This window comes from Mchenga conophoros, linkage group LG14, assembly GCF_057382185.1.
Source record: "Mchenga conophoros isolate Kocher_MC1m ecotype Shallow Benthic linkage group LG14, M_conophoros_male_GT1.1, whole genome shotgun sequence".
NCBI lineage: Eukaryota > Metazoa > Chordata > Actinopteri > Cichliformes > Cichlidae > Mchenga > Mchenga conophoros.
In genome coordinates, this window is record NC_140539.1 from 21,365,991 (window position 1) to 21,505,796 (window position 139,806).

The following is a 139,806-nucleotide window of genomic DNA, read 5'->3' on the forward strand; positions in this document are numbered from 1 at the left end:
TTTATTCTGGTTCTTGCTCAAGACGTTAATGCAGCTGCACTGCAGCCATGGTTAGAAGTGTGAGCAGTAGTGCAGGGGCAGTCATTTTGGTGATGGCAAGACTTTACAGTGCACACGAGGCTCTGGAAATGATCGTGCACTATGTGTGTGAAGATAGCGCTTCATCCTCCAGCTGGAGTCCAACTCTGACTCATCTGAAGGTGAAAGTGGAGAGGAGATGGTTAAAGCAGTGAAAGGATGGATGCCTAAAATTCTAAAGATGCAATTCTCTTTTGATTTTATAGATGAGTGCAGCAGAGTTACAGACAGATTTTGTTGATCTGTCTCTGGACAGTGGTCTGGGTAGTAGCTGGTGGGTTATGACTTAGACTGTAGAACCCCCACCTGTTCAGAAAGTGTAGTAAGTTTTGTGAAGTATGTAATCATTCTGATAAGACCCTTTTTTAACACCTTTTACTATCCAAATGTTCAACTGCTTATTAATTCAGGTATGTAATCGGGGGTTACAACCCAGTGCATTTAGACATGAAGGCACGATCAAGATCACCTGCTGAAATTCAAGCAGAGCATCAGAATGAGGAAGAAAAGTGATTTAAGTTACTTTGAAGGCGGCATTGTTGTCAGTGCCAGACGGGCTGGGCAGAGTATTTCAGACTCATACCATACCAGAGGTCAGAGGAGAATTACAAGCTGATAGGAAGGCAACAGTAACTCAAATATCAATACAACTGTTCAGAAAGTGTTGTATGTTTTGTGCCATATGTCATCACCACATGCTGATTTTTTTCCCCTCTCTCAAACAGTTTTAGTTTGCTAGGCAGTGATTTGTGTATTTTAGATATTCCACCAAAAATGCATTTTAATAAAGAAAGATTTATTTTTTGTGTTATCATCACTTATGCTGCTGAAAGATTTTCACATAGGTGAACCTATTAAACTAAAGGCTATTGTACTATACTCTGTATTAGGTCCAACAGAAGAGAGGGATTCACATCCATCACGATCTCCATGGATCCCATATCTACCTGAGGGCCCCATTTTTTTTTCAGAGGATGTCAACAGAAGATAGTTTTACTGCTGGCTATAATCCACAGCAGACACACAGTGAGCAGTCAGTGCATGGGACAAACAGTGAACCTTGGTACAGGTGATCATCTAGATAACGACTGCGTTCAGATTTGTTTTTAACCCCAGAGTTATGGTTTATTAGCTTTATGAATTACCAACAAATAAATGAACTACACCTGTGTTTGCCCTATCCTGAGTATTCAGGATAGCTAACAGCAAGCTAATTGTTATTTTGTTTTATTCTCTTTTGCTTCAAATGCCTCAGAATGTCTTTAAAATATAATAAAATGAATTGATGTTTGAATTGAATTCAGTGTCTTCAGTTTTAGTGTCCTGGTGTTACACATGGGATGTACCAAAACTGCTAGATATGATATAATTTTAAAGGCATACTAGCCTTATCACAAAGTCAGGATGTTCACACATACAGCAGTTATGACCTGATCTGCACATCTGTATCACACCTACTTCATGTGGACCTAAACATAATAACCACAACATGATCGAAACCAGGGAAAGAATCAAAACTTGGATTTGAGTCCACATGTAAACATGTTCATGTATGAAGTTTGACCTGACAGTGGGGCGAGGTACAAAAAATATAATCTATTAAAATATGATAAATTAAATACCACTCAATACTTCTATCAGTGTACAATCTAAAGAAAGCAGTAAATCAATAACCCCATAAATTGAAAAAGTCAAATACTAATGTACATGCAAACATACTCATTGTCAATAAATACTATTACCATATAAAACTTTATAAGTTTACGTTTACTGTCTGCAAGTTCATATCTCTGTGGGCTGGATTATCCAATGGGCATTCTGGGTAAGAGCCCAGGGGTCCACACTTGGTGGCCCATCCATGCAGCATAAAAATTGGAAGCACTGATACAAGACTCCTCCTGAGAGACTCCTGTTTTACTTGCAAGGAGCCAGACTTTCCTGTAATCTTTAAAGTGGTCTTGAGCAATAGTTCTTCAGGTTTTTTGGACATTGGCTGCATTTTCACTCATTTTCAGTCCAGTCCTTGTACCTGACTATTTCCAAAGGAATGTTGTTGTTGTTTTTTTTCATTTGTTAAGCCTTTTAACACCTAAGGAAGTTATAATGGTCTTTTTTTTTATTTCCCAGTGAGACGCAGTCCTCTCCTTAATGATTAGAAATCATTTTGCACACATATGTCGAAATCTTTATGAAAAATCAAAGTTTGCTGGAGCCTCTCAAAGATTTGTACCCAGGGGTCTGTAATTAGTTGATCCGGGTATCCTTTGCATTCCTCAGTATGCTCAGTGCCCAGCATGTTCTGGTCCCTGCAGACACACATAGAGGGAATGTGTGGATGTGCTGCTCTGCTGCCACCTGGTGGTGAGGCGCGGTACCAGCCACTGCTCCGCGGAGCATTAGCACAGTTGAAGATGGCGACTGGAGTCCTTCAGAGAGTCAGCGGTGGTTTGGGTCGGGCTAAAAGCGGGGCCCACTCGGCCGGACAGCTCGCGGTGTGGGGCAGGTGGGGCAGTCTTCATCGTGAATGTTCAACAGTCATCTCTGTAGCTTCCTGTGTTAGCTGTGTAGTGTTTTCAGTGGGGATCTGTTGGTGGCTACGAGTAGCCTGGTAAAGCTAGCCAGCCCACTGTGGCCTTTCAGCTTGAACTTAACCAGGAGCTTCAGCTTATGTGCGTTTATTTAGTACGTGATATTTAAGACTAACGCTTCTGTCACTGTTGGGAAACTCAAAAGAGCAATAGTTTCTGTCAACGTTTGACAGTAAGCATCTAAAACGCTCAAGGTCAATTTGACAGTTTATATTGCTACCTTGTAAAAATTGCATGACTTACAGATAGCATGCAGGTGCACTGATCACCGTGTGCATCAGAGGGTCTGACATTTTCAACTGAACAACCGCACCAAAGCCCCTAAAACAGATACTACGTGGCTGTGCATGTACATATAGACTAGGAAGTCAGTCATTCCGAAGTCGTTGCAGTGTCCGTGTGTTTCTTTTTCATGGTGGCCTGTGTTTGCAGGGGGTTTGCAACTTCCAGCTGTAGAAATAGAGAGGACAGCTGGTTCAAGTCACTGTTTGTGAGGAAAGTTGATCCCAGAAAAGATGCACACTCCACCCTACTGACCAAAAATGAGGAGAGTAACCTCTATAAGATTCAGTGTAAGTTGCCTTTAGGGTCCCCGCATTACATTAACAACATTTTGACCTTTAGTAATGAGACTTTTTTTCTCATTTAAACTTTTGTTTCAGTCCATAACGTCAAGCCAGAGTGCCTGGATGCATACAACAAACTCTGGTGAGTGTTTTGTCATTTGATGTTGTGAACCTTTAGTGCAGATCGAGGAAGCTTTACCATAAGTGGGAGGAGGATCAAGGACTGGACACTTTGTGTAAAAAATTATCCAGTCTATTCCTGTAAGATGATGTATGGGCTGGTATGACTTCTGTCCTCCACAAACCAGACATGCTCATACCTAAGATGACTGGAACCCATGGACTTTAAGCACAACACATGCTGGTCGTACTGCATTTAATTATTTGGCTTCTCGTTTGCCACAGTGAGGATGTGTTGCCCTCCATCCACGCTGATAAGTACTACCCCTGTGAGCTGGTGGGAACCTGGAATACCTGGTATGGAGAACAAGACCAGGCTGGTAGGATTACTAATATCAACACACACAGACATCTGCGGTATAACAGTGCTGCGATCCGCACAGTTTGCAATCAGCATGCGTGTTACACCGCATATTCACGTGCAAGTACAGCATCAATCATTAGCTGTCTTGCAAGCTAATGATCAGGAGGTGTTTATTTTTTTTGTTGCAGTGTTTACACCACAGTAATTTCCCTCCCAGTATTTATTTACACTAACCACAAATGGATGTAGTTATGTCAGACGTTAAAAGCCGGACATCTGGATATCTTTACTCTGCTACGTGATGATCCTTCTGTTTGTACTTGATGTGATGTTGTAATTGTGACAAATTGTCTCCCCAGTGCATCTGTGGCGTTACAGAGGTGGATACCCAGCTCTTACTGAGGTGATGAACAAGCTCAGGCAGAACAAGGTACTACTACACGGCCCTTTGCTTTACCCGGGGGATTATAAGTCTGAGTAAGCTCACTGATTAATGTCTGTCCATTGCCAGGAATTCACAGCCTACAGGAAGGAGCGAGGAAAGATGCTGTTGTCCCGCAGGAATCAGCTCCTCCTGGAGTTCAGCTTCTGGAACGAGCCAGTACCCCGAACGGGACCAAACGTATACGAGCTCAGGACCTACCAGCTCAGGGTGAGTGGTTGAGCTGCAGCCTGTATCGTTGTCAGGACTGGGCTCGGTGTGTTAAAGTCTGATTTCCAGAATGTGTTCTACAGCTCCAAAATGGGCCACATAAATGCAACTGAAACAGAAACACTGAAACAGATGACTGTATTCAGTGAGGATTTCTTACACCAAGTTTAACAATGATGCCTTAAAAGCTAAACGCACTATCAGTGTATGAAATCAGCATGTTGCTAGTTTAACAAATGTCTCATTCTGGTGGTTTTCTTTACTCATTTTCTGCATTTATTACACTTTAAAACTTTGCCTGTCTGTCAGTTTGTATTCAAGTGATTGCTCCCTAGTTTACACTTAAGGAAATTGTGCAGCCGTTCACAGCACTAGAAGAGCTTCCCTAAACTTACATGGTTATATTTATTATAAAAAAAAAAAAAAGTGACAGATAGTATTCACTCTTCATGATCACACCTTTTGTCCATGGACAGACTTTAAAGACTCTCTGGTAAAAACACAATTGTTTATCTGCTGCCACATCTCACTGCAGCAGCTCGGGCTTGGCTGTTAAACTATCCATCCTTTTCTTACCTCATGTTTCCCATTTAAAACTGATGATCTCCATCCTGACATCCTTCTGTGGACTTAAATTACTTCTTTCCCCTCAAGCTGTTAGCACGACACTCAGGATCATCCCGAGTGTTGTGCTAACCATCACGGGATGATCACTAACGTGCAGAAACGCTTAATCGAAACCACGCCATCCACCGCGGATTAAGTCATGCTTTTTATAATTGAAAAAATCAAACTGTCTCTAGACCAGCACCCCTCTGTGACATGTGATGAATGCTCGCTATTATCCCCTCATCACAGGCTGAGATTGCATCTTTGAAACAGCAGGGCGTTTGTCGTCTTATGCACCAGAGAATGATTGAAGGCGCTCTCTCGGGTGTAGTTGTTCGCATTGACAAAATACCTGTGTTACTACCTCTTTGCCATTTTTTTTTTTCTTTTTCACATTAATATATTTACTTTGGAAAGAAGTTCGAAAGTTCTCCATTACATATATATGCTTAAATCTAATAAAGAATATTGTGTTTTCTCTCTCGCAGCCAGGAACCATGATCGAGTGGGGTAATTACTGGTAAGGCAGCCTGAATTCACTTGATTCACTGAACTGTACTTACAGAACAGTTGTACTACATGAAAGCTCCCTCATCACACTGTCATTAATAAGAGCTATTCCACAGAGACACCCCCACGTTTGAAGCTATGCTGTCATTCCCTCAAGCCAAGAATCAAATGCTAGTGTAACAGTGTGTACACTACAAACGTGTATATAATAGTTGAGTAATGTGAGCCTGGAAAGAGCCGCTGCGTGGACTCACAGAGCCAGCAGATCAGCATTTATCAGTAGGTGCAGCAGCGAAGATTGTGATGGATTAAATTGAGGATGTGAGCTTTCTGCACAAGCCTTTGCTTTCCAGATAAATTTCTTCTGTCTGACCATAGTTTTATTAGTGGTTGGGATTACATATTCAGAAGAAAAGTTGTCATTATCCTGCAAACTTAGCCTGTGTGCAGTTTTATATGTAAATATTATTACAGGTATTATTTGATTTTTAAGTTAGACGTAAGATTTTCTGCTTTGAAGCTTTATGCTTTGCCTTTTCCTAGAAAAGCACACATGATTGATTGATCTCCCCCTGTTCCCTGTGCTTTTCAGTAATCATGGCTAGGAAATCAGCCTTAATGCAAAAAAAACACACTGTGACAGCTTTTTTTTTAATTTTATTTTTTATTCTTAATGTTTGTATTCATTCACACTTTAACCAGCTTTTTTTTTAAATAAACCTCAAGTCCTGCAGATAATGCCAGTAAAGCTATTTAATATAATTTGTGCGGTTAAAGGTTTAAACTTCTGCTTCGTATTTCACCAGTTTGATGAGACTCGAGCTTCATAGTTTTCTATCCAGACAGTGATTATGGTTTGAATATGTTTATGTTTGCTTTGGGAGGAAAATGTAATAGATTCAAAACATTCTCCTCACTCGTTTCACGAAGACTTGGCCAGTCTTTAGATTCATAAACATGCGTACAGTAAGTCATGATGATGTCACGTCTCGCGGTCGGATGTGATGTTGGAAGTTATAATCGCAGCTAAAGGAGCAGATTGCCATCCTGCTTTAGCTGAGAAAATCCAGTCGTGTGAATTAATCAGGAGGTATTCGGGGATGATGTTGAAATCCTTTGAATGCTGGTTAAATATTTCATGTGTGTGTTTGTGGTGGTCTGGTGTTAAGCCAGATGAAGCCTTTGTGTTTTTTTTGGCCTGTGCTGTGACCAAAGGTGCTTTTGTCTGCAGGGCCAGAGCCGTTCGATACCGCCAGCAGAACAGAGAAGCTGTGGGAGGGTTTTTCTCACAGATTGGAAACCTCTATATGGTTCATCACCTCTGGGGTACGTTCAAACACTTCCACGCTGACTTTAGATAATTACGCTAATGTTGAAATCATTAGTTGCTTTGCAGAAAATCAACAACAGTTAACAGTAATTTATCTTGGATATACATACCAGAAATGTCATGTTCCAGATTTTCTGCTTTTCTTTGTTATTATAGAGTTAATATATTTGGATTTTTGGGCTGTTTGGTCAAAACAGGCAATGTGAGATTGTCTCCTGAGGCGTGTAATTGATAGATAAATGTGTGCAATGTTAACTGAGGTAGTTATCATCCCAATTTGCAGTACACCCAGCTCTCCAGAGAGCTTTAATCACGAGCAAATAGTCATTCCTGTGAAAACTGCTTTGAAGTCTGCTTGAAGGGAGTGTGCAAACTTGGTTCGTTGTGATGTGAAGTCAGAGCTTCGCGCTCACCTCTCACATAATTTACGTCACTCAGACCAAAGCGGACCAAAACTACAACAAATCTATTAAAACGGTCTCACTGTTCTCAAGAATGAGCATACAGCTGTGAGGGAGAGACGGCCCTCTGTACACTAGGGATGAGGCGATTTTCTTGATAGTCCTGTTGCCCACCCCGAGGCATCGCTGTCTACCCTCCATAACTTATATGCACAAAAAAATGTGCATGGGTGAAAGAGAAACAGGTAGCCTACATTAGTTTTTCTCACTTCCATCATGAAGAAATGCTTGCCTGTTAACATACAACATTTACTGATTGGGTCAAAATAGGAAACTTTTCCCCATCTGACATTTTTGTTGGTGAAAAACTCAGCTGTGTGTGGAGGACATGGAGATCATGCTATATAAATAAAGTTGAACTGAATTGACCTACAGTTCTACATAATCTAGTTTGGGTTTTTTCCTGTGTAAAATATTTCACCTGTTTATCCTGCTTTCTTCACTCTGCCTCAGCACACATAGACAAGACAATGTTAGGATCTCTGTAAATCCAGCCTCCTGTTTTCTCCCATTGGATGATGAATATGATGGAACAGCAAACGCAATTCGCACACATACACATTAACTTAAATGTGCACAGAGGTCTGTGTTGCAAGTGTGAGTTATGTGTGGAGGAGTGACATGAAACCGTGGCCTGGCAGGTTGAATTTGTTATTAATCGCAGAACAATGAATCCGCAGGGAAATTAGATAAAAATCACCTTAAAATTGACCACCATCTATCCCTGACATCATCAGCACAACCCCACAGCCTAACAAGGAAATTATGGTTGAGAGGTGGCAGCATATTGTCAGCTTCAGACTCTCCCTCCACCTGCAAGACTTTGTCTGTTAACAGATGGGGGAAGCAAACAAAATATGTGGTATGACTGGTCTGTCTACTCCTGCTTGTGCTGTTGTTGGTCTGTCAGTCATCCATCAAGGAGAGCAAAGAGCTGAAGTGAAACTGAGTGTTCAAAGCATTGAAAGTTTCTGCTGCAGCCACAGTCTGTGCTTCTCATGCTGTATTTTGTCTTTGATTGGGTTTTCTCCCATTCCTGGGAGAAGCACAAATGTGGTTGAGATTTTGGAGGACTGCACAGGAGCACGTTTAGTGGCTGAAACTGCCTCTCAGCAAACCCGCACAATCGCTGTTCCGTAAATTAAGCAAAATTTAGCAACTAGCAGGTAAAAACAAAAAAACAAGTGGAGCCATCAGGAGCTTGAAAGTTGGTGGAGAGCAAAGTGGAGCTCAAACATGAGGAAACATTTGTTAGCTTGTCTTTACAGATGCACGTGTCCTAAAAATGTCTTCCGTGATTAATTTGATCATTACAAAGTTACCAGATTAAGTCTTAACTTAAAATCATGTACTTATACTGCAGCATTATAATGCAGTGATTTGTTAATTACAGCTTACAAGGACCTTCAGTCCCGAGAAGACACGAGGAATGCTGTGTGGCAGCAGGAAGGCTGGCACGAGGTGGTGTATTACACAGGTGAGCACAATAAGTCTTTTTGTAAACTCAAAGCTGTGCGACTGAAAACTTTACAAAGTTTTTTGTTGAGTTTGTCACTTTCTGAGCCTCAAAGGTTTGTAAACTCATCTTTTCCCAGTCCCACTCATTCAGCACATGGACTCAAGGATCATGATTCCCACAAAGGCTTCGCCGCTGCAGTAAAATGAAAAGCCAGCTGGAAGCTGACATCGAGCGGCACCTCCTTTGAATGTTACATCAGCATCATGGGTTCAATCTTTGTCAGTGCTGCCAAACAACGTCCATTCTCTTTTTGTTAACGTCTGTTTTATTACTGAAGGATGTCGCTTGGATCGAGTCGGGTCTCTGAAATTTATCTGCAGTTCAAATAGTTACTGAAAGGCTCCACGCCACTTTTAAGACACGCAGTATTTTCTGTGTGAGTTCAGGTTTGGGAGGGAGTGTTAAAATATGTAGATGTGTTTATGTCTGAAATGTGGTGCCACATCAAAATTGGTCCATGGAGAGATTTCATTTCCAAGGTTAGAGCCAACCAAAGTTACTTGACAGGAAAAATCAAAAGGAGCAGCTGTATGGCGTTAAAGTGTGGGAACAGCTAGATTAAAAATAGTACTGCTGAAGCTCGCTGCAGGAGCTATTTATTTATTTAATGTAACTTTAAAGTACATCATGTTTTTAGTGTGCTGAGAAACTTTGATGTAAAAGCCATGCCATTTCAGACTGAAAAGAGATCCCTTGTATGAATAGAAACTATATTTCTTTCAAAATCATAAGTGTGTGAAATGCAGATACCATAATTTTATATTTGATGTGTATTATGAATCATTGTTTTACTCCTTTTGGTTGCTTTTCGTGGATGTCCCTACATTTCCTGGTAACATTAATGTTTAGTGGTGCTGTGTTTGTAACTATGGCTTACAGTTTTTCTTTTTCTCAGGACGGCATGCGTGGTTTTAAAGTCCGTTTTTATCCAACGTATCTTAACGAGGCACAAATCAGTTAAAACAGGTGTTCTGCATATCAGTGACTGAGTGAATTTGGTACGCAGGTGATCACAGTCACGCTGCTTTATACCATAACGGTTTTTATTGTTAAAGGAAGCATGTTGATCTGGTGTTTCTGTTCAGAGGGAACAATGTAGAGACAAGGACAAGAACACAGATTAAAGTCATTCAAACAGCGAAGTGGACACTCATCTTTTAATGCTGTGTTTTTCTGACTTGAGTCACTACACTGTCACTGACAGGTCTGCTTACAGCTCTTACAGAACAGAAACCCGATTAAAAATACTTTCACTTCTCATTGCACGTGCCATAATACAAAGGAGTCGTTCTAGTCCACCTAAAAGCTTTCATGTAAACTGCAAAAACACTAAAATAATCTTTTTAAGATTGTCTTCCATGTAGTGTTTTAGTACCTTGTAGTATAAAAAAGGGCAACATAGCTATTAAAGTTACGATTGCTCCCACTAGTATAAACATTTGATTTAATATAAAAATCTATCAAGGTCTAAGGAAAAACGTCCACTTGGTAAAATCTACCAGTGGCACACCCTTAGGTGCAAGTATAACGTGTTAAAAATCATAAACTAATCTTTGAGCACCTTTAAATCTTCTCCAGTTCTTTCAGTAGCTCCCCAAAACTCGTCACATACCACGAAGACCTCTCCTTGACCTGCGGCCTGACGACATTCCCGCCAAATCCAATGAAAGCGCTCTGAAGACAAAATAAAAGGGTGAAATACTGTAATCACACTGTAATCGCTTTTTACACTGGCAAACGGCGACACTTACAGCTGGAGGGCAGGCCTCAAGATCAGTGGCACCATCTCCGATCATCACCACAGTCTCATAGCCGTACTGTTCCTTCAGCATGCTGATGACCTTCCCCTTTCCTCCGCTCTCAGCTGTGGGCTGACTCTCATCAAAACCAGCGTACTCTCCTGGAAGATGATATTTTTATTAAATTTAATTTAACCAGTCAAAAGACCTGACTTAGATTAAACCTAAGGGTCTGTTGTGTATATTCAATGATCCACTCAAAGGGTTTAGCCTGGACTTCCACTCATGTGAGAACAGAAGAACATCACAAACAGCCCGCCGCTGGCTCTTACCGTTGAAGTAGAATTTGAGCCGGTTGGCGTAAACGTGATTCAAAGGGATGTTTAGCTGAGTGGCCACGTGTTCAACAATGCAGCGGAAGCCACCTGAAATGAGGAACACCTTTATGTTGAGCTCATGCAGACGGTCCACGAGCTCCCTGGACAAAGAAATGGAAAAACATCAACACTCAGAAGAAAATGTTTTTTGACATTCACATGCAATGAGTTATTCTGCTGCCCTGTGCCGTGTGAAGTTTCCTAAAATTTAATTACAAAAATGCAATAATGTAGAAGAAGAAAGAACAATTTCCAGGAGACACGGCTTTGCCACTTTACTGCAAAATGAAATAACACAAGATGCACTTTATTTATCCCAATGCTGGGAAATTTTTCCTTTGTTTTCCTTTGTTACAGGAGTTGAACACAAACAAATTACAGACTGTTGAAATAAGGAGAACGGTATGTGGCTCAGTGAAATCCAATACAAATATGACCAAACACATGACTTAATAAGGTAAAAACTAATCAAAAAATAAAATGGATACAAAGTAAAACCAGAACGTGGTAGCTTATCCAGCTCTCAGTTCACAGATTGTTGCCTGGAAAATGTGACCAAATGTGATCTCAAGCACAAGTTGATTGTAGACTTTTAGGACTGATTAACCAGTAGTGATTACTGTGGACAGACAAAAGTCTTTTCCATTCTTGTTGGATACAAGATTTCAGGGCCTGATTCACCACATTGTTCATTTAAGCACAGGGCAATTATTTTTCAGTGTCAGGCCAGAGAGATAAACTATGAGGTGAGCGGTTAATGGGTTAGGCTAGCTTAGCGCTTAAAGTCAGAGTTTTCTGTGTCAGGAAGGTGACTCTCTTTCTCTAGATCAACATAGCATCTTATGCTGAACATACTGACCACGTCCAGAGCAGGTTATGTGTTTAAAGTTTGAAAATCTTTTGGAAGTGCAAAATTTTCTCTGATCATTTGGATGTGCATATCTTACTAATGCAACCAAAAGAGAGTGTGCAGTAAAGTTACAGTGGCACAAAATCTACTGCAAACTCACAGAAGTGTACATGCACTCACTTGATGAAGCAGACAAATGTTTCTATTCTTGATCCCAAGTGTCATTCACATCGCTAGAACTGCAGATATATTTTGTTTGGGTTTTTTAAGGCAGCACTCCAGAACCAACTTGTTTACCACTATTTTATTGAATCACAACATTTCCGTCCAACTGAACTTCATCAGGTGCAAACATTTTGTTTGTTTACCTGACCTGATGAAGTTCAGTTGGACGGAAATGTTGTGATTCAGGAAGAAAGGTCAGCAGCAGTATTTCACAGGGTCTGTGTCTGTCTTGTGTGTGAGAAATTTTGTGTTTCACAGGGTCTGTGTCTGTCTGTGTGTGTGTGAGAAATTTTGTGTTTCACAGGGTCTGTGTCTGTCTGTGTGTGTGTGAGAAATTTTGTGTTTGTATGCACACATTACAGCTGGTTTGTGATTCACACTCTGAAGGTTTTGCTTTCTGCATTTTCAGCTGACTCCTATTTGTTTTTGGCAATAGTTTTCAACCATGCATTCATATAAGTTATTGTTATAATGTGGAGGACAACATCTACCTAAAGAGGTCAGTTATTTCTACATTAATTCACCTGACACCTGGAGTAAGTTGAGGTGGGTGGTCTGTTATCAGCTTGTTGACTTGTTCTCTGGAACATCGGATGATGGAAAGACGCTCAGTCAGGGCCTTTTTGAAGGTCATTGAGCCGCCCATGGCGTTGCGTGTCCTGAAACGTCCAAGTAACACATTTTTGTTTGTTCTAAACACCCACAACAAATCCATTAAAAAAAATAAAAATCCACCTACATTTCAGTGACTGCATCCCCCACACCACAGAATTTGGCGAGTTCATCAATGCCTTCTTCCTTGATTACTGTGCTGTCCACATCAAAGCAGACAGCTTCAGCTCTCCTGAAGAGCTCCTTTGTCTGCGACAGCGTTGTCATCATGCTGGGAAATTACATTAAAAAAAAGATGCAGTCTGGTGAAACAAATTTCACTGCTGCAGATGCACACTGTGTGTGTGTGTGTGTGTTGGGGGGAGGGTGTAATTGTCATCAGCAGGGTCCCGTGCTGCATTTGTTGATTCAACGTGAGGTCTGTGATTTTGGCCAGCGGCTGCCTGATTTCACTAATGCACTAAGTCTTGTATAGAAAGAATGTCTTTCATCCAGTGGAGCAGCAAACGCATCTATTCACTCAAATACCTATGTGCAATCGACGGGGATCACCTCCCAGCCGATGATGTGTGCCAAAGTGCGTTACAAAAAGCAGTGTGCTTAAACAAACCATAGGAGAGGCCCGGGATGGACATACTCTGCGCGTATTGCGTCACCCAGAGGGTCACTACTGAGGGGCAGCATAACCAACAACAAACGTGAAGACACTGAAACTGGGCCTAACGGTTCGTATCTGTCACTTTGATATAAAGTGACAGACATATAGTCATGAAAATGACGATATATCACGGCTGTACGTTGAGAATAAGCGGGCTGTTATCTGTCCGGTGCAGCTGATTTGAACGCTGCTCAACTGCCGACAACTCGAGAGACAGCACCAGGCAGGAAAAAAAATACTTAAAAACATTAGGACAGTCCTGTAGTACTTACCGGCGAGTGCAGCGACGATAAGGCACGAACAGCAGCTTCAGCATAAAAGCCGACAGCTCTCGGTCGGCTCGTGGACGAGGAAGAAAAGCACTGAATGGTGGGCCAATCAGAGAGAAGCCGATTAGGGCCCGCCCACTACATCACTGGCTCGGTTCCATGACGACACCAGCGGCGAAAGAGGGAGAAAAACAACTACCATAAATAACGAGCGCAAAGGCGAAAGGAAGCGATTGAAAAGAGACAAAAACGAAGTAAAACAATAACATTAAGTCACATCGGCTTCAAATGGCCACTAAGATATGTAACAACTACAAAAGAGAGAAAATTATGAAAAAGAGACACAAACAAACCTCCAAAATTTGCAAGACACCAACTTTTAAGAGGACATGAAACACTAAACATATAAAGGCTAATTAACATCATGGAACCCTGCTCTCAAAATCAGGCACAGATGTGACACTGTCTATGAAGCTAGATTTAAGAAAAAATATGGGCTCAAATTGTGGTTATAAATATTTTGTACTTGTAAATCAGTTTTGTAAATCAGAATGCGTATATTTGTGCATCTGTAGATAAGAATTTGTGTGTGCGTAAAAAAGATTTGTGTGTGTAAAAATATTTACACAAGTTACTAATTCTTGTTAAGGTCTGGTTACAGATACAAAGCAAACAAAAAAAATACGTGTGAAACTCTGCACTCAAGTTTCAACTTACAAGTACGAACTTTGACCCGATTTTTCTTCCTTTCAGCCGAATGGTCAATGTCATGACAATCACAAATTTAACTAACAATTTTTTTGCTTTGTATCTGTAACCAGGCCTTAACAAAAATAATTTGTAATTGGGGAAATATTTTTACACACACAAATCTTTTTTACGCACACACAAATTCTTTTTACACACACAAATCTTTTTTACGCACACACAAATTCTTATCTACAGATGCACAAATATACGCATTCTGATTTACAAGTACAAAATATTTATGACCACAATTTGAGCACATAACCATGCTGCCACATCAGGCTTAACCACCCAGTTTTAGGTTTAGTCAGTTTCGTCTGTGTAAAAACAGCATGAAGTACACATTTACTTTTTAATAAAAGTAAAAATATACATTGAAACTCCCACTGTCGCCATATTTCCCCCTATTTACTATTTAGATTTGAATATCTCTGAGTGTGTCAGGTGTTTTTTCACCTGTTCTTAAACTTCTTGACCCTGGTCCCAGACAAAGACCAAACATTATTATAAAAGAAATAAAACTATGAAAACTAAATAAATAAAACATCAAATATACAAACTCTGAGCACAAGTTATTACCATTAAGGTATTTCATATCTGTACTCTGTACATAAAATAAATGTCATAATTTATTCTACACTGTTATACTCTTAATGGGTATAATTTGCTGTGTGTTTGCAAAAATATGTTTTTACATACAAAAAGCAGGAAAAATAATGCACATATGATCTGATCACCATTTGCTGAGTCCACTGTGTGCATTTGAAGATGAATATGAATTTACTTTAAACAATTATCTTGGCAAAATACAGCTTGATTACTAGATTGATTGATTATTTGGGCATTTTGCATGAACATATACCAAAATTCATAATATTCAGTTAATTTTTTGAATGATACAAACAATATAAACATACAGGGAACATACAGGGAAGTCAGACCAACCTATGACATGCAATGTAAAAGCCCAAATAAGTTATAGAACAATGAAAACAATGTGTGTGTGTTGCCTTTAGGTGTTGTAGATCTAAATAGGTTTTGATGTTTTTATCTGTCATCATTACCAATTAAGTTTACATGAAATAAAATGTGTTAAATAAATAAATCAAAAATATAAAAAAAAAATTAACATTGACATTTAAAACATTTTTTAAATAACACAAAGTAGGTGTGAAAACAACACAAAGATATAAAGAATTCTCAACATTTTATCCCTGGAAACGTTCCTGGATATTAGCTCCTGTGAAAATGAAAAATGACTGAAGAAAGGTAAGCAAAAAGCTCCTACAATAAGCAAAGAAGAAGAAAAACAACCATAAAGGTTAATAAGAAGCAACAAGAGGCACACAGAGCTGTTAAAGAGGCGCGAAATTAAAAAGACAGTTCAACCTGTGTAAAATTCAATCTAAAGGCTTTATCTATGAGTCAGATTCTTTAAAGAAACTGTGACGCTCTGATTTAATATGTGCTCCAGTTAACCTCCCATCCAGAAGGGGGCGCTGGTGCACGCCGAGCTGTTTCTGTTTCACCCGCCACAAACTGGAGGGAAAAGAAGAGGAAAAGTCTTTAGCGTGGTTTATCCGGACGTACTTTGGTCTGCTGAAGATGTGGCCTTATAGACATCATGTAGAAGTCACCGTGGAGTTTTGTGAATGGAAAACGTTCTTGAAGAAACGAAGGTTAAAATATGAGGCTGTAGCGTGACGCAGGTGATTTTTCCCCCCCATTCAGGTTGAAGGTATTTAGTTAACGGCACGTGTTTCCATGCACACGTGGTGGACCCGATAATTTGTGTAAATTGTGTTCACTTGTGAATTAATTTACTTATTTTCTGTAACGCCACCATGCTGTAAGAACACTCTCATAGGTTGTAACTATGTGGATAAGGTGTTACCTGACAGCTTAAAGGTGGAATCCTGTGCAGGATGTGCATTTGTGTTTATTTGTGCTTTGTCGTCGTTGCTTGTTGCACAGGGTGGTACTGGAGGTGATATCCGGAGTAATCATGCGGGAGCTCCCATCCTGAAACACGCAGATCTCCATGTGGCTGAAGCGACCGGCAGATGCACACGGTTCTTAATATACTATAAGGTACAAATGAAACACAGGGGAAGTGACTGAGTTAGTTAATGCCAAAGCAAAACCACGTGTCTTTTCAGGATATAACCAGGGTGTGTTCCCAAGCGCAAAAAAAAAAAGTATTCCACTTATAATAATGGATTGGATTCATATAGCGCTTTTCAAGGCACCCAAAGCGCTTTACAATACCACTATTCATTCACTCTCACATTCATACACTGGTGGAGGCAGCTACTGTTGTAGCCACAGCTGCCCTGGGGCAGACTGACAGAAGCGAGGCTGCCATATCGCGCCACTTATCCCAGTCTGTTCCATCACTACACTTTATGTGGCTTTTATTCAGAGTGTCTATGGAGATGTTGTTTCGTACTGAATATTCTGAATGGAAAGTTACTTTCAGCTGGTCCCTTATTCATAAGCGGTCACCACAGTGGGTAGTTGTTTGAGTTGAACCACTGCGTTAATCTCAAGCAGTTTGGACTGCTGTAATGCTCTATCATCCTTCTTTTATCATCCTTCTATTAGTTGACAAAGCACTGAGTGGTTTGGCCTCCCCAGTATTTATCTGACTAGGTCAGTGTCTATAACATAGTCTGACCTCTCAGATCATCATGCAGATGTTTAATTGTCCCCAGAAATGCATGTAATTCCTCTTTTCACTAGCATCTACTCAGCTCAACTTGGTTTTAAGCGTTTTCCATTAAGTGGTAGTACCTGGTACCAGGTTGTTTTTGTTTTCTTGGCCGGGGTAAGTCATGAGAGCAACTCTTTCATAAGACTCAAACTCACCATTTTTGAAGGGGAAACGAGGGAAATTACTACACAGTGACCAAAACAGAGTAGAATGGAGTGGAGCCGAGGAGGTGTTGTTGGAAAAAGGCAGTGAAAAATATTGTGCCGAGGGTGCTTTTCAGCTGCTAGTGCTCCTGATCTTTGGAACGAGCCACCTGCTGACCTGAGATCAGTTACAAACAGGCTCAAAACCTTTTATTCTCCCAGAACTCGGCTCATAAGTGTGAACTGGTGTTTTACTACTTTGTAGTAAGTTTTATTTTGCAGTTTTCATTTTAAACCTACATACCTTTTTATGTTTTTATCTTCTACCCATTCACTTGTCAAGTGAAAGGTCATTGATTCGATTCCATCTGGAAATGAATTTCCCTCTAGGGGTTGTATCAGGAAGGGGATCTGGATATCAAACATGCAAAGCTACCCTCTGCCGTGACTCCATTGCCAAGGGAACAGCCGAAAGCTTGAGTGTAGTGAAATGTACTCTATAAATAAAATTACAGCTTGAATTTTGAATGCATGGCTGAATTCTGTTTTGCTCTGGATGTAGTAAATACAGTCAGACACCATGCGACATGAATGCTTTCACAAACTGACTCAGCAGGATGAGGGTGCTCATTGTGCTTCTCATTCTTACGTCAGAGTGAATACATCAACGGCCTCGTTCCTTCAAAGCGATTCAGCCGGTATATTAATGATCTGTTGCTCAACATTGCTTGCTGTCTTCCTCCCTGTTGATGCTCTGTGCTGTTGGCTTGTTTCCTGTTTTATTAGCTCAGATTTATCTCATAGCTTCGGTTCTCCTTCTGTTTCAGCGTGTCTAAACATTTACATGAAGTGCAGCTCGACCTGTCGCCAGCCTCTGGGGAACTTCCCGAGGATGGTATGTTATTAGACTTGTTAACTTAAAGGCATGGGCGAATTCTGGTCCAGCTGCTCTGTGCTGGATACAGTCAGACACCATGCAACAGCCACGTCTCATTTCCACTAAATTAGTGGATGAGTGCCTTCCTCAAGCTCATCCAGCTGCGTGGGAATGAGTACAAACACACATTTGGCTATTCCTGATGGTTTCATATTGATTTATTCTGTTTTTCTAAATTCTGCAGGATGAAAGCTTCCAAAGCAAGACTGTGGGGACAACGGTCAACACACTCAAATCTGTCTGAAGTCGGTCAACCTGTGATGTTTTTTTTGATGTGCATCTCACTCTGTTGATAATAAACTTTAAAATTGTAATTATTTTTTGTCTGTCTGTGTCAGTGTTCTACTTCAAGCTTAAAAATGCTGCAGAAAGACAGAAAAGCACAGAATTGCAGAGCTGAAGTACCCCTCCATTTGCAGGACTTGGGGTTTTACATGTTTTAATAAATAGATTCATAGCATACAAGTTAAAGTTACACTTCCCTTGAGTTGCTGCCACCAGAGCATACTCTGCATATCGATTAAGTAGGCACATAGTTCTCAAACTGTAAATCACGCAGGTTTTATATTCCAGCCAGATAAACTGCAGGTATTTCCCACATGCTCTCCAAAGTATGGGCGAGGTTTAACTGCAGAGGGAGACACATCAGGCATTTGCAAACGTAACTTTTTGTATATTCAGCCATGTACTTTAAAATTTACCATAAGTTTCTATGTTCATTAAAAAGTATAGCCTTTTGAAATCTGATTATTCTTTTTTGATACACCTTGTATTTGAGGGGCTGCATTCGATCTAAAGAACAGCAGCTGCATTTTCATAGGACACAAGCTGACAATGGGTTGAGTACACTTTTAGAACAAAGCAAGCACAATGTCACCAGTGGCATGGTTGAAAATTTTGCCAAACATTTCAGTCCTTGAGATAAATCAATCCCCCTGTAGTCACTACGGCTGCTTTTAAAAATGCTGCATTATGCATAAACTAGTTGTAGCAGTTCTTTTCTACAAAGAAAGAAGTTTAAATGTTTCCCCATGTAAAACTCAGCACGTGTCAGTCCACGCTGCTTGTTACTGGATGGGCTCGTCCGCTTCAGTGGCGATCGAAAGCAGGATGGTTTTGGCCGTGTTCTCAAAAAGTGCTGCTCTGTTCTGGGTTTGGCCCTTCTTGACCCAGTGGCCGTAGATCTTAAAGGCGCACGCATCTATGAGCTTGCGGATGGGCTTCACGGCGTACGGGTCGCTCTTTATCACCTCCTTGGTGATGGGCTTGGCACGGCGATAGTTGCAGTAGATTCGCATTGTAGCGAGAACGGTCAAGCAAATAACCTGATGGAGAAAGTTCAGAAAAGGTTATGGTTTCTTTATGAACTATCAAAGACAGTAAAGTTGTAGTAGACAGAAATAGACAGAAATTTAGGGGGAGCAAGATCCAGGTTTTTTTGGAATTAGGGTTATATTTTGATCGAGATATGATAAAGATACCATAAAATATATCCCTCAAATATGAAAACTATTAAGATTTTTAGTTTGATAAAATCTTGTGTTTCTCACCTTGAAGCGCCTGAACGGAGTGAATTGTCGTACTTCGTGCACCACGTACTGTGAAAAGAATGAGTGGTTCAGAACATCTGTAGCTGTGAAACGCTGCTTTGGATCCACCACCAGCATCCGCGAGATCTGGAGGAAGAATTATTTTAGTTCCAAGGTTTCAACCTTATCACCTAACTTATAAAACTGAGATTGCAACAAACTGCAAAAGTAAGATTACCAAATCTTTGACCGTGTCTGAGCGGTCTTCCCATTCAGGAGAGGAGAAGTCGTACGTCCCCGCTAAGATCATGCGCAGCATCAGTATCTGTTTCCTGTGCCAGAACGGTGGAGAGCCTGCGAGCAGCGTGTACATGATAACACCTGAACTCCATCTGCAAACACGAGCCAGAACAAAGTTTATCTAGTCTGTTCACTGTGCAGTGTGTACATGCATAATCTAATCACCTGGAACACGTATTAGCCGAGCCACACAACAGATAATATGAGTCATTATTTTGTACACAGATAATTCTAACACACTGCTGAGGTGCATAAGATCAATTTTGGTAACATGAGAGTAAAGCTGACACTCCCTCCTATTGATATTTTTGTTACTTGGTAACCGATTTCATGGTCGCTCACATGTCCACAGCTGTACCATATCCTGAATGTCCTGCGTCCATAGAGCACTCAATGATCTCAGGAGCAAGGTAACCAGGAGTCCCACACACCTCTGCATTACAGACAGGAAGAGTAAATACATGTTATTAAAGGGAGCATATTCCCTGATCTTTGTCAACATAAAACCCCTTTTACAGAATTTCAAATAACGCTTAAGCGCTTAAGAGGTGTTCATTTACATGTATTCATGAGTCTATCCTTGTCTACATGCAGAATTGTTCTTAGGCAAGAACCCTAAAAATTGCCCTCAGTGTGTAAATCAGGCGTGGAGGCCATGGATTTTGAATCACTAGTTAACCTAAACTAAACTAATATGTTTAGACTGTGACGGGAAGCAGGAATACCTGATGTAATCCCACACAGGCACAGAGAGAACATGCAAAGGCTACAGCCAGGATTTCAACTGGGAATCTTCTTGCTGTGAGGCAACAGTGCTGACCACTCTACCACTGTGCAGCCCTATTACAGCTGTGTGTCTGCCCAAGGCACTCTCTGACTTCTGTATGACCTCTGTTCTTTATGTGACCCATAAATGATCCTGTGCTGTTTTACTATTTCACTGTGTGGAGATCCCCCTGATGGTCCTTTAAAGACCTGCATGGGCAGGTCTCTGCAGGAACCTGGGTAGATGTGGAGGGAACACCAGTATTTTTCATGACAGAACTCTGTCACCACTTTCCTATACAAAATACACACAGACATGTCACGCAGAGTTTTAAGACGCCCGCCATTTCCTTCGATTTGATTCATGCTGGTGGATCTAAAACCCATCTGAATAGATTTGAGTCAAATTTGACCCAAACGGTATGTAAGGGTTAAATATTTACTATCCTCATTGTCTATTAATATCTCTACAACTACAAAAGTGACACACAAATAGATGATATATTAAAAGAAAAAAATAATACAGTATCTTAGGGAAGTGTTTGGACATCACATTCAATGGGAATCAGTGCATCTCTACTGGAGAGACAAAACAAACTCTTTCAATTTAACTCAGTGTGGTTCAATTTTATTTATACTGTTTAACCGATCCAATTCACAGCAATATTCACCTCAAAGGGATTTATACTGCACGCTAAAGACCCTGAAAACCACTGTGTGAGTGAGCACTTTGAAACAGTGTGAAGGAAGAACTCCTTTTACCACAACTGGTTGGACAGATCGAGCTACTTCCAAAAGAGTGACTATTGTCGGTGACTGATAAAAAAGAATTGTGTGAGAGGTGGAGTACAAACTTTTTGGGTTCTGAAGGAGGGCACGGCAGAGACAGTGTGAGAACTTCTGCTCACAGCTTCTGATTCTCCTCGTTTTTATCATCATCAAGCCATTCAGCATGCTCTCATGCCCTGTGGATGGAGATCTCACCCTGGAAGAGAGGTCTACATCCCGCTAGAAATATTACATTACGTTGAACAGCATTGTATTGATTTGAGAAACTCAGTACAAACTATGCCAATGTTCCACCTCAGCATAACAGAGCCACAAGATCCCCTCACTCAAGAGATTAGGTTTTTCCTTTAATTTAACATCCATCTTTAGGGAACATTTATAGCATAATTAAAGTATTATGCATTTAGACATTAATTGAGCACATTTAGATTAAGTGCTGCTGGGTCAAGTAGATCTCCAGCCTAATGGAAGAAGCCCATTACGTCTTTACCGACTGAACAAAACTATCCAGCGATGCACAGTTTCATTAGACGCTTGGCATTTCGCACTGCTAATGATCCGACTTCTGAGAAGTCTATTTGAAAGGTCAGTGTACTGTGAGTGTCTGGAACTGCAGCAAATAGATCAGAGTGTCCTGTTTCTTAACCTTTGTAAGAGCAGCTAAGAGAGCAGGGAGCTGTTGTGCAACCAGACCCAGATTCTCCGCTCACCACCAACAGCTGATGTCCTGACGAGTGCACTGCAGGCTGTAAACTGTAACTTTAATATTCACTCAACTCAGTGGTGGGTCTGAAATGATGCACTGGTGTTTAACTGTCAGCCAACCTGTGAAAGTTTTTAATGCTTTAAGTATTTTTGTCATCTTTTGACAAGTTGTATGATTACAGCCACCAGGTTTCTGAACTGCTGACACACCTTGCAGTAATGGAAGCTTTCACTGACCTTTGAGCGTCTGTCCTGGCTGAATCTGCACAGAGAAACCAAAGTCAGTGAGTTTGATGTTCATGTAGTCGTCTAAAAGGATGTTCTCGGGCTTCAGGTCCCGATGAACGATGTTCTGGGCGTGGAGAAACTGGACCACCTCCAATAGAGACCGCATGATCGTCCTAAAGACAACACGTACAAACCTTTAAAGAGTCCTTTTAAGAGTTAGCGGAATTTATCTGTCTTTTTATTAAATAACATGCTCACTGACCGTGTTTCCTTCTCACTCAGTGTAACTTTTTCTGTGAGGTAGTCAAAAAGTTCACCCCTCTTCATTCTGGGAAAAAGAAACTAAAAGCTTTGGTTGATTTTCACATAAATACCTGTTCAGGAATCATCCATGTGAAACACTTACAGGTCGAAAACCAGGAAGAAGAAGGCCTTGGACTCATAGCAGTCTTTGAGCTGAACTGGAGAAGAGAGTTACTTTGATATTTGGCCATGTTAGAAGAACAAAGTTTAAACGAACCCAAGTTTTTCCAGTCAAACTGATTAAATGAAGCATGCGTACTGATGTTCTCCTGCCCGTAGACTTTCTTGAGGATGTCGATCTCCTTCACCGTTGCCTCTCTGATCTCTTCGATCTCCTGCGGCGTCATCTTGTCAGAGGGGGTGATGTCGATGATCTTCACCGCGTACTCCTGAGACGTATGCTTGTCGACGCAGCGGCGCACCACGCTGCTCACTCCCCTGAGGATGAAAAAAAAACACATCAGCCGTCCGAGCTGCACATCTGTTGTTTTTAGGTTTGGGTAGGAGGGCAACTTGTGATAACTGCTGGATAAAATGTTCTGTGACCGTGTCTTTCATCATGAATCATGTGTTTAACCGTTTCAAAACAGCACTGTTTTTGGTCAGAAATCAGTGACATGGTCAGACTAAAGGAAAGTATTGTGTGTTTTTACCATCTTATCAGTCTGACAGAGCAAGTAAAAACAGTGAAGAATGTGCTTGTCATGAAGATTGTCTTGTTTATCATTAACGTCCAGGAAAACAGAGAAAAACATCAAGTAAGCAAACTGAAAACCTTACTGCTGAAATTAAATTCAGAGGGCGATTTATGAATGAACAAGAGAAACTTCAGGGTGACCACAGTAAAGGAACTCCAGTGACTTTTCTCTGAATGAAGAATACTAGAAGAAGGACACATTGTCCACATCCTGTGACCTCCTGACCTGCATGTGGGAAAAGGGGGTGAAATTACATAATCTATCAGACCGACGGCCAACACTTTGTCTGAAGCGTGCTGAAGTTAATAAATGTGGCCTCCTTGGATAATGTGTCTTACGTAACAGCACCACCCTCTGACAGCTGGTGGACTGAATGACAATGAGCAGGCCCTGGCTCGGCTCCCATTTCTCAGGGGCTTGTGGGAAACTTTGGGGAAAGTGCTTGTTCTGTGCAGAGGATGATAGCTGTTTGAACTGAGGTCTAAATCTGAGGTGTGTTGTAACATTAAATGAATCTACAAACTAATAGCAAGTAGATATTTTACCATTTTTGTGTTCTGCCTTGCTACTCTTTGAAGTTATTTTGTGTAAACTCTGAAGAAGAGACGAGTTGGGTTAAATTCACAAACAATAAACCATTATTGTTTTTTGGGGTTTTGCTCAAGTGGATCTTAATCCTGGAACCCTCACATGTGGCTACATATAGGTCTAGTTTACCTAATCTTTAAGAGGTAAAACTGTGCACTCTTTAGTCCAAAGTCCAATGGAGAGTTTTCTGCTCAGCTCAGTTGGGTGAACCTCTGCTATGGGTCACGTTACAACGACGGTTTCGTAAACATACCTTCCCAGAATCTCCTTGGGCTCATACTTGTCGTAGAACTCTTTGGCTCCCACCCAGTCAGGGATCTCCTCCTCCTTGGTCATGTTTCCAGCTCAAGGCTAATAGTACAGAAGTATCTCCTCTTGCAGCTGACCTCAGGCTGCAGGCAGAACATGCATTCAAAACTCCAGCATTTTCACTAAACACAGCTCTACTTTAAGGCTTTTTGCACATCTGATCACACTAGAACTGCTTCCAAGCTGTTCTGACGGATATTCACCAGTTAGCTGCTTCACCAGCAGGAGCTGTCCAGATAAGATGTGTGTTTGGGCACCAGGCGTGCCAGCTGTATTTTGTAGGCCATACTGTTAAATTTAAAGCTTTATCAGCAGAATGTTAAGTAATTAAACTGCATTATTACAGATCAAGCTACTGAGTGATACTTAAGTAATCAAAATCATCAACAAATGAATCATTTAATTGTAATTATTACCAATAACATTATGTAACATATGGAGTACAGTTACTTTAGGCATTTTACACCTACTTAAGTATGTTCCCTTAACTGCTAGGGCGTCGCCATAGACAGCGATACCTTTTTTCCTTTTAAATTGCAGTGTGATTTATTTTAATCCATTTTATTTATCTTTAAGTATTCTTATTTCCTTTGGTTGTCGCAGTGCCACTCCGTTTAAAAATTACTAGAACGTCCCTGATCCCAATTAATTACTTACCTTGAAACTACATTTTAGTGTTTACAGGAGACAAACTTCTCATATCTACTCATTTGGATGCACTTCCGGCGCAAAAATCTCAAGAAAAGCTTCAAAACGATGATGATTATTAGCATTATTTCCATGTTTTTAGGATTATTACGGCCTATAAGCAAAGTTATTATTAAAACCTGTCAGAATATAGACAGGGCTGAAACAGAAAAATGTGGAAGTTCTATTAGTGTGGAGATTTCTGAAAATCATACATCACTTTGAACCCTTAAATTACTGAACTCATGATTTTTAATGGAAATCAGTTCCCACTTCTCCATCTGATTACTTACATCACAGGAGTTTTTAGAATAAATATTTTCTGCAATTCTGTGAATAAATGTGCAAAAAAGAGCAATGTTTTCATAAATATCCAACAGAAAACGTGTAGTTTGGACATTCTCTTTTTACTGTAGTCAGAAACGAGACTGGCCAGTGAATGCGCACTGAATACTGAACAGGAAATTCGTATTTTACAGCCTGTAACATGTGCCAACATCACTGTGTCGCTTCAGTTCAATAAAAGAGCAGTTTGAAAAAATGATGGTCTCAGTAACACGGCTGTGGTTAAATTTTCCTCTTAGATGCTCTAACGCGCAAAATATCTGATTTTTAAACATCTGATTTTAAATGATTAAAAAAAACAGATGGGCGACTTTTTCCTCCCGTCGTTACAACATGTACCCACCTGTCTCCTTTCACTTCTTCCAGTAAAGCAAACAAAAGTCCAATAAACTCAGAACGTGTTTTGGGTGAATACAAGAAGCCATCGTTTCAAACTTAATGTCATACCAAACACAGCGCAGACTAATAAAGCAACCCACGCCACCACGTGTGAACCCGTTCAACTGCTCACTCACTGTCCCAGAGTGACCTGCAATATAAACGCATTAAAAGGCCGGCGTCCCTCACCGTGTCCGTCAGTCCCTGATACGAAGACAATCCATCATCAAATCGCGCACAGTGAGTTTCTGAGGACGAACAAAGAGCTGCAGTCAGACTCCGGCGCTATGGCGCGTTTGCGGGTCTGCTGCTGCCATTCTGCAGAGGGTGAGCTTTAATGTCAGGTGCCAAAAATAACTATTTGCTTCGGCAGATGCAGAAGGACACCCCGAATGAGTCCTTACAAAAAACCCCATCCATGAAATAATACCCCGCGGCTCGTGCTCTCGCCACGACGCTTTTAGAGTCAAAACATTACTTCACGCGCAGGTTGCAGCTCGTGAATTTTGCGCTGAAAGCAGAGTGACGGGACAGGTGCGGGACACCCCTTTGTAGCTGCTGAAGTCTAATTAAAGAAAGCACAGGTGAAAACAGAAATGCTTCAGTGTAATAATACAGAGCGCATATGATGAGGAGATGTGGGGAAAAAAAAAACAAAAAAAACAAAACAAAAACCATCACAGTCTCGTTTTAATTCAAGTCCTTTATTAGTCTGAATCAAACCCAGCAGCCAGAAGGTGAAAGTGGCCTTTTTTTCTCTCTACAAGTCTTGCCATTAGACAGGATTTAAATTAAAAGCATGCACTGACAACTGAAAATAAACCTCAAACATGAGCTAAAACCAAAATATATAAACATTATTTATAAAACTATGATTACAAGCTCTGCAGCAGTCTGAGAAATGAGGCTGTCCGATGACAATTGATCATTAAAACATGTTTATTGATTGTGAATTACACCCTCTCAGTATCTTTAATAAGGAGATGTGATCTTCATTCTGCAGATAGCATCTCTTCTCATGACAGACCTGTAGAAAGAGATAAAGGACAGTTAATACTTTAAATCGTTTAAAATGACTTAACATACTTAGGTTAAGGCTCCCCCTTATGGCCACACTGGGTATTACAGGAGTTTAGAATAGTGCAAAGTCATTTGGCTTTGATATGTGAGCGACAAAGGGCTCATTCAAAGCCTCGATGCTTGCTGGGTTAAACTCAGTTTGAAAAGAGAAAAATGAGACTGAAAATGCAACAGCTTGATGTTGATCTATTTGATATGCATCAGGAAGATCCAGTACTTTAACAGAATTTTATGAAAGGAGCATGCTGAAAATGTGCAACAGCTTGTGCGTCTACCCCCCCATACGTAGTAAATGTTTAGCTAGCCGCAAATGCAACAGAAACTATAGCATTTCGTAACTACACTCACTTTAAATATATCAAATTACTAGGGGTGCAACGATACACGTATCGATATTGAACCGTTCGATACAGTGCTTTCGGTTCGGTACGCATATGTATCGAACAATACAAAATTTTTAATTTATTTTATCAACTTTCCTTCTGACGATGCTGTCTGTGTTGAGCGCTCAGTGGATCTGCGCTCGACAGTGCAGCCTAGGCGGAGTAGTCGAACGCAGATCCACTGAGCGCAGGGCAAGCTAGCAGACAGAAGTTAAGCTCTTCTTGCAACATGGCAAATTGAACCTCCCCCACCCTCATTCAGATGTGGCGTTTGGAACTACTTTGGTTTTCATGTGACATATGACCCTGAAGGTAAGCGCGTCATGGACTAAAGTAAAACAGTATGTTGGATGTGCCACGCAATGCTCAATTAAATGGGTGGGAACTAGTGTGTTAGCACAGTTAGCTCGTTAATGTGTTGGCCGTCCAGCCCCATGCACGAGGCGATCGTTAACGGAGATTTGCAGTGTTGTGGCGTTAACGTCATTTCAACGAGATTTACGCTGACAGCACTAGTGGGAACACAACGAATATGACTGCACATTTACGCCGACATCATCCTAGTGCAAAGACAAGTGGAAGCAGACAAAAACAACAAGCATGCATGCTACAAACTTTACCCGAGTCATTTAGACAGCCGTTAGCACATGAGTCTCCTTATGGGGACCTGATATGTTTAATATGCTGCTGAGAATATAGACCAGAAGAAGCGTATAGTATAGCTTTTATTTTGGAAAGAGACATTTCTCTGTAATAAACTCTCTTTTCCAAAGATGAGTGATTCCTCAATCAGATACAGGGCTCGCAATATCGCTAGCCCGACGTCCCGGGGCTAGCGATTTTTCCAGTCGGGCTACCAAAATCTATCTCTGCCCTGCCCGTCGGGCTATTGTAGGAAGGAAAAATATATGTCAATGCTTTTGCATTCTTTTGGAAATGTAGCTGGGTAATTATGTCATTGGCATCGGTGAGCCACTGTCAATATGTGACATATTGAAATCGCGTTTGAATTTGCGCTTGTTTTTTGCTTTCACTTTGCAATCGCGCAAACTGTGTATAGAGAGCGACAGCACTGATCTGTGAGTGATGATAATTTGCGCACCAATTCCTCTGACATCGTCTTATTAATCGTTAGCTTACTACGCAAACATGACAAGTGAAATCTCCTGCAGCAAGCTTAAACATATGAGAGGTTGATCGTGCAGAGAATCGCTGACCGTTATATGTGTGTGTGTGTGTGTGTGTGTGTGTGTGTGTGTGTGTGTGTGTGTAAAAGCAGCAGGATATATATTTTAGTTCTGCTGAGCCAAATAAGACAGGTCAGGGTGAAGAAGTGACAGCCAAAGAAAAGCTTTCCACAAAACAGAAAAGTTATGACAAATCAGACTATAAGGCAAAAAGAAAGTGCAGCTTTATGGTTTCATGGACAAAAGAATTTCTATGGCTGCGATATGACGAGCTATATAACCAGGGGTGCACATAAGTGGTCCGCAGGTGCGCATTCGCTGTCAAAATAAAAAACGCGCACAAGATAAGTTGCAACGCGCGTTTGCGTACATAAGATTTTCTGGAGGAGGACAGACACTTGTTTAGAACTCTTAAAGATGTCGAAGAAGCTCCTTTAAGCAATTACTGTGGTGTTCCTCCACCTCCAAACAAATGTCAGAAGGAGTCCGAACCACAAAAGAAGCACGTATTCTCGGAAAAGTGGTTGCAGGAGGTGAGCTGGCTTCAAACAAATGCTGAACGCACAGAGATGTGGTGCGGAATGTGCCGTGAAAATTTAATAAATGACAAATTAAAAAGGCATGAACATTTTTTTTGTATTGAAAAAACTATCGACCCGTGACACCAAAGTATCGAACCGAACCGTGAATTTTGTGTATCGTTGCACCCCTACAAATTACTAATAATGATGAAAAGCAACGACTAGAAGACAGAAAGACAGCAGTCTCCATTTATACAAAGCCTGGACGTGTTTCACTCACCATTAGCAAACCTGCACTGTTTGAGCACCTCACTGAAGCCCTCGCAGAGCTTGAGGTCGCTCTGGTTTTGGGCACACTCAACGAACTGCCTGAGCTCGTAGGAGCAGACCTGCTGCTGCTGCTGCTGAGGGGCCCCCTGCTGGTACACAGGCTGGGCCTGGTATGGCTCCTAATACACACAAGGCAGAGGATTAAATCATGTGTGTGACAAAGATCAAAACAGAGTTTAACATGTCAGAACAAGCTTCAGTTTTGTATCACAAAGATGGAATATCTTCCATTAATGACACAAAGTAAATCTATTTACACATCTATCGATAAAAATGCTGAAATATCTAAAACTGCGATCCTCAAACTGCTCAAGAGCGTGTGGTTTCCAAGTCCTTTTTGTCATAAAGAAAAGCAGAGTAAATGATTGGTCATCACTCATATCTTAAAATCTACTATGAATGTAACTGCATAAAGATAATAGTGATGTACTGGGTTCAGGGTTAATGAGACAAACATCATTATGCATATTTCCCTGCACTTGTGTGAATGTAAATAAACCACGTTTGACCTTTGGACTTTTGTTTTGGTTATAAACACCCCAAATATTTTTCATAACTGATGTTAAACTTCAGCAGCAGCTGTGTCTGTATTTTCAAATTAAACTTATCACATGTGTAAACATAAAAAAACCAAAAAACAAACCCAGATTGAGCAGAGGGAGTAATTCATCTTTAATCAACCAGCACTGATTGCACACAGGAGTCTTAATGAAAGCAAGATGATTCCTTCACTGCTTTTAGTTAAAAGTCTCAATTTTCATCATATTGTTTCCATCTGGCTGTTATACTGAACTACCACAGTGCATGTAACTCCATGCGTTACATAAAATGTGGTGTTTGTTTGTCACCTGCTCCATGTTGCAGAGGCCCTGCATACTGTGTCTCAGACACCCTAATCTTCCTTGAAACTGTTCCAGTCCTGTGGCTGGCTAAACCTGGGCTTACCTGGTATGTGACGTCAGGCCTGGCAGGCTCTGAGTGTCCTCCGCTGAAACCTCCAGTCATGGCGTGACCGATTGTGTGGCCTACCGCCGAGCCTACTGCCACCCCAGCGGCTGTAGACGCCATCTGGGCAAACATACCCGGCTGCCTGGGCGCTGCGGCTGGCGTGCCGACAGCGGACGGAGGCGCCTGCATCGGAGCCGGGGCGTAGGAGGGAGGGGGAGCAGCCCGGGCCATAGGTGGAGGGGATGGTGGAGCCCGGCTGTAACAAAAACGTTTTGTTAAGAACTTTTTTAGCAACTTTACCAAACACAATCAAAAACCGATATGAGCTGACATCTGTTATTCCAGCTATTACTCTGAATCACAGCAAAGGTTTATGAAAGCTTGGATAAAGGTGAAGCTCTGATTCAGAGAATATCTCCACACTAGTAAGACAACAAAGAGCTACTTTCAGCTGATCACTTATTCACAAGCGAGAATAATATTCAGATGCTCTTCTTGATGCAACCACAAAGGGATTTGTGTCTCCTCCTGGGATCTGTTCTTCACTTGCTAAGAAAAAGTGTTATCCCGTAGCTGGATAAAGTAAGCCCACCTGTGTTCAAAGTGAACTTTAAACATGTCACTGTGGAAAATAATCAGTCTTTCCCTAAGCAGCTTGGCCTTACAGGTGGAGACATTGGTACAAATTATTAAGCACCAAGAGTCAAATGTGTTCTTGCAATTCTTAGTTTCAGCTATATATTCAGCTTAGTTTCGGATATATTTAGTGAAAGAGAAATGAGGGCACAGAGGGATTATTCTTCCCACAAGGAGAAGAGAAACAGAAATACTTCCAACCATTGTGCGACTTATTTCGTTATAACTCGGAAGAATAAAGTCTCAGTTTAGCTGCAGGTTAGAAGAAAAACTATAGAAGCTGATGCAACTCCACTGGCTTTGCTAGCATGTGGGGATTTGTACAGAGGAAACCACGATAAAGACAATGACCTTCATCATTTTCATAACACAGTAACTTTCTGAGCAATACCCAGATTAACCGGCAATTAAGCTTTAATTGAAATTATCCTTATAAGATACTTGAAGCACTTCATGACCTGCACTTTCCTGGCTAACATACGGCACTATGACATTACCTAAACGTTAGCATTTGTGCTAACTAAAAATATCTACTCTACCTTTCTTTAACAAAAGGGAATTAAACCCTAAGTGTTACCTGGCTGGAGGGGGCATCCTGGACGTCCGGCTTCTGCTTCCTCTCGGCATGTTGAACACTTAGGTAAGTTTACCTGCGGGTTTAAATAAATACACACTGACGCTGTCACACCGCTTTATATTCAGCGACCTTTAGACAATCCGGAACTTTCCGCGTGTTACATCATTTGTCTCCCGAGTAACTTCCGGTGTGCAGGATACACAACAAGGACGATTCCGCCAGGTGAGTGTTGCGTAACGCATTACGTTGTTCACCTAGGCTAAAGGTTAGAATTGTTTTCTGTGCCATCAACAAAGTCTTAAACGGTTTTGCTTTATTCAATATTTGTTTAAAAAAAATGAACTCCGGACTGCTTTTACTTGCAAGCTGTTTTTGATATTGTTATATAATATTATTTACATGTTTCATATTGTAGGATCAAGGCCGTCTCACATTGTGCTTCATATCTATTTCTTTGTCCTTTAAACTGTGTATATATATCTGTATTTTTACCCACGAAATGCTGCATAAGGTTTATTCAGAACTTTAAATAAAAAGAAAAAAACACATTTGAACGCATGTGTGTCGTAAAATAAGTTAATTATTGTTTGCATTTGATTTAGTTTCTCTAAATCAGATATCATCCATGAATCTTCAGGTCCCCTCTTGCCTGGTAATTCTATCTTCAATATCCACTATCCCTCTTCTGCACATGTCCAAACCTTCTCAGCCTTGCGTCTCTAACTTTGTCTCCAGCTGCTGAACATGAGCTGTCCCTCTGAAACAATCTCGTCTGATCCTGTTAATTCTGGTTACTCCCAGTTAAAATCGGAACTTCAACTCTGCCCGATATGTTGCGTCCATCATTGCAGAACGGTGGAAAGAAATAAGAAGCTCTTTAGCAAAGTATATATTTGCATCTTCCAGCCCTTTTCTCAAAACTTGTATGGTGTCCAATAACTGGAGATAATTTATCTGAATTTCAGGTGCAGGACCATACCTCATGCACTGGTATATGCCTCCAGCGCCACAAGCTGTTTGTACTCATTTTCATGCCCCACACTTCTCCCCTTTTCCCCCAATTCAGTCACTTCTCATTAGATCTGCCTGGGATCTGCAGCCAGTCCCCTCTGAGGCCGTTCCCAAACCACAGCTTCAATTTGTGCTTTCTCAATCTGCTGTTATCAAACTGAAATAAGGACGTGGTCCCAGCTTGTTAAAAGCAATTCATAATCTTAAATTGATCAAGATGTTCTTTGCATCAGCCGTTACTTCAGTATTCCTAGAATTCCTTTCTCATGCTTTCTCATCCAATTTCAGACTTAAACCACTTTCTCATGTTTTTTGGGTTTTTTTGAAAACTCAAGAGGAAGAATCAACAGAGAAGAATAGACAGATGTTAAAATAACATTTCCTAAAGTTCACAGTTTCTAAAGTTTACTTAATCTAATCCATAACTATCTGCAGATTTCAGATGGTTGAGGGTGGAGTTTCAGATAATAAAACAATTGAAACTGTTGTTTATTAAACTGGTGTACAAGATCTTGAAATTATTTCAATACATCACTGTGGACTACTAGAACTTCTGGTCAAAATGAGCTTTACCTTAGCACAACTTTGGGTTTGGCAAGATCAAAATTAAACATTGAAACCAGTTTATTCCAAATATATTTAAGATAATTAATATTTGGATGATCTTTTCCTTGTTTAGGCAATTTAGACTTTGAAGTGGAAACACTGGCACTAGAGAGATGACTCAATGCTGTAACAAGGAGCTCTCTCAGGGGGAAGTGAGTCTTGGTTAATGTGTAACAATAAAACAACATTCTTAGATATTCAAAGTCACCCTTCAGTTTTTTAAGATGTAAGTGAGGCTTTTTCATTCCACATAAACATGTTTGCTATCTTGTGAAATCACCTAAAAAAGGCAAGGGGAACTCTTGTCTCCAAAATGTGAAGTGAGCATAAAATATTCATGCAATAATCCTTAAAAGATGCTTTATGTAAATTGCACAAAATACCAACAGATGTGTGTTTCAGAGGTTTATTCTTAAACAAACTTACTGATAAATGTGGAAAGCCAACATTTTTTCCATTTTCTGCTCTTTTACCAAAATATCTGGTCATGTACCAGTACTTCATTGCTTTTATAGAAATGTACACAATCTGGTATGTGCATGACTTATAACTATAAATTATACACAGATTTATAACTACAAAATTATATATAGCACTTCCCAATCGTCGTTTACCTCGCAACAAGGATTTCAATAAAGCAAAATGATCGCTTATTTCTTAAATTGATAAGTAAGGCCAAAAAGACGGACAAGTTAATCTTTTTTCCCTTTCTTCTTCTTATGCTTATGAGATTGTCCGCCTCCTCGTCCCCCTCTGTTGCCTTTCGAGCTTCTCCCTGTCCATGCTGGCATAGGAGGCTCAATTTCCCCAGGTCGTCCTCCTCTGTCTGGTACACTGCCCATCAACGTCTAGTGACACCAGAAAAAAAAACAACAACAAAAAGAAAAAAGAAAATGCTTACGGTACTTAGCTGGAGTCAGAGGCATCTTCATTAAGGATCACAGACACGTTCATGATTGTACCTTGTAAACAGAGGTGCTTGTTCCAGCTTTGACCGGGTCAATGAAGGACTGATCCTCTCTGGCAGCGAGCAGCAGAGATGGAGACACTTGGGAAGAGCCGATGAGGGACGCAAGATTAGGCGCCGAAGCCAGCGCAGCACTGCGCTCCTGTAAATAAATGATGGACTGAATGGAGATGTCTGATATTCATCTTCTGCGTCACCAGCACATGCTCTGACGATGGCCTAAAGCCGACTGACATAAAAGTAGTCTGTTGCAGTTCAGTCAGACCACACGATGTCAGTGTTGTCCTAATAACACCCTGATCTTGCAGACAGTAACAGACATACTGTATATAAAGATTCAACATAGCCTATAGGTCTAAAGAGTGAAGTAAAACTACATTTTTTTCTCCTAATGGGAAATCCTGTTTGCAAGACGACATTAGACAAATGGGTTCTCACTAAATTTATGAGCCTTCCTAATGAATTTATCATCTCAGTCAGCAGTTTTAAGTCCTATTTACTGCAGCATGGCGTTGATTTTATCAATTACGGCACCAAGTAGGATTTAAAAAAAGAGAAAGATGATGAATCAGGGAATGCCTAACTTGCAATCACTCCTGCATGAACACACATCCACCCTCCTTCAGTTTGAAGATGAAAATGATGACAGTCAAAATCTCAGATTGAGGCTTCAGATGTGCTGCTCATCTTCTTTATTACATACACTCTACTTGTTACAGGTGTTAGAGAAGGCAGGGTTCTCATGCATTTTGGAGATATTTGATGCAGATGCAAATGAAGAACCGCCACTCATTTTGTGCATTAAATAAACTTCAGAGTGCTGCTTAGTGTCTTCACAAATGTTACTCTAACCTGGGTTTCTTCATTCTCAGTCACATTAAAGTGGACCTATTCCGTGCCATATTTTCTGTTGTATTAATTCTCATATTTAAACAGTCAAAGTTTCTAATGAGGTAAGCATATGAACAAGTAATCCCTGCAAACTAAACATTTAGGCTTCAGACTACACTAAACGCTCAGTTTCAAACACTTCTTTACTACTCTTGCATTCAACTGATATCAGACGGTAAAGACACCCTTAAAATGGTCATCTCGTGGATACGTGCTGTATTCCATTTTCAGTGAGAAGTTGGAAATTTCAAGTTTGCAGCTGGAATTTTCAGCTAAAACCCTGAATCAAGTTGGACTTCCCACGTAAAAAGTCAGAGACATCACACCAACCCTACCTTTGTAATCCGAGGTGGCAGCGGTGAGAACTTGTAATCTTTACAACCAGTGTTCTGTATTTGTGACTGCTAAATAAACCATACACGTGGTACTGACCAGGCTCTCTGTGCTGAGGTGCCATTTTTAAGCACAGTAAATAAATGAATAATCATTATGTTATACTCCACACACTGCCTGGAAGCCTGCCATGGGGTTTACTTGGCACGAAATCACTCGCAGCTCCAAAATCTGACTTCCGATGTAAAAACTCCACCTGCTGTTCAAAGCTTCTGTTTGCGAGGGGCACCCAAGTAGAAGAAATCTGCCTTATGCTTAATTTATGCTACCAAGGTTGTGTCAGTATTTGCCTCTGGAGACGGGTTTTTAAACCACCATTGCAATCGAACAAAATCTCAACTGTGCAGTGCCCCATGTGGAAGACACTGTGCATCAGTTAAATGCTGATTGGTTGAAAAGTGGGCCGGAATAAGGAACAGCAGAGTTCACCAGAAGTGGAAAAAATACATTATGAAAAGCTGAGGAAGGGGCTACAGTGCACACTTTTCATTGTTTTTAACATTCTGTTTCACTTCAGCTCTTTGCATGTTAGAACTTCGCTCTTGTCTGCAGCTGGCTGACAGACTGGCAATAGCACAGGCAAGAGCCACAAGAGCACAATTTTTATAGGGCCCACATCTGACAGGAGACGCCCTCTGCAGGTAGATGGGCAGTCCAAAGCTTCCTCATGCACTACCACTGCTGAACTAAGATTTTCTTATTAAAAGGGAATAGACTGAAGAGATGAACCAAGGCTCAGAGTAAAATAACTCAGCTAACAGGCAGGTAGGAGTTTATAAACAGAGTTATTTAACATTCCTACCTTTTGTTTCTCTCCCCATGCAAATGATTCAAGCGTAACCTGAAAGCGCGTGACCATCATTTGTCGCCGACGCCGATAGTCCTCGGACAGAATTTCATTCATTTTTTTCACTTGAAGCTGAGAAACAGGCAAAGATGTAAATGCCACATTAGAGTCACGTCTAAAGTCTTGTGAGCTGAAAACAGGCCTGGCAGCTTACCCACTGCTCTGAGCTGAGGCTGGTGCTGAGAAGAGGTTTGGTCATGTCTCCACTTGGTAGGCGAGAAAGCCTCTCATTCACCTGCATTAAAGCAAATGTTTGTAAACTCCTCTTTCAGTGCTTCTCAGTCTGTATTCGCAATTTATTCATGGCTCAATCTCTGTTATTTTAAGCTTACCTCGTTCAAAACGTCCTCAAACCGAGAGGAGGCGTCCATGTTGAGAGCACGCAGAAGTAAAATCCATTCTGCTTGCATCTCTGCTTTCCTCCTGTTTTCACCCAAACCGTCATCGCCTTCGTTTTCCTCACAAAAGTCACAGCTCAGATCTTCAACTCGCTGCTCTTTTTCAGAGTCCGCTTCTGTCGCCCGCTCGTCAGGATGTGACTCTTTGTACTTGATAATGTGAGCTGCTTGCAATTCTGATACAAGGAACTCTGCAAGATGTGCAAAAGATCACTAAATCCACGAGCACTGCAATCATCTGTTCTTACTACAACAGTATCCACCACAGTCCGGTTTCTCACCAGCGACTTTGTTGAGAGTGGACGGGTCCAACACCTCGGAGGTCAGCACAGCGAGGGGAGAGGATATGTTTGATAGTACATTTTTCAGCTCTCCCGCCAGCAGCACATCACCTGACCCTCCTGAGTCTAAAAAAGGACAATTAAGCCAGTTTATTTAACACATTTCACTGCAAGTTGAGTCAGAAAGATCTGATTTTTTTCATGGCTTATATTTGTAACATAGTAACCATCAGTTTGTTTACCAAAGCATGTTTTGGTTGTAGTTATATAATGCACATAAATTACAGCTAATGTGAGGTGCATCTCAGTAGCTTCATATTAAATTAACTGCGGGTAAAATTATGAAAATGGTGTCACTATCCAAATGTTTCCAAATCCAATTCTACTCAACATGTGAAGATGTTTTACTTTAGTAGAGCATCTGTCAACGTGTAAAAAATATCCTGTTATTTTTATTTATTTAAGGCATCTAAATTGGCTGTTCTGTAACTGGTTTGGTGAATTAATGTGGATGTTTTCAGAAAGGACTTGCATTTTGTTTTACATTACATAAAAAGTAAGGTCGATTCTTAAGCAGTTGCTTTGCTGAGTCGACCCACTTGAGACCACAGTGACCCCTCTGCGTGAAACAGTAAAAAAATCCACAATCCTGAGATGGTTTCCTCCTTCCTTGGGAGAATGCGCTGTATTAAAGGCAATGGTTAAACATGAAAAAGCCTCTCTCAAAGATTTATGAATGAAAATCTCAGGCCTGAGCCTCACCTCGTAGCTCCGGGCAGAGAGTCCTGAGCTCTGCGCACAGCCAGCTGAGCAGCGGACAGGGAAGCTCGTCACATCTGCACCGGGAGAGGCAGCGGCTGCCCGGGTACCTGACCAGGAAGTAAGTGGAGGCGACAGGTGAGATTACCTATTCACCTGTCAGGCGTATCGGCAAGTGTCATTATACGTCAAAAGCCCAGAAAGCAGGCAGAGAATAAGGTTTCTCTTCTCAAATTAAAGTTTCGTAACGACGAAAAACAAACATGTTAATTACCCCAGAGCTTTAATGGCTGAAACTGTCCCCGCGCTCCTCTCCATGAAGACAGGCGTGTACGACTTATTCTTTACTCTGCGAAGTTCAAGTGTGTTTACAAGGGGTGCTTCCTCCTTTAACATCCAGGACGCTCACCGCCCCCTGCTGGCCGGAGTGCGCACAACAACTTCATAAATAACCAAGTCATTCACTAGAGAGGGAATGAATAAACAAAGGATAAATTACAGAAAGTCCAACGATTTTACAAAATATGAACACAAAAGTACAAGATTGTGGAGCAAGTGTATGAAAAATTATAAAAGTTAACAGTATTATTTGCCCCAATTTTAAAAAAGAAAATAAGTAATCGTGTTTTTTTTAAACAACAACATAATTATTAAAAAAATATATAAAAGCAAAGCAGAACAGAAAAACATTACATTTTGTATGAATAAGTTTAGGTTATTTTTCTGTTACAGAATTAGTGAATAAAGTAGTACATTTAGCTTTTCAAAGGTTTCAAACTATTCGTGTAATACTTACTCTCCCTCAACTTTCCACTTTATGCATCTCTATTTGACGGCATCTTTTTAGAACTTTCTCCCGTGATATAATGAAAAAAGTTTCACTCTGCCCCCACACATCACACCTTTCTCACTTCTTGAGGGGAACAAATTGTCCTATAAGGACGGAATACGCGTTTGTTTGCCCGTTAGGGGTCACCAGAGGTCTTGTATAGCCTGCTGTGTTAACCAAAGATAAATCTGCTGGCATTAAGTACCTTGAAAGGTGGGATGCAACTAAACAGATATTAGATACGTGATATGTGATGTTTGTGTAATATATGTATGTATTGTTTTCTGCTACTCAAATTTAACTTTAAATCAGATCTCAGTTGTCATGTTAGAATACAGATGTTTGAAACGTGAACACAGCTCCATTCATTAGGACGTATTAACACCAGCTTCCATCCTCTGCTCTGGAGTGAATATTATGAGCAAATTAACTAGATTAATTAATTAATGTCTGTTATCTTGTCAAATTATCATTATGTACAGTGGCTGAACATGAACTCAACTAAGAATATCACAGTCATGTCTCCTGTTCAGCTGTTTGATACACCATTTACGCTGAACACTATTTACTGCTCTCAGCACTATCCTGCGTCTTGCTGATGCAGCTGATGTTTGCTGCAGTGTTATATGCAGTATCCCTGTTGTCAGGGATTTTTTTTTATTTAAAACATCAGTGAGAGTTTTATGGTGGATGGTTCTGCTTGTGTAGCTTGAACTCAATAGGCAGCAAATGTTAGATGAGAAAATCTTGAAGTAAAGGGTGATGCTCCTCTGTGGCCTGAGTCATCTTTTCAGTAATAGATTTTATAAGCAAGTTTGGCTTTCATTGAACAAATGCAAACATGTTTCCTCTTCTCATGTCTGACTCTGTGCACACACTCTTAAACACAAGTACTTCAAGGTCTGAGTGTGCTGTTCAGCACACGTGTCCCTCGTTGGACTTCACTGCAGGAGGCATGTGAGCCTCCTCGTCACACTTACGCCACATCAGCTGCCCCCAAACTAACAGGAACAATGGAAACAATGGCAGCGAGGCGTGTTGGGCCCTGATGTACAGTGCGTCTGCTTTTGCCGCCATATGTACAGAAGCTGCGGCTTCCCTGACTACAAAAGCCTTGCCATGCGTCAGGATGCTTTGTCTTTTATTCCCCTGACACTGCCCCGTGCTCCATGAAACCTTGTGAAGGCTGACCCTTGACCCCTGGAAAGCGTCTACACAATGCAGGCAGAAACTCCCTTTGTTTATAAGGCTAACTTGTTAACCACTTGCTGCCTGATTAAAAACAGAGTTCCACCTGATTTCACGAAATACTGACTTGCATACTTAAAAAAATGAAGATATAACCCATTTCCAAAACTTTACACTAACAAATTATAAATAACTGAGAAGATTAAACTAAAAGAAATTGGTAGTAATAAAAAAAAATCTCCATGTGTAAATATGTGTACTTAACGTGGATGCATGGAAAAACAATGCAGTCCTGTTCATGTGAACAAGTGCAAAATAAACATGCAGATGTATAATCTTACATTTTACAAGCTGTATGCATACTACACCCAAACAGGAGCATGTAGAAGCTCATTTCCCCCCCCTAAAAAAGAAAAGAAAAAGCTTAATAAACATATTCAGCATGTAGAGAAAAAGGTGTGACTTGTGTAAATGGATAAATGAGACAGAGCGAGAGAGAGAGAGAGAGAGAGAGATACATGTAGCTTTGAATAAAATAGAAAAACAGGATATAAGAACCAGTCTATTTACAATTTAACGCTTTATTCCAGTTCAAAGTGCTTCAAAAGTGATAAACTGATAATAATAAAAAACCCAAATTGAATGAAATGAAACCATAACAAATAAATTACATTTAAAACGGCCTGTAAGTACCATCAAATTACATCAAATTAAGAATAATAAATACTTTTATCAAAGTATGAAAACATATTTTTTTAAAAAGCAGAAACACTGGTTTTTGAAGTTTACTGGTATCACATGTGTGCATTTCGTGATGCTGCAATGGGACGTCATCTGTTGTTTGACTAATGTCCTCCACAGTGAATGATTATAATAAACAATATGCTGCAGTCCGGTAAAACATCAAGAAAAACAGTTCCCACTGTTTCACAGCACCATGCAGGTGCTTGTGTGTCTTTCCATTTTCCATTTTCCACACTCTGAGCCCTGCGGCAGGGCAGGTATCGATGTGGTTGCCGAGCTGGGTGGTGACAGTTGCTCAGGTGACTGAAACCAACACCCCACGGAGACAAACCGCCATCTGCGGGTGACAGAGGGAGGGAGCAGCCTGCTTTCACCAGACAGCTCCAACCTTCGGTTCGACTTCACTTACATTTACACTCTGCTCGACTCAGCAGCTACACGCAGGTGTCATGAGTGGGCATCCACAGATGCGCGTTTATGGCACCGTTCCCGCGTGTTTTCTTTATATAAGAAGCTATAATAAGGTGTTATTGGATTAGCTATGGATCGACTCGATGATTGGAGCTTCAAGTCCAAGGAAATAATGGACCTAGAGGAGGATTTCTTTTTCCACTATGGAGCGGAGGAAATGACAGATTATCAGGACCCCAGTGAACTTCTGGCTGCTTTAAAACAAAAGGAGGAAGAGGTTATTTTGGCAGCCCAGCTGGGAAACGCATTGCTCCTAGAAAACCGCCAGCTTAAGGAGAAGAGCGAAAAACTTCATGAGCAATACGCAGAGAAGCTGGAGGTAAGGAGAATCCGATTCCCTACAGGTGAACTAATAATCTAGTAGGTTTTGTAATAATCTAAAACATTCTGTGAAATGTTCGGGTTGAAGTGTTTAGAATTACGTCATGGTTGTTGCTGTTTGAAGTGGGCGGGTAAGAAGTTTTCCCGATGTCCAAAGATTGTATGCTGTTGTTTCTCTCCCAGCTTTACGCACGAAAACGCGTAAAAATCTTTCTAGCTCTATTTATTTAAGTTAAGGTGACCAACTTAAATATTCAACATTAATGACATTGAGTCACCTGAGTCATTTATTGGGACCTCCGACCGCACTATTAACGTGTTCTCAATATTTTGGCCATCCCATGAAAAGACATTTACAATTGTAAATGGAAAAAGCAGCATAAAAAAGGCACTGCTAAGGTGTTCCTACTAAACTGGTTGGTTTACAAAATAATGAATGCAATATATTCAACGTTAAATAAGCTGTAACTGTATAAAGAAACTATAATGTAAACAGGCAGACATGCTAGTGCGTTGCTAAACTTTACTAACTCTCTCTGAAGCGATCTTTTGTGTTCTCCCAGCGACTGTAAAACTATTTCTATCTTAGCAGACCTGTCAGTACTGAAATTCCTTCTAGGTAGTCTTGCTGCATACTTGTGAGACACTTCAACTCCTCACGAGATCTCAGCAGTCAGACAGAAAGTGTAGTAATAAAAGCGAACCGGTGGCATCCATGTGTTTGTCTCAGTCGACTACACCAGCACCAAATCATGTTGAGAGGCTGTGATATGAAAATAATGACCTCATTGCTTTCCCCGGGTGATGCTGATGTCTCTATCAGATGCTCGCATCAAGTCAGGTATGGCAGTCACTTAAATCACACCAAGGACAAGACAATGGTGCGCTAGTGTCTAAATTGATGTAAACGTGCTGCGTGAACTTTTCTGATTGAATTTGCCAGAGAGGTGTGGTAAATGTCTGGAACAGTCATTTTCTTGAGTGGGGGGATTTTTAGCCCTTATTGTCTTAAGAAAGTTGAGAGAAGGCAGGAAAGTTTGAAAGACAGAGAACAGGGGAAGATTCAGACCCAGTCCTCTTTATTTACCTTACACCTTATGGGTCACCTGCACAACCCATTGAGCTAAAATAGTGCTGGATCAATCAGGTGTCATGGCAAGTTAATGCTTGGATGACTTTTCTGTTGACTGACAAACTGACTGATCTTTTAAGCTCCAAAGGAATGGATGAAAGCAGAGTGGATGTTTTCCTCTTCTAGCTTTAATGATATCAGCTACCCTATTGTTACGGATTCAAATTACAGCTGTTGGACATTTCCTGTTATCCGTCAGAGCACTAAATGAGGTTGACAGGTGCTTGTGCTCACTCAAATGCCTTCCAACAACACTCTCACGATGCCAAACAGCTTCATTTGCTGCAGTCGTAGCTAGACAACTGAACTGTATTTACTGCTTTATATTTTAAAATCTTTGTTTTGCTACACCCACCCTAAAGATCACCTGTTAAGGCATTTATCTTTTCCACCTCCGATAGGAGCTGGAGCAGGGAAAACATGAGGTGCGACTGAAGCTGGAGCGCCACCAGTCCCAGTGGGAGAGCCAGATGGGAGACCTGGAGCGGGATGCGAGGGAGCTGAGCGCCCAGGTGGAGCAGCTTACCCGGGCGCTCAGCGAGGCTGAGAGGGACAAGAGTCGAACTCAGCTGGAGCACAACGAGAACACTCAGCGGCTCCAGGAGGAGCTCAAAGCTGTGAGTCCCACACCTGGATGGGTAGATTCATGTTTTTCATCTTTGCTCAAAAAGTAACCGAGCCTCAGTGAAACAAACACCGGCAGTAGATTCAAAGCTTCAGGCCGTCTGAGTAAAACTAGAAAGTTACTCAATCCACCCACTGAAACTCAGTGTTCCCGTGTGAACTACTCCGGTATCAGCCTGACTGTATTTGATCTAAAGCAATGCCACACTCTGAGGATATTTGAAGGCTCATAGCAAGGTCACAGCTAAAATACTTCTACTACAAATAAGTGTTTTGATAAATGAGAAAGAGAGCGATAGAGCTAGAGTCAGCTGGGAGCTGCATATCAAAACCTGAGCAGTTTCCCTCAGGCAAATCAGCAATGTCAAGTGCAGAGCAGGAGGGAAACGACATGTAAACAAGAGGGGGAGGGAAACTTCAAGCATGACTTAATTTTAAATCCAAGAGAGAGGGAGGGAAGCTTGGAAAATACCTGGAAGAAGCTTTATTCAAATTCTAGTTCAGGCAAATGAATTAAACTCATTGCCGTATAATTATTTTAGCCACTTTTTTATGTCATTGTACCTGTGAAATGTAATAGAAAAATGTCCTAGATAATCTATTAGACATATTATAGAAGCTTTTATCAGAACATTATAATCTGTTACGTTGGTTTATTCAGTAACACAAAGTTAACCTTTAACTAGCTTGACATCATAAGGACGCTGACAACATGCCGCTGACTCACGTCTTCAGGAGTTCATGAGTGTTGAAGTAAATTATTTATGATCATAAGTATCTGATCAGAAATGCAGTACACTGTACACAAAGCAGGCTGGTGACAGCTTCTTATCAGTGGAGCTGACTGGATCACACAGCTGGAGCAAACTTGAGTATTTTTCCAGGCTGAGAAAGTGAGGATTGTTTTTCTCAGCGTTGCTGTTGTGACGTGCTGCGTTCCACACGACAAACCTCTGCTCACGCAGAATGAACAGCAGACACGAGCTTGTAAGGAGTCAAGGTCCACGAAATAAGGAACTGTGAGCTTCCTTCCCCCTCTGTGGCTATACTGAAGGACTTGGTGTGTGGAAATCAGACTCCCTAGAAGTTCAGGAAAATGCCAATTTAGATAAAAGCTTGTATCTCTCTGTTTGAGCTGTTTTAGGGGAGAGGGAGGTGGAGGAAATACTTTATTGGGCTGCCCAGTGTTAGCCAAATGTAACTCTGGTCTGTGTAGTTGTGAAGCTGAGAGAAGAGACTGAATCTTAAGACGCTCCATGTCTGACAAGTCTTTGCCTGATGTGGTGAAAGATACTGCTGCTTCTGTCGGACAGCTGTGTGGTGGGGTGAGTCGTGCTGTAATTCATTGAGTTTTTGTTTCTCACGGTTTTGACTGGAAGAGCTCGGTTTATTCATGGCGTCATGTTCAGGCTTCAGTAAGCTATACAGTAGGTTTCTTCTTTTAACTTAAAAAACAAACAAACAACAAAACTCAAGGATACTTAGGAAACTTGAATATGTCAATGAGCTAATCAATTGTAGCTGCTGTTTTCAGTTTATATACTTAATGTGTAATAGACAGAATTGCATTAAATTAATCAATAAATCAAAGCTGAACTAATCTTCAAAAAGCAGAAATTACATTTTAATTTAAAAGCCGAATGGACCTGAGCTGGTTTGAGAAGAGAAGTTAACCATTAACATTGAGTAGAAATAGATAGTAAATGTTATAAAGTCATAAGAAATTTTGGGGGGGTTTACAACCACCACTAGGGAAAATATGTATTCCCTGACTGGTTGAAAGTGGTTCTTGGAGATTCTCGGTTCTCACTGGGTAAAACTGTTGCAAAGCAAGTGTTGCACCAGAACCTCTCAGTAAGGGCTTTGTTTGCTAGCAGATTAACGCAAGTGCCTGTCGTTTTTATTTTTTGTTTTTATGCTGGTCTCCAAGTACTTGTTAACTAGCCAAGTGTTTGTATAACCTGAAAAAGTGTGATGTAAACCAGAAATGGAGGAGATTCACATTCAAAGTAGAAGTTGCGGTACTGCAGCACTGCAGCCAACATGTTACAAAAAGCGCTTTTCAGTGTCAGTGTAACTGACATAGCTGGCAACTGTTTGTAGACAAGTCCGTCACTTCTATCCAAATTTCCACAGCAATATGCTAACAATCAAAGTAATCACAAGGAGGCTTTTTGCCAACCAACTGGGGAAAACATGTTTGTCTAGTGACAGGTGCTTGCCAGAGGTTCACTAATTGGTCAGGAGACCTGTGTGACCTGGGGCAGTTGACAGCCATTAACTTCTAGCAACCACTTGCAACTGATTGGGGAATACTCATTTTTCCCTAATGACTGGTGGTCAACCAGTGGCCAACTTAGCTGAAAGTTAAGGTAAATTAATTAAGTTGTTAATCAAAAGCATATTTATACAATTAAAATGGTTTGTTCTAATTGTAGATAAACATTTAAAATGGTAACTTAGGAGTGTAGAGAAAGAAATGTATATGTATAATTTTTGTATGGAACTATAAGCTAAAAAGCCCCTGAAATGAATTAAATTGTTAGCTAAAAATGAAAAAATGTCGAAGTTAAAAATTGTTTGCCATGTGGCTAGCATTTCTCAAAGTATAGATAAATAAAATTGTTATCAAAAGCATGGGTAAGCATTTGAAGTGGGTAGCTAAAAGTGTGGATAAACAGTTAACTGATTAGTCAGGAATGTAGTTTTTGTTTTTTTTTAATTAATTATTAGCTTAAAGTATAAAGAATTAAAATTGTTAGCCATGTTGCTGGTAGTCATTGAAAAATATAGATAAAAAAATATAAACTCTTAGCTAAAACTCCTTATAAACAGTTAAAAATTAAATTATGTTTAAAAGACAGATGCATTCATTAATAAAATTCTAGCTGAAAGTACAAGCTAAAAACCTTCCGTTAAAACCAGCTAAAACGTTAAAATATAGATAAACAGTTGCAAATGGAGTTACCAGCTCTCAGAAAATGAAAATGTGATGAAAAAACGATTTTCCAAAATGTTAGATAAAACCTTAAAATGTATATAAATAGTTAAAATCATTAGCTGTATGGCTAGCAGCCATCAAAAAGCGAGTTATGGACTAAAAGCTAATACCTGGATAACCAGTTTAGGTGCTTCACTAACCATAACAGATAAATGGTAAGATGAAGCGAAAGTTTCTCACAGATGAAAACATAATCTGCTAATTATGAAACCGTAAGTAGACCATGACAGGAATCTGGAGGAGGATATAAACTGAAACCAGAGAGAAAAAGAATTTTCCAACAACATGAAAAGATTTGCTGTGAACTTCTGTCCTGGTGCACATGAGGAAGCAGCTGCATTAAAAACAATACTGATGCGTGCCAAATTGTCACACAGTGCAGACTGTTAAAACAGGAGCTCCGGAGCAGAAGCAAAGTGTTGAAAATCTCAGGGAGAGGTGACTGATGTCAGGGTGTTTTCTTACAAACCATCGCTGCAACTGTAAACCAGGCTGAAAAGACTTTGGTCAAACATGAATCACTCTCTATGTTCGTTTGTTAATTTGTCACTGGAGTTTCCTGGCAGTCTCATACAAGGAAAACCACAGTTTACCGTCTGAAGAAAAACATTAAGTATGACTGTAAGGAAATGAGATAATTGCATATAGTGAAAGTAAAAACATTTTAGTATTTTGCTGATTTTGGCTGAAGTCTTGTGCAACATTTTTAGTGCATTAGAAAACTGAATATAAACACATCTACTGGATAAGAAATACCAGACTGGAATGGGAGTATGATTACTGGATGATGAGCTGGAAATGCTGATAGTTTCCTGCATGTTTTCATGCGTTTCATTCGTTTCAATTGTTTTTAAAAAACAAACAACAAAACTCGGTAAGTTTAGGACTTTGCTATGAGCTTATTTCAGGTAGACCTGACTTACTGCTGGGGGTATTATGAGCTGACACTGGCCAATAATAGACAGATTGTACACAACCAGATTGTACTGGTTGTGGGATTTATTTGCCTCATGACTGGTAATAGCCCAAGGCAAATAGGATGACTTACTGATGCCAGCAATAAGTGTTTGTGTATTTATATAGTTGTTATGGATATACACTTTTTAAAATACTTTTTAACATATTATTATTTAATAAGGGGGTTTCTGTTCATTTCACTTTTAGTTTTTATTGTTTGGTTTCACTTAAGTTTCAATATAATATAACCTTTTAGATATAACTCAAACGTACTGTGTGTGCATACATACAGAATATTGAATAACTTGTATACAAAAAGAGTTAAGACCATTGCAGACAGGTGTTTCTACTTTTTTGGTCACTCTGTTGATATCTTGTTTTCTGTCAGGTTAACCGATGCAGATCACATTACCTTTTTCACTTCCTGCTTCCTACTCAGGGTCACATATCACTCACACCGGTAGCATTTTATTGGGCAGCTGTGACAAATCCCTCACTGTGTACATTGTTTAAGACAAGCCCCCGTAACCTCGGTCAGCATCACCAAGCTCACAGACAAAAAAGGAAAACACAATATACATTACAGAGAGATATAAATCTTTCATTTTGTTCTTTGATGTTGCACCAACGTTCCTTTATCCCAGGGGAAAGCCATCTTTTCTCTGTGCCCCCCAAGGGGCTTAGTTATAGCTGTGGAAGCCAGCTGTTGGATACTTCAGCGTGTGGACTCATGAAGGCGTGGAGGGGGGGGGGGTGGAGTGTCCTCCGTCCCCTCCTCGTTTTGGTGGCTCTCAGTGAGTCGGTGCCTCTATTGTAGAAAGAGGCCCATACTGAAATGTTCATTTTTAAACCCAGACTTCTTCTCTTCTCACTGTGTCTGCTTGCTTTTTGTTTTTATCCTTTATTCACTCACACAGACACACGCTTCCCTCTACTTATGTCCCACAAACCTGCCTCACATCCTCCATACTTTCAAGCTCTTCCCTCCAGCTTTTACTCTGGTGATGTCCGAGTTCACCATTGTTGTTTAATGTGGCATGATGATGTCACCACCAAGATCAAGATGCCCTCTGCTCCATCTGCCGTAGAGGCCGGCCTTTCATTTTGTATTATGTGGCATTGATTGGACCTGACAGGGCCCCGCCGAACTGCTGAGTAAGGGGAAATGAGGGTCCCAGTCCAGGACAAGGGAGGGCAGAAGGGGGGGCCTTTCACAGGGCCTGTAGGCACAGCAGCTTCCCAAATTTTTAATGTTGCCCAATCTTTTGTGTTTGAATCAGCTTTCAAGTTTTCCAATATTCAGTGTTTTATGGTTAAAGTTGAAAATGGGGGAAAATGAATGAATCACTCATGCTGTTAGCTTTTACATCTGTCCTGTTTTTGCCCCAGGTTTTGGAAGCACTGCAGGCTATCAGGAAAACCAATAACCAACCACATTTAAATTTAGTCAACTAATCCCCAGCTTCTTCTCATCTCAGCTTTAGCCAAGACTTTTATTTTCTTAAAGCTCAGGCTACAGGCAGGCTTCATTTTGGATTTTCACTTTAACTGATACGCGTGTGTGACGCCAGTCTCTGGCTGAGATCTTTTTAACCCTCTCCATATTTCTCATTTCATTTGCTCCCTTTGTGACTCTCCTGCGTTCGTGTTCTCTTTCTTCTGTGCACGTGTAGGCGATGGAGGTGGAGAGAGCCATGTCCACTGAGCTGCAGGCTCTGAAACAGGAGCTGCAACAAAAAGGAAGTCACAACAGGCAGCAGGACGAGGAGCTGATGAGTGCCATGAGAGAGCAGGCAAGTACTCTAATGCACACGTGCGGCCGTTACTGTGACTTTACAGAGGTGTAGCTTCATATTTATGCTAAAATATGGTCTTCTTCTTGTAGCATATCATATTTTTGTATCAATTTTTTTCTCAAATGCCTTTCTAATAATTACTTGGCATCAGTGAAGCGAGTCATAAATGAACTTCTATCTCTTCATGTCTGGCCCATACCTGCTGGTCATGTTTAGACCTACATGGTTCTTAAAATAACGTCTTCTAAGTAATGTTTTAAGCAAAGTAAAATGGCAAATAAACAGTCTGTCTAAAAAGTGATCTTTTCTAATACATAATGCGTTTTATTTCATGCAATGGATGTGGTGGTTACATAAAACAGAAGAATAATGAAAGTCCTGGACAACCAGCAGCAGAAACTGGGAAAAAAAAGTACTAAAACAACACTTTATTTTGTAATAATGGTTTGATTAAAGGTTTTTAAAAAGGAATATCTGTTTTGAAATGACTTTTGAAATTGTGACGAGCAAGTTCACCTTCTTTTTTGGATGTACTCCTGAATAGGATAAATACAGTCAGACAGATTCTCGGTAAATCATCCTTTTCTCGATAAATTGTTCATTTCCGAAAATGAGAAAACGGATAGCCTTCCAAGTAAAAGTAGGAAGGTTCAAATATCAGCTTCATTCCTCCTGTTAGTGGATTGTTTTGTTGCGATGCAAGGGAGTGGTGTGAGTTAGTGAGAATTTTCCTCCCTGAGGGGAAGAAATAACTTTGTTATCTGTATTTCTGCTTGTTTTTCCAGGTGTTGCGTCTCTCACAGAAGGAACAGGTGCTGGAGCAACGATTGGAGAGCGTTTGTCAAGAAAACGAAGAACTGAGGGCGAGTTTGGCCTCTTTGGACGCACGCTTGGCTCTGCACGACCAACTCAACGAGCAGCACAGCCAGCAGGTACAAACATGAATACAGTACAGCGCAGGCAAGACTGTCATTCGAGCTCCATAGTACATAAGCAATCTGATTAGAGCTCATTGTGGCAGCAAAACCGCATCAAGTGGTTAGTGCGTGACTAAAAGAACCACAATGACAAAGATTTTCTGCTCCCTCTCTGCCAGCCTGGGTTTCGGTGGGATTGCGGAAAGTACCGCTAAACAATCACCTCACTCCCGTCACTGTATCTCTCACCCGCAACTCTGGATTCCACTCGTGTTCGTTTAGTTTCATGTTTGGCTTTAGGCTGGAATCTGGCATGTCAGGATTTCTTTCTCTTGTTGGTACAGTCTGCTTACACGAGTCTCCTATTACAGCTCCTTCCAGAGCTCATTTGACTCTTAGGCTAAAAGCAGGGATCTGTGTAATCTAGCAGGATTCATAATGTGATTTTTATCGTAGCTTCTTCATCTGTCGGACGTGTTATCCTTGTCACATTTCTGTTTTCGTTCATGTGTGCATGTGCCTCTCGCTCTCTGTGCTTTTCAGCTTGCCGAGGCGCGGCAAGAGGTGGAGGCTGCACGGGGTCATTCACAGCAGCTGCAGGCCCAGGTGGAGGAGCTTCAGGAGGAGGTGTCCCTGCAGGAAGCCAGGAGCTACGGCGACACTTCCCTGCTGTCTGAGCTGGAAAGTAGCCTGGAGATAACAGGCCTCGGAGTCAGCAAAGAAGAGGTAGGTTTACTGATTAATACAGTCAAAGCATATTGTTTTATAAAAAAAACATCCAAAACATGCCTCATGTGGCTGATTGAAGTATTTCATTTCAATTTAATTTAAAAATATAAAGTTCACTGTGAATAAGAGTAAAGCTAATGGTAAGATGTCTCGTGACTAGGGCTGGGCCATATTATACCGTTCACGGTAATACCGGTATAATGTTAGGCAATGATAGGAAAATGAAATATCGCGATAGAATGGGAGTAAAACGCGCATGCGCAGTGCCTTTGTTTTCATACGCACATGGCCGATTGTTGAGTGAAACAGATGAACCAGAATTGGTTTGTAAAAATGGTGCAACTTCCTGATGTGGAACTGGTTTGGTGTTTGTCCGTCAGATACACAACAAAGCACATTTTTTTGCAGAACATGCAAGTGGCCGTTCTAAGATGCTCTTAAATCTGGGAGTAATCTGGGTCCTAAACTCCGTATGCTTCAGGTCAAACAACACTGCAGCATCACTTAGAGTTAAAAACTGTCTAAATTCTTTCATCTTTAATAAAACGATCAGCATTGCTGCTTTACCAGGTGTAACTATAAAGTTTAACTTCCAGGCATCCATGAAAACAAAAGTTATTACATTTAACGGAGTTAGAAGTTAGCAGGAAGCTAGCGGAAGTTAGCTCGCTAGTTTCGCTAGTTACCTAAGCATGATATAGCATGTTCTGACGGAGAGATTTCTGAAAAAAATCAAACGTACAGCTCTGCTATCACTTCCAACATAAATGAAGACAGGAAACTAAACAGCAGTGACGTTTGTAGGGTTACTGAAGTTGGGCTAGCTGGTATATAATGATGTGCTACGTGATCGCTAGCGACACAGCTATGTTAGCATAACATAAACAGTGAAGCTGGAGGACGAACACTAACACTTTTCCACTTATAAAAGTTAACGTGAAGGTTCTTCATGGTTAGAGACAAATGCAATCGCATGGCAGGATGCTGTAAACGGACCAAACTTCAGTCAGGAGAACAACTGAGATAATCCATCCACAATACGAGGTTAGTCATTAATATACTGCAACAACATGGGAATAGAGCAGCTGCCAGAGAATTCAACATTAATGAATCAATGGTACAGAAGTGGAGGAAGCAAGAAGAATGAGTTTAATAAAGTTTGATTTATCTGACTGCTTTGTTTCACTTAATGTGCCTTATAATCCCGTGCACCTTATGGTGCGAAAAATACGTACTGCACACTGCAGTTTAATGTTGCAAAGCACCTCTTTTTAACTTCAGTGGATATTATACATGGTTATGCTCAGGATATGTCAGCCCATTTCTACTGGAAATGCCTTTTGGTTAAACTTTCAGCAAGGAATTTGCATTTGCACTGTTACATTTTTATAAAGCTTTAATGTACATAAAAACCAGCTTCTTGTTTAAGTGAAAATAAATGGAAGGTTGTCTTTTTGCGCTAGTAATGTTGTGGAGTTGTATTTTGTCTCGCATTAATTATATCGTCGGTTATATCGTTATCGCAAATTTTCAAATATATATCGTGATAAATATTTTTGGCCATATCGCCCTGCTCTACTCGTGACCTTATACATAAACATCACTCCACTTAGAAGACAGAGTGATGAGGGAGAAAGGAATGCAGGGGGGCGCATGTAGATGCACAAACATCATTGTAATCAAGTGCAGGTGATCTTAAAACTAAGAGAGAGACAATTTTACTGTCTGTGTTAGCCTCACATAAACAATCCTGCTCCTTTAATACTTATTTGAGCACCGATTATCTGTCAGTCCACAGCTTTGAAGAGTTAACGTCTTAAATTTCTCCTGTTTGAATGATGATTGGTAGAAACTGCAGTCCCAAACTGTTCTCAAGTTTACGAATTTGTGCCCCCGAAGCAGTAAGAATAATTTATCATTTATTTTTCTGTATTTGTATTGTTGGTATTTTAGTATCTCTAGGTGCAATAAGCATGACTTTTCTTCAACGTTGATTTTTTGCAACATTGTGATGTGTTATCCTGTATCAGTGTTATGATCTAAAATTATACGTACTGTAAAGCACACACACAAAAAAGTACTAGGAAAAAAAGTAAAATTCCTCTTATAGCACTAATGTGAATGCTGTCGAGTCACTGCAAGACAAAATTGGAAAAACATGCAAACAACTCTGTGTAGGAACAGCTGCACACTATCTCCATACTGTGGTTGGCTTTTGCTGCAGTGGGCCTGCAATGATTCACAGGTCACGTGCGTTTTGAGGGGAAACTGTGTTCCTGTGATGACTGGAAATGAAATGATCAAGTTGTCTTTCTTGAGAATGAGATCGCACATTTATAGCACCAGAGATACATCATTTATACTCTGAATTTTGGAAAGCGTTTGAAAATGTTGTAGCAAAAGCACGGTAGCTCTCTCTACAGAGAGGGACGCCATGCAGGAACATGTTGTGCGAGTTCTTGGTGACAGTGTGACAGCGTGTTTGCTGTCACACTGTCACCAAGGCGTGAAGCTCCTGATTGTACAGAGTGAAGTCCTGGATGAGGACTTGTGCAGAAGTCACGTGTTGGAGTTGTGTCTGGGAGAGAGCAGAAAACGTCTTCTCACCGTCCGTGTGTCTGCTGTTATTGTTGTGTTGCAGCAGGAAAAAGTAATGTGTTGCTGCACTCGTGAGTCACATTTCCTGTTTGTCATTACCACATTGTCGGAGACTTTCCACATTGTTGTCACATGTGGGGTATATGATGGCAATACCTCACTAAAACATAAAGCTCATTATTTTTGTGGCAGCCACAATTACTGTTCAATTTTTAAGCATTTTTTTACTCAGGCTGATTTTATTGTCTCTTAAATATAGAACTTTCTCAGAGTCAGGGGTGTTAAAACTTATGCAAACAACTGTGACTGTTTATCACCTGAAACTGTTCCTGTTTAGTTATTTTTGTTATGATCAGATAAGCACTGTCACGTGATACACATGACTCAGGTAAGTTAAATATGCCCATGAGGTAATGCTGACTCCTCCAGTCGTATAAATACATGATGTCATTCAAGACATGTGAGAAGAAGATGGGGAATGCTCGCAGGAACAGAGAAGAAGAAATAACTTGTATAACACACAGAAATTCCTTTTAATATGCTGTTAGGTCCAAAGCAGTAGGGTGAATGTGAAATGTAAAGCATACTGTAGAAGCAACCAAGAGTTTCTCAAGGAAAAGAAATGGGATATACTTCAATGGCCAAGTCAGTCGCCTGATCTCCAGGCGACTGATTAAAATCCTTTGCAGCCAGACTTCCCTGCAAAGGATTTTATGAAAAAGTCTGTAATTCCTAAGCAGTTAATTCAGTTAACTGAAAGTCTGCTTTTCAATCACATCTTGATTGCTTAATTTAAAATCCATTGTGATGGTGTGGTAAGGCAAAGAGTTTATGGACCTAAATGTAGGTCAGAATTCGAGCAGCATCCTCCAAGCTATGTAACTTTTGTTGCACGTTTAATATTTTGGTTCATGTGTTAATGCGGCTGACACTATTTTGAAAGTCACAGCAAGCACATATCAACACGTTTCTTCCTTTTTTCATAGTTAACGCAAGAAATGGGGTCCATCCTTCAGTTACTCCTCCCGCTGACCCAGGAGCTGAACGGCTCAGAGCAGTCAGAAGTCGCCGATCAGCAGGAAGACCTGAAGGCCATGTTGCATCGGCTGAAGGGCGTGGCTCAAACTCTTTCACAGGCATCCAGGCCACAGGTGAGCTGCGCACACACGAACAGCAAATGGGGCAGGGAGAGGAAATGCGAACAAAAGGCTGACCTTGTTGTTTGAAACATGAGAAGGACGGGAATAGTACACTGTAGGTTTTGTCATGTCCTCGAATCATAAAGAAATGTACACAAAACAATCTGAAGTTCTGACGTCTAAGAAACGCAGGGCTGTACCAACACGGCAGAGCGCATTTATTGCTTTTCAAACACACAACTTACAGGTGAGAGATGCGACGTTTAACACTCCAACAGTGCATCTCTTTCTGTTGTACGATGAGAGACAATTGTACTGAAAGCAGAGTTATTTCCTTACTTTGTTTTTTCTTTGCTAGAGGTTGGACGCAGATGCAGGAAAAGCATAAATCATAGATCCAGAAAGCAGCCTGCTCACATACTATAGCAGTCCAACCTATCTACCCCCTAGTGGCTGTTTGAGGCACCACAGGGTGTTCACACAGGACAGATTGCTTTGCGCGAGCGTTTACAATAGTCCAGTTGTGTCTTGTGGCATTTATCTTACATTCAGAGCAGTAACATGAGTCTGTCAGTGTAACTAAAGGGGCCAGCCTCACCCCTTCCTCCGCGAGTGCACCTCCACAAGTAGGCCAACGCCACAGAAAGTCCTTTTGATGCACACACCGCTGACACCTGATCTCTCTGTTAATGCCTCTGTCCCAGGAGCTGAATCAGGGTTTTGTCGAAACGACGGGTGACGAGAGTGGGAATCTGAGCATGACACAGGAGCTGAGAGATCAGGTAACCGAGGGATGAACAGACCCGTCCGTCAAAGAGGGACAGCACCAGTTGTATGACAAAAAGGTTGCACCAGTGCTGACCCTACTGATCTTGATGCGGTATCTAAATTCAGAGATGTTTGTGTGCCTCAGAATTGCATTTGACAAGCAGATAAACATTCATTATGTAGTATTTTATACTGTGGTCTAAAGAGCTCTTATCGTCTTCCTGCAGAATGTGCAGCTGCAGCAAGAAAATGCTGAACTGATGCAGAAGCTGCAGAGCGTTCAAGATCAAACTGAAGTTGTCCAACAGGCCATCAAAGACCGAGATGAAGCTATTGCGAAGTAAGTAATGAGTTTATTTATCCAATTCAAGTGAGAAAGTTCAAGCTTTCCAGATTACATGTTTTATATTTTTAAAACTGAAAAACACTAATTCCTAGTTCCCGAGCATGGCTCAGCCCTGAGTTTTAACTTGTTATGGATGTTAAAATCCTTACTTTAAAGATCTTTGTGTGACTTCTTTGCAGGAAAAACCGAATGGAAGAAGAGCTGGTGAGAAGTAAAAACGATATGATGTCTCTCAACAACCAGTTACTGGAAGCCATCCAACGCAAACTGGAGCTATCACAGGAGCTGGAGGCCTGGCAGGTAAACCACTCACTTTTCTCTGTAGACCTCCAGTCTAATGATCTTTCTCGCATCACTTTGTCACACTGTCCTATCATCTCGTAGCCTGTTTGCAGGGCCTTCTGCTTCAGCACATTCTTATTACGTTTAATCACCTGCATCGCTGATGGGAAGGCCACATTTTCAGAGGCACTGCCTGCGTTTGAGATTGATGTATCGGTCTGAGATTCTAGAGTAGAAAGTCAGAGACAGGCACCATCATAAATCTCCATGTCCTGACAGTTTGGAGGGATAAGAGCGGCATGTGTCTCTGAGCCCTTCTGCTGCTGAGTAATTATGCCAAGCTGAGCCATCTGCCTCAGTGTCTGAGCCTTCATGCTCTGATGAAGATAATACAGATAATATTTAGAGCAAACCACTGATTCACTTCTTTAAATACTGTGTTTCTGAGCAACCACAAGATAAAAACATATAAATTATAAAAAAATAAAGTAATGTAAGATTAATATAAATGATTATTTAATACAAAAGGCATGCAAAGAAAAGGTTATTTACTCAAACGGAAGTCAGACCGTTTGAGTAAATAAAAGTGACCGGTCATAGGCACTGACCAGTCACTTTATTGGACCAGTTTTGCCTTCAGAACTTCATAGATTTAATGAATCTGAACGCTGACAAGGAAGGTGTTTTATAACCTCTTTTTACTGTTATGAACAAATATGCCTAGAAGCACATTGTCTCAATCCATCTCCCAATGGTTTGATTTCAAGACTGTGATCAATAGCTTTAAACCAATATAGTTTTTCTTTTCCCTCCTCCTCCGGCTGCTGCTGCGACTCCTAAAGGGAGCAGATCATCTGCCTCCGTCTCACCCTATCCCTAGCTTCCTCCTCTGTCACACCACCCCTCTGCATCTCATCCTTTACCACAGGGGTGGGGAAACTCCAGGCTTCAAGGGCCGGTGTCCTGCAGGTTTTAGATGTATCCTTGATTCAACACAGCTGATTTAAATGGCTAAATTATGTCCTCAACATGTCTTGAAGTTCTTCAGAGGCCTGGTAATAAACTAATCATTTGATTCAGGTATGTTGACCCAGGGTGATATCTAAAACCTGCAGCGCATCGGCCGCTGCTTTACCACATCAATGAATCTTCTGAGGTCTTCCTCTTTTCCTCCTGCCTGGCAGCTCCATGTTTTTTAAAGAGTCAGTACTTTGTTGGTTTTCTCGTGGGACTTAATGATAACTAGTTTGCTTCTTTAATACTACGACTCTAGTACTAACATGTTATCTTTGCCAATCATGGGATACCAGACTGAGCTCCGGCTCCTAAGTCTTGCTGCTCAATTCCTCTTCCTCCCCACCTTTCCCCAGGATGACATCCAGATCTTCATCAACCAGCAGCTCAAGTCCCAGCAGCAGTTGGAGCAGCCTCAGAAGAAGCCCGCCTCCAACAACAGCATGTCATTCTTTCGCAGACCCAGCAGAACGGCTTCATCTTGGTCACGCCAGTCGTCGGCCTCCTCCTGGAATTCAGACTGCGATCAGGACAAAAACCAATCCCCGTGGAGGGACTGGTTAAGGCGGGGCAAAGGGGTGCAGTACAGCAAATAGTGAACACTAAGTGCTAGAACACTACTGGACTACTGTGGAGCAGATGCACCAAGAGAAAAGGTCAAAGGGAACTCACTAGTGGGGCTTCTTGTACATCATGTGAAGGAGAAAAAAAGCCATGAAGACAGAAGGAGCCACTGCAAACAAAGACTGAAACACATTTCACTGAGAGGCTGAGGCTTCTGAAAACGAAGACTGTGACAACATTTTTACAGAATTACAATTGAAGGTTTAACTGTAAATATCGCACCCTATTTTGTAAAATGGTGAATAAGCAGCTCAGTGGAAAGTATTTAAGATTTAACACATCAAAGAGAAGGATGCTCATGAAGTAAGTGATTAAACACTACATTTTTCGTTGTACTAAATTTGTCCTTATCATGTTGGATATAAGAAGTTATGTTTGTTTTTGGGTTTTTTTTTTTATTGTCAATGTTGCTAAATGTGTTTGAGAAACGCTGTACGTTTTCTTGTACATGAAGAAATCTGTTATTTTTATAATTTTGTTCTCATAGTTTCAGTTAAAAATCAAACATGTTGTCTGGACATTGATATGGTCTGTGGACAGCAGAAACTCTATTTTATGTTAAGCACTGTTCAGTATTGAAGCTGCTTTGTACAAACTGACCAAGTCTGGAAGGACTGACAGAAAGTTTCATAAAACATTAAATGATACTCAGTCAGGTCTCATTTTTCTCCACTGTTTGTCTTCAAAACTCTCCATGATAAAAGTTATTTACTGAAGATATTCTGGCTTTAATAGGGGAAAAGCTGCAAGATTGAAGACAATACACAAATATGGAGATGGGGTAATCTGTCAGGAATTAAAGGAGGCTACATTGAAAGAAATGAAAACGATCAACCTACAGAGGGCTGAAGTCAAATGTAGCAGCTCACAGTATGTCCAAGGATTTCATCCTGATACCTAATGGCAATCAGGGTGCTGTTGCTTAGCCTATAGAGGTCTGTGTGTCCCTCCATGGATGTGCCTCCCCAGATAATCACTGACCCACCACCAAACCGGTCATGGTTTCTTCAATTTTCATGTCTGTCACATGTGCTCAAGGTGAACCTGCTCTCATCTGTGAAAAGCACAGGATACTGGTGATGGACCTGCCAATTCTGGTATTCTATTGCAAATGCTAATTGTTCTCCACAGTGCCAGGCAGTGAGCACAGGGCTCACTAGCAGGTGAGGGACCAGGTATTGCTTCATGCTACCAGAGACAACAAACCTAGCCAGTAAAACCATTCCTGTGTTAGTGGTTGTCTCACTGTTGCCTCTCTAGTGCATATATTGGTCATTTCGTTAACACGAAAGCCACTGAAACTGATTAACAACCCACCCCCACGCTACTTCACTGCTCAAATTAATATCCCAGAAGTTTAACTGACTTGATTAATATTCTCATGAAAGTGTTTAATTTTTTGAGCGGTTTGATAATCTGAAATGGGCTTCTAACAATACGTCTGCTGCTGCCCTCTGCTGATGGCCAGCAAACATTTCAGGCTTTAGTGGGAGGCAGATGTGTCATAGCTGACAGGATCTGACACACTGGACAGACTGCAGCTGAGGTGCTAAAAAATAAGCAAATGTAGTTACACTTAACTCAGTCATGTTAAATAACTGCAAGTCAACCTTAAATCAGTCAACTGAGGTTTTATCAGATTTTTTAATATTTATAATTTGTGTTCAGAGTTGCATATGTTCACTGCCTTTAACACTGCTACTCAGAAGTGTTGATTTATTAAAGCCATGTAGTTTTGTAAATGTGAAAACTTCCAGATGTCGAGACATGGGTAAATTATCATCAGTGTTTGAGGTTCCTGAACTAAGAATAAAGCAAAACCAAACATGTGCAATAACAACTGCGTACTTCATTCAAGATTAATGGTAATAATGGTCTTATTAGAGTGGGTAGAAGACTTACACTACTACTGGATATTTAGGTTCATGTTAGGTTTGCTTGGATAGCAGCTCTGTGGGAATTCATGGAAATTAACTTGTGCGTAAATATGTAAAATGAGCTCTGAGATAAGACGTCATAAACAAATCCAAGTAATTTAGTAGGAAAAAAGTGGGAGAGTCAGTTAAATCACAAAGACAACTTCTACAAATGAGATAGACTCAAAGACTCAGTTTGTAGTTTTGTTCAGGTTGCATCTCATTCGGTTCTGTCTACATCTTTTTGCAGTCATTCTGCATCTTGTGACTGTTTGTGTGTTTATATTGCATGTCTGTTGCTGTGTTGAACCTCACTTGCAATGATTTTATATATTTTGTTGTGCATTTTGCCTGTTTAATTGGTTCCTCTTGTCCCCCGTTTCCTCTCTTTTTTGTAGAAGCGTCTTTCTGCTGCAGGGGTTTTGCCAGCCATAAATCACAACTTCATCTTATAATCTCAACATTTTGAAATACTTGACTTCCAGTGTTAAGCACAATGATTGGTTCACACAACAAATCACACCTTTCAGCTTTTCATGTATTTTCAATATTTTTTCATTTTTTTCGCCCCCCCCCCCAAAAAAAATTATTTAATTTAGAGGACAGAAACAAAGTATCGATCTTATTACACTAATATCGAACCAATACCAATACAGGCTCTGAAAAGATATCAGAAAGGTTTACTATGGTTTTATAAACTGTCAAAACGTGTAAAAGAAAGTTTAGAAATAAATAGACTGAAAACAGGCGTTTACCACCAGCAGAGTGCTGAAAAAATGTCAAAACACACACACACACACACACACACACACACATACATATATATATATATATATATATATATATATTTTTTTTTTTTTTTTTTTTTTTTTTAAACTTACTAACCCAAATGTCTGAGAAAATAAGTTGGAATTGAGAAAACTTGAAATTCCAATTTTAAGGCCATAATGACTCAATTTGTTTTAAACTTATAGATGGCAAAAAATAAAATATTATTTTATTATTTTAAGTGAATTAAGAAATTCTCCAACGCAATAATCACTCCTGACCGAACGGTGGCGCCGACGGACTGATACAGCTCGCAGCAGCCGTTTTAGGAAAAAGAAGAAAACGTTTACTATTTACTGAGGAACTGGCATTGGTTTCGTAGAAGCAATTTTATAACTCAAAATACACATTACTTCTCGTCAAACAGGTACGACAGCCGTCTTTATCGTTTGTATATATTATTGAGGTTGATAATACCTGAAATCCTCATTTGAGTTTATGAAATTAAAGTTGAAATCGAGCCTTGGTGACCCCATGACAGCTCAGCTTAGCAGCAGCAGCACCAGCACCAGCAGGGCGGTCAGGGTTGCTAGCTCCACCTGCTAGCTAGTTAGCACAAAACCGTCAAGCAGCTCATCTTCTGCGCACTAACACGGCTAACGGGTGATGTGACTCTCTCAGAACAGCGTAAAGGTGACTAGCTGGGAAGTAGTCTTCGTAAAGTGGTCAGAGTTAAAGCTGTAAGGTGCTGAACTGATAAACCTGACTATGCACAGTAACTGTAATCTGCGGAAGAGGTGAGCTCTACCTAGACTGGCGGTCAGTCCATATGTTACTGTTAATGTTACTGAGTTACTGTTTGTCGTGCTAAAAACTTTCGAACATCATCAGAAAGTAGGGTTCAGCAGACCACGACCTTTTTGTCCCAGGTTATCATCTCACGATGTCTAATACACGTGGAGGTACACTCTGTTTTATAGTAATAACAACAAGTGCCCATTTAGACAGCTTACCATCTTCTTTAAACCTCGTTGATCCGCGTTGTGTTACTTTTATAGAGGAAAAATAGTGACTACAGATTATTTAAAGACATTTAAAATGCAATTTGAGGGTGCAAAACTTTAATAATCAAAAAATACAGTTACAGTCAAAGTGAAATCCTTCTATATGGTATCTGTCTCATAGCACTGCAGTATTGAAACAGCATGCAGGAGTGAATGTGTTGAAGGCATTTGCATATAAATACTTGTTTTAGGGTTCTTGTGGGTGTCGATGAGAACTTGCAAAGTGCTGTGTTATTGTAGACTAAAATTCATCTGAATTAGTACAGATCTATTCAGTTTAAATTGGGGCTGGGCGATATGCCCTTAAAAATTATATCATGATGTTTCAAGAACATTTGCTGCTGCTTCTTCTTCAGGTTGCTCCCTGTAGGGGGAAACCACAGGGGATCATCTATCACCATCTCACCCTATTCCTTGCATCCTCCTCTTCCTCTGTTACAGTAGCCATCTGCAGGTCCTTCATTGCATCCATGAAACTCTTCTGTGGTCTTCCTCTTTTTCTCCTTGCTTGGCAGCTCTATGTGCAAAACCTTTTATCCGATATATCCACTATCCGTCCTCTGCACATGTCCAAACCACCTCAGCCTTGTCACTCGAACAGTGTCTCCAAGCCACTCAGTTTGAGATGCTGAGTATTTCAAGACAGTTTGCAGTAATGATATTTATGATGAAAAAAACAACATAGTAAATGTTTTATTGATGCTTGCAGTCAGGTGTATTTATAACTATAAGTAAATGAAGGGCATTCTTTGCCCTTCTTTTGCATCGAGTTCCTGTCACTGATGATGTACTACCTAATTCAAAGTGTGAATTCACTGAAACAAGGTGTCATAATTATTTTTGGGTTTCACATCACCAGCTGCTTGAATCTCTTCCTTTATAGTCTGGTAGTACTTCACTGTGTTTTTCCCTCAAGTGGTGAAACAAGTTTGTTGTTTCCACCTTAAGCAGGAACAGTCTTCTTGAATATTTGGCTTTGTTGGAGCTCCAGTTTGACTAAATTGTCACTGGAGTCTTACATACAGTTCTTGCTCTCATATACAGTATGCCTCGACGTGTCTCATTGTTGTGTAGAAAAAAAAAAACATGTCCTTGGTGGGCACTAGTAGTTTTTCTATGTAGGAAATTATTGCTGTTTAAATGTAATACACTGAAATATTTACTACCTATAATATTTAATAACTCTATTACCTTGTAAAGATGAAAAGAAAGTTATGATGACCATTAAGCTGTGAAACTAAGATTCAATATTCAAAGTGTTTATTGTCATGTGTCACAAGAGAAAAAGGCATTCCTCTGTGCAATGAAATTCTTTCTTTGCTGTCCACCCACAGATGCTGATGAATATATACAATAGAAATAGAACATATAAATACAAATAAATAAATGAAGACAGAAAAGGAGACAAAACATGGAGATTTGAAAAAGAGATGTGTGCAAAAGAGCTATAGCTTATATACTGGCTTAATATGTAAGATGATGTAAAATATGTAAGATAAACACACTAAAACCAAAAATGTTGTGAGAAGCCCTAAATAGCAAGATGTTATTTTAAGCCAGTGTTTGCAATTTAACAACTTAAGATTAAAAGGAATGTTAATTGTGTCATTTTCAGAATATATTTGTAGGGAGAGATGAGGGAGGTGCAGAGGGAGGTGTGACGAAGGTGCAAAAAGTGCATTTAGCCTCCAGACAGTCATGTGACAAATTAAAGCAGAGCTACTGGTTCCCTTAAGGCTCTGCCTTCTTTAATAGTACTTGAGGTTGTGCAACTGTACCCTGAAGGCAACAACGTGCTGACAGTAAAACATGTTGAATTTGAGTGTGCTGGACAGATGAGTTTGGTAAAGTGGCCAACATCATGAAGATCTGCATATTAAATCAAAGTAACAGTGACCAAACGAAACAAAAATACACTTGTTTGTGTGTGATGATGATACTGTTCATTTAAGTGTGCTGAAATTGCCATCTGCCCCCTTTTTTTTTTTTTTTTTTTTTTAAAAGATAGCTAGTCCCTAGAGCTGGGATCTTGGATGGAGTAAGTGTTGAGCCCCAATGAGATGACTGACCAGGGCAACAACAACCAGAACATCTCCCGCAACCCCTTTGCTGCCCTCTTCAGCTCACTGGCTGATGCCAAACAGTTTGCATCAGGCCAGAAACCTCAACAGCTTTCTACTCAACCACCACGTGAGTAGAATGATCACATTTCATACAGTATAAGAAACAGTCAGAACATATCTGAAGTAGACTGATTTGTGTTGTGTGTTACTTTGGACAGAATCCCAACTTCTCCTAACATTGTCTGGAATTAAAGTGTGTAGGCTTTGAGGTAGATAATCATAGGTCACGTCCTTTTATAGAAGCCAGCTTGTCTGAGTGTGCTGATATGTAAAAGTTGATTATACTCTGTTGTGTGGACAGCTGCAGACACTGCTGATGACTAGCTATTCCTGGAATACGTTAATAAGGTCGGCTTGAAGTCCGCCCCAGGGGCACAGGTGTAGTTAATGCACATTGTAATAGAAAGTCTTGACAGATGACTCCATGCTATCACAAAAAAAATTCAAGAATGGATCTTTCTGCTTACTGCCCAATGACAACATTTCTATAAGTAGACCCAAATGGACCTTAGCAACTGCATGCCTGCATCTGTGCATTTTCTGTAAATCACGCAGCTCCACCCCAAAGGAGGATATCCCCATGCAACAGTCACAGCATTTGCTTCCAGAGTAACTTGTTTATCTCAGATGTTGATTTTTGTGATGAAATTCCAGGTAAGTTTTTCTTCTAGTGATTTCTCTTGAAAGCCGCTGCACACAGCAGGGTTCCAGTGTTACCTATGTATCACTTCATGAACAATAAGATGATTTTTCTCAGACTGTGTTTCCAAATTCATGTTATTTATACCAAAGGTCTTTGCATGAAAACGGTGCGCCACCACTTCTGTATCAGAGATTATTTTTGAGAGTTTTCTTGGTCTTTCAGATCATCCTCTGTCCCATTAACTGCATTTCTTAATGACATTTCATACAGTGAAAAATGTCAAGATGGAAGCAGTTTTATGCCCTTCTATAACTTGCCCCCTGATTTTTAGCCATCAGTCAAGATCATTTTTAGATCCTAGAAACTTTTCTCGATTTTCTTTTTGTTCGAAAAAGGCAGTTTTATCACCAGTTTGTAGCACGGATGAGATTTATCTATTTTTAAACTAGCCAAAATATTAATTTATTGGACTGTCTGTGCTATGCTAACCTGCTGCTTCATGTTTGGCTTTTGTATGTGCTTTCACAGTGGAGGACTCGGGTGAGAGCCAGTCGGAGTCAGAAAACTCGGTTTCAGACAGCGTTGATGACAATGACGACTCTGTGGCAGAGATTAGCCGCTCCTTCCGGTCCCGGCAGGAGCTGTGCGAGCAGCTCAATGTCAATCACATGATCCAGCGAATATTTCTCATCACTCTGGACAACAGTAAGTTGACTGTGATTTGCACGGCCCCTGGGTATTAACTCAGTATGGATAATATGGATCAAAACATCTATTCATGTTACTTCTTAGTATTGTTTGTGGTTTCTAAACTCAAAAAAGGGCCAAAAAGGTACAAAATTAAATGCATTATATCAATTTTGAAATGACCATTCTTTCCCTCATCAGTTAATTTCAGACTGACCCACCAGTGTTGAAATTAGGGCTCTGTGAGAGTCATACCATAGAGGTTTCACTGCTGCAGTACTTCTAGCTCCTAATCCTGGCTGGCTGTATGATTTTTGTCACATGCTGATATGTAAACTTTAAACTTTTTAAAATAATTTGGGCTGTATCTGTGGGACTTAAGCCCTACTAGGGTTGGGTGATTGATCCAGAGTCCAGTTATACTAAACCCCCAATGGCATTGCCGATGACCAATAGCATCGTTGCTGGGTGGCAGTCAGAGGAGCTTAACATGCACCCATTATTTTAGGACTATCCACCCACCATATTGTACAGTGTGTGGCCGTGGCACAGAGAAAAAACAAAAGATGGATGTGTGGAAGAGAAGCACACACACATACCAGGATTATACATCGCACTTCCAATATAAAGGCATGTTCAAACACTGACATGTTATGCTGATTGATTTAGCTTTACTGTAAGTAATAACTTGAGTGGGCGGATATGAGGCAAACGGCTAAAATGGTATTAGGTTATAACATTTGCTGGCCATCCTCAGCCGTCTCCTGTGCTCTTTCCAGGTTATACCCACACACGGCCAAGTTTTTAACCCACAGAAACACCAACAGGGGGGGAAAAACTTAAGTAGATGAGATAAAGGAGTGTCTCTGCAAATTCAGTCATGTTAAGCTCTGATTTAAAAATCAGCCCCTAAGTTAGAAATACTCCATTTTCTCTCATTTGATGATGATGATGATGATGGATCAGCTCCACACACATCTAATTCAAAGCAGGTCAAAAATGGTGGACAAACTTATGTGCTCGCTTGGTCAAATCTGTGTTGTAAGTGTGTTATATCTGGAGGGGAGACATGGAACTATAGCAATCCAGATTCACTATAATGTAAACCTCGTAATAATGACATCAATTAAATGCATCAGTGTGAAAATGATATAGAATTTGCTTTAATTGGTCAGCTATCACCAATACCTTTGAATACTAAATACCTAAGGTAGGACTATTTAAAACCTTGTGCGTGAGAGGCTTGTGCAGACTAAAGTCTTGCATGCCATATTGTCAGCTGATTTTCCTTCTTTTGATCTAAAAGGCAGTCAGGTGCTGGGTGATGAGTGTGTTTCTCCTAAATAGTACCGAGCTCTGTTATTAGAGGTATTATTGGATGCAGCACACTGTCTTGATTTGCTGTCCTGTGAGTAACAAATGACTCAGCACCTTTTAAGACAATATAAAAACCATCCCTACTGTGAGGTCTTATTGTGTGAGTCTCTCCACCACTACTCAGGGATGAGTGATGATGTTGAGGAAATGTAGCAGTTATTTGTTGGACTGTTGATCTATTTCTCAGCACCAGTTAATTCAGTGCACGTAGTCTAAGAGATAATAAGTTGCCATGTGTAAAAACATCTTAATTGACTTTATTTTTTTATTTTCCCCCTAGGTGACCCTAGTCTGAGAGGAGGTAATGGGATCCCTCCTCGGTGTGTTTACCTGGAGGAGATGGCTGCAGATCTAGATGGGCAGGACTGGCTGGACATGGACAACATAGAACAGGTCAAATGTCAATAAAGTGTTTTTAATCTTATCACTTTTTTTCTTCCGTCTCATTTCTCACCTTACCGTGAACCTCTACATGTCTGGCAAAGTGGCTGAAGAAACCTCGTATTCCATCAGATGCAAAAACATTACATTTTGACGCATTGCGTAAAAATTTATTTTCATAAAGAAAATGCCTGACATGAAGACTTCGTTGTTTTAGGGGCTTTCGAAATGTGTTGGTCAGACTGATTTGTGTCAGTGATGCTTCTTCTTTTGTCCTCCAGGCCCTTTTTAACCGTCTGCTGCTGCTAGAGCCGGGAAACCAGCTCATCTATATGACGTCATGCAGTGCTGTTAACCTGTCTGCTGACCGGGATGCTGGAGAGAAATGTGCCATCCCTTACCTTTTTGCTTGTTATCAGAGGGCTAAGGAAGAGGTAACTGGGTTTTTGTTTTTTCTCCCCCCTCTGCATGATTGTAATTGTCGCTCTTTAGTGGTACTATTTTTAGAGATGGCCATCTGTTAATAGAGTATTCTAAGTAATTGGAACATAAAAATAACCCACGCTTTTCCATAATTCATTCACTTTCTTTTTATCTCACCTCCAGATCACAAAGGTACCAGAGAAGTTACTTTCGTTTGCTGTTCGCTGTAAGAATCTGACCGTTTCTAACACACGAACAGTCCTGCTCACACCAGAGATCTACATCAGCCAGAATGTCTACGAACAACTTCTGGACCTGCTGCTGGAAAGCTTCAATGGAGCACGTAGGTCATGGACTGGGCCCAACTGTTTTGTCTTGAGTTTTGAGTAAAGTTATAAGTGTTATGTGTAAAGTTTTCTGCCTAAATGTCTCTGCTGTGATTCAGATCCAGACGAAGTGGTTGAATTTGTGGAGGAGGTCATTGCTGGCCTGCTGTCTGATCAGGAGGTGCGGACTTTTGAGGAGGTTATAGTACCGGTGTTCGACATCTTCCAGGGACGTGTCAAGGACTTGGACCTGTGCCAGCCTCTTCTCTACTCCTACCTGGATGTTCTCCTCTATTTCAGCCACCATAAAGATATTGCCAAGGTACAGAGACAGACTTTTAGCGAATGTTGTGGTAATGTTGTGCACCCTCTGACAACAGCAGACGATTTTAAATCCTCTTTTTTCTATGTTCACAGGTACTCGTTGAACACATCCAGCCCAAAGACCCAGCTAATGGTTTGCAGTACCAGAAAAGCCTACTGGGGACAGTATTCAATATATCCTGCTTGCTGAAAACCCCAGGTGTGGTAGAAGGGCACGGCTACTTCCTGAACCCTTCCCGCTCCAGCGCCCAGGAAACAAAGGTCCAAGAGGCCAACATCCACCAGGTAAACGCTTTCTTTTTCATTTGCTGCTCCTGATTTGTTTGCCTGTTTGCCAAACTGAAAATACACCAGAGTCAATGACCTTTTCTTCTCTCACTGGTTTGCAGTTTATGGGCCAGTTTCATGACAAGCTGCACCAAATCTTGAAAAACTTGCTCCAGCGGTCTGGTGAGACCCGCCACTTGCTGCTCACCTGGTTGGGCAGCTGCCTGCAAGCTAATGCTGGCCGAGCCAAGATCTGGGCCAATCAGATGCCGGAGATCTTCTTTCAGATGTACGCCTCAGATGCATTTTTCTTGAACTTGGGTGCAGCTCTGCTGAAGCTGTGCCAGCCCTTCTGCAGGCCACGTTCACCTAAACTGCTCACCTTCAACCCAACCTACTGCGCACTCAAAGAGCTGAGTGAGGAAGAGAGGAGGAATCGCAATGTGCATGCACGAGGTCAGTGTACTGGATGTCAGTGACCCTTATTTATAATGGTTTCAAGATTGTTAATTTAACGCCTTTGGTAATAAATAAACTGTCCACTTTTTCTTATGTCAGGTCTTGACAAGGAGACCTGCCTGATCCCTGTGCCTCCCCAGCAGCCGATGGAGTCGGCGCAGTCCTACAGCCTTCTGACTGAAAACCTCATCCTCACACAACTCACCCAGCATCTAGGCTTTCACAGGTAAACACAGTCAGACAAACGCAGATCTTTTCCATATAGAAGCTAAAGAGAATACTGAGACTTCCAACGTATGTTATCTTGTTCCCACTGTGTCTGTGCACTTGTCTGCATGCATAATGTGTGCATGCAGACTCCATGAGCAGATGGTGAAGATGAGCCAGTCTCTCCACCGGCTCCAGGTGACGTGGCAGGAGGCCCAGCGAACAGGCAGCCCAATGTCGGAGCAGCTCCTGGAGCAGTTTGAGCGCCTGATGATTGTCTATCTCTCAACCAAAGCTGCCACTACACAACCTGCCATGCTGCAATGTTGCCTTAACCTACAAGCTTCCACTGCTGCTCTGCTCGTTCAGCTCAGTATGGGGAACCAGGGGCCTGAACATGTAGCACTCAGTTTTCCCCTGCCCTCCCTGCAGAACACGATGCTCTGCTATGTACCTGGTACGTCAGATATTTCACTATACAGTAAATACAATGGGGTGAAACACTCAGGTTTACTTTTTGTCATACTGGGCCAACATGTTCAGCCTTTTAATTTCTCTTAATTTTCTCAGGATTGAGTTGGATCAGGCGTTTTTCTTTCGCCTCCTTAAATTTGAAGGTGTGAACGTTGTGTTAAAAAGCCTTACCCCACTTCATAAAACGTCATGCAAACATCATTTTGACGGAATGTTACCACACCCCACCGGCATGTAATAAATAACATCACTGATCATTTAATTGCGTTTTTGTTGTCAAAGTTCAAGGTGTGAGTTTGTAAATCACTGCAAGCTTTTGTACATGCGATTCATTCACAGCAGACACTACAGACTGGTTTGAAATGACTGCATCTGTGCATGCAATATCGCAGTTTTTAGTCACTCATCTCAATAATATTGAGCATTTCACACGATAGTCATTAATCTGCATTTTGTCTGTCAGAGTTTTTTGCAGAAAATTTGGGAGATTTTTTCATCTTCCTTCGTCGGTTTGCAGAAGACATCCTGGAGACGTCTGCAGAAAGTCTAGAGCAGATTCTAAACTTTATTACTGTCTTCATGGGTAACGTAGAGAGGTCAGTGACCTTATCGACCATGTCTGTGATTTCAGTCAGATGAAATGAAGAGTCGTTCAGATTTGTCATGTCTTGTTTGGACAACAGGATGAAGAACCCTCATTTAAGAGCAAAGCTTGCCGAGGTTTTGGAGGCAGTGATGCCCCACATGGAGCCGGTGACCCCTGGTGCTGCTCAGCCAATCGTGTTCCAGAGAGAAAGAGTTTTCTGCTCCTATAGACACGCACCCCAGCTGGCTGAGGCCCTCATTACTGTGTTTGTAGACATTGAATTCACAGGTACAACACAGTTTAGACTTTCTAGATTCTAAAGATCTGTAGGTGGAAAGCTGAAACAGCCGAGCTCTTTTAATCTGTGATTAAAAGAGCTCGGCTTGGTGAGGCGTAGTATTATTTAGGGTCTTTTTGTGAACAGTGAAGAAGCTAGGTTTTGTGTGCTCACCTGGACGTGCTCTGCACAACAAGATAAAGAGATAAACTCTGAAGTGTAAGCAAACAGGAAGGAGAGCTGAAACATGCGGGGTTTAAGGTTTCCTCTGGTCCCCCCCCACAGGTGATCCTCATCAGTTTGAACAGAAATTCAACTACAGAAGGCCTATGTATCCAGCTCTTAAATACATGTGGGGAAAAGACAACTACAGAGAGAGCATCAAGGTAATGTTGATGTTCTAGATATAAATTTCAGATGTTAGATGTGTGATGATTGTACTTTTTAGCCATGCAACATGAAATTCCTTGGTTTGACTTTTCTTCTGCAGCCACCTCGTGCTCTCCTTTGCTTACATTCGGGCTTCAGTTTTCCTCACTTCTAGTAAGAAGCAATTCACTCCATGAGATAATGTGGTCAGGCATTTTGAGCGCAGTTTACCTAATGAATTTTTAAAGCAAGACAAGGAAATCAGGTTTTCAAAAATTCTATCGACTCTTCTTTGAAGGCTCCTATTTTTTGTTTCTTTTTGTTTGATTTTGGTCCATTGCACACATCAATCAAAAGTGAAGAAGGGTGTAAGGTGGCAGTATTTTTTCCCCTTCCTCTTTCCCTTCCTGTTGATAACTGTTGCAAACTTAGTTGTGGTTGTAGTGTTATGTGCATATAATAACACATCATGTTGTAAACTGTTGGGTGTGTTTGGAAGGAAAAAAAAGACTTAACCTTCATTTAACTGGGGGTTAAATCGCACCTTAAAATGGCACGACGTAGTGCTGCTCGGATCTTGTGGTGATCTGCTCTGCCAGCACTGATTCCACTGAGTGGAAAAAGTCACACAAGGCGGGGACAGTGTCGAATTCAGTCAACGAACCACTGGGGCACCTGATTTACTCTCTTCTCCACACTATTCTCTTTATAAAGTGCTCTACACACCCCATCATTATGGCCAACAGGTGGATTTTCCTGTTTCAGGGGAGCTAGCCAGCAATGAAGAACCACTTACTGCTTAAGAGACAGAGTGAAAGTGGAAAGTTTTTCCTTAGTTTTTTAACATAAAATTAATTGCTTAACACTTAACACATGCTGGTATAAACCCTTTTAACCATGTAGTCATAATAAAGGAACAAATGGATAGTGCATACCTGCAAACTGGCATAAATGTGTTTAATTTAGTTTGGTATGTTTTATTTCAGCATTTGGCCAACTATGCATCTGAAAACCTGGAGGCCATGAACCCCCCTCTTTTCCTCAGGTTCCTCAATTTACTGATGAATGATGCCATCTTCCTATTGGATGAGGCCATTCAGGTGAGACCGTGATGTATTTTGACTTCACAACCTTCAGCCTTGGTTCTGTATTATGTGATGTTTTCTGAACATTGCTGGAATATTATTCTGACATTATACAATATTCTGATGGTGAAATCTAGTTTAATCTATCAGTACTTGTCATCTACTGCATATCTCTTTCTAAAACGGTTCTATAGTAGCATCATTATTAATAACTTTATTGTTTTTAAAGATATTTTTGATGTGATTTAGACTCCGTTTTTCAGCTGAATCTTCTTTCCTCTGTAGTACCTGAGTAAAATCAAGATTCTGCAGCTGGAGAGGGATCGAGGGGACTGGGAAGGCCTGGCCCCTGATGCCAGAAGAGAGAAAGAGTCCAGCCTGCAGATGTTTGGACAGCTGGGACGCTTCCACAACATCATGTCCAATGAGACCATCGGCACACTGGCCTTCCTCACCTCAGGTCAGGCAGAAAAGACCGCTACACATCCTTTCCACTACACTCATGAACCCATTTAATTGTTGTCCTCATCCATTCACTGTGATTATTTCTGCCTTTTGCTTTTCTTTTTTTTCTCTTTCTCAGAAATTAAGGGTATCTTTGTGCACCCATTCCTGGCTGAGAGGATCATCTCCATGCTTAACTACTTCCTGCAGCACCTGGCGGGCCCTAAAATGGGCGCTCTTAAAGTCAAGGACTTCAGTGAGTTTGACTTCAAACCTCAGCAGCTCGTTTCTGACATCTGCACAATCTACCTAAACCTGGGGTATGTTTAAAACATTCTTCTACAGAGAAAAATATCAGTTTCCTTACATTTCTTTAATTGTAATCCCTGTTAAATCTGATCCTGAAACAGACTGTTGCTTTGTTTCTCCAACAGCGATGAGGAGAATTTCTGTGCCACTGTCCCAAAGGATGGGCGATCGTATTCTCCTACTCTTTTCTCCCAGACCATTAGAGTATTGAAAAAGATCAACAAGCCTGGGGATATGATTGTAGCTTTTGGACTCCTCGCTGATAAAATAAAGGTATCATTTTACTTGGAGAGGCTACCAGAGTAATAAAAGACGATAGGAGGTACTCATGAATGTTTGTTTCCATTGTGCCTCTATTTAGTCTCATGCAGACAGACAGCAGCAGGAAGAGGAGACATATGCAGATGCTCCAGATGAATTCTTGGATCCCATCATGTCCACCCTGATGCTGGACCCTGTTCTTCTCCCCTCTTCCAATGTAACAGTAGACCGCTCAACTATAGCAAGACACCTCCTCAGGTTTGTTCCTTTTTACAAAGCCCAGAATTGAAAGTACAGTCATGTAAAAAAAAAAAAAAGAAAGTTTCTTGTGAAAAAATGAGAACACCCTCACCCTGCTTCCATGTTCCAAGTAGCAGCTAAGTGCTGCTAATTAAAGGCAATTGACTGACTGATCATAAGCAAGCGTGGCCGCTGCTGTAAAATGAGATGTTTTGGCAGTTTGTTGGTCTGAAGCATTTATAATGGTGTGAAAATGTGTTTGAACCCTTCTTGATTTCCTTTTTTTGTATGTTTGTCACACTTAAATGTTTCAGATCACCAAGCAAATTTAAATATTAGACAAAAATAGCACAAATGAACATCATATGCTGTTTCTAAATGAAGGTGTTTCTTATTAAGGGGTAAAAAAAAAATCTGAACCTATATGGCTCTGTGTGTGGGGGGGAGTGATTGCCCCTCATGTCACTCGTGTCCTCCAAGGCCTAATATATTGTGAGATTTGAAAACGATCCATAAAAAGTTGTGGGTAAGTCAGTAAGTTTTTACTGATTTTTCACATTTGGTATGACCTTGACTCAGTTTTCAACAAAATGAAATCACACTGAGCTTTTGTGATGGTATCTATCATCTTGTCTACCATCACACAAAATAATATCTTGAAAACTGTAGATGCTCCACTGCTAACAAACAAAAATGAACCGATTATTTACTCCTTCCCTTTAGGGGGAAAAATGAACAAGTATGGTTTGTTTGCAAGGGCTACCAGGAGGAAGCATCTTCTCTTTAAAGAGAACATTGCAGCAGAGCTTAGGTTTGCAAAAATGCATCTAAAGAAATCACAAGACATCTGGAACATTGTCTTTTGGACAGATGAGACCAAAGTGGAGATGTTTGATCATAATGCACAGCGCCAGGCTTGGTGAAAACCAAACACCTCATTTCAACTGTCAGGCACGGTGGGGGAGAGATGATCATTTGGTCTTGTTTCGCAGCCACTGGGCCTAAGCATCTTGCAGTCATTGAGTCAACTGTGAACTCCTCTGTATATCAAAATATTATGTCAAATGTGAGGCCATCTGTCTGACAGATAAAGCTAGGCTAAACTGGGTAATGCAACATGACAATGGTGTCAAGCACAGCAGCAAATCTATGACAGAATGGTTGAAAAAGAAAAGAATAAAGGTGTTGCAGTGGACCAGTCAAAGTCCACACCGCAGCCTGATTGAATTGGCGTGTCATGACCTTAAGAGAGCTGTACATAAACAGATACTACAAATTTTAAGGAGCTGAAGCAAAGTTGCACAGAATAGTAGGCCAAACTTCCTCTACAATGCAAGACACTGATAGTCATACAGAAAAAAATGATTCATTAAGTTATTGCTGTTAAAAGTGGCTTTACAAAGTGGCAATTATAGGGTTTGTCTTGTAAAAACCTTATTTTTTTACATGACTGTATTCTGTTTGGATGATCTCTACACTGTCTGATGATTCATCTGTGAGATTGCCCATAACCATAACCTATATGATCCAGACATATGTGGATGTTTCTTTCCCTCTTCCGGTGTGATAAAACAGAAGGTTGACTATACCTGTGTGAGAACCTTGTTCACATACAACTGTAAATGATTAAGCCAACTGTAATTAATCAGTTGAACAGCTAAAACACTTTGAAGTCTGAAGATATGCTGGGCTATTTTTTGTAACTTTTAAAAAAAATTTTGTTTAGGGTTTTTTCTTTTTACTGGTTTTAAATTTAGGCCTAATTTAGTTCTTTTAACACATTTAATCTGCATCTGTATGTCTCCTGCACCATTTATCATGCCCTCCCCACACAGAGTAACTTCTTTCCCCAACACACATACAAGCCCATTGGTTAATAGTTGAGAAGATGCTCTAATAGCAGCAAACGATACATTAAGTTCTATTTTAAAGTAGAATCGACAGACAGAAATAGGGAGATGATGATGGACCAGTGCAGCCCTTCTCCACACACATCATTTCAAAGAGGCAGATGTACAAGCACGACCTTAATTATACATGTGTACACAAACACATACATCTCTGTTGCAAGAGCGAAGCAGGCTAGATTTAGCCATCTAATTAGCCATCCATACATCCATTTTCTTCTGCTTAAACAATTCAGGGTCATAGGGCGAAAGGCAGGGTACACCCTGGACAGGTCACCAGTCTATCGCAGGGCTAACAGACAAAACACCATTCAGACTCACAGTCACATCTATGGCCAGTCACAATTAAGTTAAACCGTGCATTTCTTTGGACTGTGGGAGGAAGCCAGAGGAGCTAGAGAGAATCCACGCAGATGTGGAAAAAAAAAAAGCAAATTCCATGGATGGATGGAAAATGTGTTCATCTTTATGAAGTTGGTATATAGAAGTCATGACCATTTATTAATTGTGTCTGCCTTTTAGTGACCAGACAGACCCCTTCAACCGCAGTCCTCTGACAATGGACCAAATCAGGCCAAATGATGAACTCAAACAGCAGATCTTACAGTGGCTGGAGAAGCATAAGCAAGAAAAGCTTCAGTTGGGGCCCAGCGGCTAGCCCTGATCTCACTGTGACAAACAGCGTTGCCTCGCGCTGTTATTTTTCTTACCTGGCCGCACTTGCTCCTTTGCTTCATGGCAGATCCACAGTGTGCTTATTTCTTTGGATTTATTCTGACTCCTCCAGTCCAGCTGACACTGCATTAGCCTTTCCCTGCAGCTTCCATTCTTAATAAATCGTCCGTGTGACAACAGTCCTGGCAAACTGTAGCCCACCTGCTGGTAAGAACTTCAAAATCCATACACGGTGGCTGTTTTTCCTCCCGTGATGCTCTATTGAAAACACTAGCAGAGTGATACATCCTTGGGTACTGTGTTAATGAGTTAATATAGTCAGAAATATCTGTTCAGCAGCACTTTAATGTACTGTACATACTCCTGTCCAACCACCTGGCCCTTTATACCGGAAGGTAAGTATTTTTGTCATATTATCTAACTTCACTTTCATAAAGAGTATTTCACACACTGCCTTTCAAAGTGCTTTAACACCCCGTATGTTTGCACTCTTGGGTTCAATCGCAACTTGTAAATAGCATTAAAAGTGAGGCATAGCTGAGTCTGAATTTAATTGTGTGTATGACTTTTATTTCATTGACTAGAACATAGGGTTACTTGGAGGCTTTCAAAAAAATAAACTTGATCATTGTAATTAGACACGTGTAGCACTAAACAGTTGTTTGTATTTAAAGACGTATCGATAAGGCTCTTCAGATCTTCAAGCACCTGTCTGTAGTGAAGCACTTATTATCTCATCAGGATTATATAAGACCAGCCAATTAAGGTTAAAGGATAAAGACCATATAGATAAAATACACCAATCTGAATCATATTTTAGGTCTCAAAGATGTCAGATTGAATATTAAATCTCCTTAAATATTAACTTTAATCTGTTTTGCTGTGACAGAGTTGTTCATGGATATTACAGCTGACGTGTGAAATCTCCAGGGGGCAACTCAAACAAGCAAACAAAGCCAGCATTAAGAAAACATTATTTACAATTTGGCACAAATGGATAATTGACTCTTATTTAGTCTAGCTTTTTTTAGAGAATAAAGCTGCTGAAAAATAACTGCTCATGCCTAAAGAGGAATAAAATCAAGTAAGAGAAGGCATTTAGACAACTCGGGCACTATCTCAGAGTCTTTTATTGGATATTTAATTTTTTTTAAAAAATGTACCAGCTGTTCTATTTCTCATCAAACAGGCAGAGAATATACTTCTGGGGGAAATAAACATGGCTGATAGTTCAGTTAATACCTACAAATGCCTAATTTTAGTAGAAATACAGAGCAGCAACATGGTTATCTATGAGTGTGTTGTTACGTGCATTTCTTATTTGAGTTACATCAAAGCTTTGGAACACTTATCTTAACTCTTTACCCCTTTAAAGCCTACTAGGAGTAACCCTTAAAGCTCTTTTCTGAACTGAGTGATTTCTGTCATATTTCAGGCCTAAATGACTGAGTTTGCATTAGGGCTGCCACGATTAGTCAACTAGTCACGATTACGTCGACTATCAAAATCATCGACAACAAATTTTATAGTCGTCGCGGCGTTTGAAGCTTTTTAATATCCTGAAAGATGCAGGAATAAGCAGACTGAAACAGAAGATGGCAGCAATGCATCTACAAGGATGCCAGCTGCCGTTAAATGCCGAAGAAGAAGAAGAAGCTGTCTTCTGTATCGTAGCTTTGTCCAAATTCAGAGACCACATCCTTCTGAGGCCGATTACGTTACGAAGACACAATGAAATTTGAGGACCTCTCCAAATGCGTCCTCCTTTTCCCCAGATTTGAAGGATGGGTCGGGTGTATGCTTCCGGCCCAACCTATTCCAAAATTCATACTATGGCTCAGCCAATTCCAGTTTCCAACAATGGCGGCAGCTACTTAGTTTTAATATTACTCTTTCTGGGTCACAAAATAAACTTTTAAGATATTTTCAGGTGAGAATGTAGCTGTGTGAACTTCAAATATCTGCTCGATTTATCAACACATCACATATTTGCAAAAGTGCTCCGACGTTTTCAGACACATCTGTTACCCACCAGCTTGATAGCTGACCGGGTGGTCAAGGCTCACTCGAGACGGCGAGAACACCGAACTTCCGGCACATCGTTGTCAGACCCCCGCAGTCTTTCACTACTCAGGTTAAACATGATATATGAGTCACTTAGACTTTTATTTGTTCCTGAGTAGTTCTAGTTTTCACACAGCTGAATAAACATCAAACAGAAAACCGATTAAACAGTGAGATGGTAGAGAATTTATTCCAGTGTCCTGTTATATTTTAGGGAGCAAAGAGCAGACGGGTGAGTTTATTAAACCCCACCGAGACAATCTGCAAATTTCATTAAAATTTAATAAACTATCATCTTGTCTTTATTTTCAGTTAGAACATACTTTAAACACTTCAAGCTGTAAGCTAATGATTATATGAGAGCAGATGCATGCTGGTGTAATAAGCTGTAGTTTTACGTCCAATGGATGCATGATCTGATTAGTCGACTAATCGCAAAAATAATGACTAGTTGACTATCAAAATAGTCGTTTGTGGCAGCCCTAGTTTGCATTAGACGTTAACGAGGGTGGCCTCTGCATGTGCAATGGTTGTTTTAATTGATATATACTGAGCTGTCAAAACTTATCATTAAGGGTACTGGGCAGGTTGTGAAATGTCATCTTTATGGGGTGAAAGAGTTCAAACAAGAATGAGATCATTTCATTCTTTTCTGCACCTTCAGTTCACCGGAGCTGCTCCAAACTGCAAAAGTGCTTCTCTTTCCCATCTGTGGCACACTGGCCATCAGTGGTGTTCACTTTTCTTGAGATTTAAGGGCAGAGATATGGGGTTTAATAACTTTGAATGGCTGTGTACAACATAACTGTCACTGTCACCCTCTGAATTAACCTTCATGATATTTTAACCGAAGCATCCTGATCTTGCATTTAAAACACAGGACTTGTGTTGTGTACAAGCTTCGTGTGAAAACGTGCTGGCAAAGATGAACAATAGACACGGTGCCTAAAACCAAGAGCCTTGCAGTACATGTCAGCTGATCTGTTTCATACTCTTAACATACATGATTGAGTTTATTTCTTTGAGGAATATGTGAAGCTGGGCAGTAGAATATAGGGGAAGAACAACAGAAGGAGGTAACATGCTCTTGGGTTGTATTTGAATTAAATTGTTTTAATTCAATTGTGTGCGAGATGGTAACATGTAAGAAGGTGATTATGTATTTGTTGGCATGCTCTGATTTCTGTATTGAGGATCTACCACCCGATTACATGATTTTAATTAAAACACTTTTTTTTTTGTTTTATTTGTGATTATAAAATGTTTATTTTCAATGTACATTATGATTAAGAAATAAACTAATCTAAGTTATGTACGAAATTACGTTCTCTTTCTCATGTGACAGATTGAATTCGTGACAAATGACGACGTTTACTTTGAGAACAGTAATACACATTGTGAGGCACTGTCAGGTTATAGGAACACATGAAATGATGTCTTCTTTACTTGGACAGGGACTAGAAGTGCAATTAAACCTTACACTCACTGGCCACTTTATTAATTACACCTGGCCAACTGCAAATTAAGGCAAATATCTCATCAGCCAACCAAATGGCAGAAAATCAGTGAATTTAGTCAAGTCAGCTGTATTTGTATAGCACATTTAAAAGACATCAAGTGTCGGCCAAAGTGTTGAACAGAGGGGTAAAAGATAGAATTAAAGTAAATGAGGTATGACCAAGATGACCTGCTCAAGTTCAAACTGAGCATCTGAATGGAGAACAAAAGTGATTTACAAGTCCCTTTGATCTAGACTGATTTTAAGAACAATACTAGGTGTTTTAAAAAAGGTGTTACACATTAAACATAAACAGATATCCCTATCACTTATGTGTAGTTATTTATGAGTCCTTACAGAGATAACATAACTACGCTGTTTGAAAATGATCTTGTTTTATTGTCACAAGTCATGGATTCCTTGATTATGTGCTGGCTGGTTGTGTTCCTGGTGTTCCATGTAAGTATTACCAACAGGGAAGTTGCCAAGTGCCCGCTGGTGAACAGACTGTGAAACCTCAACACTCACAACATAATTGAAGGGTGTTTCTCCCATCTCTTCCTTACGATTTTAATTTTTGGGGGCATTAAAAATGCTAATACCGATATACCAGTCTGGCTCTACTTTGAACTTGACATGACTGTTGGAGCCAGGCAGCCTGATCTAAGTATTTCAGAAACTGCTGATCTATTGGGATTCTCCCACACAACTATCTCTAGAGTTTACAGAGAATGTCTGAAAAAGAGAAAATATCTAGTGAGTGGCATTTCTTGTGGGTGAAAATATGTTGATGAGAAAGGTCAGGGGAGAACAGCCAGACTGCTTTCAAGCTGAAAGGAAGACAACAGTAACTTAAATAGCCACTAGTTGCAACTAAGGTATGCAGAAGAGCATCAGCAGAAGACCACACTGAGTGCTGCACCTGTCAGCTAAGAACAGTAAACTGAGGTTAGTTTGCATAGGCTCACCAGAATTGAACAACAGAAAGTTAGAAAACATTGCCTGGGCTGGTGAGTCTAGATTTCTGCTGTGACATTTGGATGGCAGGTTCAGAATTTGGAATAAACAACATAAAAGCATGGATCCGTCCTGGCTTGTATCAATCGTTCAGGCTGCTACTGGTGCTGTAAAGGTGTGGGAGATATTTCTTCCCAAATTTGGGCTGATTAGTACCTGAGCATTGTTTAAATGCCACAGCCTAACAGAGTATTATTTCTCACCATGTCCATCCCTTTAAAACCACGTGTAAAAATTTTCTAGAGGGTAATCTTGCCTGGGTCAGTATACCCAGGGCCCGTTTGCACACAAGTAGGCTACTTGCTTTCATGGACAAAACGTGCCAAGTATTTTTAGTGATTTTTTTTCCATTATGTATGTTTTTTCTCTTTTTTTTAAGCATGCACTTTTGATGGAAGCGAATAGCTTTATTATGTTGTGGCATGCTAGTCTCCTGCTTCAAGTCACACGCACTGTGACCCAGATTGTTTACAGTGAGTATCTTATCTTGTTATCTCTGGGTTTGGCTGCAGCTCAAAAAAGAAGGAAAAAAACGCACTTATCGCTTTATCTTGTTTATCTGGTATAAGAAACAACACATGCTGTAAGATATCAGTCTATTCCTCCTCGGTGATTCAAACGCACCTCCTTCCCGGGCAAAGCCCCTGAACCTGATTTGGAATCAGCCGTGCAGAGTCAATAGGGCCGCTGAGAAAATGCATTGTCGGGGTTTCTTCAGTTCCGCCCCGCAACATGCATAACGATGTTCTCGGCCAGTGAGAACGCTGCGCTTGGTAGAGGTTGTTTATGTGGAGTGCTCGGTAAGGGTTCCGCCCACTGAGGTATCTCCGATCGCAGGGCAGACAGGCAGAGAGTGTAAAATGGCGCACAGCTGTCGGTGGCGGTTCCCTGCTCGGCCCGGAGGGAGCAGCAACTCCGGTACCGGGAGGAGAGCGGGCCGAATCAGGGTTACTGCCTCTTTGCGGAGTGTCTCGGGAGCCCACCCTAATGCAGCTGGGCTCGGACCCGGGTTTGATGCTGCACTACAGGTCTCTTCGGTTATCGGGAGCAACCTGCAGAAATTTCGGGATGTTTTGGGGGAATCGAGCGACTCTAGCAGCACGGAGGTAAGGACGGGGATGACCCGGGAGCATCGGTAAGACAGCTGCGGGGCCAGAGTTCACGCGGAGGACCGCTGGTTACATGTGAGGCAGGGAGCTAACGGTTACTGTACCCAAACGTTGACCATCTTTCCGTCTCCCTGACGCTTAGTGTGGCTCTGAGCAAACTTGTCATTGCCAAGATGCTCATAACCAACTTTGAGTTGGTTATGTGGCCTTAAACTCTACAGTAACCCGTTACAGCGTTAACTTTAGTTAGAAGCAAGAAAAAACGCCAAATTATTTTATAGATATCTAGTCTCCACAGCTCTACTGGAAAGAAAGTTTTCTGCTCCTCAGTGCAGGAGTGTGAGGACGGGCTACATCCACTCAGTTTTGGGTGAACCAGTGCTAACGCTAGCTCGGCCAGAAGAAACCTCGGTGTTCCAACGCTATTACAACATACAGTACATGTAACAAACAACAGCGATACTAGTTTATTTGGTGACCAATGTATATGGCGTAACTAAGGTGGGATTACTAGTTAGCAAGTTGTTATTAGCCTGGTATGAAGCCTTCATGCCTGCTTTCAAAATCATAAACACTAACACGGTAAAAGTTACCGTTAACATATTAGCTTTAATGTTAACCCACTGCAACTAACCAGCATTTAAACACGTTTTTAATAAATGGTGGCGTCCCTGCGGTGTAACAGCACCGTAGCTTCATGATAGCGTGTTATGTGTTTGAAAACAAGACATGTCAACTTGAAGGAGGTGAGAGTACACAATTGTGGTTTCTAACTAGCTAACGTGAACTTAGCGTCTGTCTCCAGCGAGAACGGCTACTCCTTATTCACTTTACCTTTGCCCCAGCTCTCTATAAGGTTATCTTTGCCAGCTAAATAGCTTCGTATTTGCTCCGAGGACTGGCTGTTTGAGGTGAGGTGTCAACCTCCCAACGTAGCTGCTCGGTTAGCTCGCACGTTAGCTGTCTACATCTTACAGCTAAAACTACACCACCATTCTTCTCCTCCTCTCCGTGAGCGGCGTTATAAAGTTGCAGTTTTGCCCGGGAGGTTGCTGCGTTCCTCCCCGATTAGCATATTGCTACGTAGCGGGTTAAAGCATCGGAGCTAAACTTGGCTGAGCTCATGCTCCAAACGAAATCAGATCTATTGCTGTTTAGTTTTAAGCTAGGGCAGCTACCATGCTACGCACTACGTCGCGCTAGCCATCGGGGCTATTGCTGATGCATAGGAAAATGGGAGGTGGACATGTTTTCCCCTTCTCTGCACAGTCAGTGCGTAGCTAGTACCAAAATAATATCGGGTTTATAATGTTCTGAGATGACGCCTGATACACAGCTACACGGCGTTTGGCCGTTATTGAGTGTATATGTGTATAAGGTTTAGTGTGTGAATTCGCCGTGTTTTATCAGAGCAGTGGCTGGTGACAGTGCGCATGCAGGGCTGGCTACAATAACAACGAGCCCCTTCTTGACGGACCTTGTGATGTGGGGGTGTGTTCGCCTTAGCGAACTACCATCTTCCTTCTTCATGATGAGCAGCATGCGTTCATTGCAGTGGGAGTACACCGTGTGGGGATGTTTACCACCATCCAGTCTCAACATGGACCACTACTTATTTGTTGTTTGTTTTTTACTAAAGCACAGCAGTATGTGCATGTTTGCTCCTGAGACGTTTAGCTGTAGTTTAAAAAAATTATTTTTGTTCTCACATTTGACATTTGGAATCTCCCTTTGGACAATATAATACATTTTATTATTATGTAGCTGCAGGGGGTTATGGAGTATTGAAAAGTAGTTAATAATAGTTTATTGAAATTTTAAGAGAAAGTTTAATTTATTTTTTAAACTGAAATAATATATGCGAGTCCATGATTGGACCATTAAATCCTCTAAACTGCTTTATTTACTTTTGGAGTGCATTTGTACTAAATCAGTGTTACATGGCCCATGGAAACACTAACTTTACTGACTAATTTTGTGTTTAAATGGCTTTTTAAGCTTTTTCGCTCCCTCCCTTTTTTACTTTGGAGCACTGATAATGTATGTGTAGAGAGATTTGTCTGTAACACCCTAGGGCAGCTTTAGTTGTATGAAGATTTCTGACACAGCATAGTGATTTTTTGGGGTGTGACTGTGCACGTAAGCATAGGTTGTCCAGAAATGGTTAAGGCAAAGAGTTCTCCCATTTTTGTCCAACTGATAAGAAAGCATGCTATTTTGGGCCTTACCCAAGAGCATTATATTATTAAGAAATGGCTTTACTTATTAACAGTTCCTCCTGCTCTGTGTATCAGTTTATAGCATTAGTTTAGGATGCATGGAGACAGACTGGATCATTAATTCCCCTTGGAACCTGAATCCTATGGAAGTTGTGGACACAGCATGGTGATTTCATTGAGAATCAGTGTAGTGCTTGTCTGGCCAGATCTAGGCAGGATTGTTCAGGCTCACTGCAGCCTGCTGAGTGCACAGGGCGACCCTGAACAGAGCGCCAGCCGGACACTCTCCTGCCCCTCCTTCCTTCATCCAGGCAGAAAAACCCAAATCCACTTCAGACACACACCACCCTGTCTGAGAGGCAGAGGAACTTTTCTTCTGACAGCTGCCACTTTGGAATGGATTACTAAGCCTATTGGGGTGGCTCAAAAGGGTGCTTGTTGGCTGTTGCTGTCCAAATTTGGCATTTATTAGCTTTTGTATGTCTGCTGGGAATTCATCTTCTTGATCTGGCCAAATTGTTGGTTCTTTTTTTTTTTTTTTTAATAATCTAATGTAGTCCACATTGATCTTTGTTTCTAAAAGTGACTTTAAAACCCATACAGCCTTAACCCAAGTCATGCTGTTCTGACTTTTTTTTTTTTTTAAACATAATTTTTTCTTTTTCGTTCTTGGTCCATTACATCTTGCCTTCTGCTGCCTCCTCTTTACTCTCATGTAATTACCAGTGTTTAATCATTCATACAAAACTACAGCTCAATAGATGTATCAACCTAAATGTCTCTTTGCCTCACTGGTTTGAAAGAAATGGTGTGTTTGAGCGGAAGGCGCTTGGGTCCAGCAGGTGTTTGGCCTATTTAAATAGAAGACCACCGCCACCCATACACACACCCCTCCTCCTGGACCCTTCTTACCCATCCCCGAGACATCGTGTGGATTGGAGCAAGAGCTTTGTGTCTGCTTTTATTCCAGCCCTCACAAAGTGCGGCGGCTGAAAGAGCGCAGGCAGGGATATCAAAGGGTGCAGGGCAACCCTCCCCACCCACCTCCCAATGGGATAACGCTGGGTGGAGAATTAGTTACAGACCCTCCCACCCCTCCCATCCACAGCTTTATTCAGCTACAGCGGGCGGCAAGGAGCTTTCACCTCTGCTTTTAGAGTTGCCTGACTGGGAGAAAGGCGGCAATTGTGTCGTCTTTCTTACTCTTTGTGCGTGTGCGTGCGCTTGTGTGTGTGTGGTGGTAGGGGTGTCCCTCAGACTTTATGTCCCTCATTGCAATCAGGAGTAGGCGTGTCTGCTTTGTCTTTATTTTGATTAAAACTTTAATTCAAGCTGCCTCCTTAGATGGTTCAGAGGGAATGTGTGTTTGTGTGCCAGCCTGTGCAAGTGTTACTATGTTTGTGTGTGTTTGTGTAGAGAACAACACTCTGCCCCCCCCCCTCCCCAAGCAATCAGTCTGTTTGCCTTTGTCCACTGACAGTTTCCTCGTTTCCTCACATGTGAGGTGTGGAAAGTCAAGGTACCCCAACACGGGAGTGTGTTTGTTTTGGTCTGCACGCTGTTGAACAAATGTGAAGCAGTTGCACTTAGTGTTTGGACACTTGAAAAAACAAATGCCCACCTTTTGCTCAGTGCTGACAGGGAGGGTCACAGAGCAGTGTCACTGCTTTCCCTGCTGAGACCTTCTTGAACAGATATGTCATCACAGACATATAGGGTTATGAGCTCATTGCCAGTTTGCATTTCTAGGAGCAGAGCATGGTGTCTGTGCCGTAAATCTAAAGGAAAGCTTCCAGGGATGAGTCAACAAAATGTTTTTTTTTTCTAGACTACCGGGGAAGAATGACTTCCTATAGAGTGTCTATTAGCGTCAGAATAACCCTGGAAAACCTATAAATCTATATGACATCCCTTTCCTGTCCTCCTTTTGCTCCTCATCACTTGTTCAGATGTCTGAAAGTGGGTAACTTCTGAGTTTAAATGGAGCTTATGTAAATTTGATGATATTTCCACACAAATAGTGTATGTGATTTTTTTTATTTTATTTAATTTAATGTTTTTTGCAGTCAGGGTAAGGCGAGGATCAATAAGGTAGCTCCTTTGACTGAGGCCCTTTCCACACTGCAGCTGTGTCTGGCATTGGCTTCCGGCTTAAATCCTTGTTCTAGTAATTAGTTTTGTCCAACTGCTTCTTTATCCACTTTCTTCTTTAGCTTATTGCATTTAATACACTTGTATGTAACTGCCAGGTAAATGCATCAAAATAGTCTCTATTATAGAATATCACATTAACATAAAACTATGTGCTTCTCCATGTTGCTGCTAATGTCGATGGAGGTTCAGCCTTACATGCAGAAATCAGTGAAAATTAAGACCCTGGGATGCCAGCACCTTTCATAAACATAGAAAAACACATAAAAGTCATAAGCTGTCATGAAACTGCGACTGATTATATGAGTAGCGGTTAGGTTTTCCGGTAAGATCTTGATGTGGTAGGTGTTTGGGTAGCTGCAGAGTATGCTAATGTGTTTGTTACTGACCTGTGAATCGTCACTTGTGACAGCAGTTGTTTGCTTGTTGTAAACTTTTTTACTGCCCATCAGGTATATTTAACATTACAGCCAACCGTGCTCATTAAATGACTGGCGCGTTTTAAAGCAGAAATATCAGCTGTGAACTAAAGTGTTTTTAGTATGAGTGAGAGAAGTTTATTACGAAAAAGTTTTTTTAACTTAAAAATGGCCTTATTTTATTTTCTGCCATATATATTGCAACAGTGGCGGATGCTCATATTAAACATGGTAAAAGTAAGGATTTCAGCACATGTGCAAATAATCCCTCTGACTCAAATACTCACTTACACTCACTTTTTTTTCTACTCTTGGCTCTGTTTGATATAGATAGGGGGATACCCTTAATATAGTCATCTCAGGCGCAGCAGACTCCTCCAGCAATTCTGTTTATGATGCAGAGCCAGGTAGAAGAAATTTGCTTGAAAGAGAAATGATCTTAAAAAAAAAAACTTCTTTCAGGAAGAGAGTGAACTGAGGGGCTGGCCTGAAGCTCAGCATGAGATAAAAAAACCCCCCAAAAAAACAACATGATTTGTTTTTACTGCAAATCATGCACGACCACTATTGGTGCTGGGTAGGGGTTTAGAGTTGATATCTAGTCATAGTGGTAATTCACTTGAAAAAGGTGAGACAAACAATAAAAGGGAAAAGTTGTGGCCATGGTTAAAGCTTGCAAAGGTTTGCTGCAGATTCTAGTTTCAGGTGGGAAATGAACCCTTCTCAGCACCTCCCAGCCTTCTTTATGAAGCGTTGTACATCTCTTCCTTACTTTCTCCACTGAATTTAAATATTCATTGTAAAGTAAAGTCAGTAAATCATTAGGGAACATGCTGACAAATCACAGTAAGATTTTTTTACTTTTTTCTATACATATTCTGCTTCTATTATTTTGTCTGCTTTTGCTGTTCCGCCTGCCTAAAAGTGTAACTTTGGTTAGCAAGGGCTAACTTACAGTAGGTGGTTAGAATTGCTCTTGTTTTGCTAAATCTGGAATTTAAGAAACCTATCCAAAAAAACCAGAGAGATGCCGTTTGGAAACCCACCTGTTTAGCAAGGAATACGTTTTGTAGATCAAAGCTGGGTTTATACCCTGCCTTAGAAACAGATCCATCATCTGCAGCCCGTCATCTGTAGTCAGTTTGATTTCTCCTAAATGCTGTCTTATAAGGCGGTGAAAGTCCCATTAGCTTTGTCAAAGTGCAAAAAGCTCTGTCAGAGTGATACAGAGAAATAAACCTCCAACCCAATTCCTATCTGTTTCACACCTGTCAGGGACAGTCCCTTGCACATCCTGACAAAATTAATGATGCTTCTGTCATGAATCAGATTGGTTTCCCTTGCTCCAGCTTTAAGTAATTTATATCACTTAACTCATGTATGCATTGATCAGTAAGATGAAAAATGACAGACCAGCAGGGAAGTAAAACTGCTCAGGATTTCACACGGTGAGAGCGACGGCAAAAGCGAGCAAAGATGAAGGGTGCTCTTCAGCTTAAGAGATAAAGGGGAAGGGGGAAAAAAACAACAACAAAAAAGACAAACTCTGGTCTTTCCAGTAACCCCTTTCATCACTTGCACGTCGCACGACAACGTAGTACAAAACACTTCACCTCAGTAGTATACTACGGTGTTTGTTTACTTCTTGAAGTTACCTCCCTGTGCCTGCACTGCTATTGAGCTCATGGTGAGCTGCATGTTCCACGCGCTGCTGCTCAGTGCTTGTCAGTCAGTGGGAGCGAGCTAGCAATGAGTGACTGACTGACTGAATGTGCGTTAGGAAGCATGGCAGAGAGCAAGCAAGATTAAGAGTGGCGGGGGGAGGAAAGGGGAGTCTTGTCTTGTGTGTGGGAGGCATGTTTAGATTGGGATTTAGCAAGCGTCTGCACGAGCATGTTCAAAACCTCATCCCCTTTCATCCTCACTGCTCCCAAGAGAGCGGTGCGCTCCCTCCGTTGTTGATGGTGCATGTGGTCAAGATGCTGCTTCCTTGTCTCTTTTCTCTCCTCCTCTCCCTCCTCCCACGACCCTCCTCCTTTAGCTCGTCGAGCTTGCTGGTTTGCCTTGTCTTTGCTCCCCTCCCCCCATTTTCACTCCTGTGTTCTGCTTGTTTACATCTTGATGTGCAGCTCATGCAGGGGGGTGTGCTATCCCCCACCCCCCACCCCGCCCACCAAACTGTGTATGTGTGGCTGACAGAATTAGTACATGATCACAAGGGTGTGTGAGTGTGTGAGTGAATGTGGGAGTGAGTGAGTGAGTGAGTGAGTGAGTGAAGGTACATGCGTCTGTGCTGCCTGCCCTACGCACTTGCCTCTGGCAAAGTACGCTGTAATGTCATTGACTGCTCACATTATCACAGCGACTCAGTGCTGTCCATCGGTACCCCCCCCCCCCCCCGCTCCGCAACAAACACCAACCCAGAGCACCAGTTTGCTCAGAGAGGAGGATGCTACAATTACCGTGAGAAGAGGGTGAAATACAAACAGAGCGAAGCATAAAAAAGGGGAGGAAAAAGAAAAGCTTGAATGCACCATGAGCAGAGTGGGATGCTTAGATAAATACTGCAGGCCAGGAAAAACAGCGGTATTGATGTCTGTTATTGTTGTTTGTTTATATGTGGAACAGCTGAAAACCGGCATTTGAGCACACATTAATGCTTCTTATGCTTTCTAATTAGATCCTACAGTTTGTCGTGCGTCTCAGCCACATGCAGCGTGTGTAACTCTTAAATGGTGCAAAGCAGTTTGCATGTAATTTTGCACTTACACTTAGATCGCAGCTGCTCTACAAACTGGGCCAGCGAGACCTTTATTGCATCCCCACGTGCTGCTATAAATAAACATGACGGAATGACACACTCACCTCCACTCTTAAGCACATTGATTGTAAGAAGTAGTAGCACACAGAGGAGCCCAAAGATGCTAATCATCACTGAGGGATTTTTTCTTTTCTGTTGCACTTCTCAAGGGTACATTGAGACATGAGAGGAAGGATACATTTACTATGCCAGAGTGGAGCTTACATAATTTCCCAAAATATTGAAATTAATTCAATATTACTGAGTAATTAAAGTCACATCATTTGGCAGTTATTAACCATGGATGAAATGTTTTATGGTGAAACATATCAAAGTTTCATGCTAAAATTGCCTAAACTGATATATTTTTTAACATGTGACCATGATTCAGTGTCTGAATTCAGCTAAAGGCACAGATGTATCTAAGTGAATCCAAAGCTCAGACTGCTCTGGCTCAGCCTTAAAGCCACACTTTACATTTTTGCTCCTCTTGTTGAAAAGATGCCACTAATGTGTATTTGCTCTGCACTTCAGGCCTCATTGTCTTTTGTGCCTCTTTGCTCTGTCTGCCTGTGTAAGTGCTGTAACTCAAGGAGCAGGAGTACATTGCTATGTGTTAGTCACCCAGTAAGATTTAGACGTCTGTGGTGGTTTGAGTCTTCTCAAACGTTAGGCATGCTATTCCAAAAACCAGAAAAATATGAGAGCACCAGAGTAAGCTAGAGTAGTCTGTCTTCGGGCGATCGTGGCTCAAGAGTTGTGTGTTCATCTTGTAATCGGAAGGTTGCCGGTTCGAGCCCCGGTTCGGACAGTCTCGGTCGTTGTGTCCTTTGGCAAGACACTTCACCTACCGCCTACTGGTGATGGCCAGAGGGGCCGATGGCGCGATATGGCAGCCTCGCCTCTGTCAGTCTGCCCCAGGGCAGCTGTGGCTACAACTGTAGCTTGCCTTCACCAGTGTATGAATGTGAGAGTGAGGGGTCCCGAAAAGCGCTGTATAAATGCATTCTATTATTATTACTATTCAATAATGACTCAAGTGTTGCTCATCTAGGCCATCTCACTGTTATGTACTATGATTAATGCTCTAAATATGGTCTGTTCCTGTATTTTAGCATTACAAAATGGTGTGATCACAGGCAACTCATCTTTTTCCCTTTCTTGTGTTGTAGGAAGAAGCATTTGAAGGATTTGGACCGGTTGTTGAACAGAAGCGAGTACAGAGCCCTTCAACAACTTCCTCAGGTAAAATTTTAACTCGTCTTGGCTACCAGGGACTTTATAGTCAGTTTGAGATGACTCTACCTGTACAATTTTTCTATAGGTGTTGCTGTTTGTGCCTGGTTATTTATTTGTTTTTCTGGTTTTATCAGCAGGACCACCTATACAGGAGAAGAAGCCAAGAGGGCGCCCGCCACGGGTCCTGTCCGCCCAGAAAATTGCTGCAAGTCTATCTTCCCCATCATCCTTTCCCTCTCCAAAACAGGACAAACCTGAGGGACCTGAAAGACCAGCTGAAAGGGTGAAAAGGCTACCTGGGAGGCCACCTGGGACCGGAGAAAAGAGAAGAGGCCGACCCCCTTCTTCAAGTAGCAAGAAAGCTTGGACTACGGGAAGCCATGCAGCAGGGGAGGACACCAGGCAGGTTGGGTTTGAGCTGGACACAGAGGAGGACAAGGACAGAAAGGGTGGCAAGAAGGTGGCAGTGGGCTCTACTCAGCCACATGATACTGAGGCGAGGTTTTCCAAAGGTGGACGGGGTGAATCCAAAGTTACCAACCTGAAGAGGCTGACAGAGACCAAGCTCACCCCTCTGAAGTCACGCCTCAAGACTTTGCCCGGTGTTCCCCGACGCAGACGTGGGCGACCACCATCAGCTGAGAGGCTCAAAGCTGAAGCAGCAGCTGCTGCTGCTGCCCAGCTGTCTACCTCCATTGAATGTGGGGAAGGGAAACATAAAACGTTCAGGATCAGAGGTGGGGCCGCAGAACCACACACACCTCAGCAGCCCATGCTAAGGAGTGTGGATGGCACTGGGGACCAAGACTCTTCCAATCCACCTGCCTCCCCACTTCCCTCCAAGCCAGGCAGAGCGGTGGGCCTCAGAAAAAGCCCTCGACACAGAAAGCCAGTCAGAATCGTCCCCCCGTGTAAGCGCCCTGATGCTACCATCGCCAAACAGCTGCTGGAACGTGCTAAGAAAGGAGCACAGAAGCGACTGGAGAAAGAAGCTGTAGCCATTGGGGGTAGTGGGGGAGGAGCCATTGAAGCTGGCATCAGGAAGACCCCGCTGAAGAACATCAGGCAGTTCATCATGCCCGTGGTCAGCACCGTCTCCCTTCGCATCATCAAAACACCCAAGCGCTTCATTGAAGATGAGGGGAGTTTTGGAACCCCAGCACCCCATACAAAGATACCCCGCTTAGACACAGCCCCTTCATCTGTCTCCACTTCTGCCCAACCTGCCTGCACCATTTCCTCATCCCCTTCTCCTGTGCTTGTCTCCTCTACATCTGCTGTTACTAGCGCTGGTACCACTGCCCCGACTGACTCTCTCCCGCCTCCTTCATCTCCTGCCCCTGTTCCCTCTGTTCCATCAACAGCTGCCGGTCTTCTGAATAGCAGCAACAGCAACACAGCCAATGGGAGATTCAGCAGTAGCGCGCCATCTTGCGGCTCAAGTGCTGTGTCACAGCATTCCTCACAACTCTCTTCTGCAGAGTCTTCCAGGTCCAGCAGCCCGAGCTTGGATGACTCATCGTGCAACTCCCAGGCTTCGGAGGCCACGCAGGCTTTGTCAGAGCCAGAGGATCATTCTCCGTCCTCACAGGGAGAGAGGGAGGCCAACCTGCTACACACCTCACAGCCTGCGTCTCCTCCCTCTGAACCGGAGGCAGAGCATGTGCTGGCAGAGAGGAATCAACGAGGCCGGAGACGGCAGGGGGTCAGCCAGGGGGGTCAGAAACAGAGGGGAAGAGAGACGCTCACCACTGGGATGAAAAAGCCAATCATCAGCCCACCAACAGGAGTGCTGATGTCCTCCTCTGCACTTGTAAATTCCCAGCAAGCTTCATCCACAGCTTCTTCGTCTTCTTCACCTCCCCCTCTCCTCACCCCTCCACAGCCTCCCCAGTCAACCTCCACTGGTACAGCTGCTATTAGTGAACACCACCCCCAGTCGTCTTGGATGCCTCACCCCATCCCACCATTCCTCCCTGGACCATCAGTGCTGCCCAGCTTGTCAGACAAAAGAAGTCGCTCAATTCTGAGAGAGCCCACCTTCCGATGGACATCCCTGTCCCACCCGAAACAGCAGTACTTTTCCTCTGCTAAATATGCCAAGGAGGGCCTTATACGCAAGCCGGTATTTGACAACTTCCGTCCTCCACCGCTCACACCTGAAGACGTCGGGCTGGGTGTTGGTGGGGCAGGGGGAGCTGCTCCGGTTGCATTTCCAGCACCGGTCACCGGAGCGGGAAGTGGGACTCGTCTGTTTGCCCCTCTTCATCCCCACGCTCACCACCAGCACCCCCCATCATCCCGCTTTGACTCACCACTTCAAAAGCGCAGCCCGTTGCTTCGTGCTCCACGCTTTACACCCAGTGAGGCTCACTCTCGGATATTTGAGTCAGTTACCCTGCAGTCATCTTCGGGGAGCAGCCCTGGATCAATCTCCCCACACCAGACGCCACCCAGCTCCACCAGAACCCAGCGGCGTAGGAGACGGCCGGTTCCGGGAACACTGCGTGGCCATCCACGGTCTCCATCCCACTCGATGACCAGACGCAGCAGCCAAATAGGAGGCCAGATGTCCATGGGGAAAGGGGCCTCAGAGATATCTGTGCTGCCAGGCTCTGCCTCCAGTAGTAACCCCAGCTCTTTGCCAGGGGTGTCTGCAAGCCCACTAGCCACTAGTGCCTTAACTTCTGCTCCTTTCAACACTTTCTCCACGGTATCACACGGTATACTGGCCTCACAAGGAACACCCGATAATCGAAGAGGGGCCACTGGAAACCCACCTCCCATGTCAGCTGCATCATCCGGTTCTTCCCCACTTTTCCCTCTCTTTCCTCCCAGTGGCCAAGACACAGGGCGAGGAGCTGGGAAGGGAGGTAAAGAAAAATGTTTGTCCACTCCCCAGGAACCTGCTCAGAAGGAAAAAGAGAGAGATTCTGAGAAAAATCGTGAGAAGGAGAAGGAGAATAAGAGAGAAGGGAAGAAGGATTTGGAGAAAAGAAGTCGGGTTTCTACGCCAGATGGCTCCCCTAATGCACCTTCTAGTCTGTTTACTGTAGATGGGAGGGACTCTGATGGTCTTGCTCCAAAAAAGGCTCCGGGGAGAAAGAAATCAACATCAGCTGACACGGTTTCTGACACCGCTTCCTCAGATGTGCCACCTTCCACTGGTCCTGTGTCCTTTACTAAAGGACGTCTGCCTAAGAAAGGCAGGCTCTCTGAGAAGGGAGCAGAGATGGAGGATGGGGAAAAAGAGAAAGAGAAAAGAAGTACTCCCAGCCAAAATACACCAAGCCTCCCAGTGCATCCCAGCAGACAACAGCTTCCTGTTTCCTCTATTGGAAAAATTTTATCAAATTCAGAGAAACACCCTGTGACTGACAAGCGGGTAGTTGGACTACTGAAGAAGGCCAAAGCCCAGCTCTTTGAGATAAAGAAGAACAAGCTAAAACCTACAGATCAGGCAAAGGTCCAGGTCAGTTTCATGTTCATGCGTCGCCCTCATAGAGTCTCAACAAAAAGACTGTCTGGTTTTCTCATTTAAATCGTATAGTCACAAGCAAATGAGTTTGACATAATGCTATGAATGTTTGCTATAAATAGAAACCTGAGTTTGTACTCAGACTGAAACTTGATAGGAGGAAAGTCCCATGGAGGGTGTTACTTAAGGGGAATTCTCCTCGCTTAATGCATTATGCACAAAACAGCAGTAGCTTTGCTTATGAAAGTCCTTTATGCAGAATCTTCATCTGTTTTTATTTTTTGCTGTTAATATGTCAATTGGGTTTTTAAGGACACGCCTTGTTTCCACATCTTCTTAATCTTCACCTGCACACTGGTCAGATTGTTCACATCTAACGTAACTAACATCTAACAATAAGCTGAACATGCTGTCTTTTTGCATTGCAAGTTTGTGCATTTGTAGGATTGTCTTGCATATTTGTTATCATGATGCTCTTTATGAGTATTCGGTGCACTTTTTGCGGTGGTCTGCAGGGTCAAGAGAGTGATTCGTCGGAGGCATCAGTCCGTGGACCGCGCATCAAGCATGTATGCCGTCGTGCAGCTGTGGCTCTTGGCCGTAACCGGGCGGTGTTCCCTGATGACATGCCCACACTTAGTGCCTTGCCCTGGGAGGAGAGAGAGAAGATCCTATCTTCCATGGGGAATGATGGTGAGACACACCTGCATACTTGAAGTTTACTGAATTGTCTATAAAGTGCAAAAATCAACACTCTTTGGTGTGGATGATATTATTGCTTAGTTGTTTTAAATGGTAAACTTCATGGTAATCTTTAACCGTTTTAATTTTTAAAAAAAGGTACAGAGAATAGTTCAGCTTGTGCAAGACTTGGCTATTCTGGGCGGGGTCTTAATTGGGACTGTGACATGTGTACACTTCTAATACTGCAGAGCAGCGTGAGCTAAATGGTTTTTTATTCATGGCACAAATGTTGTGTCATGAATGAAGTCCTGAAACAGTTTGGAGCACACAATGATGACAGGCTAATCACAGGAGAAGAGAAATTCAATCATTGATGGGCACACAAGTACACAGTGGAGTGGTGATGGAGTGAGAAGCGTTTGGCTGCCCTGTCCCTGTTATTTTGACTGGTCTCATGTCATGTTGTTACATGCGAACTTTTGAGGCGAGATGACCTAATAGTGATGGTCGGGAATTAGGTTAAATACAAAGTGGCTAAAAAATAAGTTGTTATTGATTTATTTTAAAATAAGCCAGAATTTAAGATTCATTCATTTGTTTAAAAAAATAATTTATTTATCAATATTGTAAATTTCTTCATCTTTGCCTTCTTAATAGTGCTATTTTATGACTCTCTCTGTGTTAAACTGTGTGTCAGTAATAATGAAATCCTCCTTTTTTGGATTTTTTTACAGACAAGTCTTCAGTTGCGGGCTCAGAAGAGGCAGAGCCTCAGTCCCCTCCCATAAAGCCACGGGAGACCCGGCAAAAGGCCGTTCAAGAAGCTCCTCCTAAAAAGGGCCGACGGTCGCGGCGCTGTGGCCAGTGCTCAGGCTGCCAGGTTCCAGAAGACTGCGGTGAATGTACCAACTGTCTGGATAAGCCTAAGTTTGGAGGGCGAAACATTAAAAAGCAATGCTGCAAGTGAGTATTATTCCTGACTTGAAGTCAGCAGCTTGACATGCACGTTCTTGGAAATGTAACTATGCTATGTGACAAAATATAATGGGCTGTTACTGTATCCAGCTCGTTCATTATGCTGATGAAGTGGGAGGTATTTGCCAGTGAATACATCTTTTTGGTTTGTTTTCAAAGCTTAGACAATACACTTATAGAGTCAGAGTCGGTCTTAAAATGTCTTCTTCTTCCTCCTTTTCTGTAACTGTAACTAACAAGATTCATTAGATCAACATCCAGCACGAACAGTTGATGGTAGAAGTATAGATGCATCAAAGACATCGTCATTGTGGTGGGAATTAAAGGCAGGATGGAAGCTAAAATTTTGTGAATCTCCTTTTCAGGATGAGAAAGTGTCAGAACTTACAGTGGATGCCCTCAAAGATTCTTCAAAAGCAAGGTAAAGGCAAGAAGGACAAGAAAAAGAGGCCACCGGAAAAGAAAGAGAGCCTCAATCCGGTGAAAGGACCAAACTCGGACTCTGGCCCCAAACCCATTCCTGCTCCAGCAAAAGAGGAACCTCCCCTTAAAAAGAGCCCTCCTCCTCCTCCTCCTCTAAGGCAGGGAGAGGAGAAGTCAAGACAGCCATTATCCAAGCAATCATCGCCAGCCCTCGCATCCTCCCCTGCCCCAGCCGATCCCCCTCAGGCCTCCGCCGCGTCCACAGCCCAGGCTCAGTCTCCCGCACCGATGTCAGAACCCAAGCAGCTCACGGCCCCAAGCGGTGCCCCCGGTAAAAAGGGGCACAAGCCACAGCAACCTGTACCAGCTTCCACCTCCACGTCATCTTCTTCCACTTCATCGTCTTCTTCCTCCTCCTCATCATCTTCTTCTTCCTCCTCCTCCTCTTCCTCCTCTTCATCGTCATCTTCTGCACAAAATTCCCCCTCTCAGTCTACACAGTCTCAGCCGTCATCACAACAGCAGCAGCAACGGACACTTACCAGTCAGGCATGTTCAAAAAAGGATGCTTCACCCAAGATTTCGCCAAATGAACCCAAGAAAAAAACACAGCCGCTGCAGCAGCAGCTTTCAGCGCAACAGCAGAGCTCAGCTACACTAGTTTCAGATACAGGTAAGTAAATAGCCATACCTTTTCCCAATAAACGGCATTTTTATTTTTACCTTGTTCTTATTTTAATATCATCGCTTTTTTCTTCTTTTTTTTAATAGCTGAATCAAAACAGTTAAAGAAGCCAACTTCTCGCTCTGTTCCCGTTTCTACTAGACACAAACCAAAAGACAAGGTAATAAAGTTTTACTTGTATAAGATGTCCATCAAAACTTTTGCCATAAGCATTTGTCAAACACTGTTTTTGTTTTTTTGGTCACCCCCTCTTGTGAAGCCTCTGACCACTAAACCCCCGAGCAGCAGTACTTTAAACTCGCAGAGCACTCCCTCGACTAGGGGCCAGGTGAATTCTAGAGCACCCTGCGACGGAGTGCATCGTATCAGAGTGGATTTCAAAAGGAACCATGATGTGGAGAAGGTGTGGGAGGCTGGTGGCCTCAGCCTGCTCACCTCTGTGCCTATCACACCCAGGGTGCTCTGCTTTTTGTGTGCAAGCAGTGGAAATGCGGAGGTAAAAATCATCTTGATTTTCTTTTTTTCCCTCCCCCCTTTGAGCTTCCTTTCATCCACGCAGAAGCTGAGCTTATATTCAAACACGTCTTCCTCTCTCTCTCTCTCTGCATGTAGTTTGTCTTCTGCCAGGTATGCTGTGAACCGTTCCATCTCTTTTGCCTGGGGGAATCGGAGCGCCCTCTCCAGGAGCAGTTTGAGAACTGGTGTTGTCGACGATGCCGATACTGCCAGGCCTGTGGGCGCCAGCACCAGAAAACTAAAGTAAGCCATTCGATACAGTTCTGTACATTTTAAAGCCGCTCACGGAAGCTTGGTTCAGACTGACAGTGTGTGAAGACTGGAGAATCTTCCCTAGAAAGATGCTTGCTAGTCTAGCCAGCAGACAGCACTTAATCAGCTTCTTGGATTCCTGCCATGTTTTTATCATTTAACTGAAGCCATGTGTAAAATGTGCATGGTGTGAGCCTTGTATGGTTGTGGGTTTAGAAATATGAATGAACACATCAGGTGGAAGAAAGGCAGTCAAACAGCTGTACATGTTTGCAAGATATGTGAAATTGTTGGTTACTGCCCATTTAGTGGGGAAAGCAGAAAGTAAGGCTAAAGAAAAAGATTCTTTGGAGCTGGATCTTTAAATCTAGCGAGCGTAAAGTAAATCGTTATTTTGACTGGCTTTCGTCTCTGACCAAGGAGCTGCCTCTGGCATTCCAATTCCACCACTGAGTGTGGCTTAACTTAAATCTCAGCTGGCGAAGTTACGGGCAAATCAGGCCGCTGCAGAAATAGCACATCAAGTGCTGGATGATCATAAAACTTTGACTATTTGCAACTTGTAATTGTTGATAATTTATCTAAATTTTAGGAGCTTCAGGAACATCTCAAACACTCTCCTCCCGCTCTTACGGCTATAAATGCTCCACCATCACTCCCCTTTTTCTCTGTTAGCCTCTCTCAGATGTGTCAGGGGGTATCCTGCAGGCACAGGTGCTGCTGCTGATCCTCAGTAAGGCCCTCCCCAAACTGCAGCCTCCAGCCTAGCTTGTTGGTCATTATTAATAAATGTTTGTCATTCGCATTTTGGGTTAGGATCCCTGCTAGCTCAGTGATGAAAATGTCCTGCAGCACATTAACTGTATATTGGAAAAACTTTAAATGGGATAACTGTGTTTATTCAAAGAAAAAACAAGAAAAACTCAACTGCGCTCAACCCTTAAGCAGCTGTCGACAAGAGCACTATACAGCTCACATTAAAGCTGCATCATAATGCCTTAGTTAATGATGTTTATCCATCCGTTACACACGCTATGAATGTGCCCTGCTATAAACTGGAGGGAGCACTAGAGCAAGACGTCTGTGTAAAAGAAGCACCGTTCATCTTTTAAAAAATACTGCATGGCTGTATCTACCATTCATTTATTTCAGCGTGACACTTGGTGGTAAAGGCGAGTACTGCAATTATGGGTCAAAGCCTTTGTTGCTGATTTGCAGGGAGCAGAACTATTTGTTAGGGATGAAAATGTTACTGCTGCCTAACTCGATATACAAATAACATCTTGTCACTTTTTCTACCTCTCTCCCTGCAGCAGCAGCTGCTAGAGTGCGACAAGTGCCACAACAGCTATCACCCAGAGTGCCTGGGTCCCAACTACCCAACCAGACCCACCAAGAAGAAGAGAATCTGGGTATGCACACACTCTCCTCCTCCTCCTCCTCCTCTCTTAAACACCCTCACCATTTTCTCACCTTTATGTAACACAGTTGCACGACTGCGTGACCAAACTATAGCATTATGCTCGCACATTTCTCTCCCAAGTTCACACGTTTCCTTCTTCTCAAGATTGTGCTACTTACATGGATGCGACCTCGCACAGCCAGCGTCTAGGAAAACGTTTTGCTCCTGTTACAGCTTCACTTTCACACACTTTCCACTCCTTAAACGAATGCTTACGAGTTTCTACCGTGTAGTAACGATGTTGTTTATGTGCCTCTTATTTTCAGGTTTGCGCCAAGTGTGTGCGCTGTAAGAGCTGCGGCACCACGAAACCTGGGAAGTCCTGGGATGCCCAGTGGTCACATGATTTCTCCATGTGTCACGATTGTGCCAAACTTTTTGCTAAAGGTGAGCAGGTAGCTCAGTAGATGACTGATCAGTATCACCAGCAATAACAAAAAAATACAACAACATTTGAATGTAAGCAGTATTTTATTGGTCTTGATGAATTTTAATCTCCTCTCTCAGGGAACTTCTGCCCACTGTGTGATAAGTGCTATGACGATGATGATTATGACAGCAAAATGATGCTGTGTGGCCGCTGCAACCATTGGGTTCATGCAAAGTGTGAGAATCTCACAGGTGAGAAGCTGCATAGCGAGTAATACATTGACAGTATGTTCTTCATCAGTTTGTAGCAGCTTGTGTGCTTCGACAGTGTCTGAGCAGATGACTGACAGGCCGCCCTCTGAGCGCTGTCACGCTGATGACATGCAGAAAAACAATAAACCTAATGACCTGCTGTTTCGCTGTGTCGCAGATGAAATGTATGAACTGCTGTCAAAGCCAGAGAGCGTTGCCTACACATGTACCAAATGTACCGAACGACACCCGCCTGAGTGGAGGGCGGCGTTGGAAAGGGAACTTCAGGGCTGCATTCGCAACGTCCTCACTGCACTGCTCAACTCACGCACATCCACACACCTGCTACGGTACAGACAGGTAAGATACACGCCTGCAAATCGATGTGAGTCTTTGCCATATTGCAAACATTTCACTGATCAGATTTTTATATTATAGCATCATTTGCAGTGTGTTTCCCACAGATTTAGGTTCTGCAGACTGCCATTTTTAAGGATTTCCTCTGCACATTTTTCATTTTCCAGTTTCTTTGTGAGAAATAAATTTGAGGTCGCCTCTGTGAAGTCGAGAACTGCCAAGTAAATTTAATAAGGGCCTTTCTGGTTAGTCGCAGCTAAACTCTCTTAAACATGTAGAAATTTAAAAAATACCAACATTTGTGTTACCAAATAAACTTAGGCAGGTATTTATATACCTTGATGGCCAGCTAAGAAAAGTCTGTGTGTGGGAAACACTGATTTTATTTTACTTCATTACTTTATAGTTTTGTGAGTTTTACTTTTTTACCACGTGGTGCTATGATGGATATTGATGGATAAAGGCACATTTTGACCAGAAACAGCCTGAGCTTATTTTACCACATCAGTCAGAGCTATACTCTGTGGTTTTGGAGCAGGCGGTGAAGCCACCAGAGCTGAATCCAGAGACGGAGGAGAGTCTTCCATCCCGTCGTTCCCCGGAGGGCCCAGATCCTCCAGTCCTGACAGAAGTAACCCCCACACCTCCCAGCGACTCCCCTCCAGATTTGGAGTCTGTTGAGAAAAAGATGGATCAAGGCCGGTACAATTCATTGGTAAGTGTGCATTCTTTCTTTCTTTTTTTTCTTTTTTGAGGGGCCCATTTGTTTTCCGGTATCTCTGCCGTGCTGACAAACTGGAATGACAAGTGTGTTGTCTGCTGCATTTTAATGAAAAGCAATTCATCAGTCTCTGTAACTAGAGAACACGTAGTCGAGGATCTGTGCAGGCTAACCACAGATATTTTTTCTCTAAACATATGACAAAGCTCACAAGCTCTCTTGAAGCAGATTGTACTTTTTTTTTTTTCTTTTTAAATCACAGCCTTTAGAGTAGAGCAGGGCGATATGACCAAAAATATTTATCACGATATACATTTGAAAAATTGCGATAACGATATAACTGACGATATAATTGACACTAGACAAAATGCTTTACAACTCCACAACTTTATTAGTGCAAAAAACCCCATCAATGTATTTTCACTTAAACAAGCAGCTGTTTTTTATGTGCATTAAAGTTATATAAAAATGTAACAGTGCAATTTCCTTGCTGACAGTTTAACCAAAAGGCATTTCCAGTGGAAACTGGCCGACATGTCCTCAGCATAACCATGTATAACATCCACAAAACTTAAAAAGAGGTTATACACACACAATACGGTAATATTATGACGAAGCACAGTACGTATCACTCCGCGAGGCTCCTGCCTACGATAGCCGTAATGCTCCGACAATCCATGAAGCGGTGCAGTTTTGTAACTTAGCAAAGTCGTACTAAAAGATTTGACAGATTTTCGAGCCATAAGACATAAAATCGTTTCGAGGTCAGTAAACACAACCAGAATTCATACATAAGGCACACGGGATTATAAGGGGCACTGTCGATTTTCAGAAAAATAAAAGGATTGATTTTAAGTGTGCCGTATTTTCCAAACAACACGGTAATAACGACGGCTCGCTAGCATGCTCTACCAAAAATAGTGCTTTGATGTGTATCTGACGGTTGAAAGCCAAACCAGTTCCACACCACTGAAGCTGCAGCATTTTTACAAACCAATTCTGGTTCATCCGTTTCATTTAACGATCCACTTTTGCTCTTCTCATTCTGCGTCGCCGCCATGTGCGTATGTAAACATAGGCACTGCGCAAGCGCATTTTACCCATATTCTATCGCGATATTTCATTTTCCTATCGTTGCCCAAAATTACTCATCATGTGTCATCATACCGTGAACGGTATGATATAGCCCAGCCCTACTTTAGAGCATGTTTGATATTTGATTTTAATCTGGTATGTGTAGCCACATCTTGACTCCCTGGTCAGACCTGTGCTGTGTAATGGGAAATTAACACAGATGGCTGAGATAATGTCCTTTCCACCAATGTTCATTAGCTTAATTGTGTGCCATTTGTGTTCATCATTTCTCTCCCAGCTGGAGTTTAGCGATGACATCGTGCGAATCATTCAGACAGCCATCAACAGTGACGGAGGCCAACCTGAGAGCAGGAAAGCCAACAGCATGGTCAAGTCCTTTTTCATCCGGGTAAGAAGTTCAGATCAGCTCAAGTCTCATGGCACGGCTGGAAACACAGCAAGCATAAATGAGGTTAAATGACAACAGCGAAACACACGTTTACGTAGACATTGTGAGAAGCGTTTTCTTCTTCCTTCATCAGTTACAGGTTAATTGTCCTAATCGAGTTAAAGCTGCGCCAACGACATTCACGATCGCTTCCAAATGCAGGTCTGCACAAGTGCTTGAGTAGGCTGATGTGTAACGTTAATGGAATTCATTCTCTGTTTCAGCAAATGGACCGAACCTTTCCATGGTTCAAAGTGAAAGAGTCCAGATTCTGGGAAAGCCAAAAAGTCTCTGCCAAGTGAGTGTCTGTCGTTATACCTTAGCAAATGCAAGAGCTCATACGAGAGTGTTCACTACCTGTTCCGATTGGCTCGTATTGGCACTCAGAAGTGTTTCTGGTTCTTGATAATTATTTAAATGCATTTAAAATAACCAACAAAAGATTTGCTAAAATGAAGTTAAAATGAGCTCAGACTAATATGAGCAAAATCTGAAATTCAGTAGCTAAGCAATGCCACCCAGAAGGCAGTGCTTTCAGTCTTAATATACTGTGTGAAGTGTTTTATTTGCCACGATTTTCTAAACTTGTATCGCAAGTTATGTTTGTAATTACAGAGAAGAAGATTTCACTTTAATACTCGTGTAAAGTGAGCCTGTCCAAAAACCTCAGAGAACTGCAGTTTTCAAGAGCTGCTGGTCTGTAATTATTGAAATGAGAAGCAAGATGTGGTTTCTTTGGGAGGCACCGTATCATCATCTGTATATAGGAGGGAACCAGAGCGCTGTGAACTGAAAAGAATAAAACGTGTGGGTTTGCTGTACAAACATCCACCGAGATATTTAATGGAAATGCAAACTAAGGGCTGAGATCACGGTGTCATGTGATAGTCCGTGTGTCTCGTTGATTGGTAAAGGAAATCGTTTTGTTGTTTTCAAACATAGGGAGCTAAAACACTTCAATCCAGACTTTTTTTTAACAACTTGATCAACTGATGATTGAGTGGAGAATATCGCTGATACAACATTTCCTTCTGGCAGTGGCTGTTAAAGGTCCCAGGCTATACTATATACAATACTATACAATACCTAGTGCTGTTTTTAAAGACAGAAGAAGACAGGATCACAGAGATAAACTGTAGTTATTTCCAGTCACATGACATATGAGCATGTCATGTCATGCCTTTGTGCTAAGAATTAATATTATTGTTATTGTACTGAAGAACTCATATTATTAATAGATAAGGGCAGGATTATTTTTTCCCCTTGTAATCATTTTTAATGGAATTTTGAAACACAGCACTTCCAAACATCCTACTTTTATTTTCCACACAGGAACAAAATTATTTCACAGAAACCAAAAATTATGAGGGTCAGAATTATTTGCTCCCACGATGCTAATAGTCAATAGTCAGTCACTTTGGCCTGATAGCAGCCTGCATACCAGTTAGTAACATTCACTTTGGTCTTCTGGAGGTCGTTCACCAAGAGGGATGGATGTTTTGGGTTATCGGTTGAAGACAGAGCAACAACCCAGACCCCGGTTTTTGGGGTTTTTTGGTGACTGCGTTGGGTTTTCTATCAAAATCTTCACATATCCTTCTTTCATCATGATTCCTTCACCTTGACGAGATTCTCCCAGTTCCAGATGCACTGAAACATCCCCACAGCATCATACTCCCACCACCGTGCTTCACTCCACCGTTTTCTTTGGGTTGTACGCCTCTCGCTTCTTTCTCCTAATATAATCATCGTCTTTGTGGCCAAAGTGCTCTAGTTTACTCTCATCCTACCAAAGGATTTCTTAATATACTTCAGTCTGGTGCAAAGGTGTCTCTTTATGCAGAATTTGAGGGTTTTTTTGGTCTGCAGTCGTTTTGTAGTCTGAAATCTTTTGCTTCCTACATCTGCCAGGCTGGATCTGTTCTGTTTGGCTCTCCTTGAATTTCTTGATGATACCTCTCACTCCTGTTCATGACACTTGGAAACACTGTGGTGACTTTATATATCTGTTTCCTGCTTTGTGAGCATCAACAGTTCTTTTTCTGAAGTCTAAACTGATTTCTTTAGTTTTTGACATGATGTTTTCTCAAGTTACAGCTCAAACCCTTGCTGATGTTTTTATATTGTGTGTTATTTGGAAGATGACCCTGAGTTTAAACTTGATTTTACAAGCTTTGAGCATTGCAAAGTTAAATCCCATCACTTTACAGCAGTGGTTTGTGGTTTGTGCTAATAATACTGAACCTGGTAATTATTTTTTTCCCTGAAATTATTCTAGTATTGTGTTTTTTCTGAAGAAAACTAGTACATTTGGAAATGCTGTGTTTAAAATCCCCTGCTTTTAATTTAAATACTTTGTCCTCATGTGTACAGAGAGAAGAACATTGACATTTTTTAGAGGGAATAGCTACAAGTTGACTTTTCCCCCCTAACTTTTCAGTCTTTAAATAGACAGTTGATGGAAATTTACTGCTCTGCATGTTGGAGTTTTTCTGACACATATCCATTCACCAACTTTCTCAGTCGCTCTGCTTTCTCAGACTATTTCTTCTGCTTTGCCTTCGGGCATTGTTTGAAGGGGAAACCGTAACAGTGTCATATTTCAATTGAAGACTCGCTGATAAATACTTGTGGTCTAATTGCGGTTTGCTTGTCAGTTTAGTTCATTGTGTTATTTATCAGTGCTCCAGTCAAGGAAACCAATGATTCTTCTGTATCCTGTGGCCATTGCTGGGTGGATTTGCTTTTAGAAGCCTCTGCTGGCTTATTAAGTGTGAGACTTTACATCACACCAATTACCCAGGCTTTCTTGACTTGGCAGAACTCCTCGAATGTGGTTATTTAACATGGGTGTCACTGCTCACTTGCTGCTCAGACTTTATTTATTTTTTTAGTATCTTAAAAAAACAGCTCCAGCATATCATCTGTACCATAGGGGTAGATATTACTTGTCACACAATATATTCCAATGGCAATGACCTATTCTAAATGTGGCAGTCAACTAATGAATCAGAAAGAACACATGAACGGGAATAAAAGGCTTTTTCTCACCGTTTGCTGATAACTTGTGTTGATTCAATGAAGCAGATGGTTTACATTTATTTATTGAAAAACCCGACATTATTTATCCACATCATCTGCTATATCTTTACTGGGTGGAGGTTAAACCCACGTAACAAATCGTGATCATATTTTGTCATCAGTTGCTTATGTGACATGGGGTCATTTGCAACAAAACAAAAATAAATGTGCTTTTTCCCCCCCAATCAGTTTCATTGCTGATAGGTTGCCAGGTAATGGTGCCCGTCTCTGTTGTTGTTCCACAGCAGTGGGCTCCTCCCCAACGCTGTGCTGCCGCCGTCCCTAGACCACAACTACGCCCAGTGGCAGGAGAGACAGGAGCTTTCCCGTGCTGAGCACCCACACTTCATGAAGAAGATCATCCCTGCTCCCCAGCCCAAGACCCCCGGCGAACCTGATTCTCCGGCCTCCTCTCCTCCGCTACTTCCCTCTATACTCCCACCGCCCCTACTCTCGCCTGGTAAGGCGGACTACAAATATGTTACTAATGCCTGCGTGCGTGCTGTTTTGCACGCTGCTTTGTCGACTGGTTTTCATATAGATTCAAGCTGCGTTTGAATTCTTGCTTTCTCTTCAGATCGCGAGGACAGCCCAGAGCTCCCTCCTCCACCAGGCGTCACAGATAACAGGCAGTGCGTCCTGTGCCTGAAGTATGGAGACGAGAACACCAATGTGAGTGCCTTACCGGTAGCAGCAAAATTCAGGACGCAGACCGCAAGGTTGAGTCTTTCTTACTTTTCACTCTTTTCTTTGTTTTAGGAGGGAGGCAGGCTGCTGTACATCGGTCAGAATGAGTGGTCCCATGTGAATTGTGCTCTGTGGTCCGCAGAGGTCTTCGAGGATGATGACGGGTCTTTGAAAAATGTTCATATGGCTGTTCTCAGGGGAAAACAGCTGGTAAACCAGAACACTTAGTGCCTTATAATCTTCCACTCTTTTTCAGTGCACCTTTATTGGACGTTTACAATTTGTACTTTCTTTTAGCGGTGTGAGAAGTGTCAAAAGCCAGGAGCCACCGTTAGCTGCTGCCTTACCTCTTGCACCAGTAACTACCACTTCATGTGTGCCCGCCAGTGCCACTGCAGCTTCCTGGAAGATAAAAAAGTCTACTGTCCAAAGCACAGGGACCTCATCAAAGGAGAAGTAAGGAAATCTCATTATATATCACTAAAAGCACACTTAGGTGTTTTGCGTGGAAAAACCATGCGATGCCGGGGCTTTGACTTTAGATTCTCAGTTCTCTCTTTACCTTTTCTGTTTATGTACTTTTTCTTGAGGTGGTGTCTGGGTTTGAGGTGACCCGCAGGATCCTGGTGGACATGGAGGGCATTAATCTCAGGAGGAAGTGGCTGGCAGGACTGGAGCCTGAAAATGTCCACATGATGATTGGTAGGTTGATTGCTGGTACATTCTTTTGTGACATTTCCCTGACCTTTCGCAGTTCCTGCTCTGCTGACCGCTGATTTAAATATCATCATTTCAGGCTCGATGGCAATTGATTGTTTGGGAATACTAACTGAACTCTCAGACTGCAAACGCAAACTCTTTCCTGTGGGATACCAGTGAGTTTTGTTGTTGCTTTTAACCTTTATCTTAAAGTCTTTTTGCTGTTTTAAAAGCCAGTGTTATTTTGCTCTGTGCAGTTAAATTGCTGATTAGCGAAGGAAGCTGCCATCTTTGCTCAACTAAATAAATTGTCTTTGCAGGTGTTCGAGGGTGTACTGGAGTACTTTAGATGCACGAAAACGCTGCGTGTATACCTGCAAGATCCTAGTTTGTCACCCTCCAGTGGCAGATTCTGATCTAAAGAACATGATGGCTCCTGAGGAGAATCGCACAATAGCACACAGCCCACCTTCCTTAACAGGTAACATAGTTCAGAAATGTGTGTGTTACAGTGAGAACCATATTCAGAGCTATAATGTGCTAATGCATTTCTCTTTCTTTTTCACTTCTAGACTTTCCTGATCCATTTGAATCACCAAGGCGCTCTGACACACTTTCCCCTGCCAACACCCCCAAGCTCAGGGTTTACACCAGGAACCGACATCCCAGCTACCCCCCTTGTCAACGGTCAATAGGTCCTCGTCCCATGCCATCTCCAGGTACAAATGTGCAGCCTTTTTTTCACTTAAAACTTTGATTTCAAACTGATTATTTGGCTTAATTAGTCTGAATTTAACAGTTCTTTTATTTTATTTTAGGAGGTTCTTCACAGCCCCAAAGTCACGAGATTGTGACAGTGGGAGACTCCCTGGTGAATCCCGGTACGCGGAATATTGATTCACGTCGTCACAGCTCGCCTTCCCTCTCCCCTCCGCCCCAGCATCTTAACAGACAGAGAGGAATCACCGCCACATCTCACATTTTGTCACGACCCCTGACCTCACCCCCTCCACTCATTCCCTCCCCCGCCAGGGACCCCGAAAAGTCCAAACACTTCAGCAAAGACTCAGCAAGGAGCCCACTTCAAAAAGACGAAGAAAGAGGTCGACACTTCTCCTCGGACAGAAACAAACAGCAACCTTCCCGAGACCAAGCGACGAGAGAGGCAGACAAGGGGAGACTCCCGAGTCGAGAGCGTGACTCTAAGGATACTGACAAGAGTAGATCATCCAGAGAACCTGGGCAGAAAGACTCTGACCGGAACCAAATGTCAACCAAAGAGCCAGAAAAGAGGAGGCCGCTGAGTAAAGACTCTGGTCTGAAAGACTTTGACAGAGGCAGACCGATCAGTAGAGATCATTTAAGAGATTCCGAAAAGGGGAGACAAACAAACAGAGACACTGAGAAGGGAAAACAGGCGAGCAGAGAATCAAGCATTAGAGAAACTGACAAAAGTAAGTCATCCTCTAGAGATCCCAGCTATAAGGATATGGACAAAGGTAGGTCACTGAATAGAGATACAGGACTACGGGACTCTGAAAAGTATAGACCATATAGCAGGGAAACAGGAAAAGACTCAGGCCAAGGTAAAGACAGATCATCCAGCAGAGATGCTGACAAGGGCAGACCTCCGTCGAGAGATTCCAGTTATAGAAGCACAGAGAGAAACAAAGACTCTGGCTCAGGGAAGGACAGTAACGCAAACAGCCAGTCTAAACACTCTGGAGGAGAGAGTAAGAACCCAAGACTGGGACCTGCAGGCTCAGGCCAGTCTTCCCCTCCCGTTGGCACTGCTGTTCACACAAGCCAGCAGAGAAGTGGCAGCACCAAGCAGACAGACAAGCAAGGGAAACATGGAAGCAAAGATCAGGATGTTTCGGCAAGCCTCAGTTTGTTGCCTCGTCAGAGGTCCAGCCCAGCGTCCAACAATAACCAGAACAAGGACAAGCCCAGCTCAGGGAAGGAGAGTAGTAGCAGCACTGGAAATTTAATATCATCATCACTCCATAAGGACTCTGTTGTTGGAAAATCCGGCTCCCCGCAACCTCCATTTCAGAAGTCCAGTACACGGAAATCAAACGAGTACTCGTCAGGTTCAGGCACGGCAGCGACCGCAAAGCCTCTGTGGCCTTCGAGGACGTCAGCGGAGGATGATGCTGTTAAACGAGGCTCCGTGCACCTGGCCTCTCCAGCTGCAGCCTCAGCTGCCAAAGATAAACACCCCAAAGTTAAAACAGCAGGCAGCAGAGATGTGTCCAAAGACCGTGACAGAGAGAAGACCTTTCAAAACGTCAACATCAGCAACAAGATTCCCCTTCTCAACAATAATGCTAAAGCTGCCGGCAGCTCCAACACGCACGCTACCAACCCTACTTCTCACAACAGCAGCAAAAGCAAAGCTCCAATGCTAGGAAACAGCACCAAAGGCCATGGGAAGGCTCAGGGAGAGAAGCACGATACCCAGGGTGGGGACAGGTCATCCTCAAAGAACAGAGACAGTTACTCCTGTCCAGAGAGGAAGAACAGTTCCAGCCTGGACAGCTTGCACCAGACTATGAAGACCTCTTCACAGTCTCACAGCAAGCAAGCAACTAACCAGCTTTCATTGTCCTCCAGAGAGAAAAAGCGATCAATTAAACCCCCAGCTACAGCTCCACTAAAGACTGATATTAAGAGTGACCCTAATGGGACCACCACCGTTACTAGTATTTCTTCGTCCTCCTGCCCCACAACCACTGCCCCCATAGTCTCTCCTGCTGGCCAGGGGGGTCATCGCTCCGCATGTACTGTTCTCTTCTCCTCTGCCAGCAGCAGTGACAGCTCTGAATCTGACACCCAGACTCACACAGAGGAAGAGGAACTGCATAAAGAGCGCCCACGCGGAGAGCTCAGAGACCACCACGGTCTCCACGTGCAAGGCACTGAGGATGAGGGCGTTGGCCCCGAAGATGACCATGACAGGGGTATGGAGGATAAACATCACGAAGATGACAGTGACGGATCAGGGTCGGCCAAGCGGCGTTACCCTCGACGCAGCGCACGCGCACGCTCCAACATGTTTTTCGGTCTCACGCCTTTCTATGGGGTTCGCTCGTATGGTGAGGAAGACCTTCCTTTTTATGGCAGCGGTGACGGAGCCGGGACTGTGGTTAAGAGGAGGACGGGTGGCCGCAAGAAGTCAGCTGAGGGGCAGGTCGATGGAGCGGACGATATGAGCACCACATCTTCATCTGGAGACAGTGGAGAGGATGAAGACAGTGGAATGAAACATAGGGGTAAGGATCCTTATTACTACAACTTCACTCGAACAATAATTAATCCTGGTGAGGGCCTGCCATCTATAGAAGGATTAGACCAGTGTCTGGGAAGAGGATCCCAGCTTCAGCGTTTTCTAAAGGACGAGGAGCAGCAGCAACGAAGGGCTCAGCAAAAAGCTGAAGAGGACATGCTGAGCGCTTTGTAAGTAGACACATATTTTATGAAGTGAATTATCTGAAATATCTCCTTGACTCTGATAATCTGATGTGTGCTTTGCTGTGCCTAACAGGACCTTGGGCAAGCAGCGTATCGGCCAGCTTGATGGCGTCGATGATGGGTCGGAGAGTGATACCAGCATCTGCACCACCAGCACCACAACCACTACAGCCACGTCCTCTTCCACCACACATAAAAGCACTCCCAAGAGGAGAGGCAGAGAGAGACACACTGAGAAGGCCGACTCCCACGAGTCAAGCAAAGAGGCCGACAGCAGTGGCGGAGCAGTTAGTGGAAACACCCGAGAAGGCAGAAAAAATCAGAAGGAAAATTGTCTTCCACTCGGAGGTGGGGTCAAGTCCCAGCCGCAGAGTCAGGGTCAGGATCCTCTCGAGGCCCAGCTGTCCCTCAGCACAGACCTGCTTAAATCCGACTCTGACAACAACAACAGTGATGACTGTGGGAACATTTTGCCATCAGATATTATGGAGTTTGTCCTGAACACCCCCTCTATGTCATTGCCAGCTCTGGGTCAGCAGTCTGAGCCATCTTCTTCTGAGCTGCTGCTGGATGAGAGCTATGTTGGAGTGGATGTCAACAGACGTAAAGACATTCTGTTTGATGACTTCTCCGAGCCGCTGCCCAGTGCGGAAAGCGGAGGGGTCGTAGAGAGTAGTGTCAATAGCTCAATATCTGTGGAGGAGCCGTATCTTCCTTTGGAGCTGCCGTCTGACCTCTCTGTCCTGACCACACGCAGCCCGACTGTCAGCACCAGTCAGAACCACAGCGCTGGGAGTCTCATCTCAAATACCTCAGACCGCACCATGCTGGGCTTGAACTCGGACACAGAGACCATCAGCGGGGAAAAGAGTGGGGACAAAAAGAGAGCGGGGCCAGGCGTGTCACCATCAGAGAATCAGCATGATGGTACGTCGTTGGCAAACAGGGATACGCAGGTCTCAGAAGGTCATATGACTCCTGAGCAGTTTATTCCTAGCCCTGCTATTGGCCAGGTAGTTGAGGCACCAGCTAACCAGGATATTCCGAGGAGTTCTGGTACTCCCGGCTTGCCAAGTTCACCCTCGCTGCCTCTTCAGGGTCAGAAATACCTCCCGACTTCAGCGGCAGCAGCTGCAGGCAGCGCCACTCCAGCACCAGGCCCAGGACCTTCCCAGGCTCAAGTGTCCAGCCCAGCAGTCATCAAACCAGGTCCTGATAAGCTTATTTTAGTCAATCAACAATTCCAGCCTTTCTATGTCCTCCAGACTGTCCCTAATGGTGTCACCCAAAAGATTAGTGCAACAGGAGTGATGGATTCTAGCTCGCCTGCAGTGCTAAGCTCCATGACACTTACCACGGGGTTAAATACTGGCTTGTCTTCAACCCAATCAATATTTCCTGCTGGGGGCAAAGTTCTGGGTACCATGCCTCACCCCTCTCAGATTCACACCTTCACAGGACCCACACAGACAGGCTTTCAGACAGGAATCCCTAGCACCACCTCAGGACTTCTCATTGGTTTGCCGTCTCAGTCCCACGACCAGTCCCAGATTCTGGTCTCGGAGGCCGGTCGACCACACGAGTTAGGTCCCAGTGTTGCCATAGTGTCGAGTCCGTCCTCTCTCACCTCTTCCCCGACTGTACTTGCCTCTGCTCATGGCAAGAAGAGGCCCATTTCTCGTCTTCTGCCAAGAAAAAGCAAAAAGTCAGGGCGCTCCCGTAACCAGCCCACTCTGGCCCCGTCTGAAGTAGGCCCTCCCAATATGACCCTCATCAACCTGTCTTCCCCTCAGATTACTGCAAGCATCCCCGGTCAACCTGGTGGCCTAGTTGAGTTAAGCACTCTCTCCACTTCTCAACGCAAGATGCCCAATATAATCAAGAGACCAAAATCCGGCGGGGTGATGTACTTAGATCCCACTACTCTCCTTCAGCAGAGGCTTTCTGGTACTGCCCAGCCTGGTATCCTGAGCCACGATTCCTCTGCTCATCTCCTACCTTGCTCAGTCTCTGGCTTGAACCCCAGCCAGTCAGTGTTAAATGTTGTGTCTGTTCCCCCTAGTGGCGCAGCTGGACTTCTTGCCCCAGGATCAGTATCACTCTCCACCCCTGTTCTCAGCTCAACTGAGATCACAGGGCAGATTAGCAACCTCCTTTTTAAAGCAAGTCCACACGCCCTGGGCCTGTCAGATCAGTCTGTGGTCCTTCAGTCAGCAGGAGGAGCTCCTCTGATGTCACAGCTAAGCTCCCCTGTTCAGACATCAATAGCTAGCAGCATCTGCGTCCTGCCCTCCCAACAGACTATCAGCATGGCTGTCAACCAGCAAGGAGAGACAGACGCCAGCAGTGTTCACTTACAACATCAGTCTCAACCCATTAACAGACCCCAGCTTGTGGACTCATGTGGAAACAGCACTGTTACTTTAGCTCCTGCTCCATCCACCCCTCTAAGTCCCACCAAGGGACGTGTTGTTGGAGTGTTCACGCAAACACGGACATCCATGCACTCCCAGAGCAGTAGAACAACTCCTATTTCCAAGTTATCAGAGCATATGCCACCTACCTCCACAGTAGTGTCAGCAGCAGCTGCAGTTTCAGGAGCAGAGAAAGGCAAACAGAAAGGGAAGAGGAGCAGGCAGAGTCTAGATGTAAGCAGCGGGAAGAAGCTTAAGGCCTCTCTGCCTGAGGAACATTTCAGCAACCCTGCAGGACAGCACCCATCCTCTAACCCAAGGTGAGACACTAACAGACCTGTGACTTGTAGCCAAGAAATCGTTTTTATGTTACTTTCACGTACCGTAATAATGGGAAGAAATTTCAATTTTGACTGTGTTCAGAATATTTGAAAAAATGTCTAAGTTTGGGATTCATTTCTTCGTGGAACGAATGGTTAAAGTATGTTGTGTTCTTCAGATGTCTCGCCTAAATGAATGTGGGCTTTGTGTGTTTGTTTTTTTGCACAGAATAGTTTTCAGTGTGTCTTCAGACACAGAAGTTAAATATGTCAACTGGACTGAACTTCTTTATTGATGATGGTTGCTCTATTTATCATAGCTATACTGTTTGACTTAACCACGTAACAGCTGTTCAAGCAACCCACTTTTGTTCAGTAAAATGCAAAAACACTCCAACCTTTCCCATCCTCTCCCCAACCAGCTCCAAAGAGCCGATCTCCTCTGAGCCAGTGGACACAGGAAAGCCACCGGAAAAGACGACCAACAAGAGGTATGAAGCATCAGTATTAATCACCTGTTTTCAAAATCGTCATACGGTATAGCTTTAATGTTTGGTTCGCATCTTTTCTAGTGTACTTGGTAAAAAGAAGACATCCGAAGGACACGTTTTACCAGGGAAAGTGGTGGGAAAAGACAAACCTCATGCAACTGGAGGAGCAGGCTCTCTTCCTGTGACCTCACCGCCCGACCAGGATGGCAACAGCAGGGATAACGGTTTAGACAGTAAACCCAAAAAGGGTATCATCTTTGAAATCTGCAGTGAGGACGGGTTCCACATCCGCTGTGAGAGTATTGAAGGTAAAAGAAAACAACTGATTGTAGCGCCTGCTTTGGCAAAACGAATTCAAATTTAAATTGCTTTTGTGATAAAAAATAAAAATGTTTTAATCAAGTCTGCAAAAACGAAACCACACACTGGGCATAAAATACCGACTGTTCCCCTACAGAGGCCTGGAAATCCCTCACTGATAAAGTGCAGGAAGCTCGCTCCAGTGCACGACTCAAAAAGCTCTCCTTTGAAGGTGAGGTGTAATTTTAAAAGTGTAGAAATAATAACTAGAGGTACTTTACATATATACTTGAATAAAGCCTCATGATGAAGGTGTTTTCTCCGCTCCTTCCAGGTGTGAATGGACTGAGGATGCTCGGGGTCGTCCATGAGGCTGTAGTCTTCCTGTTGGAGCAGCTGTACGGCACCAGGCACTGTCGAAGCTATCGCTTCCGCTTCCACAAACCGGAGGAAACGGACGAACCTCCCATCAACCCCCACGGCTCGGCTCGTGCAGAAGTCCACCACAGGTCAGTATGGTACACACACACACCTTCTGACCATGAAATTGTAGAGCACGTGTCAGGAAACCAGAAGTCAATCGGAGCAGAAATGGCACTTTATATAATGCACACTGTTAATAAACCGTACAGATAACTGTTTCCAGGGATGCTGCTTTGCTTATTGAGATTCTTGTTTGTTCCACCAGGAGGTCAGTATTCGACATGTTCAATTTCTTGGCCTCAAAACATCGCCAACCTCCTGAGTATAGGCCGCAGGAAGACGATGATGATGAAGTGCAGCTCAGGACTGCCAGGTGAATAAAAACTCATTTTTTGTAAAAATGATTATGCTTTATTTAAAGAAAGAAATGTAATATTACATTCATAATTTTTTCCCTTCGCAGACGTGCCTCCATGGAGCTTCCACTTGCTGTGAGATTCAAACAGCTCAAGGCCACCTCGAAGGAGACTGTGGGAGTCTACAGGTTAGATCAGTGGTGTTAAATCTGTGTCATCATTTTTATTATTATCAGCTGTTTTTCAGTGCTCAGATAAATAACAGATAGCTGCCTGTTTAATTTTGAGAGCAGTCCACTGTTATGATCCTCCCGTCAGGTCTCCTATCCATGGCCGCGGCCTCTTCTGCAAGAAAACCATCGAAGCAGGAGAAATGGTCATCGAATACTCGGGGAACGTCATTCGGTCTGTGCTCACTGACAAACGGGAGAAATACTATGATGGGAAGGTGAGGACTTGAACGATTTCCGATGATTTCGTCATTTGCTTAACTCGATTATTTATACAAACTGTCCTCTCTCTCCTCAAAGGGCATTGGCTGCTACATGTTTCGCATCGATGACTACGAGGTGGTGGATGCCACGGTGCACGGCAACGCTGCCCGCTTCATCAACCACTCCTGCGAGCCCAACTGCTACTCCCGGGTGATCACCGTGGACGGCCAGAAGCACATCGTCATCTTCGCCTCGCGCCGCATCTACTGCGGGGAAGAGCTCACCTATGACTACAAGTTCCCCATCGAAGACGCCAGCAACAAGCTGCCGTGCAACTGCGGCGCAAAGAAGTGTCGCAAGTTCCTCAACTGATGCCCATACCTGAAGGACCTTAACGAGGACTGTTGAGCAAAAGCACCACAATGACCCGCAGCACGCGGGTTTGTGGCGATTTCATGCGTCTGGTCTATGATGGACCACAGCTGCGAGCAGGCCAGGAGCTCCGTCGGCGCCCTCCGCTGATGGTTTTGAGCACAGCAGGCTCAGCAGCTGTCGGTTGCACTGTATATGCAGGAAGGGCCATTTTTTGGGAGGACGCGCCATTTGTAGAAATACCAACATATTGTGCCTCCTTATGTCTCGCTTTCATTTGGCACTCAGAGGTGAGTCAGAAAGTCATGTCAGAAAGTTCCCCCTTCATAATTTATTTATATTTTTGTTTTTATGCATTGGCCCATCCTCCTTAATTTTCTAAATGTCTTGGTCTACTTGTGCTCAGATGTGAACACAGAAGGAAAAAAAAATATCAAAGAACTTGGTTCAATTTTACACCAAAGTGCAATTTGTTGAAGGGACTTTTACTAAAGGTAAAAATTAGAAAATTGTTAGAAATTCTTTTATTTTTCATGTTGATCTAAGTGTCAACTGTTATTGATGCACATCTCCCCGTCTGAATGTGCCTCGATGCCTTCAGAATTGTTGTGATTTTACTGGAACCTTCCCCTAATCTGACTTTTTGTTTTCCCAAAGAAGAAGAAGGAAAAAAAAGTGTGTAGGTGTGTACATTTAACACTGTAAATAGGAGCTGCTCGTGTATGGCAGCCTGATCAGAGCCGTACAGGTTGAAACACTAGGGGGAGCAGTCGCCACAGGAAGGAAGAGTGGAAATAACAAAGAAGGGAGAAAAAGATTTGTTTTTGTCAGTTTGTGTAAAGGATGATATCTGAGGTTGATACCATCTTAAAATTGACTTTCAGTCTGACAGCTTGGTAGCTACATGAAAGTGAGATGAAGCCTCTGGCCTGAGAGAGCGAGGCAGCTAGAGATTCTGGTGGACTGACAGCCGAGGGACCAGAGAAACCTACTGATGTGCTTGAGTAGACGTATTTATAATTGATTTTTCTTTATTTTTGTGGGATTGGGGCCTGTTTTCCAGACGCAGAGACGTCTGCAAGTTTGTGCATGCTGTTGTTGTTATCAAACTCGTTCGGGTAATCGTATAAGCTTGGACTTTTGAGTCACTTTCCAAATTACAGCAGCAAAGAGAACCAAACTTTTGCGCCCTTGAATTGAATTTTTCACTTGGCTTGTTTTCTTCTTGGCCTGTTGTGATAAACATACTGATAGAAAAGAGGAAAAAAAATATTTCTTTTTTATTTGTATTAAGTCTTCTAAAGTCTTGTCTCTTTGTCTTTTTATTATGGACAGGGAAATATCATGCTTGCTTTTAAAAAAAAAAAATGTAAATAATGTATATTTTTCTACAAAAAAAACCTTAAAAGCACTCACTAGTGAATAGCACTTAATGATGGTATTTATATTTTTAAAAAATTGTATTTATTTTATTGCCATTTTTGTAGAAAATAGGGGTTTACAAACACTAATACTTGGTCTCTATGTTTTGTATCCCGCTGCCTTCCAGAGTTTTTTTTTTTTTTTTTAATAATTGTTTTTGTTTTCTTTTTAAAATTCGTACCCTGAATGTTTTCTTTGATTCCAAAGACTGATGCTGGTCTATCTATGGCTTGGTCCCCATTTAAGTTCAGTCCACCAGTAGCTCTTTTATCTATCCTGGGCCGTTTGGTCAGAGCTGACATTTTTTTATTATTTTGTTGTTGTTGTTATTATTATTATTATTATTATTATTATTATTTTAATTGTTCCAGTCCTAGCTGACAGTATGGCAGTCATGTGAACTACTATTATGCACTTGAGAGAGAGAGTTTAGATTGTTGATCCATAGCCGACTTCTCCTCTCTCCAGCCTTATTGTCTCCACACCACATCAAACCGAGGATAGAGCCCTTATGGAGGCGATTCTATCAAAGTGGTTCGGTCACTAATGAGCCAAGGGTCGATAGGCTTGCAGCCGATTGGCAATATATGAAATATTTACATGTAAAAACCCCACAAAGATTCCCGTCAGTTTAAGGCGTTATGTCCTTGCAAAGACTTTGGCTATAATGAAGAGGTGCCTTTATTTTAATGCTACTTATAGCACTCATCATATCCGACTAGAGCCATTGTATACATTAAAAGAAGCATGGTGTTGTGGTGACTGCTCTTCAATGCTCACCAGCAGTCTGAGATCGTTCTTATACCTTCATCCAGTCTCCTCGTGGTTCACCTCAGTTCGTAAATGCCTCTTCTCTCTTAAAAGCTTTCACGTCCTAAACAGAGTATTTAAACAGAGAGTGACTGGTTCCACTGAGCAACTGAAGCCGATTGCTCCGTTTGTCCCTTTTAAGGAATTCGTCATCGTGACTTCATTGCCGCCTTTTAAGGTTGTTAGCGGCTCGCCCCTCAACCACCCTCTCATTTGGTTTTGTAAAAGTGAAGCTAAAATGGGTTGCACTTTAGCTGTGACACAGGCACTGAACAGGCGTAGGAAAAGCTCCCAATACTGAAACCAGAAGCACAGACCGTCTCTGAGTTTGTGCAACAGGCCCTGATATTTCAAATTTATGGATTGGTGTTGATGACTCCGACAGTGGTGTTTGAGGCTCTAGCAAAGTGCACTTGACTCTGTTTTTATTTACATTTTTTATTGTTTTACTTCAACAAAGTGAAGGCAGGGACCACACCAGCAGCCCTCTCCTTCCTGACGGTGTGGCGTGTACAAACCTCGGCTGCGCCTTTCCCACCGAGAGCCCTGACGCCTCCGCCGGCGGGCCAGCCGGGCGTACACAGTCCTACACTGACAACCGGGCTTGCTGGGTTCTGCTGCTAAAGGTCAACGATGAATGTATATTCTTCCTCCACATCACCCAACGTGGGTGGATGTTGATGCTTTGTCAGCTATATTCGTTTAGGGGTTTTTTTTGTTGCTTTTTTTTGTTTGTTTGGTTTTTGTTTGGTTTTTTTTTTTTTTGTTAAGTTGTCGTGTCAGCAACCCCTGGTAGATGTGGAAGACATGTCGATACGACCTCAAAGCCAGGGAGCAGTTTCATTTCAGCACTGGGATTAACACTGAGGCGTAAAACAGCGGGCAGTGTTTTCTGTCTGTAGGACAACAGGTTAGCTCAAACAGTTCACGCTAGCGTCGGCCGGCGCCAAGGGCTCTGTCTACGACTCTCTCTTCATGAGAGCCACTTCTGCTTTTTTCAGGGTCAGAGTGTGTTTATTGACGACAAGTCATTTATTTCACCGTTTTTAAAACGGCATAGATACAAATAAGGAAGCTGTCTGCTGTTTCTTTGGTCTTCATTTTACCACGCCACACCAGTGGCACTTCTACGTCATTATCTGTAATTATAGTATAAATACTTAACAATATTATACGGAAACATGCATAGTAATTTCTTGTACTTTAGTATCTATACAATATATGGAATGGACAGACAAACTTAGTTACAGTAGCAAAAACAGCAGATTTATAATGGTTAATAGCAATGTTTCAATGTACTCTATAATGGTTTTGTGTTACAGTACTATCCGCTGAATCTAACGTGCATCACTCTTTTGTATATTGATATCCAGTACCAGTTTTGCTGTGCCTGTGAGCGCTCCTCCTCCTCCGCAGCAGCAGGGAGCGTTGCAGTTCTTTTTGTTTTATTTCTGGAAAGGAACTTTTTTGGGGGAAGGGGGGGGGGGGTAGTTTCTTGTTTGTTTGTTTGTTTGTTTTTTGTTGTTTTTTTTTAATGTGATGAGAAATGTAACTGTATTAATGTGGTTGTGAACTTCTTGAGGTCATCCATTTTTTCTGGTTGTTGTAGTGAATGTTTTTTCTTTTTTAATTTTCTTTTATTATTTTTTTAATTTGGTTTTTTTAATGTTTTAACAGGGACTTTTTAGACTGCTTACTTGATGCGGTAAAAATTAGGAGATGGGTTTGTGGAGGCTTACCAGGATTTTAAAGATACCACCAAAATGGCGTTTTTCTTTTAATTTAATTTTTTTTTTTGTTTGTTTTTGTTTGTTTGGTTTTTTTTGATCAGGTTTTTTTTTCACGTTGGAAACCTCTCTCGTCTCCCTGACCACCTCTTTATCTCTCTCTCCTATGAAGCTTTTGGTTGTACTTATCATGTACTGTTTTTTGTAGAAAGTCATAATGCTGATGTTGAAAACATTTAATTTATTTATTTCGTGCAACATCCACCCTGAATTGTTCTTTTACAAATCAAGGTTTTGGAGAGGTCAGACAAGTACTTAAACCTGTATTTGTAATTTTTCTGATTGTTTCACATGTATAGACGTTATCAGCCTAGGGTGGGTTGCGGTGTCGCAGTAGGACGTGGAAAAGAGGGATCACGAACGGGCTAGTTTGTTTCGCCTTGATTATCTGCCGTTGTCTTATCATTTTCTTCCCGCTCTCTGTAATAACGGTATTCACAGCAGTCATATTTTCTCCCATAAAACAGGCGATCTTTCTTTGTACACATCAACGAAATGAAGGAAAACCACCACCGTGAAAATAAACCACAAACTACTTGGTTGAATGTATAATTTGGAAACAAAGTTGTACATAAGTGTAAAAAGAAAAGTTTCTAATCATGTTTATTTTCTATGCACTTTTTTATTTAAGTGATAGTTTAAATAATAAACATGTCTCCTTTACTCCTCTGTCTCTCGCCTCATTTACTCAAATGTGATTTGTAAAGGATTGCACACTCTGGCTTTTATATACACTTTTCAGATCTCAATGGGGGGAAAAATCAGGTCTTTGCGGTGATATGGACTGGGTAATGTGTTAGGAACAAAAAGGATGCCACATTGTTTGATGGAAATGAAAATGATCAGTCCACAGAGGGCTGAAATCAAACACCCCGATAATCAAAGTGATTTTGTTCATTCTGCTGAGATTTAATTGCAGCAACTCAAAATGCTAATCGGTATTTTGTATGAACCCAGTGCGCTTTTATGCATGCCTGACAACATCAGGGCATGCTCCTAATGAGACGACATCACTGAGGTCCTGGAATTCTGAGACTGAAACAATGTCCCAAAGGTGTTGTGATGGATTAAGTCACTCAATGGTATCAATTCCTTGATTTTCCATGGATTGACTGCATACTCTCGCCACATGGTGGTGGGCATAGTTGTGCACCAGGGAGTGGGTCCTGTACAAAGTCGGACAATGTGTCCAAAGATTTCATCCTGATATCTAATGGCAGTCAGGATGCTATTGCCTGTAGAAGTCTGTGTGTCGTTGCATTGATATGCCTACCCGGACCTTCATGTTCAGCACCACCAAACTGATAGTGCTGAACAATGGTACAGACAACTTAATATTCTCCACAGCTTCTTCAGACCCTTGCTGTCCCATGAGCACAGATTGAACCTGCTCTCATCTGTGTAAAGCACAGGGTGCTAATGATTGGCTTGCTAATTCTGGTATTCAATGGCAAATGGCAGCCAGGCAGTGCCTGTGTGAGCACAGGCTGCACTAGAGGCTCTCAGGTCACATGAAGTCCAATTCTGATTGTTCGGTCAGATGTTCACACCAGTGGCTTGTTGAAGGCACTCTGGCAGTGCTCATCTGGTTCCTCCTGCAGAGGAGCAGATACTGGTCCAACTGATGGGTTGAAGGCCTTCTATGGCCCTGTCCATCTCCCCTAGAGTAACTCTCTGTTTCCTGTCATCTCCACCATGCTTCTGAGACTGTGCTGGGAGACACAGCCTATTGGCAAAGGCACATATTGATATGCCATCCTTGAGGACTACCTGTGCAACTTCTACAGGGTCCAGGTATCCCTTCATGCTACTACTAGTTACAGTGACTCTAGCCAAATACAAAAGTTGTAAAAGGACAATCATGAAAAATGTCAGTGGCCTCCAGCTGGAAAATCATTCCTGTTTTGGGGGTTGTCTCATTGCTGCCCCTCTAGTGCACCTGTTGTTAATTCCATTGACACCAAAGCAGCTGAAACTGATTAATAACCTCCACGGCTATTTAACTGACCAAATCAATATTCCAGAAATTTAACTGACTTGATGTAATAGTCTGATTAAATAGTGTTCGTTTCAGTTTGTTTGAGGAGTGTCAATACAAAAGTGCTGAATGACTAATACTACTTTATTCTCCTACAGTGAACATCAAGCTTGAATAATTTTGTACCTTCTGTGAGGTACCTAATTTTTCAGAGCAGACCTTTTAAAAAGTCCACCCACAGATCAGTAATCCCAAAGTGATTCAGTTTACTCCAATGTAACTTTGAGAATCTGCTTTGAACCACAGCAAATGCTTCATTGGTATAACTGCTGTTTACTAAAAAGGGTAACAAGCATCTATTTTGACCTCAAACTCAGAGTGAATTTGTGATCTTCCACTTTGAGCTCATCAGTGTATTCATTTTATAAGGATGAACCAGGTTGTTAATTTGGGCATTCCCAAAGGGTTTCTTAGCCCTCTAATGCAGGAGTGTCAAGCATACAGGGGCCAGAATTCCAGGGCAAAGTCTCCCAAGGCTCATAAAATCTGAAGTAAATGGATTGATTCTTATTTTGAGCTATTCTACTCTATCTTAGCACTCTATACAACGCGCCCCATTCACCAAGTCATACAAGCACTTTTTTCTAACATACACATTCATGCTCTGATAAATGGATCGGAGAGCAACTTCAGGTATGTATCTTGGCCATTACTATAGAAATTTCAGGGTGTTTTGTTTTTTCTTTTAGCTTTATATTAATAAAAAATCTTTTGTTTTAGAATTACAAGGCAGTCTGGGCAACGAGCTGCTGAAACTTTTCTTCAATTGAAACACCTTTTCTTACAATTTAAGCCCAAAGAGTCACACAAGAGTTTGACATCTCTGCTCAAGATGGTTTATTTTGAGTGTGTCCCTTTGAACCTCATATTGAGAGTTCCAGTGAACATTTGGACTTTGTCTCATCATCTGCTTAATTTGTCCTGAAACAACAAGGAAGCCATGAAACAGGTCCTCAGTCAATAGTCCAGGGGTGCCCCCGGCCTCTCGGCCTGGGGCTCGGTCACTCAGGCACGGCTGGCTGCCGGCGGAGCTCACGGGCGCGTCACTGCAACTCCCCCTGGCTTCTGCTCCGCGGCTGCTGAGTGACCCCTCATCTGGGGCTCTCCTCAGCTCTTTCTGGGACAGTGGCGCGGCTGCTGTTGGTCTTCCTTGGTCTCTTGTGTTCTGGGGGCCTCTGGATGTCTGGAGTCTTGATCTCCTCCATACCTGCTTCATGCCCTGGAGGACGGGGCTGTGCCCCCCCCCCCCCACACCCTCTATCAGATCATGAAGGAACCTTTTAAAAACAAGCATGTCCATGCTCACAGGTGTACACACAGGTGATCACACACACAAACTACACCCTTTTTGGCTCCTACCTCAAAGCACACTGTGCACTGTCGATATTACGTGCTGCACAATAATGTTTAATATTTAGTATTTACTGTTATATTCCCATAGATCATCGTGATGTTGTTTATTGTATTGCTCTCCTTTTCTTCTGCTTGTTTTCTTTTTTCTTTCTCAACAGGTGATCCAGGTGATCGATATATGTATTTTTTGTTTGTCTGCTTATTTAGTTGGTTTTTGTTTTTTTGCCCTTTATCCCCCGTCCCTCTTCTCCGCTGTTTTTCCCCCCTCTTCCTTTCTCCCTTTTCTTTTCCTCATTCAAGTCTGTCAAATACTTATGGACATTATAGGTGTTACTTTAGTCCACTGTCTCATTCAGCTATGGGCATTAGAGCTAGAAAAAAAACAGAAGAAGAAGAAGAAGAAAAGCTGCAATGACATCATTAAAATTAGAGGCTGCGCTCATGTTTCGATAATTGTCCAATTGTTTGTTTGTTTTTGCTTAATTTATCTGTCATTTTAAACAGTGTGACTGTGACACATTTAACCCCAAACTAAAACTGTCCAACACCTTCACACTCTTACTGAAACTTCACCAGGACTCACTGAAAGCTACATTTGTCAGGTGGTCCAAATTAGGAGCAAATCCTCCGAGCAGCAGTTTATGGATTCTTACAGGAAATCGCTGTAGCAGACCCAGAATGTGCTGAATCTGGCGCTGCTAATTAAATACATGTCCCAACTTCAGTTGCAGCTCCGCAGGAGCCACTTAAACTCCTCTTCCTCCTCAGCAGCAGCTCCTTTGAATTTGAGTCATCAGGGTGACTCAAATTCAAAGGAACTGCTGACCACCCCTCCTCACCATCTTCCCATAAAGACCCATGTGTTTTTGTTCTTGTGCTTGTTACAGCAAAATGCTTTGGAGGGTGTGCTTTCTCTGTGCTAACATAAGAGGTAACCACCATGATAATAAACAATAAAATATTGATACGTTAATAATAAATAAACAGAATTACACGAATCCCATTTTTACTTGTTTTCATTCGTCCTTTTCTTTGTTACTGCTGTGTTGATTTGCACTAGTTTTTGTGGGAAATGTGTTACGGCTTAAAGAAAGTACACTTTCCAAAGCGTTAAAGTGGAACGGTGTTATAACGCTGGTTAACGCTGTGACCTCACAGCAGGTTTGAACCCTGGCCTTTCTGAGTGGAGTCCTCCCTGAGCCTGCCAACTGTGAGGTTCCTCCCACAGTCCACAGATGAACATGTTGGTTTAATTGGTGATTCTAAATTGGCTGTGGATGAGGGTTAAATGAGGGGCTTGAAGTATATAGGGTAAAGTATGAATGTTTGCCTAAATGTGACTTATATAAGGCACTTTGAGTGGTCAATATAATGAACAGATGACCAATAACACATGACATATTACATGGCGTCATTGTTTATTTAGCAAAAATGCAGAAGCAGAAATACTGAGTACACCCTGTGATTCAATAGCTTGTAGAACCACATTTGGCAGTAATAACTTGAAGTAATCATTTTCTGTGTGACTTTATCAGTCTCTTACATAGTTGTGGAGAAATTTTGGCCCACTCTTGAGGTTTGTCACATTCATTTAAGCACAGCTCTCTTTTAAGATCCCATCACAACATTTCAGTTGGGTTGAGCTCTGGACTTTGCAGCACCCTGATTCTTGTAGATTTGCTGCTGGGATCACGTGAAGGACCTAATTTCAGCCAAGCTTTATCTGTCAGACAGAGGAGTTCAAACCCAAACTCTCTCCCCTCCACCCCAAACACCTCATACCAACTGCTTGACATATCAGGTGTTTGTGCTGATATGCTGTGTTTGGTTTTCTCCAACTCAAGGGTTGTGCATTATGGCTAAACATCTTCACTACTCTCTCCTCTGTCCAAAGGACATTGTCCCAAAAGTCTTTTGGTTTGTAGTTTTGCAAACCAAAGGACTTTAACATTTAACATGAGCCCTGTCGAGTCTGAGCAGTATAGCCTGCTATTTACCCTCTTAGTTGTAATCTGATGTGTTTGATATTTCCACATTGTTTACGCATTTTGGCTTTGGTTTTGTTAAAGAAACCATGACAGGTTTTGGACTTGGTAGCTGGGGACTGGCCCACCAGGGCCTGGCCACTGCTCAGCACACAATCGACCCCCACAGTGTCGATTGTGGGTGGTGGGCCTGCAGGAGGTTGGGCCTATGTCCCCTTTTCGTGCTGTGCCCGGCTGGGCCCCATGGACTAAGGCTCGGCCCCCAGACACTCATCCTCGGGCACCCTCCCCTTCGGGGAGGGTGCCCGAGGATGAGGGCGAGGCCCTGGTAACCCTATCCCAGGCAGGGTGAACTGTTCCCTTGGTGTTCTACTCATAGAACACCAAGTCTTCTGAATCGCTCATTGTCTGGTACCTGACCCAGGACCAGTTTTCCGGGGGACCAGAAGCCCCCCGGAAAACATAGCCCCTGGGATCCCTGGGAGACACAAACCCCTCCACCAGGATAAAGTAGGGATTTGCGGAGGCGCGTTTGGTGTTGCCCCAGACAAGCTGGAATAGGTGGGTGGGGAGAGAGAGGTCTGGGTGTCTCTGCTTAGGCTGCTGCCCCCGTAACCTGGCCCTGGATAAGCGGAATAGGATGGATGGATGGATAATGACAAGTTGTAATATGTCATATATTGTTGTTCATGTGAGACTGTATATAACTACTTTTGAATGTATGTGCAACTTTTACTGCATTCTATCAAATAGTTTTTCAGGTATTTCACATGGACCAAAATGTTGACCCTCAAAGCGACACCACCATCCCTCTGCAAATGCAAAAGATCAAATACACCATTTATAGCTATGTATTCACTTTGCTCGATGTGGAAGTCAACTGCACGTTGCTGAAAGGCTTCACTCTGTTTTCTCCACATAGATTCAGAGTGCTGTGGTCTCAAACTCTACCATGTCCAGTTCTGGCACAGGCTGAGTCCTTTCGGGGTCAGTGCTGCATGAAAACCGTGAAACATGTTGTTTTTACCCCTCTGGAAGCTGCAAAAAGTAACCAGCTCAAATTCCGCCTCCTTTTGCCAAAAGCATATTAAGACCTCTTCCCTTATCAACTAAACGCTACCAGCAAAGGATTACATGGGAAAAGAGGATTACTGTCAGAGTCTTGCTTGAGTGGAGGCCTGATATTAGAAGATGCTATCTGGATGGAGAAAATTACTTCACCTTGGAAGCAGATAATCACAGAGGAGGGAGACGAAAATCCGTGTATGTGTGCGTGCCCATCTGACTTCCTTGCATCACATTACACGTCCGTGTTTGCCTTTCTTTGAGGCTCTGTCTTTGTAGGCAGCAGCGTTTTTGTATAACGAAGCTTGAGGACAGCTTAGGTTCAGCTGCAGCAATGCATTCTGGGGACATTTGCTTCTTTTGACTGCAGCCCCTCTGAACTTTCTGTGGTTTTGCCTTGGAGAGTTTCCCCCAACACTGTTATGCAACATCCTAAACACTCCTCCGTTCATCACTCCCCTCACGCTGGTTTTGTCACTTGTTTTTCAGCTCCATTTTTCTCTTATTTGTGCTGGACTAACATCACATATTTTCCTCTGCATGTCTCCTCCACCCACGGCTCCTCCTCTCACACACACACACACCCACCCACCGCAGTTTCTAATTGGGCTTCATTACCATTTCCTTTCAGTTTTTCCCAGCAGGACTCTCTGACCAGGAGGAACAGCTTTCACTGGTCACACATATACGAACAACACCGTCGTCGTCATCATCATCATCATCAGAAGCAGCAGAACTTCAAGACTTCAGCGCATCATCTGGTAAAGTTTTGAATCTTTCCTACAATTAAACAATGAAAGCTGCTTATCAGTGCTTTCATTTCACAGCAAAAAGCTCTTTTTCTCCACATATTGCGTCATGTACTGCGCAGCTACAACTATGAGAGAGAATTACGCAGTAAAAATGCTCAAGTATCAAAAGAAGAAGTACACAGCTGCTACACAGTAGAATATAACACAGTTTTTATGTTGCTGTGTTTACAGTACTGGATTATTATCACAGAAAGGAGGTTTTCTTTATGCCTCAGCTTTATTTAAATCATTACAGACTGAATCTGGAGCTGTCTGACACTGTAGTACAGTAAAAATAAAACTATGACAATAACAATGGCAACATGCTGAATGAGTATAAATTAAATAACTAGAATTTGTGTCTACTGTCTCTACCTAGTTACAGTACTTCCCACTACGAGAGAGTCATAATAAAGCAGGCAGCTTTGCCTTTAACAGCCTGATACTGAGTTACAGTAAATGTGGATAACATCATCAAACTCCAGCTGGCCTGAAGGCAACGTGCCAGACTTTTTACCGAATGGCTGTGGTGCTGCAATAAAACCATTAAACTGCTCTGAAATGTTCATCTGAACCACCCAGGTAGCAAAACTTAAGTTTCCATCAGAGCTTCAGAGCAGTGAAGTGGATTGGATGGAAAAAAATGCTGATTGGATTTTAAAAAGTACAAAAACAAAGCGATTACAGTGCTGCTTTGGATAGTGTCTGCATGAAAAAAGGAAAAGATGGTAAGTCAGAGGACTGAGCGATCCTCTCCAGTGAACCTTGTGGTTCACATATTAGTGGCCTATAAACAGCAGATTGAGTTTTTCGTGCTTTTATTGAAACCATAAATGTTTCTAATCATCTGAGGGCTACTGAGGAGTGGCTGCAGACATCTGCTCAGACTCTCCAGTATTTGTTCTCATGTCTGCTCTCTATTTCTGCCAAGAATGCAGAAATGTAACTCATGTAACTCAGTATCCCTCCTCCTCCTCCTTTTATTATTATTATTTTTTTTACAGTTTCTCTCTCTTGACTTTCTGCTTTTATCCCCCCTCGTCCTTCTTTCTGCCCTCTTCTCTCTGTTCCTGCAGCTGTTGTGAAGGTAACTTCCCATTAGGAGACCAACAAGACCCGACTTTTCTCATTATTGTCACACACCGCAAACTGCAGGTTTTCATTACTAAACCTGCTTTCAGACAGCTGTTAGCTTTCCTCCTCCTCCTGCTCTCAGGCAGAGGATCCAACAGTGCAGCTTTTTATCTCCTCTTCTTCTTTGATTGGATCCTGGATGAGAGAAAACCTGGCAGGAAAAGAAAGATAAAGCCTTTGAAGTGCTGCAGGACAAATATATATATTTTAAAAACATTCCACACTTTATACAGAGTAGTTAGCAGAGATTAGCACTTTGATAACCTGAGTGTCTGGACAGAGTCGTCTGAGGGCCGAGGCCGCTTGTGTTCAGGGACGGGCAGGAAGCAGAGGGAGAGAAAGAGAGAATTTGAGTGTTAGGTGTGACTGTAAGTTGTTTCTGAGTAGGCCAGCTGGTATTCAGCATGTCAACAAACTTTTATATGAAACATCTGTTTAGAATATTAATGTTTTGATTTGTAGAGCTCACTAATCTTTGCTAAACGAGTAGTTGAAGATGTTTTTTTCCACCTCCTGAGCTGGAAATTGTCTATGATGCCCATCATATCGCAGCCTGTGTCATACAAACGACCTGTTTAGAAATGACCGTTGCTGTAAATCTGTAAACTAGGCTGTTATGTAAATGCAAAGAGTTAAAATGACTTCCCTCTGGTCGGGTCTAACCTCCCTGCACCCTGCATGCTCATGTGGCTTTTTTGCACCGTATACATAAACATGCTCAATTAAGTGTTTTAATATTTTGTTATACAGCTGTGACTTTGTTTTCTGTCGTACATATGGGAACAAAAAAAATGTACTTTCTGATCAAACATGATATTTAGTTTGTTTGATAATCAGGTCCAACAAATCCCAAAGGGATTATTTTTATGATTGGAGCGCTGCCCGAAACGAATTCAGTGAAGCCCTCACCATCTTTACTCTAAATCTAAGACGCTGACATGTTGTCCATAAATCAAACTGTGAGGTGGTGAGTGGCAAAATATTATACTTTTTAACAAAAGCCTCTGTTTTGCATTATTGTTTATAATATTCAAGGTCATTACATTATATTGTTATTGAAGAAGATAGGGTGAAATAAGTTTGGAGCATGTAAATTACGTGTTCTATAGAGATATTCATGGAAACCTGATGTCTTTTACTTTTACTCTGTTTACAATTTGTTTTGTTGTTATTTGAGTTTTGTGACTGATATAAAACTGTCAATCAATCAGTTAGGTTGAGTTTTAAACGAGAGCTTCCACTCCGTAGAGGATGAGACTGTTTGAATCTACTTGACATATTTCTGTAAGTCTCTGTCAGAGCCTGTCTGACGAAAAAACTAATACATTTTTACTGTAAGGGCATAAATCGTGTGTAAATCACCCATTTGGTGTTTATGTATGCTGCAGTTTCCAGAAATTACATGCGCTCTTCATCCCTCTGTTATTTTCATAATGTTTTGTTTTATTTTAGTGGGAGTTGTGGTTTTCTTTTGTTTAGTCAGGTCAATATTTCCCATTGTCTGTAATGCAGTGTTGCTCGTGCACAGATCTGTTTGTGCTTGTTCATCTGTTTTTTTTCCATTTCTCGTTTTCTCTCAGCCTTGAGACTGCAATGACCTCACTCAGACTCTTGTCCCTGTTCCCCTCCCTCCTCGTCCTACAAGTCCATCTTTCCAACCAGTTAGAGGACAATAAGATCCCCCCCAGTCTGTGTACTGGCCACCCTGGTATCCCAGGCTCTCCTGGGGTTCATGGCAGTCCTGGTCAGCCAGGGAGAGATGGGAGGGATGGGAGGGATGCTGCTCCTGGGGAAAAGGGGGAGAGAGGGGAGAGAGGGGCCCCAGGTACGTACTTATATGGATTTGTTTGTGAGCATGTGATAAATCGGTGCAGGATTCTCATATTTGTGCACCTCCTCCTCCTCTCCAGGTGAGACAGGAATGCGAGGCCTGACTGGAGACAGGGGTGACCCTGGAGAAAAGGGGGAAAGGGGGCAGCCGGGCGAGTGTGCAGTGGCTCCTAAATCCGCCTTCAGTGTCAAACTCTCTCAGGGCCAAACCTCGCCCCTGAATGTGGGCGACGCAGTCCGCTTTGACACCATCCTGATCAATGAACAAGGCGACTACAACTCAGAGACGGGACGCTTCACCTGCAAAGTCCCTGGAGTCTACTACTTTGCCGTCCACGCCACGGTGTACCGCGCCAGCCTGCAGTTCGACCTGATGAAGAACGGACACGCTGTGGCTTCTTATTTTCAGTTTTATGGCAACTGGCCTAAACCAGCATCTCTTTCAGGCGGCTCCCTGCTTCACCTCATCCCCGGCGATCAGGTGTGGGTGCAGATGGCTCTCTCAGAGTACAATGGATTTTACTCCAGCACCAAGACAGACAGCAGCTTCACCGGCTTCTTGGTGTACTCGGACTGGAAAAACTCTGCTGTGTTTGCCTGACATGTGCCGCTTTTATTTCCTTACTGAGACATTCTGGACAGACAAGTGAATCATCCGTGACACGATACAGCTGTATTTGTGTAATAAATAAAGAACACACCAGGCAATGTAACCCGAATAGCACATGGTGTACTGAGGCGCACACAATGAACGGTACAGTTTACTCTGTGTCTGTTCTGCACTTTCAGCTTTTAAACTGCTGACAGTTAATTCTTCTAACAGATGTCAGGCCACAAATTCTCAAACAGCCTTTATGCCACTGTTCTATTGCATTTTGTTTTAGTGTCTACAGCTCTAACGCGAGACATTAATACATTTTTAGACTTTTGAAAACACACTAGACTGAAGTATGTCTCTGGCCATGAATGAAAGTGGATCAGGCATTAGGCTGGAGCTGCACAGTTAACTCCAAACAGGAAAGGCGAGACTCTTTCTGATAACATCCCTGCCTGATTTTAAGAGGGAAAAGAACTCAAATACTTCACTGAAGACAAAGTGCAAATGGAAAACAGTAAAACTACCCCTGATACTGCTATTTAAAAAAAGCAATGCATGAGAATGATTTGAAAAATATACTCTTATAAATGTGTTAAAAGCCCTCGTTCTGCTGTGGATGTAATCTAGTGTAAGATAATAGGGCTAGTAATAATTATAAATGAATGGAAAATCTGGAACCTGTTTTAACTACTTTATATACAGTCTATTCCCTCATTAATAGTTGCAAATAAATGTATGAGGTTGTGAGATGTTTCAAGAAGGTCAAAAATACAAAATAAAAGTTTTTTGGGTTTAGTATTCTTAACACAAGTAAACACAAAATGCTGTTTGAAAATGAAGATGTTTATTATAAAGAGGGGGAAAAATTCAGACCATCATGGCCCTGCGTGAAAAAGTGATTGCCCCCTAAACCTAATGACTGGTTGGGCCACTCTTAGCAGCAACAACTGCAATCAAGCATTTGTCATAGCTGGCAGTGAGTGTTTTTCAGCACTGTGCATTTTGGGCCACTCGTCTTTGCCACTTTAGAGGGTTTTCGAGCATTAACTGCATTTTTAAGGTCATGCCACAGCTTCTCAGTTGGATTCAGGTCAGGACTTTGACTAGGCCACAAGTCAAAGTTTTCATTTTGATTTTCATAAGCCATTCAGAGGTGAACTTGCTGGTGTGTTTTGAATCAATGTCCTGCTGCAGAACTCAAGTGCGCTTCAGTTTGAGGTCAGGAACAGACAGCTGGACACTCTTCATCAGGGTGTTTTGGTAGACAGCAGAATTTATGGTTGCATTTACCACAGCAAGTCTTCCAGGTCCTGAGGCAGCAAAACAGCTGCAGAACATCACACTGACACCACCATATTTTACTGTTGGTATGATGTTCGTTTTATACTAGATGTAATGGGACACAAACCTTCCAAAAAGTTACAATTTTGTCTTCCACAGAGTATTTTCCCAAACATCTGAAGGGATAATCAAGATGTTTTCTAGCAAAACTGAGACGAGCCTTTATCTTCCTTCAGCGTTGGAAATCTGCCCAGTCTCTTTCTCATAGTGGAGTCATGAACACTGACTATAACTGAGGCAAGTGAGGCATGCAATCCTTCAAATGTTGATCTGGGGTCTTTTGTGACCTCTTGGATGAGTCGTTGCTGTGCTCTCAGTGTAATTTTGGTCGGCCTGCCACTCCTGGGAGGCTCTGACTGTGGTTTGCTGGAGTCTCACAGCTTTAAAAATGACTTTACAACCCTTTCAGACTGAGAGATCGCAGTTACTTTGTTTCTCATTTGTTTGCAAATTTCCTTGAATCACAGCATGGCGTCTGGCTTTTGAGAATCTTGAAGTCTACTTCATTTCGTCAGGCAGGTCCTATTTAAGCAATTTCTTGTTTAAGAAAAGGTGTGGCAGGTGTGGCAGGATGTGGCTATAGAAATTGAACATAACTTTCCAAAGATGCGATACATACCACTTCATTTAGAAACTACATTTTGGGTTTACTTGTGTTGTCTTTGTCTAATATTTAAATGTGTTTGATGATCTGATACATTTAAGGGTGACAAACATACAAAAAAAGGAAATCAGGAGGGGGCAAACACTTTTTTTCACACGACTGTATATTTAAATTTAATGCATTTAATGTAACATCTTAATCTGAAAAGTAAAAACCAAATGTACTGAAGTCAAAATGTAGTGTTTCTCTAGTGTAAAGTTGCATAAAGTGCTTTCACATGGCATTTCTATGAATAATGCCCAAGTCCTTTGCTTTAATTCCCAAAGGCAGAAAACTGCTAAAGTAAATACCCAAATGAAAAAGGCTGGAAAATATTCATTTTCCACTGGATTCATGCTAGGTACCTCTGCCTAATGAGTTCACCAAACGCTCTAAGTACCCTGACAGATACACTACGAGCTGGTTGATGTTAGTCAGCATCTCTCTCTCCTCCCAACAATAATCGTGGGTGTGAATTAATCTCATGGTTTACTCAGATGAGCCGCTCCCTCTGTTTCTTGAGATCTGGGGCTGAACTGTTTATTTTCTCGAATAAACTCCGACAAGACCAGAGCTCGAGAAAGCCTTGTTAGATACACTCAGACATGATGAAATGCTATTCTCTTATTTCTCTGTCAAACCCCTATACAATATTAAGCTCCAGATGGGTCCTTCTAACTATTCCCGCTCGGGGAGGGAGAAGGATGCAATGAGTTAATAAGTTTTCCCTTGGCGTACGTCAGTTATTTCCATTAGTTCACAGCCTTCATCGCTATGTTGAGGCTTAGAATTGAGGGTAAAGCAGACAGTGACATCACTCACTAAAATACAGACTGGGCACTTCAGAAAAAGAAGATGAGAGTCTGACATTTGGATTAAGATGTAGCTGCAGATAAAGAAGCTACAAATCAAAGCACCCAAGAAGAAAGAAAAGATCTGAAATTAATTTTTGTCTGATTTTATTTGTTCATTGAAGTAAGGTCATGATTTACTGTTCCTCGTCAGTAGAAGCAGGACTGAATACACTTGTAGGAGGGAGGTGTAAAAGCAAAGAAGAGTAGAGGTAGGGAAGGTGGATGAGTTTAAATACCTGGTTTCAACCATTCAAAGCAATGACAGAGCACAGGAGAGGTAAAGAAGAGAGTGCAGGCAGGATGGAGCAGGTGGAGACTAGAGTCACAAGTAATTTGTAACAGAGAAATAGCAGCAAGAGTAAAAGAGAAGGTTTACAAGATGGTGCATGATTTGGAGACGGTGGCACTAACAAAAAGACAGGAGGCTGAGAAGGAGGTGGCAGAGCTGAAGATGTGACCACAACACACAGAGTGCAGGGACAGCTCAAGTGTAACAATTTGGAGACAATTAGAGAGGCAAGACTGAGACGGTTTGGACATGTGGAAAAAAGAGATACCAGATGTATTGGACAAAGGATGTTGAAGATGGAGCTACTTGGCAGGAGGAAAAGAAAAGGACAGAAGAGGATGTTGCATCTGCTGTGGCAACCCCTAAAGAGAGCAGCTGAAAAAAGAAGAAGAAGAAAAAGAAGAAACTAGTAACATGATTTTAGATTATATTATGCTACACTTTCAGTTTTGTCTTCTTACCCTCTTGTTTCCTATTCCCCTGATTACCCCCGTGTGTATTTATAGCCCTGCCATTCTTTTGCTCAAAGCTGCATATTTTGTCTAGAGCTGATGGAAACACTTCATCCAGCAGGGGGCAGTGTTGCACCGCTATTCAGCACCACTGCCTGCAAACTTCATAGTGTTGTTACTTCACAGTGTCTGGGCAGGACTCATGATTTCAGCCAGCAGTATTGACACTCCTGAGGTGCCTTTATGATGCGTTCAATAGAAGCTGCTGATGTTAAAATAGACCCACGCTGCACAGGAATGAACATTTTATTAGTTCAGTTTGTGACCCAGTAGCTACTCTCCATCATGTCACAAAGGGACTCCCTTAGTTACTAAACATTTCTTCTCATTTTAACAGAATGCACACTTGACAAGCTAGACAAGAGAAACAAGATACTTTATTTCCTGCTCCTGAAACACAAAAACACAATTAGAAACAATGAAATATTTTAAAATTGTAAACATCAGATTATTTAAGACAAAAACACTTGCATGCATGCATACAAATGTATCTATATTGATAGATGGGATCTATATTAGAGTAACTGTTATCATAAAACAAACCCACATCTGTGAAGCAGCTCAGACGTACTTTAGACAGATCAATACGTGAACCTCGCGATTCACTCTGTGCTCTTCTCTGTTCATTATGAATGTATGAAAGCTAGTGTAACATTAGGACTCACTGTGAAAATGTGTGAGTACTAAATGGAGTTTTGAACTGGCTGCATGTCAGCATGTAGGCTGAATGATGATTCAACCGCCAGGAGAACTTCATATTTTCACCTGATAACATCCAGGAGTTTAATCAGAATCAGAATCAGAATACTTTATTAATCCCGAAGGAAATTAGGATGCAATTTATGAGTTTAAATTGCACTGGTGCTTCTCAAAAGTCTCCTGTCATGCTTCCTGTCATGGTGCAGTCTGTCTACCTTGTAAAGAAATTTAGAATTTAAATCGTGTTGTAGAGATTTTCAACTGTAACTGTAGGAGTGAACCATTGTTGTGTCTACACAATACAGAAAACTTAGCAAACAACCAGTTTTAAATTGTATCTTTAATCACGAATAGTATCTGAAAGTCATGCCCTCAAGAAATGGGAACTAAATCCAGCAAAGACCTGACACAGGATCTGAGAGCTGTATTTGACCCTTTGTTTGATCTACTATCTGCTCGATGAAGCCTCATCAGAAACGGTCTCAGTGGAAGGATAGTTGTCAAGAAGCGATTCTTAAGAAAGGGAAACAGGCAGAAAAGGTCTTGTCATGCTATGTTACACAAGAACTGGACTGAAAAATCAGTAGCAACGGGTCTGATGGAGTGATGAAACTTTCCAAATTTGAAAGTTTTGGTTCAAAGTGTCATTACTATGTGCAGAGGAGCTGAGGAGAGAGGTACAACAGTGAGTGTCTCCAGCCATCTGTAGCCACACTGGAGGCTCTGTCGTGGTTTGGACATCATTCGTGGAAATGTCTGTGAGATTGTGACTCTCCATGCAAAACCATTTGACTGTCAATGGTTTCACACTTGAACAAAACAATGATCCCAAACACACTGCTAGTGCAGTGAAACACACACAGTGGAGCACAGTCATCCATGGATTGGCCTCCCCAGAGCTGAACTTCAAAATTATTGACACAGTGTGGGATCATCTTGACAGATAACAGAACAAAACACAGCCAACATCCAAAGAAGAGCTTTGAATGTCCTTTAAGAAGCATGGAGAACTACTCCTGAAGACTACGTATATAAATTACAAAAAAAAAAAACTGTCTAAGAGAGTTCAGGCTGTGTTGAATAATGAAGACAATCACACCAGTCTGCTCAGTCTCACATACTGTTTCAATAAATCACTACATCTGTTTTCCCTTTCCCCAGCAACATGTTAAGAAATAAGGAGTGTCTCAAGACTTTTGTACAGTACTGTAATCAGATCTTTTATGTCCCTCTTGACCAGAAAGTTTCAATGGGCATAGAAATAACAAACGATTTGGGTGTGTCCCGTCAAAGGGACTTGTACAAACACTTGTACTTTTCTTCACGCTGACATTATGGCCCATTTTCTGTTGATTAGTGTTTTTTAAAAATAGAAGCTGCATTACATTCACAGAGTCAGTGTTACAAACCATGGTCTGAATATTTCTTATAAGAACTACATTTAAATCAGCATCACTGCCTATTTTTGTTTTCAGTAGTCTTTCAGCCATAGCAAAAAGTAGCAAGTGCTTCTCTTTGGTTTAAAGCTCAAGGTATCACAGTACCACGAAGTATCAACAAAACTGCTGGATCTGCTACCATCCAGCTTCCTCCTTCAGTGGTTACCAGCTTCAGCCTCTGAGCTGCCCATACATCACAAACTCTGTTTATTAAAGGCTATCGGGATTAGTTGGATTCATTACAACAAATCTCTTAATTACAGTAGAGTGAGGGTTAGGATTGAGGCTGAGGCTAATGAGCTGCCCATTTCTTCCTTGTCTCTGCCACAGTGGCTCTAAACCTTTACCTAGATGGTGCTTAAAATCAGAAGAAGTAGAGCCTGAATGAGTCAAAGATGAGCGTGCTGGAGTTTGAGATTTTCCCACACTGCAAGACCACCGGGGTCAGAAGGAAGAGGTCAGATCCCCGGAGCATTTTGCTCGCCTCGGTTTACTTCTTCTTGCTCCTCTCCTGACATCAAACTTCCTCTCCTCTGTTAACACCACCCTCATTTGCAACAAACATAAACACTGCTGAGGCTGGGCTCACAGGTCAGGAGACAACAAATAGCACCCGGATTTGCTTTTGGTGTCTTACAGTCTGTTGAGGTTGGGGGTCAGGTAGCAACCTCACCTCTCTGTCATTTAAATAATAAGTCTTATTGTCTCCAGCTGAGCCAGAGCCATGATTTAACAGCAACATAGTTTAAGTGCAAAAAGAAACATTAGAATTATATTTATGGAGGTCAAGGTGGACTTTAAAAATCTGAGCAGATGTTTAATATGGAGATATTTTTAGAGGGAACATTGGGAATGAGAATGAAGCCTCTGAAGCTGTAAGCCACAAGGCTCTGATGAATTGTAGTAGGATTATAGTAGTATTCCCAGCTGGCCATTAGGACCCCTTTCCCCCCTTAATCCTGCAGCCTTTCTGCAAGCTCCAGACACGCACCCTCATTCACAAAGCAGCTCCTTTATCTTCAGAATCAAAAGACGTGAAAGCTAAACTATCTCTGAACTGTTGCATCATCTTTGCTACCATAAGTAAAATAAATGTGTAACAAGTCTGTATTACTTTATACATACCCTTCCTGTTAAAAGGGAGTTTTTCCTTCTCACTCTCGTCAAAGTGCTTGCTTAACGGGCTAATATGATTGTTTTGGTTTTCTCTGTTTTCCAGTATTGTTATAGGGTCTTTACCTTATAAATAAAGTGCCTCGAGGCAACTGTTGTTGTGATTTGGCGCAATATAAATAAAATTGAATAGAATTTTCATATAGCGAGAGAAGTACAGGTGTGGGTATTAACAGTACTGCTGGCTGTGCTATTTAATGACAGCCACAGTGAACAACACTGCGACTCTCAGTGCTGCGTGTGACTCAGTCATCGATACTTTTATTATTTGCACCTGTGGTTATTCTTTTACGACATGTTTTATTTTATTTTTTTTAAACGCCTTTCCTGAGTGTGGCTGTTTCCTCTCATGTGCTGCACCTGAATCACAGCTACACTCATTTCCCCAAACCGCCCTTTGTGTCTGATGTGTCACAACAGACGTGAATTATTTTTTTCTTGCAGGAAATAACAGTAACCGTCAAGCTTTTCTAGCCTGTCACATTTTCGTCAGCCAGTTTTGACCAACTTCATGGTCACAGTACTAAAACATGGAAGAACACAGGATGTTCATTCGCAATATTTATTTTCTTTTTAGTTTTAATATACTTTTTGCATCTGTGCTCACTTGGAAACATGTTTACAGAAACAGCATGAGGCATTCAACTAGAGGTGGTACCCTCCTTCCTGAGACTGGATCTTCCCTCAAAATTCACCTGAAGGGAGATTTAGCCTATTTTAGAGCCTCAGTCCTGAAATGACCGATGTCATCAACTGTCCAGAGTTGCATCCTCTGCAGTTCACTTTGTACAGCTGGCAGATTTTGTGCCTTATGTAAAAAGAAATGTATTAAGATCGACGTCAGAGCAAGTTGTCTGTTTCACATTTGTAAATTTAAAAGCAAATCTCATCTTCTATTATTTATCTTACCTATTTGTTCTTTCAACGACTATGGAATAAAAAAGCCTAATGAACAATACTTCAGGTATCAAGATATATCTTGCACGACTGATCAGATCAGGCAATGTTTTTCAATCTTCTGTTATAGCCTCAGTTTCCTGTTCTTAGCTGACAGGAGTGGCACCCAGTGTGGTCCTCTGCTGCTGTTGCTCATCTGCCTTGACATGTTGTGCATTCAGAGATGCTCCAAAGGATACTACACACCTTTCACAGGATGCCTTCCTATCAGTTCAAAAGGGTCTGACCATTCTACTTCAACCTGATTTCAACAAGACATTTTCACCCCGAGAAACTGCAGTTCACTGGATAATTTTCCCTTTTTCAGACCATTTTCTGTAAATCCTAGAGATGGTTGTATGGAAAAACCTAAGACCGGCTGATCAGGGTCACCTAAAATGACCTTTTCCTCCATTCTGTTGCTCGTTTTGAACATGGTTGTCAAGATGCCTAAATGCACTGAGCTGCAGCCATGTGGTTGTCTATAGATATTTGCATTAATGAGGAGCTGAACTGGTGTACTTAATAATCAGTTTTCTATGAAACCGCACATCTTTGCACAGCTGTTTGGACAAAGCATTTTAAGATGGTCTTAAAACTTCTTTTTGGTGTTCGATGCTATAGATTAATGAATTAATGGGTTGTTTAATAAAATCCTCTGCAGGTAAAATCGTACAAAAACATTCACTTGGATGAAGAGCTTCAGTTTCAGGGATTGTTATTTTATTACAAACACAAGACAGTCACATGGCAATTTAAAAAACATAACACACATTCATGTCGTTAACTCAGTCCTTCACTGCTCACACAGTTCATACATTCAGCAATCAGCATGTGTTTCTACCCACTGAAATCTTTAGTTAGGACTGCCATTGGTGCTTTAGAAATACCTGAGAGCGGTCTATTCTGACTACAGGCTCTAGAATCATGAATAATCTTCCAAATTGACACCGAGACCGCTTTCACCTGCAGTAGAAAACATGACATCATCAGTATTTTCCATTACACAACTTCTCCATATCTGACTCTACACCACCCACCATCAATAACAACGCAATAACTGGTGACAAAATATCGTCCTGTAAACTTTTAACATAAATCAATTTTAATATTTTAAATGAAACAGAAAAAAAGGGAGAAACAACCGCAAATTAAATTGCAAAATCCTTATTTGTTTATGGTCCTTTTATACCACAGAAATCAGTTTTACAGCAATGTCAAAAGAAAGGGAAAACCATTTATGGATTACTTGTCAGTTGTGACTGTAACTCACCTCTGGCAGAGGACAGGAAAGACCCTATCAGCTGGAAGAAATAAGATACAATAAATGGAATCAAGCCTGACTGGAAAGACAAAATGGTGAAGTGGTTCACAGAATCTGGTCTAAAGGGTGAAAGCTGCATTTATACATACAACATTCATGCGTACAGCATGTGGAATTATGTGTTCACTAATAAAGTAAAAGCACAGTGTTAGCTTCCTTCCTTCACAGCTTGGCCCACTGAAATCACAACAATTTAAGACATGAGTGGTAGAAAAGCTTTTTTTTGAGGCTCAATGTAGCGACACTGGAACACGAGAGATGCACTGAAGGTGAAATTTGGACCGATTTTACTTTAATTTAATACTCCATTTGTGCCAGGGAAACTTAAAACAAACAAACAATTTTAAGAATATACTAGACCTCTTGAGCATTCAGTTGACCAAACCTAAGAACTCTGAGTGGTCAAATGAATGCATCTTAAAAGAAACCCACCAGTAAACTGAAAAATTCTGTAAAAGCACGCAAAACACAGCAGAAACTGAAACAACACTGTTAAAGGAAAAACTAAAGGGGAAAAAAAAACACCAAAGAAAACTAAAGTGTTTTTGGGAAGACAATAACGTGACAGGACAGCTGTGGAAGTGACAAGCTAACAGTAAACAGCTAACAGCAAACATACATCTACAGTACTGTATGAATTGTGTGATTAAAACAATATGTACTGCCTTGCATTGCTTCTCCTTTACAACGATAATGAATCTTTTGCTTCTGTCGAGTGTGTCTCAGTACAATCCTTCACGTTTTGGTTTCTGTAACTTCCACAGCTGCTGCATCAAATAGTTGTTTCCCCAGAAACTAAAAACTTAAATTTTTTTAGCTTTGGCAATGTTTTTTTCTATTTTTGTTGTATTTTTGCAGTCTTTTCTTTCTCTATTTGCTGATGTTTCTTTAGTTGCAGTCCGTTTGACCTCGCAGGGCCACTGTAGTTATCATCTTAAATGGGTAGCAGGCAATCAACAAGGTTAACACTGGCAAACAGCTGATGCGTGGCTGATTAATCAGTGCGTCCCTGTGGCAAACAGCAACAGACACAGCTTACTCTTAAATTAGAGACTTGCCCCCAAACTCAAGACTAACTCTAGGATTTGAGTATGGATTTACACTGGGAAGGCAAAAATTAAAGCAAAGCTCAAACACACACACACACACAGTTGCACACGTGACTGATATTTAAAGCATTGTAAGCATTGCATCCCTGAACAGAGATCATTCTGAAAATTGATTTTTTTACACTTCTAGCTCCTTGGGTATAAAGTTTATATGATGCCTGAAGGAACGGAGTGGAAAATAATGCGTAGAATTAAGCAAGCAAGGCGTACCCACGCTGCTACCTCACCTAAACTAAGGAATATTCTCAGAAGTGAGAACAGAACTAATTCTGATATTTTCCAAGGCGTCATGTGAGAAAAAGAAGCTTGTGTTTACATTTTTGATGCAAAATGCACAAAGAGGTGCTTACAGCTGAAAAAACAAAACCTCTGGCTTTCTCTCAAAATGTATACAGCTGTATCACTTTTGTGATGCATCATGGCACAAATATTGTGCACATATAAATATGTTGACTTCTTGCATACTCACAGAAAATGTTTACCATGAGAACTTGTACATACTACGTGTTGTTTACATTTAGTGTATAGTATGGAATCAGGGCACAACATGTGCTGTTAACGTGTGCACGCATCTGACACCAGAAGACAACCTGGTGACTTTTTGTTTTCTTACTATCATTAAATCTCTCAATTCCCAAATAATCCAGAGCTATCCAGTATGTTTAACAAGTCTGGTCTGGTCTTTTCACTTAAGTCCCATTTAAGTGAAAAGACAAAAAAGAAACCTTATATAGTAAAGCTCAGTGGTGGTAAAACTTATACATGTAGATACTGATAGGCTGTGAGGCTACTTGGTATCAGACACCAGTTGATCCACTTTGGCTGGTCCCTCA

The 139,806-nt window shown here is 42.0% G+C and overlaps 10 protein-coding genes, 1 long non-coding RNA gene and 2 other non-coding genes across 19 annotated transcripts in view; 8 read left to right on the forward strand and 5 right to left on the reverse strand.

Annotated features, from left to right (window-relative positions):
- Positions 1–2,432: 2,432 nt before the first annotated feature.
- On the forward strand, positions 2,433–9,939 carry LOC146559670 (protein NipSnap homolog 2-like). The gene is made up of 10 exons (XM_085243349.1): positions 2,433–2,581; positions 3,099–3,238; positions 3,329–3,374; positions 3,638–3,732; positions 4,076–4,146; positions 4,228–4,368; positions 5,466–5,497; positions 6,719–6,813; positions 8,672–8,755; positions 8,874–9,939. Exons 1-10 carry the CDS (start codon positions 2,490–2,492, stop codon positions 8,936–8,938), a joined length of 861 nt encoding a protein of 286 aa, XP_085099475.1. The 5' UTR covers positions 2,433–2,489; the 3' UTR covers positions 8,939–9,939.
- psph (phosphoserine phosphatase) lies at positions 9,938–13,685 on the reverse strand. Its single transcript, XM_085243350.1, has 6 exons — positions 13,531–13,685; positions 12,728–12,871; positions 12,513–12,647; positions 10,869–11,014; positions 10,549–10,697; positions 9,938–10,471 (listed from the first exon to the last, which is right to left on the reverse strand). The coding sequence occupies exons 1-6, from the start codon at positions 13,572–13,574 to the stop codon at positions 10,361–10,363; spliced, it is 729 nt and encodes a 242-aa protein (XP_085099476.1). The 5' UTR covers positions 13,575–13,685; the 3' UTR covers positions 9,938–10,360.
- A 2,116-nt stretch (positions 13,686–15,801) lies between these two features.
- LOC146559672 (uncharacterized) lies at positions 15,802–18,384 on the forward strand. The gene is made up of 4 exons (XR_014888165.1): positions 15,802–15,983; positions 16,249–16,365; positions 17,958–18,025; positions 18,252–18,384. It is a non-coding gene; the product is annotated as an uncharacterized LOC146559672 (long non-coding RNA).
- On the forward strand, positions 17,660–17,797 carry LOC146559673 (small nucleolar RNA SNORA15). Its single transcript, XR_014888401.1, has one exon. It is a non-coding gene; the product is annotated as a small nucleolar RNA SNORA15 (small nucleolar RNA).
- Positions 18,054–18,190, forward strand: LOC146559674 (small nucleolar RNA SNORA15). Its single transcript, XR_014888402.1, has one exon. It is a non-coding gene; the product is annotated as a small nucleolar RNA SNORA15 (small nucleolar RNA).
- Positions 18,385–18,464: 80 nt separating the features above from the next.
- On the reverse strand, positions 18,465–26,273 carry LOC146559675 (phosphorylase b kinase gamma catalytic chain, skeletal muscle/heart isoform-like). Of its 3 annotated transcripts, XM_085243354.1 has the most exons (11): positions 25,881–26,273; positions 24,226–24,364; positions 22,946–23,124; positions 22,790–22,844; positions 22,646–22,711; positions 22,393–22,556; positions 21,516–21,659; positions 20,239–20,329; positions 19,835–19,988; positions 19,618–19,743; positions 18,465–19,392 (listed from the first exon to the last, which is right to left on the reverse strand). In XM_085243354.1, the coding sequence occupies exons 2-11, from the start codon at positions 24,306–24,308 to the stop codon at positions 19,135–19,137; spliced, it is 1,320 nt and encodes a 439-aa protein (XP_085099480.1). In that variant the 5' UTR covers positions 24,309–24,364; positions 25,881–26,273; the 3' UTR covers positions 18,465–19,134. The 3 variants fall into 3 exon arrangements, with proteins under 3 accessions (XP_085099480.1, XP_085099477.1, XP_085099479.1); XM_085243351.1 differs by lacking the exon at positions 21,516–21,659; XM_085243353.1 differs by lacking the exons at positions 21,516–21,659; positions 25,881–26,273 and adding an exon at positions 25,657–25,847.
- A 106-nt stretch (positions 26,274–26,379) lies between these two features.
- Positions 26,380–31,524, reverse strand: chchd2 (coiled-coil-helix-coiled-coil-helix domain containing 2). Its single transcript, XM_085243356.1, has 4 exons — positions 31,354–31,524; positions 30,138–30,396; positions 29,143–29,311; positions 26,380–26,718 (listed from the first exon to the last, which is right to left on the reverse strand). Exons 1-4 carry the CDS (start codon positions 31,401–31,403, stop codon positions 26,708–26,710), a joined length of 489 nt encoding a protein of 162 aa, XP_085099482.1. The 5' UTR covers positions 31,404–31,524; the 3' UTR covers positions 26,380–26,707.
- Positions 31,525–33,088: 1,564 nt separating this feature from the next.
- On the reverse strand, positions 33,089–37,917 carry LOC146559677 (tRNA-splicing ligase complex subunit FAM98B). The gene is made up of 8 exons (XM_085243355.1): positions 37,781–37,917; positions 37,510–37,616; positions 36,748–36,873; positions 36,401–36,657; positions 36,223–36,303; positions 36,024–36,140; positions 33,933–34,079; positions 33,089–33,818 (listed from the first exon to the last, which is right to left on the reverse strand). The coding sequence occupies exons 1-8, from the start codon at positions 37,900–37,902 to the stop codon at positions 33,663–33,665; spliced, it is 1,113 nt and encodes a 370-aa protein (XP_085099481.1). The 5' UTR covers positions 37,903–37,917; the 3' UTR covers positions 33,089–33,662.
- Positions 37,918–40,625: 2,708 nt separating this feature from the next.
- On the forward strand, positions 40,626–57,643 carry LOC146559678 (BICD family-like cargo adapter 1). Its single transcript, XM_085243357.1, has 10 exons — positions 40,626–41,057; positions 42,593–42,808; positions 48,447–48,566; positions 49,355–49,501; positions 50,030–50,212; positions 53,800–53,964; positions 54,657–54,734; positions 54,948–55,060; positions 55,246–55,366; positions 56,719–57,643. Exons 1-10 carry the CDS (start codon positions 40,809–40,811, stop codon positions 56,956–56,958), a joined length of 1,632 nt encoding a protein of 543 aa, XP_085099483.1. The 5' UTR covers positions 40,626–40,808; the 3' UTR covers positions 56,959–57,643.
- Positions 57,644–59,984: 2,341 nt separating this feature from the next.
- ube4a (ubiquitination factor E4A (UFD2 homolog, yeast)) lies at positions 59,985–77,962 on the forward strand. Of its 2 annotated transcripts, none has more exons than XM_085243358.1 (20): positions 59,985–60,097; positions 62,739–62,924; positions 64,029–64,205; positions 65,845–65,957; positions 66,227–66,379; positions 66,552–66,711; positions 66,814–67,016; positions 67,112–67,303; positions 67,408–67,741; positions 67,844–67,970; positions 68,101–68,408; positions 68,889–69,021; positions 69,109–69,299; positions 69,574–69,674; positions 70,644–70,757; positions 71,028–71,202; positions 71,326–71,506; positions 71,621–71,768; positions 71,857–72,014; positions 74,426–77,962. In XM_085243358.1, the coding sequence occupies exons 2-20, from the start codon at positions 62,795–62,797 to the stop codon at positions 74,559–74,561; spliced, it is 3,234 nt and encodes a 1,077-aa protein (XP_085099484.1). In that variant the 5' UTR covers positions 59,985–60,097; positions 62,739–62,794; the 3' UTR covers positions 74,562–77,962. The 2 variants fall into 2 exon arrangements, with proteins under 2 accessions (XP_085099484.1, XP_085099485.1); XM_085243359.1 differs by having other exon boundaries at positions 60,001–60,097; positions 62,743–62,924.
- Positions 77,963–79,983: 2,021 nt separating this feature from the next.
- On the forward strand, positions 79,984–118,523 carry kmt2a (lysine (K)-specific methyltransferase 2A). Of its 4 annotated transcripts, none has more exons than XM_085243360.1 (34): positions 79,984–80,263; positions 89,028–89,100; positions 89,229–92,566; positions 93,088–93,265; positions 93,991–94,219; positions 94,597–95,327; positions 95,426–95,499; positions 95,599–95,835; positions 95,952–96,098; positions 97,421–97,519; positions 97,836–97,956; positions 98,077–98,190; positions 98,369–98,550; positions 99,086–99,262; positions 100,641–100,751; positions 101,015–101,088; positions 104,117–104,331; positions 104,449–104,543; positions 104,631–104,768; positions 104,856–105,014; positions 105,149–105,260; positions 105,355–105,433; positions 105,578–105,738; positions 105,830–105,976; positions 106,076–108,716; positions 108,805–111,465; positions 111,888–111,956; positions 112,038–112,264; positions 112,414–112,488; positions 112,591–112,765; positions 112,945–113,052; positions 113,143–113,223; positions 113,354–113,483; positions 113,566–118,523. In XM_085243360.1, the coding sequence occupies exons 1-34, from the start codon at positions 80,018–80,020 to the stop codon at positions 113,839–113,841; spliced, it is 13,680 nt and encodes a 4,559-aa protein (XP_085099486.1). In that variant the 5' UTR covers positions 79,984–80,017; the 3' UTR covers positions 113,842–118,523. The 4 variants fall into 4 exon arrangements, with proteins under 4 accessions (XP_085099486.1, XP_085099489.1, XP_085099488.1 ...); XM_085243363.1 differs by having other exon boundaries at positions 79,999–80,263; positions 104,120–104,331; XM_085243362.1 differs by having other exon boundaries at positions 79,999–80,263; positions 97,424–97,519.
- A 6,296-nt stretch (positions 118,524–124,819) lies between these two features.
- c1qtnf5 (C1q and TNF related 5) lies at positions 124,820–131,160 on the forward strand. The gene is made up of 3 exons (XM_085243365.1): positions 124,820–125,062; positions 127,807–128,051; positions 128,137–131,160. Exons 2-3 carry the CDS (start codon positions 127,820–127,822, stop codon positions 128,655–128,657), a joined length of 753 nt encoding a protein of 250 aa, XP_085099491.1. The 5' UTR covers positions 124,820–125,062; positions 127,807–127,819; the 3' UTR covers positions 128,658–131,160.
- A 7,026-nt stretch (positions 131,161–138,186) lies between these two features.
- rnf26 (ring finger protein 26) overlaps positions 138,187–139,806 on the reverse strand; it is a 3,467-nt gene continuing 1,847 nt past the window's right edge. The window contains exon 1 of the mRNA XM_085243366.1: positions 138,187–139,806. This exon is cut by the window's right edge and continues 1,847 nt beyond it. Coding sequence (XP_085099492.1) covers positions 139,804–139,806 — 3 coding nt within the window. The 3' untranslated portion in view covers positions 138,187–139,803.

Bases quoted from the DNA above. Each gene is read 5' to 3' on its own strand.
- LOC146559670 (XM_085243349.1), top strand. From the start codon at position 2,490: ATGGCGACTGGAGTCCTTCAGAGAGTCAGCGGTGGTTTGGGTCGGGCT. The intron at 3,375-3,637 runs GTGAGTGTTTTG...CGTTTGCCACAG, and splicing joins GATGCATACAACAAACTCTG to TGAGGATGTGTTGCCCTCCA. The intron at 4,369-5,465 runs GTGAGTGGTTGA...TCTCTCTCGCAG, and splicing joins TCAGGACCTACCAGCTCAGG to CCAGGAACCATGATCGAGTG.
- psph (XM_085243350.1), bottom strand. From the start codon at position 13,574: ATGCTGAAGCTGCTGTTCGTGCCTTATCGTCGCTGCACTCGCCG. The intron at 12,872-13,530 runs GTAAGTACTACA...GTAATTTCCCAG, and splicing joins TATCGTCGCTGCACTCGCCG to CATGATGACAACGCTGTCGC. The intron at 10,698-10,868 runs GTAAGAGCCAGC...ATCATCTTCCAG, and splicing joins GCTCAAATTCTACTTCAACG to GAGAGTACGCTGGTTTTGAT.
- LOC146559675 (XM_085243354.1), bottom strand. From the start codon at position 24,308: ATGACCAAGGAGGAGGAGATCCCTGACTGGGTGGGAGCCAAAGAGTTC. The intron at 21,660-22,392 runs GTCAGTGAAAGC...AGCGGGATGTAG, and splicing joins GCCAGGACAGACGCTCAAAG to ACCTCTCTTCCAGGGTGAGA. The intron at 20,330-21,515 runs GTTTGTACTCCA...TCTGTAATGCAG, and splicing joins CCTCCTTCAGAACCCAAAAA to AGGTGTGTGGGACTCCTGGT.
- chchd2 (XM_085243356.1), bottom strand. From the start codon at position 31,403: ATGCCGAGAGGAAGCAGAAGCCGGACGTCCAGGATGCCCCCTCCAGCC. The intron at 30,397-31,353 runs GTAACACTTAGG...TTTTTGTTACAG, and splicing joins AGGATGCCCCCTCCAGCCAG to CCGGGCTCCACCATCCCCTC. The intron at 29,312-30,137 runs GTAAGCCCAGGT...TGTGTGTATTAG, and splicing joins GGCCTGACGTCACATACCAG to GAGCCATACCAGGCCCAGCC.
- LOC146559677 (XM_085243355.1), bottom strand. From the start codon at position 37,902: ATGTTAAAGGAGGAAGCACCCCTTGTAAACACACTTGAACTTCGCAGA. The intron at 36,141-36,222 runs GTAAGCTGCCAG...CCTGTTTCTCAG, and splicing joins GCCTCAGCTCAGAGCAGTGG to CTTCAAGTGAAAAAAATGAA. The intron at 34,080-36,023 runs GTAGGAATGTTA...ATTTATTTACAG, and splicing joins CATGGGGAGAGAAACAAAAG to GAGCGCAGTGCTGCGCTGGC.
- LOC146559678 (XM_085243357.1), top strand. From the start codon at position 40,809: ATGGATCGACTCGATGATTGGAGCTTCAAGTCCAAGGAAATAATGGAC. The intron at 41,058-42,592 runs GTAAGGAGAATC...CACCTCCGATAG, and splicing joins AATACGCAGAGAAGCTGGAG to GAGCTGGAGCAGGGAAAACA. The intron at 55,367-56,718 runs GTAAACCACTCA...ACCTTTCCCCAG, and splicing joins AGGAGCTGGAGGCCTGGCAG to GATGACATCCAGATCTTCAT.
- ube4a (XM_085243358.1), top strand. From the start codon at position 62,795: ATGACTGACCAGGGCAACAACAACCAGAACATCTCCCGCAACCCCTTT. The intron at 67,017-67,111 runs GTACAGAGACAG...CTATGTTCACAG, and splicing joins ACCATAAAGATATTGCCAAG to GTACTCGTTGAACACATCCA. The intron at 68,409-68,888 runs GTACGTCAGATA...TTTGTCTGTCAG, and splicing joins GATGCTCTGCTATGTACCTG to AGTTTTTTGCAGAAAATTTG.
- kmt2a (XM_085243360.1), top strand. From the start codon at position 80,018: ATGGCGCACAGCTGTCGGTGGCGGTTCCCTGCTCGGCCCGGAGGGAGC. The intron at 95,328-95,425 runs GTAAGTAAATAG...TTTTTTTAATAG, and splicing joins TACACTAGTTTCAGATACAG to CTGAATCAAAACAGTTAAAG. The intron at 105,261-105,354 runs GTAGGTTGATTG...TCATCATTTCAG, and splicing joins AAATGTCCACATGATGATTG to GCTCGATGGCAATTGATTGT.
- c1qtnf5 (XM_085243365.1), top strand. From the start codon at position 127,820: ATGACCTCACTCAGACTCTTGTCCCTGTTCCCCTCCCTCCTCGTCCTA. The intron at 128,052-128,136 runs GTACGTACTTAT...CCTCCTCTCCAG, and splicing joins AGGGGAGAGAGGGGCCCCAG to GTGAGACAGGAATGCGAGGC.